Source organism: Miniopterus schreibersii (assembly GCF_964146895.1).
Source record: "Miniopterus schreibersii genome assembly, chromosome: 16".
Taxonomy (NCBI): Eukaryota; Metazoa; Chordata; class Mammalia; order Chiroptera; family Miniopteridae; genus Miniopterus; species Miniopterus schreibersii.
In genome coordinates, this window is record NC_138116.1 from 45053960 (window position 1) to 45198138 (window position 144179).

At 42.9% G+C, this 144179-nt stretch overlaps 2 protein-coding genes and 1 pseudogene across 9 annotated transcripts; all 3 read left to right on the forward strand.

Moving 5' to 3' along the window:
- The first annotated feature begins 13868 nt into the window (after positions 1-13868).
- On the forward strand, positions 13869-42280 carry COPS3 (COP9 signalosome subunit 3). Its single transcript, XM_081161037.1, has 12 exons — positions 13869-14043; positions 17455-17584; positions 19802-19914; positions 20001-20050; positions 21480-21572; positions 23697-23876; positions 26510-26650; positions 28192-28365; positions 31709-31795; positions 39132-39245; positions 40522-40602; positions 40961-42280. Exons 1-12 carry the CDS (start codon positions 13989-13991, stop codon positions 41012-41014), a joined length of 1272 nt encoding a protein of 423 aa, XP_081017163.1. The 5' UTR covers positions 13869-13988; the 3' UTR covers positions 41015-42280.
- Positions 42281-53827: 11547 nt separating this feature from the next.
- On the forward strand, positions 53828-59002 carry LOC308546662 (uncharacterized protein C15orf39 pseudogene; annotated as a pseudogene). Its single transcript has 3 exons — positions 53828-53870; positions 55700-57682; positions 58808-59002. The product of its transcript is annotated as an uncharacterized protein C15orf39 pseudogene (transcript).
- A 5738-nt stretch (positions 59003-64740) lies between these two features.
- On the forward strand, positions 64741-85653 carry FLCN (folliculin). Of its 7 annotated transcripts, none has more exons than XM_081162944.1 (12): positions 64741-64806; positions 72878-73142; positions 74328-74474; positions 75491-75712; positions 76548-76708; positions 78392-78483; positions 80292-80479; positions 81337-81450; positions 82247-82370; positions 83618-83749; positions 83873-83978; positions 84675-85653. In XM_081162944.1, exons 2-12 carry the CDS (start codon positions 72900-72902, stop codon positions 84874-84876), a joined length of 1731 nt encoding a protein of 576 aa, XP_081019070.1. In that variant the 5' UTR covers positions 64741-64806; positions 72878-72899; the 3' UTR covers positions 84877-85653. The 7 variants fall into 7 exon arrangements, with proteins under 7 accessions (XP_081019070.1, XP_081019068.1, XP_081019073.1 ...); XM_081162942.1 differs by lacking the exon at positions 64741-64806 and adding an exon at positions 65264-65411; XM_081162947.1 differs by lacking the exon at positions 64741-64806 and adding an exon at positions 65264-65411 and having other exon boundaries at positions 84706-85653.
- The last annotated feature ends 58526 nt before the right edge of the window (positions 85654-144179 follow it).

A 144179-nucleotide genomic window follows, 5' to 3' on the forward strand; every position in this document is an offset into this window, starting at 1 on the left:
ACAGGGCTTACTAAGGCAAAGATAAATCTTTTTTTAATTAAAAAATATATGTATTTATTGAGTTTTAGAGAGAGAGGAAGGGAGAGGGAAAAGGGAGAGATAGAAACATCTATGAGAGAGAAACATCAATCGGCTACCTCCTGCACACCCCCAGCTGGGGATTGAGCCCAAAACTCAGGCATGTGCCCTGACTGGAAATCGAATCAGTGACTTCTTGGTGCCTGGGTTGATGCTCAACCACTGAACCACAACAGCTGGGCCAAAGAAATCTTTTACTAAAATGTCATATCATGACTACTCACCATGACCTGCCCAGTTAGGAATTCGTGATCAGATCACCCTGTGAAGTTACTTTCCATAGAACCCCTTTTTTGTCCACGATCACAATATCGCAGTGTCAAATAGAGGTTTCTTCCCCCAAAAGATATACACATTGTTATACCCAGTTTTCACAAGATTAATTCACAGAGACCAAACTGAGCTTTTGGAATTTATTAAGCTGGCGGCTATGAGGGGCTTATGCCCTAAACAGACTCGCAGCTCTGAACAGTCTTCACAGGGAGACTATAAAGGCAAAACTACATCCTGTTTGGCATGGAGATGGATGGAAACCTAGCAAAGCAATATACAGAAGCTGAAATAAGCATTGTTCAACCGTTATGGTTGGCTATTTCCTGGCACTAGCTTGTAACTGTGTGTTCCTAGCTTGCAACTGTTCAGGGCTATAGAACAGGGTTGACAGATTACAAATGAAGGTTACATGCTTCATGATTGAAAAAAGATGAGTTACATGCTTCAACATGATCAATAAGCTCATGAAAAGATGGTCAATATTAGTAATCATTAGGGAAATGCAAATCAAAACCACAATGAGATATCACTTTGATAGTGGGGAAAGGCATGTAATAAGAATAGAGCCACAGATGTTTAATAATTGTTCACCTTACTAACTATTGACAAGAGGTTTTCTTACAGACCCTGGGAAACTGGAGGCTGAAGCAAGGCTATAAAAAGATAAGGTGCCTCGGTGAGTCCATTACTCAGAAAAGAAATACATTTTGAGAACAGACCAAGGACAGGACATGCGTTGACTGTGTTGCTGTGCCAAAACCCTGACCCTCTCCGGGAGTTTGCCTCAGGAACGCTGACCGTTCTCCCGTCCCAGGAACGGCTGAGCTGTTTGTAACATCATAGATTAGCCACCTGGTTATCGACTGGGAGCTCCGGGAGGCCGGCCTGCAGACCCCCGCTCCCCTTTCCCTGTCACAGTGTAGCTGGCCGCTGCACGAGTTATCTTCTCCGTCACTGGTATAGATTCAGCCACATGGGGAGGGGAATCAGAGCAGAATTTCCAGGGCGACAGACTGCTATCCCACTATTCCTCAGTGACAATGGAACAAACGCTCACGTATGATTCACCCGTCTCTGCTTAATTTGGCTCAAGTAGTGACAGGCAGCCTCAGACCCCCTGTGTCTGGTTTCAACTTCACATTCATTAGTGTTGACATTACTTCTGACATTAGTGTTGACAAAAGAGCATCCAGCCTAAGAAAAAGTCTTATAAGAGTTTATTTGGGCAAAACTGAACAATTACTGGGAAGCAAAATCTCAATGAATTGAGAAAGTGCTTTGAAGAATGGCGGTTTTACAGCTTACTATATACATTTAAGTCAAAGGAGAAGACATAATGGGGGAGGGTTACATACAATTCATTGGTGATAGGTTAGAGAGACAGGAGAAAGCAAAGTGGGAAATTTCTAAGACTGGACAAAAACTAAAACACATTGGTGGTCGGTTGCAGGCTGGATCCCTGGCCCCAGTCCAGGCTCATGCAGGAGGCAACCAATCAATGTGTCTCTCTCACATCTCCCTCCCCCCCCATCCTGAAAAGCAATAGAAAAAATATCCTCGGGGGAGAATTAAACACAAACAAACAAAAAACACTTTGGTGGGTACAGGCTAGTTAACATGTACAGCACATAGCAACAGTATGTGAGGGAACAAGGTAAGAATGAGGGGCTCTGTGGTCTGTGCTCTGGTGAGAGGTTGTGCCCTGAGAGGCCTGGAAAAAGAGATTAGGCTGACATTTCAAAGGTATGTTATCGTAGATGCACAGAGACAACAGACAGGCTCATTGACAATGAAGACTGACTTTGTCAAGGAAGCTACAAGCCTAGGATGACTACCTGCCAGAACCCGCTTTTAGTTCGACATTTTTTTGTTCAGACCATCCTACATGGTAAAGTGTGTTCTCTTAGTTAGTAAGGCCACATGCAGGCCTCCCCTGAGTTTGTCAGGTTTAGCAAGTGGCCCCTTATTTTGTCCACAACGGCTATTAGAAACAGAAAATAGCACATTATGAGGATATAAAGAAATCAAAACCCTTTTGCATTGCTGGTGGGAATGTAAAATGGTGCAACTGTCATGGAAAATGGTATGGCTGTACCTCAAGAAGTTAAAAACAGAATTACTGTATGATCCAGCAATTCCACTTCCAGGCTTACTCTAAAGAACCGAAAGCAAAGACCTGAACAGGTATTTGTACACCCATGTTCATAGCAGCATTACTCACAATAGCCAAAAGGTGGAGGCAACACAAGTGTCCATCCATTGATGAATGGGTAAATAAAATGTGATATATACGTACATTGGAATATTACTCAGCCCTGAAAAGGAGGGAACTTCTGACACATGCTGAACATTGATGAACCTTGAATAATACATTACGCTAAGTGAAATAACCCAGTCACAAAAGGCCTCGTAATGTAGGATTCCACTTACACAAAGTGCCCGGATTATAAGTAAATCTATAGAGACAGAAAGTAGATTACTGTTGTGCAGTGAGTGAAATTCAAACTAATTGCTAGTAGGTATGGGGTTCTTTTTGAAGTGATAGAAATGATCTGGAATTTGATAGTGGTGATGGTTACACAACATAGTGAATATACTAAGACCCATTGAATCGTACATTTTAAAATGGTAAATTTTGCTATGTGAATTAGATATAAAATGACTATAAAGATAGAGTAAGAGGAAAGAACTTCTTAAATATATAAAGCTGAGAGGAGAAGTAGGCATATTCACAATTATTGTCAGAGACTTTAACATCTCTGTCTTAAAAACTGATAGAACAAATAGAAAACCAGTAAGGATATGGAAGAATTGAACAACACTGTCAACCATTCTTGTCCAGTGTGCACGAACCATTTAACAAGATATGCCATATTCTGGGCCATAAAACAAACCTCAATGCATTTAAAAGGATTCAAGTGTACAAAGTGTATTCTCTGACCGCATAGAATTTAGAAATTAATCCTGAAAGATCTCTAAAAAAATCCCCAAATGTTTGAAACCTAAAAACATACTCCTAAATAACCTATGAATAAAAGAATAAACCAATATAAAATATATTTTATCTGAATAAAAATGGAAATTCAAAATATCAAAACTTGCAAGGTGCCCTTAAACATTAAAGCAGTGGCAGTTATTCAAACCCACTTCACCAAAGAAGATCTACAGATGGCCAATAAGCACGTGAAAAGATGCTCAACATCATCAGTCATCAGGAAATGCAAATTAAAGCCACAATTAGATACCACTTCACACCCACTAGGATGGCTAAAGTTAAAAAGACTGACCATAGCAAATGTCGACAAAGATGTGGAAGAACTGGAATTCGCATAAAATGTTGGTGGGGATGGAAAAAACTGTACAAACACTTTAGAAAATACTATGGCAGCTTCTTAAAAGTTAAACCAACATACACCTACCATATTAGTCTGTTATTCCACTCCTGGCTATACATCCAAGAGGAAAGAAAGTATATAATCATAGGACTTGTATAGGAATGTTCATAGCAGCTTTATTTGTAAGCCAAAAAGTGAAAACAACCCAAAAGGCCCATCAACACATGACTAGATAAAAAATTTGTTGTACATCCACATAATAGATTACTATTTAGCAGTACAAAAGGAACAAACTGACAAGTGCCAAACATAGATGCCTTTTCCCTCCCTCCCTCCCTCCCTCCCTCCCTCCCTCCCTCTCTTTCTCTTTCTTTTTCTTTCTTTCTTCTTTCTTTCTCCTTCTCTCTCTCTCTCTCTCTTTTGTTAATTCTCACCAGAAGATATTTTTTTCCATTGACTTTTTTTAGAGATAGTAGAAGGGAGGGAGGGAAGGAGGGAGAGAGAATCATCGATGTGAGAGAGACACATCAATTGGTTGCCTCCTACACCTGCCCTAACTGGGCCGGGGATAAAACCTGCAACCCAGGCACATGCCCTTGACTGGGAATCAAACCTGTGACCCATTGGTGCCTGGGCTTACACTCTAACCACTGAGCCACACCAGCCAGGGCAAGGATGAATCTTGAAGTAATTATGGTGAATGAAATAAACCAGATTTATGTGTGTGTGTATAGTATGATTCCATTAATATAAAATTATAGGAAATTCAAACTAATCTGTAGTGACTAAAGCCTGTCAGTAGTTGCCAGGGAATTGGGAGACACAGGGAGCAGATAGATTACAAAAGGAGGCAAGGGGACATTTGCTGGTGATAGATATATGCATTATTATATCTATATAATAGAGGAGATGGTTTCACAGGTGTATATATATAAGTCAAAATGTCTCAAATTTTTAAAAAATTCATCAAAGTTTTATCATACTTTAAATGTGTGAAATTTTTTGTATGACAATAATACCTCAAAGTTTAAAAATTTAAAATCAAAACTTTTATCCAAGAAACTGAAAGAAATAAAACAAATGAAATGGAGACAATATTCAGACTGCTACATTGTGAAATCCAACTTTTTCTGAATCAACAATCAGTCCATTCCGTGAACTTTCCAGTAACATAAGCCAATAAATTCCCTTTTTAAATTAAACCAATTTAAATTGTGTTTTCTGTCACTTTCAACTCTGAGTCATGAGCAGTACATTTCTGACCTCTCGATGATTGTGATGAAGCCTAGAATGGAAGTAGGGTGTGGGTGCAAAGAATTAAAGCCATTAAATACTTTTTTGGAATTTTAAGAGTAAAAGTGGAAGAAAAGGAGAGTAAATCCTCCAGAAAATCGGCGGGAAGGTTCTTGACTGGCCTTCCACCTCTGTATAATTCATGGCTTGTTTTGATGAGCTTGAGCTGTTAACATATAAAGGACACTGATATCAGCTGTATAGGATCTCTGTGAAGTTGCCATGTGCTGTCACGAAAGGTAGCTTAGACTGAGATTCTGGCAGTGTAAGTCATCATCCAATCTCTGTCACTAGTGTGCTGTGTGACTTTGGGCAAGGTACAGCTCCTCTCTGGCCTTCATTGACTCCTCAGTAATATAAAAGGGTTGACAAAATGGTCTCAGACAAATTGTCCTTCATTGTGTCCCTGTTCCCAACAAACAGATTCTGCATGTGGCTATGGGTAGAAGCTGGGAGCTGCCAGGAGAAAAATCACGAATTTGAGAATATGAAGTACTTTGAGCCAGTCATTTAGATCACTGTATTGTAGAAAATAAAGAAGTGTTGGGAATCAGATTACAAGACTGCAGGGCATGTTTTTGTCTGGGTTTTTTTTCTCACCCTCTCACCCCTCACGATCTGTAGTTCCCAGTTGCTACTGTACCACTGACTGAAATGGAATGTTTTCCCATCTGCACATTTCCCATATGCCCAATGTTCTGCCAGTAACTAGTGGTGTGCCTTTGGCCAAACCCCTAAAATCTCTCTGAGCACCAGTTTCCTCTTATGAACAATGGGAAAATTGTATCAAATAAGGATAGGCTAGGTTATGCTGCAGTAACCACCAGCCCCCCAAATCTTAGTAGCTTAACAAAGTTTGTTTCTCACTTACTGTGGGAGTCATCCTCTAAAATGACTCCATGTGAGCTTTGCCTCCTGGGAGTCATGCTTTTTAAAAATGCCTAGTCTTGAGTCTAGGTTACAAAAAGACTCCGAATTTAGTATGCTTCTCTCCTCTTCCCTCTTATTCCTCTCTCTCTACCCCCTCCCCCATCTCTCTTTCTCCACAGCATGGCAGGAATCCACCTGCCATGCTGTGGAGAGGCCCAGGTGGCAAGGCACTGAGGTAGATCCCAGCCAACAGCCACCAGCAACTGAGGTTCAACAGCTGGAATCCTTCCAACAACTATCTGAATGAGTTTAGAAGCTGACAGTCAAGCCTTCAGATGAGATCACATTTCTTTGGACATTGTTTCTGTAAATGCTGACTCTGACTAATATGTAGCTTCTAGATAAACAACATGTTTGTATCAGAATCCTAGGAACTAACTTCAGAAGATACAGACTCTGCCCTTCAGTGATCCCAGTTCCAGGAGATTTGCTGACCTTCAAATATAGAACCAGGATGACAAAGACCAGGATGATGCACATCAGACCATCACTTGACCAGTTTTGAAGTCCATAGTGGAATGGACTGTGCTGGCTGCATGGAGAGAATTTCTCAACCCCCTGCCCTTGATTTCTTTGTTCTGCTGTCCCTCTCCCTCCTTATAAAAACTTCTGAGATGTTGAGATGGGCTTTGTGACAAGAGTCCCCCATCTCAGGTGACCGGTACTTGAATAAACCTCTTTCCTTTCACCAGCATCTGTATCATGAGTTTGGTTTTTGTGGTGGCAGGCAGTCAAACTTGGGTTCCCGTTACACATTCTTGAACTAAAACCAGCCCTATCCATCATTGAGACACTGAATCCAGTCTTACCAGAAGCAATCCTGCCTCCAGACCTTTTACCCACAAAATATGAGCTAACACATTCCCTTTACTCTTTAAGTGTTTATTGAATTAACATGGTGTTTTCTCTTTCTTGTAGTTGCAAGTATCTTGATATAGCACTTTAATGGCACTGTTCCCACAACAATCCCTCAACAATCTCTCACACCTTGAGGCTTGTGAGAGATCTTAAGGCAAAGGCATCCAGCTAAGTCATGACAAAATTCCTGATCCATAGAAACTGTGAGATAGTAAATGTTTCCGAAATACTAAAGGCTAAGCCTTTAAGTTTTGGGATCATTTGTTATATAACTATGTGTCTAATGTGAATTGAGACGAGGGGCTTGATCCCTCCTACTCAGGGACCTAGGCTGATGGAGGCTCCATCTCAACACCTGTCTCCATGATGACCCTGACAGGGGAGGCATTGCGTACTGGCACTTAACACTCCCACTCAAAAGTGACACATGCCACCACTACCTGTTTTTGAGCAGCCAAATGAAGTCACATAGTTATATTCACTTTTAAAGGGTATGGAAGGAATAGAGCTGAAATAATTATCGACAGTTACTGTGAGTATAACTTCCACAATAAAATCTGCCTTGAGGGATTGTTGTGGGGACAATGCCATTAAAGTGCTATATCAAGATACTTGCAACTACAAGAAAGAGAAAACACCATGTTAATTCAATAAACACTTAAAGAGTAAAGGGAATGTGTTAGCTCATATTTTGGGGGTAAAAGGTCGGGAGGCAGGATTGCTTCTGGTAAGACTGGATTCAGTGTCTCAATGATGGATAGGGCTGGCTTATTTCTGCCTCTCTTTTCTGTATTATGAGATACTAGCTTTATCCTAAGCCTTGCTCCCTTCAGGGCCCCAAGGTGGCTGCCAGAAACCCTTAGGGATGAAGCTTCCTTGTTCACCCAGCAGGGAAGAAAGTTCCTAGAAGTCCTGAGCTTGATAGCAGGGGGGCATGCAACAGGATAGAATCACAGTTGTTTAATAGCTGCTCATTATAAAGAAGAGGTTTTCTTACAGACCCTGGGAAACTGGACAATGTGTTGCAAGAAGAGTAGGCCCTGGAGGTAAAGCAGCCCTAGAGCCCAGATGAGCCTGTCACTCAAAAGAAAATACATTTTAAGCACAGATCAAGGATAGTACCTAACCTGAAGGAGACAGCACTCTGGGCTAATCTTTTCTAGAGCTAACCTTTGCAAGGACAAGGATACAAGGCAGAACCTGGGAGCTCATTAACTTTAGATTTTCCCACCCACTACCCTATATAAGAGCTTATTGGAAATGAAATGTCAGAGTATCTTTTCAGGTGTTACACCTGCCCCTTTCTCAGATTTCTGGCTATCTGGTTAATAAACGCACAACAAAGATTCAACTGCATCTCTACTTATTTGACTCCAGTAATGGCAGGCAGCTGGACCCTTTGGTCCAGTTTCAAGCGTACCTTTGATTGGATCAACCTAAGTCATATACTTAAGGTCGCCTGAGTGGGTGGTGATGGAATGTGGATGAGGGTGGTTTCCCTCAGTCCACTTGCTCAGGTCTCCAAGTCATGTTCCCTGGCACCACATGGATCCCCAAAAGGAAGATGGAGTGTGTGGGAAGCGTTTACACCAGTTTCTGACACTGTTTTTTCTCTTCAAAATCATCTAATATTCTTTTCTTTCAAGTCTCTGCACTTGGTGAAGATATTTCAGTGATGAATCTAAGAAAACTAATTGATCTGAAAATGCTTTGCGAATGGAAAAAGCTGGACAAATGTAGGAAACCATTACTGTTGTTACAGACAAACGGTACTCAACTGAGACACACCAGAATCCTCCTTACTTCCTATATTCTAGCCAAACTGGCATTTTTCTCTTTTCCAGAAACACACCAAACTTGTTTGGGTCTTAGATCTTTGCATATCATCCATGTTCCTCCTTCTCTGAAAGTCTCTGCCCCCAGGCCTATCTGGCTCCTGCTTCCTAACCTTCCTAAACCTCCTCACAATGTTTTATCTTCTTTACAGCAGGTATTACTGTCTGAAATTATTTTGTTGATTTGCTTGCTTATTGTCTTACTCAGCAAACCAGAACTTCATGCCAGAAAGGACTTTGTCTTGTTCACAAATACATCCCCAGCACCTGGCACAGGGCTTGAAACGTATTAGACACAAGGTAAATGGGTGTTTAAGGGCCGGGGGTGGGGGTGGGGGAGGTGGGAGTAGAGGGGTCAATGGGGGGGGAAAAGAGGACATCTGTAATACTTTCAACAATAAAATTAAATTTTAAAAAAGTAAAGAATGTAAGAACAGATGATTAAATGTAGCATCTCCACCTACTGCTGTGCTTTGTCCTAAGTAACTGCCAGATTTTAAATGACTAGCTTTAAAAAAAATACAAGTTAGAATATATTCAAGGTTATCCTTGTAACCATACATCTTTCGGTTATTTCATTCTTGAGAGGAAGAGCAGGGTGGAATGAAGCTTAGCTGTTTTGAAATGAGTGTAATTTTTTTTTTGAGAATTGACTAGACTGTAATGTGTATGTGATTGTGTGTGTGTGTTAGTGTGTGTGTACACATTCCTGACAAAAGGAGCTTCATGTGAAAAGGTACAGAGATAAAACCATAAAGTTTTTCTTATTCATGGCTACATATTCATCCCCTAGAATAACACTTAGCCTTCACATATTTATTAAACGAATATATCAATGACTTAATTACACCCGTGGTGACCAATAGCTTCCACTACTTTTCTTTCTTTTTTAAAAAAACATCTTTACTGTTGAAAGTATTATAGATGTCCCCTTTTTTCCCCCCATTGACCCCCTCCACCCCACATCCACCCCACCCCCAGGCCTTCTACATACCATTGCCTGTGTCCATAAGTTATGTTTATATGCATATAAGTTCTTAGGTTAATCTCTTCCCACCCACCCCCACCTTCCCTCTGAGATCCTTCAGTCTGTTCCATGCTAGTATGTCTCTGGATCTATTTTGTTCATCAGTTTATTTTGTTCATTAGATTCCACATATGAGTGAGATCATGTGACATCTGTCTTTCTCTGACTGGCTTAGTTCACTTAGCATAATACTCTCCAGGTCCATCCATGCTGTCCCAAAGGGTAAGCGATCTTTCATTTTTACAGCTGCATAGTATGTACAGCTCATAGTATTCCATATGAATGTAATTTGTGTCCTGGCTCCTCTATACCACAATCCAGGCTTTCTCAAACTTTAGTGTGCATCAGGAGTGCAGGGCTTGTTAGATTCAGATTGCAGGGCACCACCCTCAGAGTTTCTGATGCAGTAAGTCTAGAGTGGAGTCCAAGAACTTGCATTTTAAGTAGCTCCCAAATGATGCTGATGCTGGTTGGGGAAACCACACTTTGAGAACAGCTGCCATAATCTAAATAGGCAACAAATTTTAAAGTATCAGTAGTAGCTGTGGCTATTTTAAATTATTGTAGGTTTTACTTCTCTGCAACATATTTGGCTTTCATTAAAATCCAGGCAAGTACATGGAAATGTGCCCTATAAGTCAAGATATCTGTCTTGTATGTTACAAGAACTCAAAAACTGAGAACTGAATGTTCACATAGAGCATTCAGGGGCAGTTTCATCTTAGAGTACAAGTGTTAAAGTCATTCATCTAAACATGTTCAGCCCTGACCAGTGTGGCTCAGTTGGTTTAACATTGTCCCATACACCAAAAGGTCACTGGTTCAATGATCAGTTAGGACACATGCCCGAAGTGAGGGCTCTATCCCCAGTTGGGGACTTGCAGAAGGCAGCAGATCGATGCTTTTGTCTCACACCGATGTTTCTCTCTCTCCCTTTCCCATCCTCTCTCTCTAAAAAATCAATAAAAACATTAAAAAAATTAAACATGTTCAAAATTCACCAATTTATTTCCATTTCTACTTTCAAGGTACAAGTATTACTATTATATTTCATGTTGACTACTGCAGTAGTTTCCTAAACGGTTCTCTAAAGTAATCTATGGGTAGCCAGACAACCTTTCCGAAGTGCAAATCCAATCACCCCACTTGCTCACAGAAAGCTCTCAATGGTTCCTGATCTTCTCAGGGTAAGTCCAGTACCTTTGGCACAGATTACTTGATCCCGACCCTGCTTGATGTGGACCTTGCAGCTCCACCTCTTACCACTCCCCTCTGACCACCTTCTTTCATTTCAGTTCCTCAATCTCAGACGGCAGGCTCCCTCCCAACACAGGGTCTTAGCACATGCTGTCTTCTCACGTAGTATAACTTCTCCCTCCCTTATCTTATTAACTCCTACTCTTCCTTTAGAGCTGAATTTTGTGGACAAAAAGGGGCCACATGCTCACTTGACTAACTCAGGGGAGGCCTTGCAAACTCAGAGACCCAAAGTAACCACAAAGGATGGTATGAATTGAGGACTTCTTAACTAAAAGCAGTTTATGGTGGGTAGTCATGTCCTAGGCTAGAATCTTCCCTGACAAAAGTCAATCTTTACTTTCACTGGGTCCATCTCTTGTCTTTTGCATCTATGATAACATATCTTTGGAGTGTCAAGATAATTTTTCTTTTTCTGGACCCCCTCAAAGCACATGCACTGCTCTGCGGAGACCACAAGTCCCTTCATTGTTGTTAATTTTTTACTGTTAACTATCCTGCACCCACCTACATAAAAGAGGTATGCGTCTATCATTTTACTTTTTATGCAATACCAGAGGTTTCCCTGCTTTGCTTTCTCCTGTCTCCCTAATCTAGCACCAAAAGGATTTCATATAACCCACATTTGTCTCCTCTTTTGATTGTAATGTATAAAATAAGGCGCAAAACTGACATTCTCTGGAGTCTTACCTCAATCTGTTGAAATTTTGCTTCCCAGAAATTCTCCACAGTGTGGTTCAAAAAATTCTTCGCAGATTTGAACGTTTCTTATGTTGATAGTTTGTGTCATTTCTTTAAGAACGCCTTCCCTCTTGTTCCCAGGTTAGGTTGGTTTCCTCTACTGCATGACCTTATAGAACCTGTTTCACTCCTTCAGAGCACTATACCCTTTTTTCTAGGGTCTCTCTTTGTTCATTATCTGTAGGGGAAAAGGACCATGACTATTTTCACTCAGCAGTGTATCACTAGTACCTAGCACAGCATATCGTAGATGCTCAATAAATCTCAGTATCTGTTGGATAACATTTTTAAATTTGTGTTTATCTACTCAGTCCCCACACCAAATCTTGTGTGTGGATTCTGAGAAAGAAGATACATACTAAGAAGGGCTCCAGTGGCTAACTGCCCTAAAATTTAAAAACAGCCCAGCAGCCATTTCTATACAAGGGCCACTCTCACAAACCACACTTCAGGGAGAAGCCTTCCCCAAGCTGCCTGCATACACTGTTCCTGCCCGCGGAGCCTGCCCTTATAAAGGAGTTCCTGAAATCCTATTTCAACCAATAGGACTGAAACTTTCTTACCCAATCAGAGCTGCATGGCTATATTTCCCCCCCCCCCATCAATTTCTTCACCAACCAATCAGGGCTGCTCCATTCTGACCAATCAGGACAGTGCCTTTTAGACCAATCAAACTGTGACGATTTGGAGTCCTCATTTGCATGAGGATGAGCCAATCAGGGATAAGGGGTGTGGACCTCTTTCTCTACAAGTAAACTCCACAGTGACTCAGAGTGTCCTTTCCCTTTCCACCAGGGCTGGGTCCTGTATTTGTGTTTTCCTTTTTTCCTGAAGGCTGAGGGCTGTGTTTCTTTGGCTGGAGCAGGACAGAACCGAACAGTCAACTGCAGGGCAGAGCAGAGCTGTCTGTATGGAGAGGTGCCTGGCTCCAGGCTGTTTTCACAGCCATGCTGTTACAATTTGTTGGGGGCAGAAATAATTATCATGCTCTGATAACCATGATTTTTAGCTATAATTATAAGAAATATTAATCACACTGTGTTAACCATGATTGTTGTGTTCTAATTAAAGAAAGCACTTTCTAACCTGGCTAGTTGTACACCCCAGGACATGGGAGTTGACCTTGGGAGTCGGGTCCAGGTCTATTCTCCTTTTATCATGGAAAGATAGCAACCTAGTTCTTGAAACAGTGGCGTTCTGGAGGGGTCCACCCTTTGGAAACCCCCAACCCACAGCCCCTCCACCAGAGGTGGAGGTGCCCCAATCTTTTGCAACCCTCAGCCCGCATTTCCTGTCACCTGTAATCATTATGCCCATTCTTATATCTTTTTACCCATTTCCCCAGGTAATCTTTGTGCTTCTGCCCAATATAAGTAGCTGGTTGATGGGGGGGTGAGGGGGGCAAGGTAGAGCAGGTTTTATGTGGATGGATCCTGCTGCGCTCCCATACTGCCGGCATTTTGGAATAAATGAATCATATATGATTCAACCTTGTCTCTGCTTAACTGGCTGAGGTAGCGACAGGCAGCCCAGACCCATTGTGTCTGGTTTCAAATTGAGCTGTTTGCACTGAATAAAGTTTCTTTCTTAACTGCACCCCAAGTTGGGGATTCCTTTGGCCTTGAATTGATACCATCAATCTTCAGTTGATGTGTGTTGGGCCCTAAAATGGTCCAGAGGTAAGACAGATGCTTGATCTCAAGGAACTCCATGCAGGTTAAAAGCAATGGATATGGTATGGATTATGAAGACAAATTTCTGCAACATGTAAGTGGCCGTATGGGGAGCAAAGTGCTTTAGGAGTTAAGTGGAGGAAAGACATCAATTCCACATGGGGGAATCAACTCATTCAACCTGTATCTTGAATGAAGTCATGGTTCTGAAAGTGTTTTAGGTGGTTGAGGTCATTGTAAGACTTTTACAGGTGGGGGAAACTAGACAGATGGTCAAATAACTTGCACAAAGTCACATAGCTACTAATCGGTAGGAAAGGGCTGTGAACACAGGCTGCTGGCGCGGCTCCCCTGCCACGGTCCCGCCTCACAGGAAGCGGCGTTAGGCCGGCCTTGAATGACGCGGCCAGGAATCACGATTAGTTTCTTCCTTTGCCCATCCGCCCCATTAAACGGAGGGATCTCACCTGTAAACAAAAGAAGAGAGGAGGAAAAACAAGCTAACTTCCGGCTATGGCGAGCAGCGGGGCCGTTTCCAAGGAAACGGTCACTGGTTCCGGGTAGGTGAGATCTCGCGGCGCTAGATTGACCTGCGGAAGTGACGTGTCTCTCGAGGACTTCCGGCGCACCGCGGCCGCCGTTTCCCGCGCGAGCTGGCTCTGGCGCTCGGGTCGCCCGGGGGGGAAACATGGCCTCTGCCCTGGAGCAGTTCGTGAACAGTGTCCGACAGCTCTCGGCTCAAGGTGAGGCGCTGGGCCGGCCTGCGGGCCGCGGGGACGGACCTGCATCCCCAGCCGCCGGTGGTCCCCGGGGCGGGCTCGCGGGTGCGGCGCTTCGGCCAGGCCGGGCTCCGGAAGACAGTGTGAGCAGCCCCCTCGCGCGCTCGGGCTCCGTGGCTCCCTCCCGCCGCGCCGTGCGCTCGGCCGCCGGCCCCTCCGGCCCTGGGGCCCCCAGGACCCGCCTGCTCCCCTCCCGTACCCCCCGAGCCGGCCCCCTCCACCCGGGCGCCTAGCTTGACATTTTGGGGGCGGTGACTTCCGTTGGACGCCTCCGCGAGCGCCCGTTGGTGCCTCCGGCTCCGTCGCCAGCGGTGATTGGCGCGCTGGCCCGCCTGTCCTGAGGCCGCTGGGCCGCGGGCGCCGGCGAGCGGCTCCGGGAGCCGGGGCTCCGAGGCTCACCTTGGCCGGGCCTCGTGCCGCCGCCGCCCGCCCGCGCGCCCTCGGGACGCCTCGGCGCCTATTTTAGTCCTGCGGAATGTCGAAGGAGCTGTCGCTCGTCGGACTCCATTTCTGGGGGTAGAATTGTGACCCTTCTTACTTTGCCCTTCATTTTCATACTGTTTGGTTCATTCATCTGAGCACTTGATAGAGCCCTGGACTCTGAATTAAAGTAATTAACTGCTGGCTGCGGAGGCCCCTTTACCCATCCTGTTTCTTCATCTGTAAAATAAAAATAAGTCCGTACTTCATGTAGTCGTTAGGATTGAATGGGAGAGCCATGTAAAAGCCCTCGGAACAGTGCCTGTCATATGGGGTGCAGTAAGTACGGTCACTAATGGTTAACGCCATTAATTGTAAAGTTCCTAGGAGCTGCGTGACCTTGGGCAGGTCACCTTTAGTCTCCAGTCTCTTATCTCCATTTATCTCTCTACCTCGCTGTTGTAAGGCTTCACTGAACCTCGTATGGGGACATGCAAAGTGAAGTACTTCTGTCTTCTCTTATTTTTGATAGAAATTAGGTTCACAGGTCAGGCATAGACTTTCAGTGTGTAGGAATGAAGAAACCACCACTTATTTATTCATTTATGACACAGACACTTGGTTTCTATTTTCTGCGATGTAGTGTGCTTAGAAGATTTAAGTTGGAATCCTGTCTCAGTCATTTCATGTGCAAGCCACTTAATTTCCCTGGGCCAATTTTATCATTTACAAAATGTAAGGGCTGTTGAGCATCCAGAGGGATTGCAAAGCTCTGCATGCATGGTCTGTGCAGGACACCACTTTAGGAACAGCCTCCGGGGCAGAGGTAAATGTGATACTTTTATTGCCCTTGGCTTCTGTACCTCACATTCACAGCATAGTAAATGTTTACAAGTGTCTGTTTTTTCTGCTCTTGTTCAGATTTCTTAACATGGAGCTTAAGTAAAGGGATAGAGGGAATTTCACCAGCCACATCTCTAGTTGGGCTCATTTCATATGTGCCCCTGACACTTAAACTTACTTTTGACTCTCCCCTTGGCCCTGCAATAGTTGACTCTTTTTTTTTTTTTTTTTTTTAATATATCTTTATTGATTTTAGAGAGAAGAAAGGAGAGGGGGAGAGAGAGATAGAAACATCAATGATGAGAGAGTCATTGATCTAGCCCGCAACCCCGGGCATGTGCCCTGACCTGGAATCGAACCCCGATTGCCTGGATCCCAGGTTGACACTCAACCACTGAGCCACGCCCGGCAGGGCTGCAATAGTTGACTCTTATGATTTCATAATGACCCAGCTGTTAAGTCTCAGCTCAACATTGATTATTTAATTGGGAGGAAAAATAATGGCCTGAAATGCTTATTTCTGCGTGTTTCAAATCATTATAAATGTATTTAAAGTAGTGGGTTTAAAGGGGGGGCTGATTATTTAACTGGAAGATGCTATTTCGTACCTACCAGTGAGATCTTTAATAAAATGATAGTGAGGCGATATTTCCCAGTTCAGCTTGTATTATTGTCTTGAAAAATGATACCTGATAGATCCTGGATGTTTTAAATTCGTGTTTTGTAGTGCATGAGATAGTAATGGGGTGTTTCCTTTATTTTTGGTAAAAGATCAAATTTAAAAGTTTTATAGTGTAGAAGCCCCAGAAGTAAAATTATCAAAGTTCCTAGTTACAGTCGCTTGGATTTTAAGCATTATATTACTTAAATGTTTTTTTTTAATAGGGAAAAAAAAATCAGCCAGCCACCAAATAAAAATAGCTGGTATGGGTAGCTTGAAATTCAAAATGTAAGAGGACTATTGAAGGAGGAAGTTTAAGAGGTTGATTTCCCCCTACCCCGACCAGAAAGACAGCTAGTGGGATTTGAGAGTACAGAGTGTGACCGTAGTGTGTCTGTTATTAGAATAACCTATTAAAATTGGCAAGTCTACTTCAAAGTACCAGTTCAGGCCTAATTAGATTCTGTACTTTCATTGTTATAACATCGTGGTATAAGGGGAAGAAAAATGGATCTTGGAGAGTCGACAAGCTGCTTGTTTATTGAATCACTGCGTAAGCACTGCATTGTGAAGATGGAGAAAGGGACTCTCCCCTGAGTTTATGTTGAATTACCTAATCACCACACCCCAGGTGATGGAAAGAGGACGCAGAGAGGGCAGCAGCTACCCAGCCAAGTTAGCCATGGGGAGGGAGGGAGGTGAGGATCCAGTGAAGAGCAGGGATGAGTCAGGTAGGGAAGGATGTGGGAGAGAAGAGGGAAGGGGAGCAGCCAGCGTGGAGAGCAACAGGCGTGGGCGCAGCAAGGTGAGAGAGTACAGAATGCTGACTGAATCTGAGTTTGGCATGACCAAAGACAAGGTACGTGAGGGGAAGTCGCAGGACGTGAGGCTGGGGAGGCACAGGGGCCATTACTGGGCTGAGGCATTTGGACTTCTTAAAGCCAGTGGAGTAATTTGATTGAATTTTTCATTTTAGAAAGATCACACAGGTACCAGTGTGGAATATGGGTTGGAGGAAAGAGTGGACATTGAGAAGATTTATGATGTAGTTTAGATAAGAAGTCATAAGGATATGAATTAAGGCAGGGGAGAGTGAAAGGAATGGAGCTAAGAGACAGGAAGTAAAATGAAATAATCTTTGGTGATATTTTGGATACAGAGGAGCTGAGAGGGGTGGTGATAGTATGTGTACATTTCTGGCTTGGGGGACCAGAAAAGGGAATGGAAGAAAAAGAGAAATTTTCAGGGGCCAGAGGGATGTGGGAGGTCTAGTTCTGAGACCAGGGACAGGGTCATTTCATTTCTCTGGCCCTTCTTGGTCCTCATCTGAAATGGAGATACAAGAAATCATCTTTAGGTATTTCTTGCTCTGAGGTATGAAATCTGGTTATACTCCCTTTAGTGTGGTTAATACTATAACCGAATGACATAGTGTTATTCCTGTTTTCCAGGGCAGATGACTCAGCTTTGTGAACTGATCAACAAGAGTGGGGAACTCCTTGCAAAGAACTTATCCCATCTGGACACTGTGCTTGGGGCTCTGGATGTACAAGAGCACTCCTTGGGCGTCCTTGCTGTTTTGTAAGGGACAGCTTTCACAGTTTTGTGCTTTCTAGAACTGAAGACTATGCACTTTCTGACTTTATTGTTTTAGTGTAAGCCATGTAAACAACATTGAGCTCTTCTGCACAACTAGTCATGTCGTAGTAGTTACGTTTTACTCATCACAGCTAATCATTGCTTATTATATCTTGTTCAGTTCATCATTTTTTTAACTCTTACTATTTATATTTATACAAATTTTGAAATTTATTTTAAAAAACGGATGGCCATCTCAGTTGTGGGCACTAGAGTTTGTATTTATCTCAATACTTTTACTTAGGTAGCCCATCAGATTGTCCACATTCTCTAATTTGGAAATAAAATGGGGAAGAGTGATGAGGGACATGGCAGGGTATAGTGAGTGCAGTTATCAGTGCTCAGGAGCAGCGTTGCTTTGGATTCTTTTCAAACAAGGTTAAGCTGTTTGAGACCAATTTAAATAGTCCTTATTTCAGTTGGGTGCCTTGTAACTCTGGGTACCTGACAGCAGAATTATTTTTCTCTTGATGTTTTAGTATTAAAGTTGGGATGTTATGGTTTTCATAAAAGTTGAACTATAAATAGACTGAGAAGACCTAAAAGCAAGAGTCTGGCTTTACTTGTTCTGGGATTCCTGAGACAAAGGTAGGGGTCAAGAATAGAATTTAGAGAAGAAACTGCGTCAGAATGGAAGGGTCTAGAGCTTTGCTAAGTTAAAGATTCAGTTCCTCAGTTGCACTAGCCACATTTCAAGTACTCAGTAGCTACATGCAGCTACTGTGGTAACTACTGTGTTGGACAGGGCAGATATAGGACATTTCTACCACTGCAGAAAGTTCTGTTGGATAGTGCAGGCTGGTAAAAGTTTCTACTGTCTGTGTTTGCTGATTAAAAGAACAGATAGAATGTATGTTTTGTTTTGTTTTTTCATTCCCCCCCCCCGTCCTTTTTAGCATGCATGTTTTAGGCACACATAAATTTACATGTGGGCAAAAGTACACAAAACACAGTTTATTCTTGTATTTTTATTTATTGATTAGTTATCGTATTATTATTAACCTACTTTTGCCCACCCCTGTATGTATCAGGTGAGATACAATATTCATAAAAGCATTTTCAAGCTCTAAGGTGTTTTACCATTATATAGAAGTAAAAGAAAACCTAGAAACAACCCCGACCTTTTATCTTAGTACCCTGGATTTGAATTATGTTCTTCCATTATGAGGTATGGGACCCTAAGCTTTATGTTTTTATTTATAAGATGGAAATTACAATGCCTTACTGACTTACTGTGAGGCCCCGATGAAATTGATTCAGACACACTTGGTAATTGGGAAGTGCAGTGACAGGTGACATTAAGTCAAATAATACCGTACACATGGATGGAAGCACAAATTGAAAGATTTTGGAGAAATTGTGAGTAGGCAAAAATATCCATTTCATTTTTCTTGAAGTTAATTTCAACAGTTCTTTTTTTTTTTTAATTAAAAAGAAGACCTTGAATTTTACTTGTAAGCAGTGCCTGAGTGGTGGTAGCTTATATGATTTCTTCCCCAAACCTATCTTTGACCCCCCTCTCAGAGTGTTTATCGTGGGCAATTGAAAGGCACCATCTACCAAGTGACTCAGGATGAATCATCTGAGTCCTCCCTCTTCCCAGCACCTCCAATGCTTCCTGTCCTGTTCATCAGTTTTTTTTCCCAGACGGACCATAGCATTGCCCGATCCTGGCCAGCAGCATTTTTAACTTGAATCACTGCCTCAGCCCTCTACAGTCCATAGCTCTAGGTCCTTGTCCCGCTCAGCCTCACCTTCAGGGCAGGAAAAGCAACAGCTGGCTTTTAAATCAAGTAAATAGTCCTGACCACATTGGAGCTCAAAAGAAAAATATTTTTTAAAACTTTTGGTTAGAAGTTTACATTGAGTTCCTTCACAAGTATTAGGATCACCTGATATTTGGCCTCATTTAATGGAATTTTCCTTTTGGAAAGCTGTTCTTTTTAAAACATATTTTTCTTCTTTTTGTTATCTATGTTGTGTCTTGATTATGCAAAAACATCAGGCCAGGAGAATCTCATAGACTTGGTTTCTTAATTTTTAAAAATATGGTGACTCATTCACAGAGCAGTGGAGGTAGGGTGGACTTCTGACCTTAGTTGCTTCTACATTTTCAACCTGTGAAATATCAAAATAAATTGATTTTTTTCTCTATTCCAGATTTGTGAAGTTTTCTATGCCCAGTGTTCCTGACTTCGAAACATTGTTCTCACAGGTTCAGCTTTTTATCAGTACTTGTAATGGAGAGCACATTCGATATGCAACAGACACGTGTAAGCTAAACATCCTGCTATTTTCCATTGAATGTATTTTGCCTGTCTAGTCATTTATACTTTTAATATTTTGTTATTTTATCTAGTTGCTGGGCTTTGCCATCAGCTAACAAATGCCCTTATGGAAAGAAAACAGGTAAGCAATGTTATGCAAGTGCTTGTAGTTTTGTTGTAGTATATATCTAACTTAGACAGTGAACTAGTTTGTTAAGGTTCCAAGTTAGTACTGCGAGTCCCAGTTCTTAGATATACGTGGTCGCTTCAGAGTACTCAGAGCATTGGCTGTGAGCCAACCAGTCCCTCCCTCAGGTGCTGATTCTGAGTGCAGGGGGAGGAGGGCCTCGGAGCTGCGGCTGGTGGCGGTGGTTTTGGAACTACCATGCTAGTGTCCTTTACGTTGTAGTATGCTGGGTGTTGTATGTTAAACTTTAAAACTTTTAATTACAACATAATCTTAGCCTTATGAAGAGCTGCAAGAATAATATAAACAATTCCCATACACCAGATTCTCCTCCAGAGAGTAAGGTTGTACTTACCCTTCTCTCTCCCTGAGCCATTGGAAAGTAAGTTGCAGATACGATGGCCCTTGATTGTCTCCTAAAAAATAAGACATTCTCTTACAGAGCCACAACCTTAGGAGATGAATATTGATATAATTTTTTTACAAATCTACTGACCTTATTCGGATTTTGCCAGTTGTTTTACTTATTTCTTTATAACAAAAGAAAATCTCAGTTCATGGGTTGTCTACATTGCCACACAACTTTTGTTTCCTTTAATCTCGAACAGTTCTTTGGTCTTTCTTTAGTTTTTGTGATATTGACACAAGTTATAATTTGAGTGTTTCTTTTTTATTTGAAATTTAACTTTTAAGACTAGTGGTTTGAAGGAGACTGAAAACAGAAAGAACTGGCTGGTATTTTGTAGGAGTACTGAATAAGTTGTAGTTTGAAAGAGATGGTTTAAAAAAACACACATCAACAAACCTTTACTGAAAAAACCATGTAAAGTTGTTAAGCATTTTAGTCACGTCTCCTGTCCAGAAACTGACTGTACCTCACTTGAAACTCAGTCTTATTATTTATAATCAGGGCAGAAAAATGTGGTGGTGGTTTCAGTAGTAATTTATTATCAGGTAAGAGATGATGTTTTTGGAGAGCGTTTACAGGTGATGCCAGAGCTGCCTGATGGGGAAATGCCAGCATCCTTAACACAGTTAAATTTACTAAGCATAGTAATGATTTGGAAATTTTCTGTTTGTTTAGATGTAAATATAATGAGTCCATTGAGTGTTACGAAAGTAATGTTGCTTTTGATTATTTATTTCATGGTAAAAAAGGCTTTATGATTTTAAAAATGGTGCTGAATTACTCTAAATGTCACAAGAAACAGCGTAAGACATTTTCTGACTGCATTGGAACAGTCCTGAAAGAATATGGAAACCTCATGTTGTCATTTAAAGGAATCTATCAAGTGGTATTATTTTTTATTTGTAAGTGACAACATAAGATCCAATGTGCTGCCATCTCTGAGAGCTTATCTGAAAGAGATGTCATTTCTGACAGCCCCTGCGAGGAATAGGCGTCCTCAAGCAAGCCATAGACAAGATGCAGATGAATACAAACCAGCTGACCTCAATACACGCTGATCTCTGCCAGGTAAGCACCCAGGGAGTGTCAGTCAGACCAAGTCAGGGATGGGAGATCGCTTGTAAGTTTGCTCAGCATCAGATTAGATAAATGAAGGCAGTTTGGTGGAGACAGATATGTTCTAGCAGTTGAAATATAGAAGTACATCTATTCTATAGTAAGGGAATTTTCAGCAGCTACTAGATGCAAATTGCAGAACAGAGCTCAGCTAGTAGGCTTGTGATGTTAGTCTGTTTAATGTCACAGTGTTAATTACTCTTAACACTGTGACATTAAAAAAATGCCAAGGTATTTTCTTTTTAAGGAATCTTGGACCCTGAGGATAAACACAGGTAACTTTATACCTTAAATGTTATTCATTTATTTTATTGTACATGGTTCAAAATCCAGCAGGCAAAAGGGAGGGTGTATAAAGAAGTCTTCCCACCACTCTGCCTCACGAGTCACGTCTCTCCAAAGGAAACCAGTGTTAGCAGTGTCTTGTTTATCCTTCCAAAGACATTTTATGTCTGTACAAGCAAATACGTCTATTTTTTTCTCTTTCTTTTTTTTGGAATTTTCACCCAAGGATATGTTTTTATTGATTTTTAGAGAGAGGAAGGAAGAGAGAGAGAGAGAAACATTGATGTGTGAGAGAAACACCCATCGGTTGCCTCCGGTTGTTCCCGACCAGGATCAAACCTGTAACCTAGGTATGTGCCTGGGTCAGGAATTGAACTCGCAACCTTTTGGTGTACAGAACAATGCTCCAACCAACTGAGTAACCTGGCCAGAGCTCGCTCGCTCGCTTTCTCTCTCTCTCTCTCTCTCTCTCTCTTTATTTATTTATTTATTTATTTATTTATTTATTTATTTATTTATAATATATCTTTATTGATCTCAGAGAGAGGTAGAAACATCAATGATGAGAGAGTCATTGATCGAGCCCACAACCCTGGCATGTGCCCTGACTGGGAATCGAACCCCGATCGCCTGGATCCCAGGTCGATGCTCAACCGCTGAGCCACGCCTGGCCGGGCTCTCTTTTTTTTTTTAATATAAATACGAATTTGTATATATATATTTTTTTAATACAAATTTGTATAAACTCTTATATTCCTTGCTTTTTTTTACCCCTTGCTTTTGCTTGTTTTCTACTTAATGTATCTTTTTAAAAAAATATGTTTTTGTTATTGATTTTAGAGAGAGGAAGGGAGAGGGAGATAGAGATAAAAACATTGATGTGAGAGGGTAACATCAATAGGCTGCCTCCTACACACCCCCTACTGGGGATTGAGCCTGCAACTGGCATATATGCCCTGACCGGGAATTGAACCAGAGACCTCTCAGTGCATGGGACGACTCTCAGCCAACTGAGCCACATTGCCGGGGCTCTACTTAATGTATCTTAGAGATGGTTCCATATCAGTGCTTTACAGCTGTGGAGTATCCCACAATATGGGTTTAACCCATAGATTGTTTCCTTAATGAATAACATGGTATGTGGGTTATTTCAAACACATGTTCTAGTTTCAATGAAGGTGTGCTCTTTCCCTTTTTTTTTAATTTTTTTTTTCTTTTAAGAAACTTGTGATTGAGGTATAAAAATACATACAGTAAATAGTAAGTGTACAGCTAGCTCAGGGAGTTTGTACCTGTATCTTCACCTATACTACCATCATCCACATACACAACCTTGCCATGTGCTTGCTTTTTTCAATTGCACAATTCCCTACACTTACGTAAAGGATTTAGGCATTGAAAAAGTATAATTAAAGAGAAAACTTCCATTTTTACTCATGCCATGCTGATCTATTTCTGTTTGACTAGTTCAGCAAAGAGTAAAAGGACTCTTATTTGCGCATCTACAAACAGAGTGGATGCTAGATGAACTGAGTGTTGGCTGCACTTTAATTCATCTGTGGAGTACTCTCATGGTTGGTTAGTCTTTTATAAAGAAATGCTATTTTATTCTGAGTGCTTAAGAAAATGGAGTAATGTATTGATATGTAGATCCTTTTAATCAATAAATTAAATGTAAAAATGTGAAACAAAATATTTTCTTGAACTTTCTAGAATCTGAATTTGCTCCTTTTGCTAAAGCTTGCCAGAGTACAATTAAAATGACAGTCTAATACAAATTTTTTTTCACAGCTTTGTTTGTTGGCAAAATGCTTTAAGCCTGCTCTTCCATATCTTGATGTGGACATGATGGATATTTGTAAAGAGAATGGAGCCTATGATGCAAAGCACTTTTTATGTTACTATTATTATGGAGGGATGATCTATACTGGGCTGAAGAACTTTGAAAGAGCGCTCTACTTCTATGAGCAGGTAATCATAAGTTGTGTTGAGCTTGTATGGTCAAAGAAGTACACAACTGATGGAGCGGGTTGATTTCTGCCTCTGAGTTTCAGGTGGGGGTCCTCTAAAGGCTGTTTCTCTGTGATCACGTAAATGGTGGTGATGTTCCTCAAATTGAAGGGCATTAGCTGTGGAGGGAAGAGCACTGATGCGTGGGGCCTAATCTGGGCTTTGCCACTTAACACTGTCTAATTTGTGTTAAGTTCTGTACATCTCTTGACCTTTATAACTTCCTTTGCATATAGGAAAGAGTTTGAACTGAATGATCTTTGAAGTGTCGTATTCTAAAACCGTGTGTGGTGGTTAAATTATTTATTTTAATAAGTAAAATATTCTCATGGTTCAAAGTCAAGGGATATTAAGTATGCACAGTGAAACATCGCTCTCACCTTTGTCTATGTCTGTAAGAGCCCCCGGCGTGTGTCATGTGACGTACTACTCAGTTTGATAGAGTATTCTGGGAGTTACTTAGAGCCCGAAAGTGAGATTCACAGTGCAGTGTGGGAAGAAGACGTGTACAGTGTGAGTTCATGGGCAGTCTGTTCTTGTATAATATTACTACTTATTAACTATTGTATTGATTTCCACACGAACAACTGTACACCTGCTTTTGCCCCACCCTGTATTGGCTAATACTGGTGTTTTAACATAAATTTGTCAGATGTTAAGTGGTTCTTATTTTATTCATTGCACATATTAAAGTAATAAAGTATATTTTAAGCCTTCAAGGTTGAAATGCTAACAATATTAATACACATGCCACACATCTGTGACTGAGCCAGAAGGTGCTGGTGTCATTAAATGACGCGTCTAGTCAGATAAAATCTTCAAGGGTACACAGTCAAAATTTCAGTTCTTCAGAAAATTATAAACACACACTTCATAGCCACTGAATGCATTGTCATTGGACAGCCCAGCACAACAACTGATTAACATACTGATCTAGAAACAGAAATAGCAAGATGATATGCAATGTACTTAGAAAAATATTTCCATCACAAATAGTTAAAATATTAAAAACAAACACTTTTATATTTATAGATGGAAGCCTCTTACCTGAAATATACTTATTTCCTGATTTACCCTAAGGACAAGCATTGTCTAGTATTAGTCTACTTCATGCCATTGTGTGTTAATAATGTGCATGCTGCTATAGCTGGTATTAGTACCTTAATTTTAGAAGGTTACACAGATTTTTTTACTGCTTCAAAAAATTTCCAAAAGAAGAACATACTTATTGAAAAAAATTCAGCACAGCATTGTATAAAACAAAAAGTGAAGGCATCTTTATCTTCTCATATCACACCCAGACTGGCCTAGTTAGTTCACTAGTCCTTGATGGATAGAACTGTAAGTTGATTCTGTTCTTTCACTCTGAGAGCAGTGTTGCAGTGGGGGTCGTTGTGCTTGTATCCTTGTGTGCTTATGTGACTGTTTCTGTAGAATAATCTCAAAGAAGTGCCTTACAGGCGCAGCGGTTTGAGTTTTGATGTGAAATATTGGGCTGATTGGGTGTGATAGTTTTTAGTTCCTCTTAACCTTTACAATTCAGGTGAGAAAGTTAAAAAGGCATCCGCAGAATGGGAGAAATACTTGCTGATCATGTTTCTGATAAGGGACTTGCATCCAGAATATATAGAGACCTCTTAACAACTCAGCAGTGAAAACAAAAATTTCAAAATGGGCAATGGACTTGCATAGACATTTCTCCAAAGAAAGTATACAAATGGCCAATAAGCACATGAAAAGATGCTTGTCATCATTAGTCATCAAGGAAATGCAAATCAAACCACTATGGGATACCAATTCGCACTGCGATGACTACAGTTAAAAAGACACAGCCGGTAATAATTAAACGCATTAGGATGTGGAGAATTTGGAACCCTCACAGTTGCCAGTGGGATTATAAAATGGTGCAGTGACTTTGGAAAAGAATTGGAAATTCCTCAAAATGTTAAACATATAGTTACCATGGGACCCAGCAGATCCACTCCTAGGAATGTATACCCAAGAGAAATGAAGACAGATGTTCACACAAAAATGCGTACACAGGTGTCCATAGCATCATTATTCATAGTAGCCAAACGCAGAGACAACCCAAATGCCCATCAGCTGAGGAGTGAGTAAACAAAATGTGCATTCACACCACGGAGTATTACCCAGTCACAAAATGGAATAAGGTACTGGTGCTACAACATGGTGAACCTTCAAGACACAAGACCACATATTTATGATGCCATTTCTATGAACTGTCCAGAGTAGGCAAATCCATAGAGACATAAACAGTAGTGATTGCCTGGGGTTGAGGGGAGGGAGAATGGGGAATGAATGCTAATGGGTATGGGGTTTCTTTTGTGACGGGATGAAAAATGTTTGGAAATTAGGTGGTGGTAGCTATACAGTGCGGTGAAATACCAAGACCACTGCATCGTGTACTCTAAAAGGGAAAGTCTCATAGCATGGGAATTGTATCTACATAAAGATGTTATATAAAATAGGACATTGAGTGTAAGCGTTGTTTTATAATTAAGCGATACCTGTGGCTGATTGTTCTTTCCTGCTTGGTATGCCAGCTTCACATTCAGCATTCTTCTCTTGCTCAGGCTATAACTACCCCTGCCATGGCGGTCAGTCACATCATGTTGGAATCATATAAAAAGTATATTCTAGTCTCTTTGATATTACTTGGAAAAGTGCAGCAGCTACCGAAATATACATCTCAAATCGTGGGTAGATTCATTAAGGTGAGTTTTTAAAATAAAACTGATTTCTTAAGTCCATAAGGAAATGTGATGATATGTAGTTCTGTAATTTTATTTTGTAGTGATTTTGCTCTCCCAGCAGCTTCCTATTAGCAGACATTTGTTAAATGGGAGCAGCAGTTCTGGTAGAGTCTCTAACCTCACTTCAGTCCATGCACCTTTTGATCCCCTGATTGGGGCAGAGTGTTTCTCAGGAATCTGTTTTCAGACTTTTGCTCTGGGTGGTTGTAGCTGTAGGTGTTTTAAGCTCCAGTAAGGGTTGATTTTTCTAGTTCTTCATTACAATTTAGTGAAAATACTGAAAGAGCAGCACTGGTTTATTGAACTCCCAGTTAGCCTGAGTGCTGCAAGATCTTCCTGGAGCTCCTGTGTGAAGACCACAGGTTCTGTCCACGGAACTTGTGTTTTCGCCGAGAACCCAGCTTTGGGACCACATGAAAAATAAATTAACTCTTTTAAAAAATACTTTGAAATACATGCTCACGGTTTTTAAAAACTTGAACAATTGAAAAGATCATGAGGCCACATTGTTTTAATAACAGTTTTATCCTGTTCACCTTTGTACAAAACTCAGATTTCAGAGTATCAGTTTGAAAGTCTTCCCGCTGAGAAAATTATTTGTTGTTTTGTTGAAGATAGCTGAGTGCTCTTCACCTAAGAACCTGACTGTGGTTCTCGGGCCTCTAGGCTGCCTCGTCACAGGCTGGGCAGTGGTAGGGAAGGCTGCTGAGAAATCCCATGGAAGGGCGACAGGCGGGGTAGGATTAGGGTTGCCATTCTCAGACCATTCTGGAGAACTCCCCTGGTTCCTTTAGGTCGCCCTGTTTTAGAAGGAATGCTTTTATAAAGTGGCATAATTCACAAGCATTAGTTTATTTATGATGACATCATACATGATGAAAAGAACACAAACTTCAAAAAAGTAGAAATATAGGTGTGAATCCAGTTTATACCTGTGTTCATGACCACTCCACATTCTTTTAGACTTCTGCCCCAATTTCTTAATATTTTAAATAAATGATAATGTGTATAAAATAAAATGCCTAAAGTAACTCGGGCTCTTACTAGGCCCTCAGCCACCATTAGTCCTCTTGTTCCTGTCTTCCTTCTTATCAAAAGTAGCCAGTGTCCCGTTGCACCTGGGGGGGATGGGGGATGTATGTGCGTGAGAGGGCACGAGAGAGTTGAGAATGATGGAGATTCCACCTTTCTTCCAGTAGGAAAAAGGAGCCGCTGATAGGGAAAAAGACGTGCATGTCTTTACCAAGTGCAGTGCATGTTCACCTGATATGCACTTGTTTGCTCTGTACCACAAAGTTTTTCTGACAATGAGTTACTCCATAGTGAATTTTTATCCTTGGTTTTAACTAAGCATTTGTTGGATAAGTTATATAATTTGTTAGGTAACAATAAGGGATATTGAATGTCGTTGCTCAAAATACAGTACCAAGTTTTGTTTTGCTTCCTGTACAAATTTTAGTCCTCTAACATTTTAATCTGATTTTCCCTCTTCAAACCTTTAGCCGCTTAGCAATGCTTACCACGAGCTAGCACAGGTTTATTCAACCAATAACCCCTCGGAACTCCGCAACCTGGTGAATAAGCACAGCGAAACTTTTACTCGTGACAACAACATGGGACTGGTGAAGCAGTGCTTGTCCTCTCTCTACAAGAAGAATATTCAAAGGCTAACCAAGGTGAGACAGGTGCTGCCCTCGATCCCATCTCCTGACTCCTGGGCCTCCACCCTCTTTTCCTTCGCAGTGCTAAGGAAACAGGTACAGGGATACAGTGCAGTGGGGTTTCCACACTAAGAACTGTCACAACCAAGTTCTTAGACAAGAGTTTGATTTATACTTTTTGGTCTTTTCAGGGCTAGAGCAGGGTATTTAAGAAGAGGAACAGGTGAAGAGGAAGACAGGTAGGAGATACAACTACTTTGGGAGGCAGAGAAAGGTAGCCTGAGAGAGGTAAACAGTTCCATGGGCAGAGGGGTGATACACTTAGCAATGCAGATGTAAGTTCCTTGTGAGCAGCCTCAGAACCTCTCAGACTGTGCTGATCTCTGTTTGAACACAGTACAATGATATTAATTACCACGCAGGCCAGAGTTGAATGAGCTATGTGCGGTTGAACTATAGACAATTGGTCAATTATATAATTTTTGTTTTCAAAGTGAAAATAACCTGATGTTTTTTGGTTATAGAAAATCATAAAAGAAAATTGAAGTCTCATGTGAACTAGGAAGGCATATACTGCAAGGAACAAGAAGCTAAGCAGCTTAAACAGAGTATTGTTTTTTTCTCTTGAGAAGTAGTATAGTCGAACAGCAGTTCAGAGCTGATGAGAGGAGGTGCAGCTGCCTCTATATGTCCTCTGCCTTGTGTCAGCAGCGGGGTGATGGCAGAGTTACAAGAATAGGGTGTGTCTGTTGCTCGCCTCTGGATGAAGGATGGGAAAGGAGGTGGGTTTGACAGTGTGTGAGGGCCTAGAGAAGCTAGAGTAGAAATGTGGGTGGTGCGTAGGGCGAGTCGTGAAGGCAGTAGACCATGCAAGGAAAAGAAGGAGGTGAGGAGATGGTCGCAGAACAAGGAAAGGAGGCGCCTAAACACGAGAGAGTAACCATAACTTCCTGGCCAGCATAAGGAACTCAGCAGAGAATTTGTGAGAGGAAAATAAGGACTGAAAGCAACTCAAGAAAGATAAAAAATGAGTCTTAACCTGTCAGCCAGAGGAGAGCCAACTTGACCCACAGGCAAGAAAGGCCAGGACCTAAGAGACTCACGGTAACAGGCAGCCTAGTTTCCCCCACAACATTTCCTGTTTGGTCCAGGTGCCAACAGAACCAAGAAGATTCCTGCCTCACCATCAAGAGGGCCTTTGAAGAAGAGCGCCCCATTTGTGACTAGTACTTGAGGCTTAAGTAGAAGAATCAAAATATTTCCAAAGTTAAAAGGGTATTTCACAAAATGTTAAATTGCAGAAAGGTAAATAACAGTGGTACCTCGGTTTTCGAAAGTCTCTGTTGTCAAACGTTTCCGTTTACAAATGCCATAGACCTGGAAGTAAATGCTTCGGTTTTCGAACACACCTTGGAAGTTGAACATGCCACATGGCTTCCGCTGAGGGCAAGACCCTGAGGCCCAGCTGTCAGCTGTTGGTCCCTCGGTTTTCAAGTGTTTCAGAACTCGAACGGTCTTCCGGGACAGATTACACTCGAAAACCGAGGTACCACCGTAAAAGTAAAATGAAGAATTAGAACCTAAGAAATCTAGTAAATGGGCATCTCCACAAAAATCATCAGTTAGCTCTCTGTGAAGCAGTCAGCCACAGTCCATCACTTAGGAGTAAGCTGATAGTTTTACTCTGGTGTGGATCAGATGAATCCAGAACATGAGTTTGACCAAATGAACAGGAAAGGCCTTGAGGTGGTCAGTCAAGGGCTGGGGCAGTGGCTCGGTCTTGCATGTGCTGACTCATGGTGATTGGGGCCAGCTGGGCTGATAAGCACTGCACAGGGGACATAGAGGAGGGGCAGTGTCATTGAAGGATGTGTCTAGTCAGAAGGTTAAATCTTTGGTGGTGGCTGTTATGCCAGAATAATAGAAGGGGGGAGACATCAAAGGATTTTCTAGCCACGGATGTCTGTTATTCAAAAGTCAGAAAATAAAAGCCTGTTAAGAAGCTTCAGCAGGCAAACTTTCAGTATCGGTGACAGGAACCATGTCCCATAGCATTGCTGTCTGGAAGGCATCTAGGGATGGGTAATCACATGGACGTTAAATCCACTCTGTGCTCACATTTTGGTGGGCATCTTTCTGGATTCCTCTCCTCTGCCTTCCATCTCGGCATATTTAGGAGCTCCCAGTAAAATGCAGTTGGGGTCCTGTTTTTCATGCTGTTCTGTACTCTGCTTTTTTCAATATGTCTTAACCCTCTTTCCTGGCAACATAAGCCTGTGTCATAGCTGCCTTGTCACTGCATAGTACTCTGTTGTATGGATAGATCATAATTATTCAACCAGTCCCCTACTGATGGACATTCAGGTGGCAGTTTCTATTTCTTTTGATATAAGAACAATGATAGTTCTATGTATTTAGAAATGTTCACTTTCGAATTCTCCCTTGTGATAAACTTTTTATGTACTTCTTAAAATTAACAATTTTATTTTCTTGGGTGCTATTTTCCAAACTAAAGTATATGTAAATTTTTTTGGTCATTGGTTTATCAAGAATTTTCAAGATCAGAGTTACTATAAATGTTGCCAGCTTTCCTTCAAAAAAAAAAAGGAGCTCTTTTAATTTGTTCTCAAAAAAGGCATTTTAATCACATCCCAAGCAGAGCAGTAATAAGCACTGGTTTCCTTCTAACTCTCCATTTGCTTACACATTTTGGCTTTGAATTTTGAAGGATTCATACTTATTTAATCAGTAATAGGTTTACAATACCAAATTCAAAAGATACAAAAATTTCCATCCAGTTCATATACTCCAGTCACCCTTTTTCTTTACCCAGAGGCAACCTAGTGTTACCAGTTCCTGGGGTATCCTAGAGCTCATATCTGCCCCCCATAGATGCTTTTTCCCTTTCTTTTACACGATATGAGCATGCACTGTTCTGATCGTCTTTTATATTTAACATCGTACATATCTTGGATTCTTTTTTAGTTCGTAAAAAGTTCTCACTTCTTAATTTTTGTTATAACTGCATAGTAGTCCATTTATATAATTGTACTATGCTGTTCTTAACTAGTCCTCTGTTGATGGTTCCAGTCTTTTGCTGTCACAAACAGTGCTACAATGATAACCTTGCTTGTGTGTCATTTCAGACATGTAGGGGTACATTTCTAGAAGTCATTCCTTAGAAAATTGATGACTAAAGCCAGCGAGTTCATCAATGTCAAGTCATCTTCACAACAAAAAATCATTTTGTGCAGTAATGGAAAGCAGATTTTCAGTGATTTAGTAGAACTCTGTACACATTGAGTAAAATTTATTTTCTTAGTTTCTACTTGTGATTAATTCTGCTTCTGAATTTCAGACCTTTTTAACACTGTCGTTACAAGATATGGCAAGTCGTGTGCAATTATCTGGACCACAGGAGGCAGAGAAATATGTCCTACACATGGTAAGTGTGCTTTTGTTTTTGAAAAACTCCTTCGTGGATTTTGTGTTTGTAAAAGTAACAAGTGTTCATTATGGAAAATATGAAAAAGGGAGAAGGGGGTGAGGAGCCTCCAAAGGCAACGTCTGTGGGCATTTTGGGTTATTTCCTTACGCCTGTGGGGTTCTCCAGTCATAGTGATCACAGTGATTTACAGCGGGTGTCCTCTTTGTGCTCATGTCCGTTTTTGTAAACATCATTTAAAACACTCATGAAATATTTCTGATATAAAAGAGGCATAAAACAGTGCTACTCAACATGCTGGTCCCTGATAAGGTCACGGACTTGTGCCCATATATGGGTCAGGCCATTGTTTCCATCACCGACAGAGTCCTGCTCAGCTAGGCAGTGTGCTTATTAGCATCACTGACTGCGATCTGACTCAAGCCCCTTCTATACTTAGAGTAGTGTTGATGTAAAGAGTGCTAGAGCAGGCACCCATGTGCTCAGCTCCCAGCTTCAGAAATCAGGTATTACCAGTATACCTGGCACCCCTGTTTATCACTTCCAGTTGTATGTCCCCACTCCCCAAATTTGGATAAACATCATTTAGTTGACTACATGGTAACCAGCTGAGTTGATATATTGTCATCTACCTGCCTTCTTAGTTACATAGAGACTTGGCGCTGATCTGATCACCAAGATGAGCCTGTCCTCAGCTCAGGTCAGGCAGACTCTGTGTGTAGAAAGTCAGCATCTGCATTTTCTGCTGGTGGTCTCCTTGGATTTCAGAAGCACTGTCGCTTTGGGATTAGGAGTCATAGGACTACTTCTCATTGTGATAATGGAGTGTTTTCTTTCCCTGGTTCAATTTACAAATGTTTTGAAGTTTTTTTTCCTTCATCCGAACCCTCAAAACCCATACATCCCAAGCAAACAAAACTTGTCCAACTTAACTAACCTGGGAGTGTCTGCTAAGGGCACCTTGCTAACGCTGTAGGGGTTAGAGGGAATGAAGAAGCTACAGAGTCTTCCGGGGGTAAGAAATACATGAGTGGTTATAATACCAGCCAGGACACGAGTTAGCAAAATGCTTTGAGGGATCAAAGGAGGGGGATGGGTTTTGAACACTGCATGACCAACCCAGACAGAGCCTGAAAGTCCTGGATCAGCAGGGGTGTTTGGTCTGCCAGGGGACATTTGGCAGTGTCTGAAGACATTTTTTTCTTCTTTTTTTTTAATTTTTATTTTTGTTTAAAATATTACACATGTCCCTTTTTCTCCCCAATGACCCATTCCACCCCCTTTCTTCCCCCTCCCCAGTCCCTCTCCCCACCATTGTCCGTGTCCTTGGGTTGTGCATATATGCATATAAATTCTTTGGTTACTCTCTCCCCCTTCACCCACCCCCCCCTCCATCCGTCTGACATTCGTCAGTCTCATCCATGCTTCCATGTCATTGAATCTATTCTGTTCATCAGTTTATTAAGTTCTTTAGATTCCACATATAAGCGAGATCATGTGATATTTGTCTTTCGCTGCCTGGCTTATTTCACTTAGCGTAATATTCCCCAGGTCCATCCATACTGTCCCAAAGGGTACGAGATTCTTCCTGTTAACACCTGCATAGTATTCCATGGTGTAAATGTCCCACAGCTTTTTATCCACTCATCTACTGATGGGCACTTGGGCTGTTTCCAGGTCTTAGCTATTGTAAACTGTGCTGCTATGAACATCGGGGTACATATATTCTTTCTGATGAATGTTTCAAGATTCTTAGGGTACATTCCTAGATGTGGAATCACTGGGTCAAACGGCAGCTCCATTTCTAATTTTTTGAGGAACCTCCATACTGTTTTCCACAGTGGCTGCACCAGTCTGCATTCCCACCAGCAGTGCACTAGGGTTCCCCTTTCTCCACACCCTCACCAGCCCATGTTTGTTGATTTGTTGATGGAGCCATTCTGACAGATGTGAAGTGACACCTCATTGTAGTTTTAATTTGCATCTCTCTGATGATTAGCGACGTCGAGCATTTTCTCATGTGTCTCTTGGCCATCCGTATGTCCTCTTTGGAGAATTTTCTATTCAAGTCCTTTGCCCATTTCTTAATTGGGTTGTTTGTCTTCCTCTTGCTGAATGCTATGAGTTCTTTGTACACTTTGGAAATTAGCCCCTTATCAGATACATCCTTGGCAAATATGTTTTCCCAGACCGTGGGGTTCCTTTGTGTTTTGAGGCTGTTTTCTTTTGCTGTGCAGAAGCTCTTTAGTTTGATGTAGTCCCATATGTTTATTTTTTCTTTTGTTTCTCTTGCCCTAGGAGATGTATCAGTGAAAAGTCCACTATGTGGGATGTCTGTAACTTTACTGCTTATGTTTTCTTCCAGGATTTTTATGGTTTCGTGACTTACATTTAAGTCTTTTATCCATTTTGAGTTTATTTTTGTGTATGGTGAAAGTTGGTGGTCTAGTTTCATTCTTTTGCATGTATCTGTCCAGTTTTCCCACCACCACTTATTGAAGAGACTGTCCTTACTCCATTGGATACTCTTGCCTCCTTTGTCAATATTAACTGACCATAGTGGCGTGGTTCTATTTCTGGGGTCTCTGTTCTGTTCCATTGATCTATATGCCTGTTGTTGTACCAATACCAGGCTGTTTTGATTACAATGGCTTTGTAATACAGTTTGAAGTCTGGTAATGTGATCCCTCCCACTCTGTTCTTTTTTCTCAAGATGGCTGCAGCTATTCAGGGTCTTTTTTGGTTCCATATAAATTTTCAAAATGTTTGTTCTAGGTCTGTGAAATATGCTGTTGGTATTTTAGTAGGAATTGCATTGAAATTATAAATTGCTTTGGGTAGTATGGACATTGTAATGATATTAATTCTTCCAATCCATGAGCCTGGTATTTTCTTCCACTTGTTTAAATCTTCCTCTGTTTCTTTTTTCAGTGTCACGTAGTTTTCCGAGTACAGGTCTTTTACATCCTTGGTTAAGTTTATTCCTAGGTATCTTATTTTTTTAGTTGCAGTGGTAAATGGTATTGCTTTTTCAGTTTCTCTCTCTGAAAGTTCATTGTTGGTGTATAAGAATGCCACTGATTTCCAGATGTTGATTTTGTATCCATCTACCTTGCCAAATTTGTTTATCAAATCTAGTAGTACTTTGATGGAGTTTTAGGGTTTTTTATGTACAGTATCTGAAGACGTTTTTGTTTGTCACAGCTAGGGGGTCACTACTTGCATTTAGTAAGTAGAGACCAGGGATGCTCTTAAACATCTTAAATGCATAGGACGGCCCACACAGCAAAGAATTATCTGGCCCAAAATGTCAATACTGCCAAGTTTAAAAAGTCCTGCCCTAGAGTATAAGATCCATGAGGGTGTGATTTCTTTTCTTTAAGACTATTTTTTTTTAAAGCAGTTTGAGGTTCAAAGGAAAATTGAGGAGAAGGTACAGAGATTTCCCATTTACCTGCCTCCGTCCCCACACATGCACAGCCTCCCCCATTACCATCATCCCTCACCAAAGTGGTACTTTTGTTATAGTTGATGAACCCATATGGACATCACCAGCACTCTAAGTCCAGAGTTTACATTAGGGTTCACTTTTGTACATTCTGTGGGTTTGGACAAATATATAATAACCTGTAAACATTGTTATGGTCTGACACAGAGTTTATTGCCCTAAAAATCTTCTGTGCTCTGCCTATTCATCTCCCCTTCTCCACCCCTCGCAACCACTGATCTTTTTACTGTCTCCATAGTTTCACCTTTTCCAGAATGGCATATAGTTGGAATCATACAGGATCCAGCCATTTCAGATTGGCTTCTTTCACTGAGTAATCTACATTGAAGGTTCCTCCATGTCTTTTAATGGCTTGAAAGCTCATTTCTTTCTAGCACCGAATAATATTCCATTGCCTGGATATAGCACAGTTTGTTCATTCATCTTGGTTGCTTTCAAACATTAATAAAGCAGCTATAAACATCCTTGTGCAGGTTTTTGTGTGGACATAAGTTTTTGACTCACTTTAGTAAATACCAGGAAGTGTGATTGCTGAATGATATGGTAAGAGTATCTAAAAAGTCACCACCATACCCAGGTCATCTAGGTTTTTCTCCTAGGTTATCTTCTAGGAGTTTCATGGTTTTGCATTTTACATTTAGGTCTGCATCCGTTTGAGTTTTATGGTTTGCATTTTTCATTTAGGCCCGTGACTTGTAATTTTTGTAAAGGGTGTAAGGTCTGTGTCTAGTTCTTTTTCTGAATGTGGATGTACAGTTGTTTGAGCACCCTTTGTTGAAAATTGTATTGCCTCTGCTCCTTTGTCAAAGACCCAGTGACTATATTTGTGTGGGTCTATTTCTAGGCTCTCGATTCTGTTCCACCGCTCTATTTGTCTTTTTTTTTTTTTTTTTTTGCCAGTATCACACCGTCTTGATTACTGTAGCTATTTAATAAGTCTTAAAGTCATGTATTGTCAGTCTTCCAACTTTGATCTTCTTTGATACTGTGTTGGCTTTTCTGTGTTCTTTTATCTATCCACATAAACTTTAGAATCAGCTTGTGAATATCTATAAAATCACTTGCTGGGATTTTGACTAAGATTGCATTGAATCTATAGATCAAACTGGGAAGAACTGATATCTTGATAATACTGAGTCTTTCTATCCATGAACATGAAATAGCTCTCAATTTATTTAGTTCTTTGATTTCCTTCATCAGACTTTTGTGGTTTTCCTCAGATAGATCTTAGAGATATTTTGTTGGATTTATTCCTAAGTATTTAATTTTGGGGGATAGTGATGCTAATGTAAATGCTATTGTTTTAAATTTCAAATTACACTTATTCATTGCTGGTATTTACAAAAGCGACTGACTTTTGTATATTAACCTTATATCCTGCAGCCTTGCTATAATTGCAGGAGTTTTTGTTGGTGGTGGTGGTGATGGTGATGGTGATACTTTCAGATTTTCTGTGTAGGCGATCATGTCATCTGTGAAGAAGACAGTTTTATTTCTCCTTTCACATTCTATATACCTTGTTCATCTTATCGTATTAGCTAGAACTTCCAGTACAAAACTGTATAAAGGAGTGGTGTGATGCTCGTTACTGGTGTTTGTGGGAAGTTTCAAGTTTCTCACCATACAATACTAGCTCTAGGTTTTCTATAGATAGTCTTCATCAAGTTGAGGAAGTTCTCCTCTCCCTAGTTTACTGTGAGTTTTTATCATAAGTGGGTATTGGATTTTATGAAATGCTTTTTCTGCGCATGTTGATTTGACCATGATCTTTCTCAGCCTGCTGACATGATGAGTTACACTGATTAATTCTCAAATGTTTAACTGTCCTTGTACACCTGGGATAAATCCCACTTGGTTTTGGCCTATAATTCTTTTTATATATTGTTGGATTTGCTTATATTTTGTTGAGTGTTTTTGTATCTATGTTCATGAGAAAGAGTGGTATAGTTTTCTTGTAATACTTTAGTCTAGCTTTGATATTAGGTTAGTGCTGGCTTCATAGAATAAGTTGGGAAGTGCTCCGTCTGCTTCTGCCTCTGAAGAGATGGTAGAGACTAGCATGACCTCTTCCTTACTTGTTGGGTGGAACTCACCAGTGAACCTTTCTAGGACTGGTGCTTTAACGTAAACATTTTATTGAAGTGTAACAAAAGCGCAACCAATACCTAGATCATGGATCCGAATACAACCAGAAACCCAAAACCACCCCTGCTTCCAGCCCTGCTCCTGGCTAGAAATGTTATTATCTTGACTTCTCACACCCTATTTTAGTTGTGTTTGTTTTTGAGCTTTATATAAAATATCAAATGAAACGTACAGTATAAACTTTTTGGGATCTGGCTTTTGTGCTTAACACTATGAGATCCATTCACGATGTTCTATGGAGTTTTAGTTCATTCATTTTCAGTGCTCCGCTGTATGAATGTATTTCCATTCCAGTTAGATGGACATGGAGTTGTTTCTGGTTCTAGTTATTACACAAAGTTCTGCTGTGGTGAACCTAGGTTTGCATTTCATTTGGATATATTCCATCCACTTTTTAAAGAGGCAGCTCTCTGTGACGACTTAGAGAATTATGCATTCTATTTAATGTGTGTTGGGCTGGTTGCTGTATCATTAAACAATATCTATCCCTTCCAAGGCTAGAAAGGAATAGGCCAGTTTAGGGAGCTCAGTAACAGATGGATTCATTGTTGTCGCTCTGTGGGACAGTTTGTTAGGAATAACAATACCTTTTTGGGACTTTTATTGGCTTCTCACTTTTTAACTTCATGGACAGGATTTGGCTGTGAGGATCAATCAGATAAATCCCTAGTCATTGATACATATAAAGAACATAGCTCTTGAAACTACCTTGGAATCCACATTGGTAGAAAAGTTTTCTTGAAGGACCAGAAAATAATTTCTACTGGGGTTAAACAAAAATGTGTTAGTATTTTGGTTTTCAAAATGCAGGGGCAATTTAAATTATACATAATGAAGTTAATGTTTAAAGATGAGAGGGCAGTTTGGCTGGCGTGGAGCATCTTCCCCAGTCAAGGGCACATCCCTTGGGTTGCAGGTTGCATCCCAGGCCAGGTTGGGGCATGTGCAGGAGGCAACCAATCAATGTTTCTCTCACATCGATGTTTCTTTCTCTCTCCCTCTTCCTCTCCCCCTCCCTCCCTCCCTCTTCTCCTCCTCCTCCCTTCCTCCCCTTCTCCCCCTCTCCCCTCCCTCCCTCCCTTCCACTTTCCCTAAAACTCAGTGGCAAAAATAAATAAAGATGCAAGGGCAGTTTGAAAGCATACTAAAGGAAACAAGACACAAAAGACACATTATTGTATGATTCCATTATAGAAAGGTCCAGAATAGGCAAATCTGTAGAGCAGAAAGTAGGTCGGTGGTTGCTAAGGACTGAAAGGATGGGAGAATAGGGAGTAACTGCTTGACAGGAGTGGGGGTTCCTCTGGGGTGATGACAATGTTTTGGAACTGTGGTTGCACAACATTGTGAATGTACTAAACGCCACTAAATTGTACACCTTAAGATGGTTAATTTACATTGTGACTTTTACCTCACATGTAAAATAAAATACAAATAAAACAACGTAAGGGCATGAACTGTTATGATTTTGTCAGTTTTGCACCCCCTGGCATCTATAATGGTGCCTAGAACATTCTTGGAATTCAATAAATAGTTGTTGAATAAACAGTTGGTGCTTAAAAATACACATATAAATTTGTGTATGTATCATTGCTCTCTGTGCTCTGCCCTGATTATATTGAATCACTATAGATTCACATAGTGTTCAGGTCTAAACTTCTTCCCTGATTTTTTTTTTTATAGATAGAAGATGGTGAAATTTTTGCAAGTATTAATCAGAAGGATGGTATGGTCAGTTTCCATGATAACCCTGAGAAATATAATAACCCGGCCATGCTTCATAACATTGATCAGGAGGTAAACATGGGTGCCAGGTTTTGATTTTTTTGATTGGTGTTTGAGATGTTGTATTTGAAATACTGTCCCTATGCTCCAGGATAATTTAATTTTAAATACAGGTAGTTTCCAACTAGTTTCTAGGAACATTTTGGTTCCTAGAAAGTTAATTACAAAATGGGCTGTGTAAACTCTTTTGGATTGTTGGTTATAAGTAAATGGTGGGTTAGAGTTCCCATCTAGATTACCAAAGCCTACTTTAACTCGTAAATCACCTGAAGGGCCTTACAATTAGTGTAATTTTATCCACACTCAACTGTCACCTATCATATAGAGTCTCATTTCTATGGCCAAATGTGTTCAGAGTTCCAGTCGGGAAGTCAGAGAACATCTGTGTTAAGAGTGGGTGAAGGGAGGAAAGTGGGAGGAGGAAAGCCATCCTGCATGCCCTGATGAGGCTGCAGCTGTGGGACACAGAGCAGCCACCTACCTCTGCACCTTCTGAGGTTGTGCTGCTCTTAGTGCCACTCTGGGCTCTGCACACGAGTCAGGATTGTGTGGGTGGTCTGTGTTTCTTACCTCTGATTAAGAAAAAGAACAAAACCTTAAATCTCAAAAATATTTAAAAAAAAAAAAAAAAAAGCAATTCATAGTATACTTCCACAGTCCCTTATTTGCAATTTAAAATTGGAAAAATCCTGAAAACTAAAAGTTTTTTTGGTAACTCATTAGATGGCAGATGCCACCTGAAATGATTTATAGTCTTTACTTAGTGTGAATGGTTTTAGGTTTCACTGCAAATGATAATGTGTTTGATTATGGGGTGCTACCCTAGATCCTACTGCTGGGATGTCAGGTAATATACAATACTTATACTGTATTAACTTTCTGAATTCAAAAATTCTGATTCCTTGCCCTGGCTGGTGTGGCTCACTTGGTTGGGCATTGTCCCATGCACCAAGAGGTTGCTGGTTCAGTTCCTGGTCAGGGCACATGCCCAGGTCATGGGCTTGATCCCCAGTATGGGGCAAGCAGGAGGCAGGAGATCAGTGTTTTTGCTCTCACATTGATGTCTCTCTCTCTCTACCTCCCTCCCTCTCTCCCTCTCTCCCTTCTCCCTTCCTCTCTCTAAAAATCAATAAAAAAATCTTTTAAAAAAATTTTTTCTGACTCTAAAATCTGTCTAGCTCCAGTGGTCAGGTCAAGGGATTGTGAACCTGTAGCACCGTATTAATAGTCTAGGTTCAAATTGACCTAAACCCGCTTACTAACCACCTTAAACATGTCCATCACACAGATGCTGAAGTGCATAGAGCTGGATGAGCGGCTGAAGGCTATGGACCAGGAGATCACAGTGAACCCCCAGTTTGTGCAGAAGGTGATTGATTAGGGTTCCTCTCATTAACTAGAAGTGGGCCGGGTGGAGAAGGGAGGGGTATTTCCCATATGAGGAACGTGGACTCAATTTCAAGCTAAATGTTTAGTTGCCAGGAGTTTTGAAAACCTTTATTCAAGTTCACAGAGAGACTATTGAGATCATTTTCAAACAACAGACTTCTCAGGGAATGCATAGGGTGGCACCTGGACTTGCTTCCTTTCCGCTGTACACGAAGATAATATTGTACCCAAAGAGACACAGTGACCCCTCAGGGAGGCCCGCAGGTGCTTGTTTGGGGCTGGTGGGAAACTCTTGACAAATACAAACATAAGTACACTGCCTCCTCCTCCCCTTACAGAGCATGGGGTCCCAAGAAGATGATTCTGGAAACAAACCATCCAGTTATTCTTGAAACAAATGGCCATCCTGCTTCAAACAAGAGAAACGATCACCTTGGCCAGTAGCAAGTGTGAGGAGGGCAGCGGGGAGGACCACGCCTGTTTCTCCTGGACGTTAAGGAACCATGTTTTGTTTTCACCTCTTCAGCCCTGTGCTTTTGGAAAACCATCCTCCCTGCAAGGAAAAAAATCAAACTTCACAGTTGGTTGTGGATTTATTTATCCTCAGATTAATGTTGTTGTTGCATTAAATCTACCGTTTTGTTTTAAATTACTTGAACATTGATGTGTCTTTTGTATCCTTTTTTTCCATCTGAAAAGTTTTTTGAAAACATTCATTTTGAACAGAAAGTTAGATTTTAGAAACCTGGAAGATTTTGATCTAAAGTTGCTATCAATTGCCTAAAAAAAAAAAGCCGCAAGAGGTCATAAGGCAGAAGCTAATTTTTTATAATTAGAATTAACATGCATTTTAGTAACAGTATGAATTGTGAATTAAAGAGATGCTGTTGCAGTCTTTCTAACCTTTGGTGTGTGCTGCACACAGTTATAGTCTTGAGAATGGGTTTTTTATGCGACAGATGACAGACTTTCCCGCTTTCTCCCAGAAGCATTTTCAGTTAAACTGCACAGCTGCTTTTCGATTATGTTCAGGGCCCCTCTACAGCACTCTGATGCCTCTGACTTAGGGTTTACTGATTTAGCCCAGAATGGGGTGGAGCCTTTGAAAAGTGTGGTCAGATTAAACTAGAATTTGGTCTTTAAAAAAATTTCTCACTAGCCACATTCACTTTTTTAAATATGTTAGCTTGTGTAGTTAATCATTTTTGCATTATTTACAAAAAGAAACTCTGAAACCTCATGAGTTACGTAAAAAGTTGCCCCAAATAGAGAGGCTTTGGGGGGGTCTTGCGATCTATTGTGATAACCATTCTTCTTTGGTGCCGGAAAGCATCCACAGATAATCGATATGTCATTGCGCGAGTGTAGCTGTGCTCCAATAAAACTTACATGAAAATGGGGGGAGGGCTGGTTTGACCCCTTATCTAAACTCTCAATTTCTCCAGCTCAAATTAGTCCTGCTGTACTTTACATCTCAGTGACTTTTTATACCTGACAATTTGCACATCTTAATCTCTTCCCCTTTTCACCCATTCTCCCAACCTCCCATCTGACAACCATCAAAATGTTCTCTGTATCTGTGACTGTTTCTGTTTTGTTTGTTCGTTTATTTTGTTTTTTGGACTGCACATATAAGTAAAATCATTGGTATTTGTCTTTCTCTGACTACTTTTTCATTTTTATTGGATTGGGGTTACAATGGTTAATAAAATTATATAGGTTTCAGGTGTACAATTTTATATACATCATCTGTATATTATATTGTGTGTTCACCCTAAGTCTCCTCCCATCACCATTTATCCCCACTATGCCCTCTTCTACCTCCCCCACCCTCTTTCCCTCTGGTAATGCCCATACAGTTGTCTGTGCCTATGAATTTGTTGGGGTTTTTTTTGCTTAATCTCTTAATCTTTTTCACCCAGACCCGCAAACTCACCTCCCCTTTGACAGGTGTCAGTCTGTTCTCTCTATTAGTCTGCTTCTATTTTGTTTGTTAGTTTATTTTGTTGATTAGATTTCACATGAATGAAATTATATGGTTCTTGTCTCTCTCTGACTGGCTTATTTCACATGGCATAATGTTTTTCAGGTCCATTCATACTGTCGCAAAGGGTAAGATTTCCTTCTTTGTTAGGGCTGAGTAGCATTCCATTTTATAAATGTGCCACAGCTTTTTTATCCACTCATCTGCTGATGGGCACCTGGACTGTTTCCAGATCTCAGCTGTTGTAAATTGTGCTGCTATGAACATAGGGGTGCATATATTCTTTCTAATTGGTGTGTCCGGTTTCTTAGGATATATTCCTAGAAGTGGGATCACTGCATCAAATGGCAGTTCCATATTTAATTTTTTATGCAACTCCATACTGCTTTCCACAGTGGCTGCACCAGTCTGCATTCCCACCAACACGAGGATTCCCTTTTCTCCACACCCTCGCCAACCCTTGTTTGTTGATGTATTGATGGTAGCCATTCTGACAGGTATGAGGTGATACCTCATTATGGTTTTAATTTGCATCTCTCTGATGAAGAATGACATTGAGTGTCTTTTCATATGTCTGTTGTCCATCTGTATGTCTCTAGAGAAATGTCTATTCAGATCCTTTACTCATTTTTTAATTGGATTTTTTTTGGTTTTGAGTTTTATAAGTTCTTTATAAATTTTCAACATTAACCCCTTGTCAGATGTATCATTGGTGAATATATTCTCCCATTCAGTGAGCTGTCTTTTCATTTTGTTGATGGTTTCCTTTGCAGTGCAGAAGCTTTTTAGTTTGATGTAGTCTCATTTGTTTACTTTAGTTTCACTTGCCCAGGAGATACATCAGAAAAAAATATTGCTATGACAAATGTCCAAGATTTTACTGCCTATGTTTTCTTCTAGGATTTTATGGTTTCGAGTCTAACATTTCAGTTTTTTATCCATTTGAGTTTATTCTTTTGTATGGTGTAAGAAGGTGGTCTAGTTTTTTGTTTTTTGTTTTTTTTGCATGTGTTTGTCCAGTTTTCCAAAGACCATTTATTGAATAGACTATCTTTACCCCATTGTATGTTTTTGACTCCTTTGTTAAATATTAATTGACCATAAAGGTGTGGGTTTATTTCTGGACTCTGTATTATGTTCCACTGATCTATATGCCTGTTCTTATGCCAGTAACAGGCTGTTTTGTTTACTATGACCTTGTAGTATAGTTTGATACCAGGTAGTGTGATTCCTCCAACTTTGTTCTTCTTTCTCAAGATTGCTGTGGTTATTCAGTCTTTTATGGTTCTCTATAAATGTTTGGAATATTTGTTCTAGTTCTGTGAAATATAGGAATTGTATTGAATCTATAGATTGCTTTGGGCACTAAAAACATTTTAATGATGTTTCTTCTTCCGATCCATGAACATGGTATATATTTCCATTTATTTGCATCTTCTTCAGTTTTTTTCTTCAGTGTCTTATAAGTTTTCAAGTACAGGTCTTTTACATCCTTGCTTAAATTTATCTAGGTATGTTTTTTGATGGGATTGTAAGTGGGATTTTGATGGGATTGTGTTTTTAGTTTCCCTTTCTGATAGTTCATTATTGGTGTATAAAATGGTGACTGATGTCTGAGTATTTATTTTGTATCCTGCTACTTTACTGAATTCATTTATCAGTTCTAGTAGTTTTTTGGTGGAATCTTTAGCATTCTCTCTATGTAGTATCATGTCATCTGCCAATAGTGACAGTTTTACTTCTTTCCAATTTGGATGCTTTTCTATTTTTTCTTATCTGATTGCTGTGGCTAGGACATCCTGTACTATGTTGAGTAAGAGTGGTGAATGTGGACATCCCTGTCTTGTTCCCGATGTTAAGGGAAATGCTTGCAGTTTTTGCTCATAATTTTGGCTGTGGGTTTGTCATATATTACCTTTATTATGTTGAGGTATGTTCCTTCTATTCCCACTTTACTAAGAGTTTTTATCATAAATGGGTGCTGGATTTTATAAAATTCTTTTTCTGCATCTATTGATATGATCATGTGATTTTTATCCTTCACTTTGTTTATTTGATGTATCACATTTATTGATTTGCAGGTATACCAACCTTGCATCCCTGGAATAAATCCCACTTGGTCATGGTGTATGATCTTTTTAAACTATTGCTGGATCTGGTTTGCTAATATTTTGTTGATTTTAGCATCTATGTTCATCAGAGATATTGGCCTATAATTTTCTTTCTTTGTAGTGTCTTTATCTGGCTTGGGAATTAGGATAATGCTGGCCTGGTATAATGAGCTTGGGATTCTTAACTCCTTGAATATTTTGGAATAGTTTAAGAAGGATAGATATTAGCTTTCTTTGAATGTTTGGTAAAATTCACCTGTGAAGCCATCAGGTCTGGGTCTTTTGTTTGCTGGGAGTTTTTTTATTACTGCTTCAATTTCACTAGTTGTAATCTGTTTGTCCAGATTCTCTAATTCTTCCTGATTCAGTTTTGGAAGTTTATGTTTCTAGGAATTTATCCATTTCACCCAGGTTGTCCAATTTGTTGGCATATAGTTGTTCATAAAATTTTCTTACAATCCTTTGTATTTCTTTGGTGTCAGTTGTTACTTCTCTTTCATTTCTGATTTTATTTATTTGGGTTAAAGGTTTGTCAATCCTGTTTATCTTTTCAAAGAAACAGCTTGGTTTCATTGATCTGTTGTATTTTAAAATTTTTGTTTATTTCTGCTCTGATCTTTATTATTGCTTTTTTCTACTCACTTTGGGCTTTGTTTGTTGTTCTTTTTCTAGTTCCTTTAAGTGTAAAGGTAGACTGTTTATTTGAGATTTTTCTTGTTTCTTGAGGTAGGCCTGTAATGCTATCAGTTTCCCCCTTAGGACTGCTCTCATTGTGTCTCGTAGATTTTGAGGTGTTGTGTTCTCACTTCATTTGTTTCAAGATACCTTTTGATTTTTTCCTTGATCTTCTTGTCAATCCATTCGTTGTTTAGTTACATGTTATTTGGCTTCTGTGTCTTTGTGTGTTTTTCAGGTTTTTTTCTTGTGATTGAGTTCTAGTTTAATACCATTATGATCAGAGAACATGCTTGATATTATTTTGGTCTTCTTAAATTTATTGAGACTTGTTTTGTGCCCTAACATGTGGTCTATCCTAGAAAATGTTCCATGTGCACTTGAAAAGAAGGTATGTTCTGCTGCTTTGGGATGAAATGCTCTGAAAATATCAATTAAATCCATTTGATCTAGTATATCAGTTAAGGCTTCTGTTTCCTTATTGATTTCCTGTCTGGGAGATCTATTCATTGATGTCAGTGGGGTGTTAAAATCCCCATATTATGACTGTTATTACTGTCAGTCTCTCCCTTACGTCCATCAAGATTTGCTTTACATATATAGGCTCTTCTGTGCTGGGTGCATAAATGTTTACAAGAGTTGTATCCTCTTGTTCCATTGCTTCCTTTATCATTATGTAGTGTCCTTCTTTGTCTCTTACTGTAGCCTTTGTTTTAAAGTTTATTTTGTCAGATATAAGTATTGCTACTACAACTTTTTTTTTTCCATTTGCATGGAGTATCTTTTTCCATCCCTTTCAGCCTGTGTGTATCTTTCATTCTGAGTTGGGTCTCTTGTAAACAGCATATATATATGGGTCTTGTTTTCTTATCCAGCTACCCTATGTCTTTTGATTGGAGCATTTAAGCCATTTACATTTAAAATGATTATCAATGGATACGTATTTATTGCTATTTTATTCTTTTAACTCTGTTCCTCTGCTGTTTTGCCGCCTCCTCCTCCTTCAAGAAGGCCCTTTAACATTTCTTGTAATACTGGTTTGGTGGTAACAAACTCCTCTAGCTTTTTTGTTGTTTATCCTCACTGAAGGATATTTTTTCCATTGATTTTAGAGAGAGTAGAAGAGGGGGGAGAGATAGAGAGACAGAAAGATCAATGTGAGAGAGGCACATCAATTGGTTGCCTCCCACACTCATCCTGACCAGGGCCAGGGATCTAACCTGCAACCTAGGTATGTGTCCTTGACCTGGAATTGAACCCACGCCCTTTGGTGTGCGGGCCAAAATTCTAACCACTGAGCAACACCAGCCAGGGCTCTTTTAGCTTTTTCATGTCTGTAAAGTTCTTTATTTCTCCTTCAATTTCAAATGTTAGCCTTGCAAGGTAAAGTAGTCTTGGTTGTAGGTCTTTGCATTTCATCAGTTTGAATATTTTATGCCAGTCTTTTCTGGCCTGAAATGTTTTCTGTTGAGAAATCAGCTGACTGTCTTATGGGAGCTCCCTTGTAGGAAACAAACTGTCTTTCTCGTGTTGCTTTTAAGATTCTTTGTCTTTAATTTTTTCCATTTTAATTATGATGTGCCTGTGTGCGGCCTTTTTGGGTTCTTGTTTAGGACCCTCTTGGCTTCCTGGACTTGTGTGCCTTTTTCCTTCACCAGGTTAGGGAAGTTTTCAGTCATTATTTCTTCAAATAGGTTCTCCATCTCTTTCTGGTACCCTTATGATGCAGATGTTGTTACACTTCATGTTGTCCAAAGATCTTTTAAACTATCCTCATATTTTAAAATTATTTTTTCTTTTTTTAAAAAATATATCTATTGATCAGAGAGAGAAAAGGAGAGGGAGAGAGAGAGATAGAAACATCAATGATGAGAGAGTCATGGATTGGCTGCCTCCTGCACGCCCCTGACTGGGGATCGAGCCCGCAGCCTGGGTATGTGCCCTGACCGGGAATTGAACCTCGATCACCTGGATCCTAGGTCAACACTCAACCGCCGAGCCACGCCCGGCTGGGCTAAAATTATTTTTTCATTTTGCTGCTCTGATTGGGTGTTTTCTGCTACCTTGTCTTCTAAATCACTGATTTGATACTCTGCTTCATCCAACCTACTGTTTATTCCTTCTAGTGTATTCTTTATTTCAGATATTCTGTTCATTTCTGACTCGTCCTTTTTTTATGGTTTCTAGGTCCTTTTTCATGCTGTTGAGAATCCTTATAACTATTGCTTTGCACCCTATATCTGATAAATTGCTTGCCTCCATTTCATTTAGTTCTTTTTCTGGAGATTTCACCAGTTTTCTTTTGGGGCATGTTTTTTTGTCTCCCCATTTTGACTGCTTCTTTGTGTTTCTCTCTGTATTAGAGCTGCTATAACTCTCAGTCTTGGTGAAGTGCCTTATGTAGTAGGTGTCCTGTGGGCTTCAGTAGTGCAGTCTCCTTGATTACCTGAGCTGGGTGCTCCAGGGATATTCCTTGGGTGTGTTATGTGGGCCCTCCTGTTGTAATTAAGTCTTGATTGCTATTGGCCCATTTTTGCTTAGAATCAACCCTAAGGCCGGCTGACTGTGAGGTTCTACCCTGACCACGGCTTGTGAGCTGCTGTGCAAGTGCTGACCACACAGTGGAATTCGCCTCAGCAGGGTCTGGTGCCTGCAGAGATCTCCCTGTGGATATGCCACTTGTGTAGCTTATTGGATCCTGCTCTGATGTTGTCTGAAGCTGGCAACTGGTTGTGTTGGTTCTGGGCCTCTTGGGAGCAGGCCACAGTCAGATACTGCCTATAACTGGCCCTGGGCACCCTCTTTGGAACTACAAGTGATCCACAGTTTGTTGTTGCCTTGGCTGAACCTGTGTGCACATGGGAAGGATCAAGCTGCACTCTAAGGCTGGCTTTTACCAGAATCGAGCCAGGGGGCAGGACAGCAAAAGGCCCAAGGCACCTGGAGATTTGCCTCTGCCTGCCTCCACCTGCCGGCTGCCTGAGAAGCTCAGTCACTAAAAGAACCTCTGGCTATACTTGAGTTGCATCAGGTAGGTTCTCAGTGAGTCACCAGGTCTGGGTAAGTTGTGTACACCAGATTGATACAGGCTCATACTAGGGGCCGGGGTCTGGGGATACTCAGTGCTGGGTCTGAGGATACTCAGCAAATGTCCCTGAGTTTACCAAGTCTAGCTGCCAGCCACTGGATGCTCACTCATTCATGTGTTGGGGTGGGATCTCAGAGAGTTGCCAGGGTGAGGCAAGCAGAATTTATCAGACCCAAATAGACCAAGATTTGGCTATGTGAAAGAAGGGCTCTGCTCTGGTTGTGTGTGCAAGGGAAAAATGGCCCATGGCCTAGAGCCACAAAACTCAGTTTGTCCTAGATTCTGCTGAGAGGAGATTGAGCTCAGCAGGGTGGGGCTACTGTGAGTTGGGAGGATGGGTCTAGTGGCTCTCCAATGATGGGGAGGTGCCCATTAGGCTGCAGAAGGTGGGCAGTGTGGCTCCTGCCCCAAAGCCACACAAATCTGGATTTTGCCAGCCATGGGTAGGGTGGAGCCACCAGAAGTCCAGCGGGTGGCTCCTCTGGAGCCCAGAGGGTGAGTCCACTAGAAGCCTGAAGGGTGGTTCTAGCGTCTCTCCCGAGGTGAAAGTGCCAGTCACATTCACAGGAAAGTGGGGAGAATGGCCTTAAAGCCACACAACTCAGTCACTGACCCTCCCTGAGTCTGCCCAGACCTCTACACCCTGGCCAAGGTGGCTGACTCCTCAGCATGGTGTGAACTCTGCAGGGTGGGGTGAGAGGGAGTCCAGAGGGCGAGGCTATTGCTTCCCCCCAGGCTGATGCTGCACAGAGGGGAGTGCTCACCCAAGAAAGAAGGCATCTGCAGTGTGGGAGAATGATTCAGCACTCCGTGGGATCCTGGCTGCTATACCTTCAGCTGCCACCCTAGAGCCACAAGCCCCAGACGAGCCTCACATGACTCTAGTCTGATCGGCTCTCCCTCTGCCAGAGCCCAGGATGAGTGGCTGAGAATGAAAGTTTGCATTGACCCTTTAAGAAGTCACCTGTGTCTGTAGCCGACTTCCGTCTCTCTCCCTGGTAGACAGAAACCTTGCTGCTTTTCACAGCCATTGTTATGTGGGCACCTCTTCTCAGCTCTGGTGCTCTGGGCTGGGGAGCCCCGCTTGGGGTTTAGGCCCCATGCTCCTTAGGGGGAACCCCCCGCAGCTGAGAACTCCCTCTAGAACCTCAGCCACCACCCATGGGAGCTGGGCTGGCCCTTTTTCCATACCTTCCCTTCCTACCCGTCTTGATGTGGCTTCTGTAAATCCTTGGTCATAAAGGCTTCTCTTCAGCTAGTCTTCATTTGGTTATTCAGGATGATTGTTCTATAATTTAGTTGTAGTTCCAGTTTGGTCCTGGGAGGAGGTGAGTGTAGCTTCTGCCTGCTCCGCCACCATCTTGGGTTCTCTCTTACTTATTTATACCTTCTAGGTTTATCCAAGTTGTTGCAGATGGCAAGGTTTCTTTTTTTTATGGCTGATTACTATTCCATTTATCCATTTATCTATCAGTCAACACAGGTTGCTTCCATATCTTGGCTATTTTAAATAATGCTTCAATAAACAGGGATGCTTATGTCTTTTCCAATTAGTGTATCGGATTCCTTTGGATAAATACTCAAAAGTGGAATTGCTGGGTCCTTCTTTATCTCTTGTTATAGCTTTTGTCTTAAAGTCTATTTTGTCTGATATAAGTATTGCAATGTCAGTTATTTTGTTTGTTTTCATTTGCATGAAATATCTCTTTCCATCCCTTTACTTTCAGTCTGTGTGTGTCTTTTGATCTGAAGTGGGTCTCTAGTAGGCCACATACGTATGGGTCATGTTTTCTTGTCATTCATCCACCCTTCATCTTCTGATTGGAGCATTTAAGCCATTTACATTTAAAGTAATTGTTGATAGGTATGTACTGATTGCCATTTTATTATGTATATTTATGTTCTTTTTGCTCTTCTTAAAGAAATCCCGTTAACATTTTTTATAATCCTGGTTTGCTGGTAATGAACTTTAGCTTTTTCTTGTCTAGGAAGCTCTTTACCTGTCCTTTGATTCTAAATGATGGCTTTGCTGGGTAGAGTAATCTTGGGTGTACATTGTTGCTTTTATCCCTGTGAATAATTCATGCCAGTCCCTTCCAGCTGGCAAAGTTTCTGTTTGAGAAATCAGCTGACAGTCTTATGGGTAACTAACTGTTTTTCTGTTTCTACTTTTAAGACTCTCTCATTGTCTATAACCTTTGGCATTATAATTACATTGTCTTAGTGTGGGCCTCTTTGGGTTCCTCTTATTTGGGTCTCTGTGCACCTGCTGGGTTTGTTTGTGTGTCTGTTCCTTTCATCAGATTAGGAAAGTTTTCAGTCATTATTCCTTCAAACAGATTCTCAATCCCTTGCTTTCTCCTTCTGGTATCCTGTGATGTGAGTGTTGGTACACTTGATGTTGTTTCAGAGGCCCCTTAAACTATCCTCATTTTTAAAATTCTTTTTTACTTTTGCTGTGTTTTCTTTTTGTGTGTGTGTTTTTTTTTTAACCTATATTCTAATTTGCTGACTCAGTCCCTCTGCTTCATCTAATCTGTTGATTCCCTCTAAGTTATTATTCATTTCACTTATTATATTTATGTCTGACAAGTTTTTTGTTTTCCATCTTTTTAAAAAAATATTTTTTCTATCCCTGTTAAAGTTCTCATTGAGTTCATTGAATGTTTTGAACTCTGCATGTGGTAGATTGCTTGCCTCCATTTTTTGGTTATTTTTTCTGGAGTTTTGTTCTGTTTTCATTTGAAACATGTTTTTTTTAATCCTCCACTGAGGGTATTTTTCCCCCATTGCTTTTCAGAGAGAGTGGGAGGGAGAGAAAGAGAGAGAGATTGGTTACCTCTCGCACGTGCCCCAGCCGGGGCTGGGGATCAAGCCTGCAACCGAGTTACCTGCCCTTGGTCAGAATCGAAGCTGGGACCCTTCAGTCCTCTGGCCAATGCTCTAAGCACTGAGCCAAACTGGCCAGGGCCAGCCTATATGTTTTTTGTTTGTTTTGTCTCCTCATTTTGGCTGTCTCCCTTTGTTTGTTTCTATGTATTAGGTAGAATGGCTTCATCTCCCAATCTTGGTGGAGTGACCTTATGTAGTAGGTACCCTGTGGGACCCAGAGGCCGTGAACTGAGGCTGGCTGCCACTAGTGTCAGGCTTGGGGCAACTTAGCAAGAGGTACTGGGCATGCCAAGGCCAGTGCTGTTTGTTTAGGGTTTGTGAACCTTTGACAGAGGTTAGGGAAGTCTGTAGCACGAGCTAAGGCATGCCATTTGTATGGAAAAGCCACTGCAGCAACTTGGGTGGAGTGAGGTCTCAGGAATCGGCAGGGCTGGGGGAACAGGTAGCCTGGTTGATGGAGACTCAGATATGGCACCTGCTTGTGCCTGCATGGGGAGGGCTCAGCAAAAAACAATGGCTTCTGCCAGCACTTCTGTCTGGGAGAAAGCTGCCCCTTCCGTTTTTGCCATGAAGCCAGGAAATTCAATTCCCTGTATGTTTTTCGAGGTTTTCAAGCTTCTGCTCCAGCATGAGAGCTCAGAGCAACTGAGGTGTTCGTGCACAGGTTCCACTGCTTCTCAGAGGGAGGGGGTGGGGGGAGAGAGGCCCTTTAAGAGGAACACCTGGGACGCCAGCAGCTCCGTCTCACTCAGCCACAACCTCCACTGGTTCTCACAGCCAGAAGTTATGGGGACTTACCTTCCCCACACTGGAACCCTGGGCTCGGGAGCCGGTGTGGAGCTAGGAACTCCCCTTCTGTCTACTGAAAATTAATATTTATCAGCTAAAAGGACTGATTCAGGAAAGGGCTGCCACCCCGTGCATGCAGACATGGGAAGCCACACGCACACTCTGGCCTCTGTGCCGATAGGAGGGGTATTTATAGAAGGGAAAAGGAAGACCATTGAACTTTATCATAAACAAAGTTCTTTCTGGAGAGTCCCAGTGTAGAGGGTCCTCGTAATTGTGTAGAGTATGAGAACTTCCATAAGCCCTCGCTCCTCCTGACTGATGGTTTTCTTAAAGTTTCAGTTAGTTTTTGTCATTCTGCCCTTCTGATCGAGATCTTTCTCTGAAAGCATCCCTGACCAACAGGTCTTCCAGCTGCCGCAGCCTTTTTATCCCTCGATGTCAGGAAGGTCCTCTTTTGGGTGTCATTTCTCACGTCGGAGGGGAAGTGCATGCACCGGGCGAAGCGCGTGTCCGGGGCTAACAGGCAGCAGGTGTGGCGCTCACAGGCTCGCTTGCCTCACGTCCTCCATCGGTTACTTGCTTTCCTTCTTCTTGTTTTAAATATGCTTTTACTCGTTTCAGAGAGGACGGGAGAGGGAGAGACACTGACCGCTGCCTCCTGCACACCCCACCGGGGATGCTCGCAACCCAGGCATGTGCCCTGCCTGGGAATCGAACTGGTGCCTCATGGTACATGGGACAGTTCTCAACCGCTGAACCACACTGGCCAGGCTACTTGCTTTACTTCTTTAATAAATTGGCGTTACTACAACACAATCATCCACAGTCACTCATTTGAAATCCCTCCTACGAGACCGACAAGAACCGAGAAGGGGACAACCCTCTCCCTTCACCTCAGGGCTGCCTGATAACACATTTTCTGGTGTTTGGGTGCTCATAACACATGGGCACAGACGACAGTGTGGTGAAGCCTGGGGTGCAGCAGGTCTGGGTAGAGAGGGACGGGGGGGGACATCTGTAATACTGTCAACAATAAAAAATAAATTAAAAAATAGAAATAGTTTTCTTAACAATTTGAAGAGAAGTTTCTCCAAGATAATTAAGAGGAAAGACTGGAAAAGCCTCTGCAGTTGGAGTACAGCGCTCCCATCTTTACCCTTTCAGTCGCTACTCTGAAGATGACCAAGGGCAACAACATTTGGTAGGAACAGTGACCTCTCCCCTCCCCTGGCTCTGTGAGAGATTTCCGCCCACGAAATTCCAGGGAACAGCCGCCCAAAGAAGGTTGATTAGCGCTTACCTTAGCTTCTGTCTGCCGCTTCGCTAGTCCCCCACCTGCCCCCTCCCCAACCAGGATGTGCTTTTGCCTTTATAGTCTTTATATTGCTTTTATATTCTCGCTGCGAGTCTGTTTAGGGCAGGAGCCGCTCGCAGTCGCCGGCTAATAAATCTCCAAATGGTCAATTTGGTCTCTGTGTGAATTAGCCTCGTGTAAGTCGGGTATAACATTTGGAGGCCCCAGCAAGATCTAATTCTAAAATTTCTCCAGGCTGCCAGGCCTCTGCAACTGGCCCTCTAAGGAACTTCCTGTCGCAGCCCCCTGAAGAAATCCCAGGGCCCTGCGATGAGGACTTCTCCCCTGTGGGTGAGAAGCTTACGCCCTATGGCCATCTATTTATTTGGAGTCCCTCAGGACGCCTGCGGAGGTAAGAAATAATTTTAAATTATTTCCTGGTTAGACTAGTCTCTGGATTCTTGCCAATTAGGCCCAGACATGGCCATTCTAATTGTGCGGGGTCCCTCCTTGGGTCAGGAGGCTGATGGAGGGATTTACCTGGTTCTGCAAATCTGTTCAAGGGGAAGATTGATCACCTCCCCCAACCTACAGAGGTCCCAGTCAGGTTTTGTCGGGTGGAAATGTAATAACCTCTGAATGAGTGTCATGTGAATGTGTCTGTAGTCCCACGGTTTTTGCTACGGGACGTGAGTGGGCCCCAATCTGCTGACTAGGCCCGGGGTTTATGCGGGTGCACCTTAGTCAAGGCCAAACGAAGTCGCCACAAGGCAGTGGACAGACGGGCATCTGATAGGGTCCCTTCCGGGGCCTCCCCTCTCCTTTGTCTGTCTCGGACACCGTGCACAGAAAGATCTGGGTTCAAGGAATACATAGAATTTATAAATTGGTTCAGTTTCTCTTATTTCACTTAGCCTACATATATTAGTTCAATTTATTGTACTATTAGTTACAATTTTGTTTCTCTTGTCTCAGGTATCTTAGAGGATCTTTCTACATTGAGTCCTATCCCGTTCTCTTTTGAAATCTGCTCTCTCCAAAGATCGTGGACCTAGTCTCCCAAGGCAGCCTCTGACTATATTCTTCACCCGAGACTGTTTTTTCCATGCCTTCTCCCCTCCGTCTCCCGTCGCCTGTCTCCTAATCTGTTTTCCCATCATCACGGGACTCGGGGACTCGGCCTTTGCCTCCTTCTGGAAGACATCGGGAATCTTTCTCCTTTTTCCCTTGGCCGCACTGATTGTTTTCATTAGCTTCACTATGGGCGGGGGTAGCTCGAAAATCAGAACTCCGCTCCAGGGTGTGCTCGACCACTGGGAAGAGGCTGGTTTTGGCACAGGGGGTACCGGGAGCCCCTCTCAGGAGGCGCCGCCTTCCTCTAGCGCTGTTCTCCCCGAGGGAGGCGCCGCCGGCAGACAGGGGCTCAAGGGGAAGATCCCCTTTTCTTGTTCACATTCCCTTCTCGTCTAGCGACCGATACAACTGGAAAGCCCAGAATCCCCTTTCTCAGAAAAACCGCAGACCCTTATCAGGCTACTAGAGTCTGTGTTTCACCCCCATTGCCCCACATGGGACAATTGTCAGCAACTCATGGTTACCCTGTTCACTTCTGAGGAATGTGAAAGAATTGGAAAGGCAGCCAGCAAAGCAGTTTTGGGCCCGGGGGGGGGGGGGGGGGGCGTTCCTTAGAAGAGAATAGAGATAGAATTGAACAATCTTTTCCCACAAATCGGCCAGAGTAGGACCCCAACACCTCCACAGGAAGGGATGCATTGAACAATTTTCACCAGTATCTCCTAGCAGGCCTGAAAAGGGGCCACCCGAAAACCAATCAATCTGTCCAAAGTCACTGCAGTTTCCCAAGGCCCTCAGGAATCACCTACAGCTTTCCTGGAAAGGCTGCAGGAGGCCTATCGAGTCTGAACTCCCATAGACCCAGCTGCCCTGGAAAACAGCAGGGCGATCAACCCAGCCTTTGTCACTCAATCGGCCCCTGACATTAGAAGGAAGCTACAGAAATTAGAAGGGTTCCAAGGGATGAACTTACCCCAACTAGTAAAAGTAGCTCAAAAAATTTTTGACAACTAAGATAGTCCCTCTGAAAAACAAGAAAAAGGCTGGCAAGAGTAGTAGTAGCAGCCCTAAAGGAGTCTAGTAGTCAACAACCAAGAGGGACCAGGGGTAAGGGAGGACAAGGGCCCTCACAAGCCAGAGAAAAAACAAACAAAAAACCACCTGCAGGGGAGACCACCCCTAGGAAAGAACCAACGCGCATACTGCAAGCTTCGAGCCACCCCAGTCCACAGTGCCCACTAGACTTTGCCCCCAGACGCTGGGCTTTCCTTATGCATGGGATGACCTATCTCTGTGGAGCATCCCCGGGGCTCAGGGGGACACTACCTTCCCAGAATAGTGTTCAGGCTGTGCCACAGCCCAGTGCCTTCCAGCGAGCATGCCAGCCTTTGCTGCCAGTCAGCCATGTGCAGAGCCTGTAAGGCCTACAGAGAAGCTGGTGCAGGATGCTGAGAAGACTACATGGCTGCCCAGCTGCAGGAAAGAGCAGCTCCAGCCCCAGTTCAATGAGCACCCCAGGCCACCCATTGTTATTGGAGATTGCCCAGTTCCGTGCACCCCACCTACATACCCTGTGCTCAAGAGCACCAGTCTATTCTACAGAACTAGGGCACACACTGCCCCCTGCCTCTCCACCCATGCCCATTATTGACAATGTCTTTGGCCTGGCCCCCTATTGTGACTATCTGGATGTGCAGACACCCAAGGCCACATCTGAGCCTGATCCAGCCCCAGTCCCCAAGGACAGCTATGACAAAGACTCCAGGGGAACCTTGTCTACCCAGGAGGCCCCTTTGAGGGTGCATTGCTCACTTAGGGAGGAAGTGGCACTGCACTTGAGTGTAAAGAAACCCATGGCAGAGTCTCCTCCTATCAAGGTCCCTAGTCCTGTGGTGCACTCCAAGCTCCCTGTAGCTGTGGGGGTGCCTGATGCAGGTAGCCCAGTCTCAGAGCTGCCTGGGGTGCCAGTGACCACAGAGACCACCCCAAAGACCAACTTCCACAGCTCTGTGGCCTTCATGTTCCGAAAATTCAAGATCCTCTGGCCGGCACCCTTGTCTGCAGCTATGGTCCCATCTGTGCCCACCTCAGTCCCTTCCTCTGACCAGCCTGCACCCACCCCTACATCTGTGCCCACTGAACTACAGGTTCTCAAATAGCCCTTGCCCATGGCCTGCTTTGATCTGGCACTGCCCACTTTCCCAGGTGTATTCGTGGCCACCCCAGCACCTATTCTGGCTCCATCACCTGCTCTAGCCTAGGCTCTGACTCCAGCTTCTACCCCTGTCACAGTGGATTCCCCAGAGCAACACTTTGCAGGACTGCACGAATCCCTGTGTAATGCCACCTCGGGCTCAGTGGCCCACTCCCCACCTGAGAAGCTGTGCGAATGGCTTGAGATGGCTGGGCCTTGGGGCCGGGCAGCACGGCAGGATGGCCAGGCAGTGCAGGGGCTGTTGGGCAAGCTGCTGTCCCAGTTGCAGCGCTTTGTGTGCACCTGGCAGTGCCCCTTCCCCCATGTGGTGAGGGTTGGCACCATCCTCGTGCCCATCCACCGGGTGAAGGAGCAGCTCTTCCCAAGGCGGCCACCCGCTTCTGTGGACCACGTGCTGCAGGAGCACCGCGTGGAGCTCCGGCCCGCCGCATTGTCAGAGGAGAAGGCACTGCGGGAGCGAGCCCTGCGTAGCTGCACCTCACGCATGCTGAAGTGGCTGGCACTGCGCCAGCTGCCTGACATACCCTGACCTGCTGGGCCCGCAGTGGCGTGACTGTGGACGCCGCCAGCTGAAACCCACCATGGCCAGAGATGAGCCAGGGAGCCTATCTCTGGCTCAGAAGACTCCCATCTCCAAGGCCAGGAAGCCAGGGAGGAAGCTACCAACTCCTGGTCAGAGAAAGCAGAGGCAAGTGCCGGGGGAGGGTCCTGCTGTGCCTCACCCGCCCCGATGCCAGTGCCAGCCCACCCGGCCACACACTGAGGGCCCGCTGCCGAAGCCTGCTGGAAACCGCCGGCTTAGTGGCCTGGCACCGCCCACGGAGGGCCACAAGGCCTCAGGAGCAGCCGGGCCCTCACCCTGCCCACAGCTGTTAGGTGGCCAGAGCCATCTCCTGGAGCATTGGTGGCTGGAGCTGTTTGATAGCTACTGCCCGGTAATCTCTCTCTGCCCCTCCATTCTGCCAGCCCAGCTTGGCGAGGAGACATGCCCTTGGAGTCTCTCGGGTTCTCCCCCTGCCCCCACCCCCAGCTGGGCTGAGAGTCCCTGAGCATGTAACTTGAGGTCCCTTATTAGAAAGGACTGATTTCTGTTTCATCCTGAGAGAGGACGTGTGGGCTTTGGAGCCCCACTGGCTTGGGGTCAGACACTGGCTCCTATGTTCCTTGCTGTGTAATTAGGCAGGTCACTTCCTCTCGAGCCCTGGTTTACCCCTTTGTAAAACAGGACAACACCACTTTATACTTTAATTCGTCTTTCCCCTCCTCTAGTCAGTACTTCTTAGCCCCAAATAATACATGGTTTGCATGACAGGGCCTTACTCGCTGTCTCAGTTCCGAGGAATTACAAGACCCCCGAAATTCTGTTTTCTGTCTCTTTGTCTATGTCCTACCACAGGTCTTTATTCACATGTGGGTCAGAGGGGGACACTCTTATTTTCCCCCCTGAAGGTTTAGAAACGAGGAATCCCCCTCCTCCTCCCTTTTTTAGCCGGACTTGGCATAGCCGGATCTGCAGTTATAAGCTCAGCTGCCCTAGTCACCTCTGATCCCCACCCCCGCGAACTCACTGAGCAGGTTAATACCAATCTTAACCACTTAGAGGCCTCAATAGCTGCCCTTAATGAACAGGTAGATTCCCTGGCAGTGGTCCTCCAAAACCGCAGGGGGCTAGACCTCCACTTCCTACAGCAAGGAGGCCTCTGTGCCGCCCAAGGGGAAGCCTGTTGCTTCTATGCTCATAACACTGGTATCATCTAAGAATCTCTATCCCTCGTATGGAAAAATATTGAAGCAGGTAGAAGGCAGCTCGAGAGCTCTCAGTCCTGGTACCATCGTATTCCTAATTGGTCCTCTTGGCTCACACCCCTCCTGTCCGCGACAGCTGGGCCCCTGCTCTTCCTCACACTCGCCCTATCATAGGTCCCTGTCCCTTAACTGCCTACCCTCTTCATTAGAGAAGAATTCACTCTGTAAGCTCATGGTCCTCAGAACCGAGGATCCTCCTCTGCCCTTCGAAGGAGAATCAAGGGCTTCACTCTCATCACCTTTACAAACGGCAGTGGGATGAAGGCGAACACGGAGAGCGCCCCCATCTCAGCGCTCCCGCCTCCTACCCCTACGGCCGCTACTCTGAAGATGAGCAAGAGCAACAGGATCTATTATGTAGGAACAATGACCTCTCCCCTCCCGTGGCTCTGCGAAAGATTTCCATCCACGAAATTCCAGGGAACAGCCGCACAAAGAAGGTTGATTAGCGCTTACCTTAGCCTCTGTCTGCCGCTTCCCTAGTCCCCCACCTGCCCCCTCCCCAACCAGGATGTGCTTTTGCCTTTATATTCTCCCTGCAAAGACTGTTCGGGGCTGCGAGTCTGTTTAGGGCAGGAGCCGCTCGCAGTCGCCGGCTAATAAATCTCCAAATGGTCAAATTGGTCTCTGTGTGAATTAGTCTTGCGTAAGCCAGGTATAACACCATTAAAAGGTAAAATAAAAAAACTACAACAGCCAACATGAACAATAGCCATCCGGTATGAATGAATCAAAATTATACCTATTTTTTTTTGGTCAGATCAGCAAAAAATATATACTTTGGTGTCCACAGAATTTTAGTAATTAGTTTATGTGCCATGTGATGAAAAAAGTTGAAAATCGCTGCTCTAGACCAGTCTGATCACAGAGGACCAGGCCAAAAGCTAAAAGCCAGTTCTAGGAAAAGAACTGACCCTTGGAGAATCCAGTTACAGGCTGAGCTGAGCACTCACGGGCACTCCTCTCAATGGGATGGCACAGTCTAATAGTGGACAGAACTGACTAGTCTCAGTAGAAATAACCTGTTTCCATAAGGGATCTTTAGGCAAAAGCCAGTTTTGTCTCAAAGGACAATCTCTTTCTGAAGAAATCAAGCCAATGTGCCAAATCAATGCAGTAGGCTGTCAGACGTGAGCAGAGCAAGGACAATGGCCAGGTGCAGAAAGCTACCAGGATGGAAAGACCCAGGTACGGAGCAACAGACAACTATAGGGTGGGACCTCACCCCAGGTGGCCTTTCCTCCCCTAGCATATGGCTGGTCATGTGTTTTGGCCCCCTGACTTTTCCTCCCCAGAGATAACACCTAGGCCTCAGTTGTATTTCAGCTCCGGGCCCAGAAAAGTAGCAAAACCAGACAAGCAACTGACCTCAGAACCAGCTGCACTGAACATGACAACCTGCCCTGGTACCAACCAATCAATCAGTGGAGACCCTGCAAGGACACACCTGGGAAGCTGATGCATATTCTATTGAGATCTTCCCCAGGGACTTCCCCCAAATCTCCACCCTTAAAACCCTTAGGACAGAGGAACCAGTGAGTCTTCTTCCTCCCAAGAGCGTGCCCACACCTTTCCCTTCCCCCTTCCCCCCCACCCCCACCCCCCACCCCCACCCCCCAGTCAGTCACCTTGACCTCCCTCACTTCTAAGCTCCGAGGGCCCTTCCTTTGCCTCTATAACTTGTTTCCTCAGCCCATTTCTTCCAGGAATTACTTCTCCTACCTCTGTGATTTTATAAATAAATGTTCTCTTATAGTTTGAGTCTTGGCTCTGAATTGTTTCCTAGTCAGAACTCAAATGCGGGGGTTGCTGAACCCAGGTCTGGTCTGACCCACTGGTCTAACACCTGGTCCCATTCCCACCACCGCAAACATGGTGCCGTGACTCGGATTGTCTTGCTGTGACGTGGACTGCTTCTTCACTGGTAAGACAGTTGTCTAGCTGCCAACAATTGAGTACTTATGGACAAGACAGACAAATGAGCAATGTCTTTTAACAACATCAATAACAATGAAAATAAAATATAATAAAACCTCTAAACAATTCCTGAACAAAGCCCAGAGAGCTCCAAACACAAAAAGGGATTCCAGAAGACTTACGCTAAGCTTCTGAATCTGCAAGCAGGCAGCGAGCAAAAGCAGCCCTATCTGGGGCAACTGGCTGCTCACCTGCCCCAAAGCTGTCAGAGTTGTTCTCTGGAATCCCAGATGAACCTCCCAAATGTTGGCTGAAAATAACACCTACTAGGTGTTTTGTCACCAAAAAGGATTTACTAGGGAAAAAGGAAGGGTTGCAATCCAGTGCGTGCAGACATGGCAAGCCACGTGCACACTCTGGCCTGAGCGCCAAGGATGGAGGGGTATTTATAGAAGGGGAAAGGAAGTTAAGGGAAGGGGAAGTTAAGGCCACAGAGATTATTATAAACACAGAGCTCTTCCTGTAGAGTTCTTGTGTATGGGGTTCTTGCGCTTACACAAAGCAGGAGAGCTTCATAAGCCCTGGCTCCTCCCATATAAGGCAGTTCGGGGTAGCACCACACTCCATCTTTGTTGTTGTTAATCCTCACTTGAGGATATTTTTTCCATTGATTTGCAGAGAGAGTGGAAGGGAAGTAGGGAGGGGGAGGGAGAGACAGAGAGGCGAGGGGAACATTGATGGGAGAGAGACACATTGATTGGTTGCCTCCCACGCACACCCAGGCGGGCTGAAGATCAAACCTGCAACCCAGGTCCGTGCCCTTGACTGGGAACTGAACCCTTTGGTGCTCGGTGCTTGGTGCTCCGGCCGACGCTTTAACCACTGAGTCACACTGGCCAGGGCTAGGCTCCCTCTTTATCAAAAGAGCTCCGTCTTAGGGGCCTGGCCATGCCTCTTTGCTTTCAATGAAATTTCATAGTTGTTTTGTCAGTCAAATGGTAACTAGAACATTTGCACAAGCATTATTTTACAGGCCCTTTGAGTGATCTTGTGACCACCCAGTGATCAACCACACCAATATGACAATCATGGTACAACTGACCTCATCCTCACTCCCAAGCCCTACACCCACCCTAAGGCCCCTATATAAGCCAGCCACAGGAACCCCCTCCGGGAGCTCACTTCTCTTTTCTGGTCAACTCCCTGTGCACAAGCTCTTTTCATCTGCTCGACCTTGTGCTGAGTGTAGTGCTCATTTCTATAACATTGAGACTCCAAAACCTGGCGTTCAAGGTCTATTAACACATAGACCCTTCCTACTGGTTATGTGTATTTGTTTTTAAATTGATTTTAGAGAGAGAAGAATGGAGGGAGACAGAGAGAGAAACATCTAAGTGAGAGAGAAACATCAATCAGCTGCCTCCCATATGTGCCTCGACTGGGGATCAAACCAGCAACCTGGGTATGTGCCCTGACTGGGGATCAAACCAGCCACCTTCTGGTATATGGGACGATGCTCCAACCAACTGAGCCAGGGCTGATTATGTTCTCTTAAAGTTCCATTTCCTGTTTGTCACTCCTCAAGGGCTACAGCTAAGATACATCTCCGCCCCTCCTATCAGTCTCCACGTGGCTTGTTCTTTATGTCCTTAGTCATGGGAGTTCTGTTCAGCTAGACTTCAGGTAGTTCTCAATGACGGTTATTCTGTAGCTTAGTTGTAATTTTAATGTGGTTATGGGAGATGGTGAGCATAGCATTTATCTGCTCTGCTATCTTGACTGGAAGTTGACAGACCCTCTCTTTTATTATGATTGAGCCCTGCAGAATGCTTTGGTAACATTTCATAAAATTCCTATTGTACATAGAAATGTTGAGTTTACCACAGTGTTTCATTGGCTGAGCCTCGTTGGGTGTGACTGCCAGCTTTACTTTCTCACTGGTAATGTGGGGTATATTTTCTGATCTCTAAGATGTCTCTCTTGTTGAATGTCCTTGAGAGTTTATGCTCTGTGAGAGCCCACTTTCATTAGCACTTGGTATAACTCACTGAGGCAAGGAATTGGCATGCAGTTGTTATTGTTAAACAGATTTATATATTTTTTGAGAAAACACCTCCAAAAGAGGTAGGCGGCTAAAGCCAGCGGTGCTGGGAAAGATATTAATGGCATAAATGTAGTCCAGCTGTAGTCCAATGCACACTGAATGTTATTGAAAATGGCAGTGGTTGAATAAACCTTCTCCTATTTTGGACTTGCATTAGTTTATCCATGGAAATAAGGGTAATCTGAGTAAGGTGGTTCCTCCGCTAACAAACTCAGGGAGTTGACTCCTCCAGTTAAAGCTACAAGACAGAAATTTTTTTTTCCCTTGGGTTTAAAACCTGGCTAACCAATGTTAGTTTCAAGAACACCTAACACTGGCCCTGGCTGGATGGCTCGTTGGTTGGAGCGTTGTCCCAGTGCACCAAGGTTGTGGATTCAATCTCTCTCTGGTGGGGCACATGCAGGAGCCAACCAATAAATGCATGGTTGGGTGGAGCAACAAACTGCTGTTTCTCTCTCAAAAAAATAAAAAAATAAAAAAATAAAATAAATAAAATAAATAAAACACAGTTAACACTAAGACATAATGGGAAAAAAAAACAAGATTACAAAAAAAAAGCACCTTCCTGATGGATGCAATAAAATATACAATTGGATTTTTAGAAAAAAAATTAATCTCGTTAAATAAAATCATGAAAATGATTTAAAATTTTGCAGTTTAAAATACATTCTTTTTTAAATCCTCAACCAAGAATATTTTTCCCATTGCTTTTCAGAGAGTAGAAGGGGGAGAGAGAAACATCGACGTGAGAGACACATGCATGGGTTGCCTGCCACTTGCGTCCCTGCCAGGGCTGGGCATCTAGTCTGCAACGAGGTCCTGCCCTTGGTCGGATGGCACGAGGGCCCTGCAGTCGCCCGCCCAGTCTCTAACGGAGCCAAACTGGCTAGGGCAGTTTTTGCAATTTTATAACTTCTTTGCTTACTACTGTGGAACTCAATCATTTGCAGTCAGAATTGCTGCTCTGGCCATTTTCATCTTCTTGTTAATCCTCATGGGAGGACTTTTTCCCGTTGATTTTTAGAAAGTGGGAGGGGGTGGGGGAGAGGGAAACATCCATGCGAGAGAGACACATCCGTTGGGTGCCTCCTGCACACCCCTGGACCTGGGCGCCTCCTGCACACCCCTGGACCTGGGCGCCTCCTGCACACCCCTGGACTGGGCAGATGGACCCTAACCAGGCACGTGCTCTTGACCAGGACTCGAACCCGTGACCCTTTGGTGCGCAGGCTGCGGCTCTGACCGCGGAGCCTCACCAGCCAGGGCTGCTGTAGCCGTTTTCAGGGTGCATCCTGTTCAGTTTCACAAATGTTAGAAATGTTTTGTTCTAGAAATTGGAAAGGCACAGCCGCACAGGAGGCGGCCCAGTCCTCGCACGGCCCACGGAGGCTTTCAGAGCAGTGTGCAAACGCGGTCAACTGCGGGCACCTGACCCGGGGGAGGGGGTAGAGTTCCAGGCGGGCGGAGCCTCCCGGTCGCTGCCCTTCCTTCAGCGGTTATCTGTGGTTTACTAGGAACATGCAGGGGTGCCCAAACGTAGGCTTGCAGTCGTGAGTGCAGGAAAGTTTGCTCCTGTATTACCACTTATCACTATTAACCTACTTTTGCACACCCATGGGTGAAGTTGGTGCTGCCCAGCATCGGAGGAATTGGACTGGTAAAAACAATTCAACCTGCAAAGCGACGCCTCGCCGCGCTGCCCCCCCCCCCCCCAGGCCCACCGCCAGCCTCGCCCGCAGCCCGCGCCCCAGCGCCGCGGGGACCCGCAGAGGGGGGCGGGGGGGAAGCCACCCCCCACTTTTGCGCAGCGGCTGGCGGCGCTCCCCAGCGCTCCAGGGGCCCGCGCCCGGCGCCAAGGAGCCGGCTGCGGCCGCGGGGACCGGGGGCGCCCCGCGGGGAGGCCGGGGCCCGCGGGCCGGAGGGTGTCACCGCCGCAGTGCTTCACCCCGAGGCCCTACATCCCACCCCGCACCCACGCCTCTAAAGGCAATTTTTAAGTAGGTTAACAAGCGCCCAGGTTTTTAAAAAATATTATTACTTAATAGTTGACTTTTCTATTTTAAGAACTTCGAGGTTCACCGGGGAGGGTGGGTGTGAATGCCACACATGCGCACTCCCGCCCGCCCGCCGGGGCGAGACGAGCCTCCCGCCGCTGGGGGCGCTGCAGGGCGCGCGGGCGCCGCCTCCCGCCGCCTTCCCGCACGGCCCGCCGAAGACGGGGCTCATCGGCAAGTTAGTAAAAACCATCGGTTTAAAACCGACTTGTAAGATAAATTACAGTGCTTTTTATAAGGTTGCGACGTTCTGTCTCCTTTTTAAAATTTAAATATTTCCCCCCTCTTGAAGTGGTTTCCTCCAATAGCTCCCTTCGGCAGGGGTTGAACCATTTCGTACTTTTTGGTGGGGGGCTGGGAATAGGGGGCGGGAGAGGGAGGTGCGGGGCAGCGGCTTCGGTTCCCGGCCAGATTCGGAGTGACCCAACTCGCGCGGGCTTCTCGGATGTGTGGGGCTGGCGAGGCTCTGCTCGCCTCGAGGGGCAGGGGCGCCCTCGGCCGGCGCGTGCACCCCTTTGCGGCCCGGGCGGATGGTACGGCGCGTGCGCCCCTCCGCGGCCCGGCGGATGGTACGGCCCGTGCGCCCCTCCGCGGCCCGGGCGGATGGTACGGCGCGTGCGCCCCTCCGCGGCCCGGGCGGGTGGTACGGCGCGTGCGCCCCTCCGCGGCCCGGGCGGATGGTACGGCGTGTGCGCCCCTCCGCGGCCCGGGCGGGTGGTACGGCCGCGGCGGAGTCCGGCGCCGGAGAAGGCGCTGCGGCTGCTGTCGGCTGCTGTTGGCCGGGTGAGTTAGGAACCCGGGTTCGCGCGGAGCCGGCGGCGTCCTGCGGGGCCGGGCGTCTGGCCCACGAGCTCGAGGAAGGGCACAGGGCGGGTCGCGGGAGGAAGACGCTGCCAGGTGCGCAGCGGTCCGACCGCCAGCCCCGGGAGGCCACTGGGTCCCTGCGGACTGAGGCCCAGGGCGGCGGCTTGGCGCGTCCCGTGAGTGCGCGGCGGCCGGGCGCTCGAGGAGGCGGGGAGCGCGCCCGGGTGCGGGGGCTGAGGGGGCTGCTCGGGGCGGCGCTGCGGGCGGGGACGGGCCGGCAGCCGGGCGGCGCCGTCGGACCTGCGGCCTCCGGGTCAGCTGAGGGGCGCAGCCGAGCTTCGAGTTGGTGAAGCGGCGTGGTTCGTGATCGATAGGGGTGGTTCGTGATCGATCGGCGTGGTTCGTGATCGATCGGGGTGGTTCCTGATCGATCGGGGTGGTTCGTGATTGGGGTGGTTCGTTATCGATCGGGGTGGTTCCTGATCGATCGCGGCGTTTAGTGATTGGGGTGGTTCGTGTTGATCGGGGTGTTTAGTGATTGATCGGGGCGTTTAGTGATTGGGGGTTAGGGGCCGCGGTGGGGGGGCTGAGGACCCGAGATGAGGGAGGGGCACATCTGTAAACTCTAAAGCAGCGATTTTCTACCCGAGCCCCACAGGAACTTTTATTTTAAAACACGCAATATCCGACTTCAGTCAGGGCACCGACCTCTTTTCCTTAGGTTGTCGAAAAAAATGACAGCAGCCAACACAACAACAGATTATACCAACTTTGTTGTTGGTGTCATATTGGCAAGAAGCGTGCCTGTTGGCGCGCCGCAGGGCTTAGCCGCTGGTTTCTGCGCCACGGGATGGGGAGGCTGGCGTCGCCGCTTCTCTGCGGGGGCCGAGGGGCGCCCTCCCCGGTGCGCGCCCTCCCGCGTGCGCGCCTTGCCGGGACGGAACCGAGCCGTGGTCCGGGGGTCGCGCTCGCCGTGGCGCCGGGTCAGCCCGGCCCCTTCCCGGTTTTCCTCACCGCTGGTGTAGGGGGAGGACGTGCGTCTTCATTCCTTTTTTCCCAGGCGGCCCTCTGAGGCATTGAGGCCTAGATCAGGCCTCCAGGGAGGGTGGGTGGCATTTCTCTCCAGTTGGGTGGGTATGGTCAGACACATCCTTGTTTCCTGTATGTTTAGCCCAGGGGTGGGTTCCTGTGCCTTGAGGTCTGAGGTGGTCATCAGCAGCCATCCGAGGCCGAGGGCAAGGAGGAGCTTACTGGAAGGAGGCTCTGGTTCTCCAGCCTTGGACCGAGCCCAGGGTTGCAGGAGGGACCCCAGGTCACAGAAGAGAAAGTACTGGAGGCACAGGGTTATCAATGCCATCAAATGACTGCGTAAGAGTGGCACATGACACTGCGTTTGCCCTTCCAGTGTTACACAGCAGGGAGCTCTGTAAACAGAAACCCACGTGAAGTCTGTGTGGGCCTCTTCAGGAGTCAGTGCTCGGGAACTTTTCACCTGCAGTGCTGGTATCCCAGCAGTTGGCTTAATGAGGCTCCTGAAGGGAGGCGAGTTGAAGAAACTGCGGGGATTCTGATGCTGACCTCTGATGAAGAGCCATTACAATACTGCATTTATTTGCAGTCCTCTGTGGCCCTATGAGAAGACCACAGGAAGTGGTGGTGAAATAGACCCAGGTCAGGGCACATCACAGGGGTGGGAGGATCACTGGGAAGTTACTGCCCTGCTGTGGCTCTGCCACTGTGGGAGGGGGACATGGGCAAGAACCCTACCTCTTGGGCAGGGGAAGATTTCTGCCTCTTCCTTGGATTCTGGAAAGCTTGTTGGAAAGGAAGAACTGTTAGGCGTACTCAAACCAGACTTTTTCCCCAGCAAACATTTGCAGAGATTGGAATGGGAGAGTGAATAGAGCTGACCTCATATGAGCTGCCCAGAGTTCTACTCCAGTTGTAGTGGTTAACTCTGAGAGGTGGGGTATGGCCCCTGTTTCTCAGCTTGCAGGTGGTGCTTAGAGAGGGTGAGGACCATACCTGATGTGGCATGGCCAGTAAAGCTGGAGACAGGCTTTTTCCCCCAACCCAGAAGGCCTGTGTGACTCCGGAGCTGAGTGTTATTTAGGGTCCCTTCCAGTGGCTACTGGCCTTCTAACCGAGAGCAGGAAGGATGAGAACTGTTTTTTAGCATTGAAGAGATCCTTTATGAAATACTGCTGTCGAAACTAATTTGAGGTTGGCTGGAACCTGCTTGGACTTTTTCTCATGCACTAAGTCCATTCCTCTTAGAATTAGCTCTGGTTTTCTTCTTTACCTACAAAGTGTCAGGCCTATGACTGCCATTGTCCTACCTGACCCATTTGAAAATGGCCTTGGATGCTCTGGCCTAGGCTGGACAGTGGATATGTGATGCTGCTGAGTGTAAAGGCTCGTATTGATGCTCTACAGATGGGAGGAACCGTGGCCAAATGCTACGTTTATGTGGATGCCTTGCTAGGAGTAATCTTCATTTCTCTTTCATGCCTCTCAAAGGACGATGTGGCCTCTTCCAGGGTTAACACCTCTGCCTTTAGTTTGGGTCCCTACACGTCTTCCTTGGTTCTTATTCCACTAGTGGTTGCCTTCCCCCCTCTTCCACAGTGTTGTGGGTTTTTTTTGTTTTTTTTTAAATACATCTTTATTTTTGTCAGAGGAAGGGACGGGGGGGAGAGAGAGAAACATCAGTGATGAGAGAGTCATTGATCTGCTGCCTCCTGCATGCCCCCGACTGGGGATCGAGCCCACAACCCAGGCATGTGCCCTGACCAGGGATCCAACCGAAATCTCTTGGCTCCTAGGTCAGTACTCAACTGCTGAGCCATGCCAATGAGCCCCAAGGACATTTTTTCCATTGCTTTTCAGAGTAGAAGGGAGGGAAAGGGAGAGGGAGAAAGAGAAAAACATTGATGTGAGAAAGACTCAACTGGTTGCCTCCCACACACGCCCCAACGGGGCAGGGAGCGAACCTGCAACCCTGGTACATGCTCTTGACAGGGAATCGAACCCACGGCGCTTCATTACACGGGCCTACTTTCTAACCACTGAACCACACTGTCTGGGGTGTGTACCACAGCTTTTTTATTCATTCATCTGATGAGCATTTGGGCTGTTTCCAGATCTTGGCTATTGTAAATAATTCTGCTGTGAACATAGGGGTGCATAACTTCTTTGTGATTGGTGTTTAGGTTTCTTAGGATATATTCCTAGAAGTGGGATTACTGGGTCAAAAGGCAGCTCCATTTTTAATTTTTTGAGGAAACTCCATACTGCTTTCCACAGTGGCTGCACCCATCTGCGTTCCCATCAGCAGTGCACTAGGGCTCCCTTTTCTCCACATTCTCACTGACACTTTTTGTTTATTGATTTGTTGATGGAGCCATTCTGGTAGGTGTGAGGTGACACCTCATTGTAGTTTTAATCTGCATCTCTGATGATTGGTGACCTTGAGCATTTTTTCCTGTCTCTTAGCCATCTGTAGGTCCTCTTTGGAGAAGTGTCTATATAGGTCCTTTGCCCATTTTTAAGTTGGATTGTTTGTCTTCCTGGTGTTGAGTTGTGCAAGTTTTTTATTTATTTTTTGAATTAACCGCTTAGTAGATATATCATTGGTGAATATGTTCTCCCATACAGTGGGTTGTCTTTTCCTTTTGTTGATGGTTTCTTTTGCTGTGCAGAAGCTTTTTAGTTTGATGTAGTCCCATTTGTTTATCTTTTCCTGAGTTTCCTTTGCCCTTGGAGACATACTGGCAAAAATATTGCTTCGAGAGATGTCTGACCTTTGTCTCTTTTATGGCCTTTGTTTTGAAGCCTATTTTGTCAGATACAAGTATTGCTTCCCCAGCTTTTTTTTGTTTGTTTCCATTTGATGAAAAAGTTTTTTCCATCCCTTCACTTTCAGCCTGTGTATACCTTTTGTTCTGAGGTGGGTCTCTTGTAGACAGTGTATATATGGGTCCTGTTTTCTTATCCATTTTGCTACCATGTGTCTTTTGATTGGAGCATTTAATCCATTTACATGTAGGGTTATTATTCATAAGTACGTATTTATTGTCAGTTTTTCTATGCCTGTGTTCCTCTCTCTCTCAATTTCTTCTTTTCTATGCCTGTGTTCCTCTCTCTCTCAATTTCTTCTTAAAACAGCCCCTTTAGCATTTCTTGCAGTGCTGGTTTGGTGGTGATAAACTTCGTTAGTCTTCTTTTGTCTGGGAAACTCTTTATTTCACCTTCTATTTTGAATGATAGCCTTGCTGGATAAAGTAGTCTTGGATTCAGGTCCTTGCTTTTCATTACTTTGAATACTTCATGCCATTCCCTTCTGGCCTGAAGTGTTTCTATTGAAAAATCAGCTGACAGCCTTATGGGAGCTTCTTTGTAGGTAACAGATTCCCTTTTTTTTTGGCTGCCTTTAATATTCTTTCTTTGTCTTGAATATTTGGCATTTTAATTATCATGTGTCTGGACCTGGGTCTCTTTGGATTCTTCTTGCTTGGGACTCTCTGTGAACTTGTGAGACTTTTTCCTTGACCTGATAGGGAAGTTTTCTGCCATTATTTCTTCAAACAGCTTCTCTATCCCTTGCTTGCTTTTTTCTCCTTCTGGTTCCTCCATGATGTGGATGTTGTTAAGTTTCATGTTGTCTCCACAATAGAATTTTAATCCATTACTTTCCTGGACTTCACTGTAGTGAGCCATGTGCACTCTTTATTTAAATTCAGTTTATTTGGTTCCCATGACAAGAGGCTCTTGGACTCTGGTGTTCCCCATGGTTGTGTTCTTAAACCTTTCCTGCTCATGGATATCCTCGATGAGCTCTCCACATTCTGTGGCAACAACCATCATCTTTCTGTGGGCAGCTTCTCAATCATCTTACCCAACACCTATTAATTTGGTGCCTACCATGTGTTGAGAACCTTGTAGACAAGACAAAACCCCTCCACTCAGAATGTTCATTCCAGTAAAATAAAGCAGGGGAAGGGAGAGAGAGTGGTGGGGGTTGCTTCTCCTAGCAGGGGACACACAAAGAGAGGCTGAATGGTGAGGAGTGAGCCAGGAGAAGGTTATGAGGAGTGTTTGGGACCTTTCTCTCCAATCTCTCTGACACTTTAGTCCAGGCTCGTAACTCTCAAGGATTTCCAGTAACGTCCTCCTATCTCTTAAACTCTGTCTCCGCTCCTGCTACCCACTCCCTCCAGGAACATCCAATGCCCTGGCTCTTCATACCTGCCAGCCACCCCTTGTGTCCCTGTGTGTGATCCCCAGGCCTGACTTTCTGTCCGACGAGCTGACTTTCTCTTCAGATGTCTGTTCTGGTTGGCCTCTGCCATTCCTGAGCACTTGAGCTCCAGCTCCTGCCTCAGGTACGAGGACTGATGCTGTGGCACCCCACATCAGCTGAGAGGTTGGTTGCAAAACATCAGGTGGGTGGCATAGTTAGCGGGCAGGCTAGGAAGCAGGCTCTGAGCAGGAGGCTGCTTGGGGGGCACACCTAAGTCAGGTTGTTGAGGATGCTGTCCCCCCAGGGTGCACTCCCCCAGGGGACTCCCCACCCCACCGTGCATGTCCACATTCTGATGCTTTGCCTCCCAGTAGGTTCAGTGCCCCAGGCAGGCGCCTCAGGCCAAGCTGTGGGCATGCCCATGCCTGCAGAGGGTGAGGACAGAGGTGTCCCGCCTGGTGGGGTCCCCAGAAGAGAAGAGGGTTTAAAACCTGGCCTGTGTGCACTACTAGGTCAGACATTCAGGAACTTAAAATGGTTCCCTGTTTGTTTTGAGCAAGGCTATTTAATAGAGCTTTCTGGAATGATGGAAATGTCCCATGATCAGCACTGCCCTTTTAACACAATGGCTGTGAGCCACATGTGGCTAGTGAATACCTGAAATGTGGCCAGTGAGCGACACTGAGGAAGGTAGCTTTTCAGTTTATTTAACTCTAAAGTGCTGGCTCATGGCTACTGTCCTGGACACTGTGGGACTGGAGAGTACATGTTCCCTCTAACCTGGCTCCCAGGCTCTCCTCTGTCACACGTGTCACGTGAGCCAGCCATCACTGTCCCACCTCTGCCTTTCTTCCTGTGTTCTCGTTTCCAGACCCCTTCTGCTTGTCCGCCCAGTGGAATGCTCCCACTTTTACAGTCTTGCCTGATTTTTCCCAGCCAGGACCACTTGTGTCTGCATTCACATCCCCTGCTCTCCCTCCCTTATCATGCACAAACTGCCCAGCCGACTTGCTGCCAAGCCCTTCTCTCGGCTCTGAGCCTGTGTGCTGGACCCCATCCTCTGCTGCCTCCCCCAGGATTCTGCTTCTCTCACAATTCCCATTTTGCTCACTTGGTCTCTGGGTACACTGGAGTTCGCCTCAGTGCCTGCCCTTATCTGTCACCCTGTCTAACTCTTCCTCCCCTTCACATCTAAGCTCTGGGGAGGAGTCCGGGCTCCCTTGAGGTGCTCGTGTCCCCGCCCAGGACTGACTGTCCCGCTCAGCTCTAGCCCTGTACTCCCACTGCCTGCCATTGTCTCCACTGGAGGCTTAGCAGGCCTGGCCTCCTGGCTTCTTCCTCCTTGCCCTCCAGTCTTCCACATTCCTTTCTTACTGGTCCAGATGGCTTGGCTCCCTTCTTCACGCCCCATAGCCCACCCATGAGCAGAGTTGGCTGGCTCTGCCTTGGTTGTATTCCAGGTTTGACTGTACTGTTCACCCTAGCCCAGGCCAGCATCTCTTCTCCCTGCAGCTGGTTTCTCTGCTTCCATAATTCTTTTAAGTTAAGATTCAAATTTATCATGTTTCTCATCGGAACCTATTAAAGACTCTCTAGTTTCTCGTCAGAAAAGTTCAGGGTCTTACTATGGCCTAGAATGATCCCCAAAACCTTCTTCCTCCTGGTTTTCTGCCCCGTTCCCTCAACTCCGCTGACACTCAGGCTCCAGGTCTGGCGCTCTCCCCTCTGCCTTCTGCCTGAGACCACATCGCATCTCTTCCAGCGATCCTCTGTCAGGACCCACTGTGCTTTTTTATTCCTACTGCTGTCACTGCAGAGTAAGCAGTTGCTTGTGTGTCCCTCCCTCCCAGAGGGTGAGCTTGCTGAGGACAGCATCACATCCCCCAGACCTTGCCCCTTGTGCCCTGTCTGCCTCGGAGCCCTCACGCTTCTAACGGAAGGGTTTTCTGTGTGATGGTTGAATTATATTTTTCCTCCTGTTTTGTGTGACTCCTCATGGGCAGGGGACTGTGTTTGCCTTGTTTTCCCTGTGCGAGTGCAGCTCTGGCACAGGATGGGGCTCAGCCAGTGCCGCCTGGCTGGGCACCCCACCTCTGCTGGATGGGAGCCCATTGATGATACCTCCCCAGGCCCTGTGCTCCACAGGTGCTGACAGTCCTGTGGTGATGCCAGCTGATGGCATTTCCCTTCTCTCCCAACACAGGCCTGTGGGTCTCCAAGGCAACATGAATGCCATCGTCGCTCTCTGTCACTTCTGTGAGCTCCATGGCCCTCGCACCCTCTTCTGCACTGAGGTTCTTCATGCTCCTCTTCCAAAAGGGGCTGGGGACAGCCCTGGCCAAGGTGAACAGGCCGAGGAGGAGGAAGGCGGCATTCAGATGAGCAGTGGAATCTGCACTCATAGCCCAGCAGAAGGGGCCAGCTCAGAGTCCAGCAGCCCAGGACCCAAAAAATCGGACATGTGCGAGGCAAGTGTCTCTTGGGGGTGTGGGATCGTTTCTCTCTCTCCAGGGGCTTGTGCTTGTGCTGTGTGTGGGCCCTCGTGGGGCGAACAGGAGGCCCTGTGATGCAATGGAGGGACCTCACAGAGGGTGTGGTCTTCAGCTGATGTGTGCAGACCATTCTCCATGGAATGAGTTTGCTGCTTTTTATGTTCCTTTAGTTCTTTCCCTTCATCCTAGGTTTAGCTTTTTCAGCCCACTCTCTGCCAACATATGTCGTCACCACCATCACATTTGCCTTGCAGCCCACCCCCTACATGTTCTTGCTCACAGTGGCCTCTCCCAGGCCTTGATTCTCTCCGTTGGTGTTCTTGGGGCGTTTTCTCCTCATGGGGTCCTGGACGTTCCTCTGGGCTGCTTCGTGAGCTCTGGGAAAATGAAGTTCAAGTTCCCTTACCAGCCACTTCTTCACATGAGGGACCTGGGTTGGGACCCAAAATCAGAGGTAGTGTTGGATTCTTGTTCACACCAACTCTGATGCCTGTGGCCTCTTCCTGAGATCCCTGCCAAGTGGTTGTGTCAGGACCAAGGACGGAAGCCAGCAGAGAAGCACTATGTGAGGCACTTCGAAGCCGTGAGCCTCAGTTTTGCCTTCTGTATGATGGGGATTCTCACTAATTATCTCATAAAGCTGCCTTTTGGAATAAACGAGATAGTGTGCAGAGCTTTTTGTTTGTTTTGTTAATCCCCTTCTGAGGATATTTTTTCCATTGATTTTTAGGGTGAGCGGAAGGGAGGGAGGGAGAGAAACATCTATTGGTTGCCCAAGCACATGCCTCTACCTGGGCTGGGGATTGATCTGCAGCCCAGGTACGTGCCCTTGACTGGGAATTGAACCTGGGACCCTTTGGTGTGTGTGCAGATGCTCTAACCACTGAGCAACACTGGCCAGGGCTGCGGAGTGTTTTGTAAGACCTGCTACACAAGTGCTCAGTGGGTTAGATCTGTTATAGCTACCCTGTGAAAGCCTTTGTGATCTTTGCATCCTGGTTCTCCTGGTCAGGAACATTGAAGTCCTCAGGTAAGTATAACTCTCCGAGCCAGTTATTAAATGAAAATAGATTGAATTCTCTACTTTGGATTTGCATAAGAGTAAGAAAGTGTGTCGTCTGCTTCCGGACTAACTGGTTTTCTTTTTCCTCCCACGGGCAGGGCTGTCGATCCCTTGCTGCGGGGCACCCCGGGTACATCAGCCATGATAAAGAGACTTCGATTAAGTATGTCAGTCACCAGCACCCCAGCCACCCCCAGCTCTTCAGCATTGTCCGCCAGGCTTGTGTGCGGAGCCTGAGCTGTGAGGTGACCGCCTGTGATGTGGGAAGGGAGGCCGCTGTCCCTTTGGGGATCTCATACACTCCAAGGTTCCCCAAACAGGTTCAGTGTTGGCCGAGGAAAGAAAGACGGAGTCAGTCCTGTCGTGAAGGGGACAGCAGACCAGTGTGTGGGGCACAGAGTAGCCTCTGTTCTCTGAAACTCCAGAATGCATTGTGTTGGGCTCCAGTCCTCTCAGTGATTGCCAGCTTATCAGTTTAAGCACCAGACTTTTGTTACTTGTTCATTCTTAATGGAACATATTTCTAAGATATGAAATATTTCCAGGATATGTAGTTTGTCATATCAGACATCACCTTTTTTATTTTCTCTATCATCCTGTGTTCTCAGACTCTACTGCAGAGTGAATCCATTTGTTTCTAAACTAGATGACTGCTGTTGTTGAGTTACAGAATTTCCCGTCACCATGCCCGTTTGATCGGACACGCTGAGCTCCCTCACTTGTAGCTCTCACTTGCTCTGTGTGCTCACCTTGGCTCCTCCCTCCTCTTGATGTTCTGCTGCTAGTCTGCTGGCTGGCAGATGGTCTTGTCTGACTGAGCTGAGAGTAAAGTGAGCGTGGCTGTGTTATGAGGGAGACCTGAGTTCTCTCCTATAGATGAAGCATGCGGATTTTATTACATGGACTCTGCAGTGGATGTTTTGACCTGCCAGCTCTCCAGTATTTTTCAGAGTGATGTTGGCAAATTTGAGTCTGGGATAGATTTATTTGTGTAGAGTTACTTTGGCTCAGGGTAGAAAAAAGCAATGAACCTACTTCACTGGCCCTTGCATTCCATGATAACAAATGTTATGTTTAGAAAGTTTGATCCCAAGAGCAGGTAAAAGTGAAGTTTTCCTCTCTCATCCCTACTTTTCCCCCTCTCTTTATAATTAGTGGTGGCTAATAAGTGCAGAAAGAAAAATCTGAGCCAGGGGGTTTGATTTTGTATCATTGAAGCAAGGAGAGGACTGTGTCCGGAGTGACTGTTGTTTTGTCCCAGGTCTGCCCTGGCCGTGAAGGCCCGATCTTCTTTGGGGATGAGCAGCATGGGTTCGTGTTCAGCCACACCTTCTTCATCAAGGACAGCCTGGCCAGGGGCTTCCAGCGCTGGTACAGCATCATTGCCATCATGATGGACCGGATCTACCTCATCAACTCCTGGCCCTTCCTGCTTGGAAAGATCCGAGGGATCATTGATGAACTCCAGGGCAAGGCACTCAAGGTGACCCTGGGTGAAGGGGGGCAGGGGGTACAAGCTGTGCACTGACGTAGGTGTGAGCATGTGGTCCTGCGGAGGCTGCTCTGTCTACATTGTCGTCCCCTGGCTTCAGAGGCAGGACTGTGGCATGAGCCTCGCAGTCACTCAGACCAGCTTTCCTGGTCTCTCAAGTCTATTGTGGTCTTGTTCAACTCTGGCTTCTTTGCTGCAGTCAGACTCTGGCTTCACCCCATTGTTTGCATCCTCTGACCTTCATTGCAACCGACCACCTCCAGCTTGGCGTTGCCTCTCTCAGGGTGGGACAGGTGAGGCTCTGGCAGCAAACCGCCCTCAAACCTCAGTCACTTAAAACCACAGCTTTCCCCTTATTCACGTTGCTTGTCTGTTAAGGAACTGGAGGCATCTACTCATTGTCGGGGTCCTGGCAGGTGGAGTGCCAGCCGTATTGAATGTTACTCACTTGCCTGCTGGAGGGAATAAAGGGTACTGGTCATGTTTCCCCCACGAGCTCTGAGTGAACACCTCCATGTGCCTGGAAGGGGAGGACTGGAGGCACTCGGAGAGCACACCTGCCACCCGAACGTCCATTGAGTGCCTACTGGGCCTGCTGCAGGAGAGGGTACAGGAGAAACCTCGCCAGTTCTTCTGCTCAGGTGTCTTCTGATAGAGTGGGGAAGCAGACCCTTCTGTGGGATTATGAGACTGCTCGGTTTCTGTTCCCTGCACGGGGGAGGCAGAATGGGGCAGGCTTCAGGAGTGGCCCTCGTGAGGTGGTCTGTGCATGCCCGGCGCTTGTCCGGTGCTGCTTGTTGAAGGGCTACCCTCCTCTGCATTCCAGGTGTTTGAAGCAGAGCAGTTTGGATGCCCACAGCGTGCCCAGAGGATGAACACAGCTTTCACTCCGTTCTTGCACCAAAGGAACGGGAACGCCGCCCGGTCTCTGACGTCCTTGACGAGCGATGACAACTTGTGGGCGTGCCTTCACACCTCCTTTGCTTGGTAATGAGGCTCCCAAGTCTTCCAGCAACTCTTAGAGTAAGAGCAGTACACGACTTCGGGGAGGACAGTCATTGGTGCCTCTGTGGTGTGTACTTGTTTAGTGAGCACTGAACTGGATGCAGGTTTCCCAGGAGTATGTGCAAGATGTGTTTATATAGAACTCACTCCCAGTCATGATTTTAAAATGATATTCCCAGCGCAGGCGCGCTCCCTCCCAGGAGCACACCCATGCCTTTCCTCCCGGCTTCCCCTTCTTCCCCCACAGGCCTGCACCTCCTAAACTCTGAAGGACCCCATGAGGCTTGCCCCTAGGGGGCAATGGGCAGCAGCAGCTCATCCCAGGCTAACTCCTGAACCTGTCCCCAAGGCCCCCTTTTCTCTGGCTTCTTAGTGAGCCAAAGCCGCCCCGCCTGGGCTCATTTCCCTGGCTAGTCCCTCTCCTGTTGCTTCTTCCATCCTAGGCCCTTTTTCGTTTCGCTGTCCCCAGCTTTAGTAAACGTCCTCTTAAAAAAAAAAAAAAGAAAAGAAAAAGGAAACGATAGCCCCATTCCTGGACGAGTGACCTCCCTTCTTTGTAAACAACAGTAAGCATTTATCGTGCACAGCTTCTGTGGGCCAGGAATTGGAGAGTGGCTAGCCGGCCAGCATGGGCTCAGATCCTGAGTTTTTGGTCAGCTGGGGCTGCGTCTTCTGAAGGTTTGGCTTCCTCATGGGGCTGGCAGGTTGGTGCTGGCTGTGGGCAGGAGGCCTCAGCTCCTCGCTGTGTGGACACACGAGCTGACTTCCCTCGGAGTGAGTGAGCAGAGAGAACGAGGTGGTGTGTGCAAGGTCACGCATGGCTGTTTCCAGCACGTACTCTGTTAGAAATGTGCTGTGTCACAGGCCAGCCTAGTCCAAGGACAGGATCAGTCTTCCTTTGAAGGGAGGGGTGTCAGTGAATTTGTGGACATACTGGAAACGACCCGTTAGTCCTCTGGCCACAGATTGTTTCTGTTCCTCCATTGCAAGATCTGCTCCTTCCAAGACTCCCCCAGATTCTCACTCCTGTGTAGTGTAAGCTTAAAGTCTAGGCTTGTCTGCGTTCCTGGTGGGTGATGTTCCTCAGATGTGGGTCCTCGAGTGCAGCTCCCAAGGACCTTGAACCCCCACCCATCCGACGTAAAAATCACTTACTAGGGAAACTTTTAACAGGTCAGAGAGAATAAACAGTCCAGTGAAGTGCATCCCTGCCTTCCCACTTCAGCAGTTGCCAGCACTGTGCTGCTTTTGCGTCTGTCCCCTCACTTTTCTCTTGAACTTTTTAAAGCGGGTGTCAGTTGTATCCTTTCAACCATGAAACCATGATCATGTCCAACAAAATGGACGAATTTCTTAGTATCATCCAGCCCGATCCAAGTTCACTTTTTCTGTTTTGCCTCAGAATTGATGTTTAAATTGGATCAGAACACAGCTCGTTCTAAATTGCTAGGTCTAGAATAGTGTCTTCTACGCCCCCACCCCTGCTTTTCCCATGCCTTTTGCTGGGAGACCGGGGCCTTGTGTTTCATATTTGGTTGATCATATTGTGCTATTTATTGCTCAACATATTCTTTTACCCTGTTTTCTATAAACTGGTAGTTAGATCCTGAGGCTTCAGGCTTAGTTTTTCCTGTGGCAAGGACACGTGACAGCTTTGTTCTCCAGGCTCCTGAAAGCGTGTGGCAGCCGGCTGACAGAGAAGCTCCTGGAGGGCGCACCCACTGAGGACACCTTGGTCCAGATGGAGAAGCTTGCGGGTGAGCGGGGAGGTGCTTGTGCTTGGAGCCCTTTGCCTGCAGTGGCCACTGGGGACCATCCCAGCCACCTGGCCTTCCTCCATGCTAGCAGAAAGAGCTGGCGAAGGGGACCCTAGGGTGAATAACCCTATGAGGAGCATCTGCACAAAAGCTTGCCCTTTAATCTTGGTGATTTTATTTTGACTTCCTGTCTCATTTTCCCGAACCATCCAGTGAAAGAATTTATGACCCCAGGCAGGCTGGGAAAACCCACTGTTAGGGCTCGGTCTGTGCAGAGGATTGACTGACTGAATGTTTCCTTGTCTGTATTTTATCATTAACTAAGTGCTTGGCCTTTCTAGACAGCCTCTTATTCTGTCTCTTTAGCAATGAAATACTAGGCTTCATTCAGTTGGAGCCAAGGTTTCCATCCAGGGCATTGGTTCCCAAGCCTCACTGGAGTCTGGGCAGCCCTCCCCGGGCTTGTGATCAGATCTTCATGCCTGGGGCTCAGGAGCCTGTGTGGGTTCAGTAACTTCCCAGGGGATTCTGAGGGGAGTACAGCAGCCCAGGAGCCTCTGGTTTCGATCCTGGCTGTGCTCTTCCTTCAGAGATGATTCGTGGCTTGGTGCGTGCTGTGTGTAGTTTGTTTCTAATAATGCTTGATGTGCTTCAATTTGCAAATAACTGACCTTGATACATTGGAGCTGTTTCAAGGTGACTCCTGTAGCCAAGTGACTTGTATGTGCTTGCATTCAGACGCTTTCCTGAGTAGGGAAAAGGGAGCAGAGTTTCAGCGAGAGCAGAATATGCTCAGAAAAGATAACACCTTGCAGTCATGGATCATTTGACCCTAGAATAGTGTATTATTGTGGTGATTATAAACTTTGAGGTTTAGTGAATTTGGTAAAAATAGTATGTTGATGAGATTTACTTACACAGGGAGCCAAGTACATCAGGACAAGCTTTTAGGGCTTCCTGTCATATCTTGGTCTGTATTTTAGTCACAAAGAGGTTCAGAGCACGTACGTTGGAGTCGGACAGACCTGGCTTCAAACCCTGCCTCTGCCGCTGTGTTCTGTGCATCAATCGGTACAGCCCCCTTCTCGTGGTCTCCATGTGTGAGGATTGTCAAGAAGGTTAATCGGAAAAACGAAGATTTCTTTATCTTTAAAATGAGAATAGTATTGACCTTAGGACAGCTGAAAGGATGAGTGATGTGTGGAAGCCCTTTGAGGAGGAGCTCAGTAAATAGAAGCTGTAGTCATCCTACTGTTGGTTTGAATTTTCCCGCTGCCAGTGACCAGCTTGCAGTCTTGCAGGTGCGCACTTTATAACACAGAGAGACTCTGGGCTGCTATGCAGCAGACTGGGCCCTCCCAACCCACCCCAAGGCTCCTAGGGTAAAAAGTAGCACAGCCCTGGCCAGTGTGCTCAGTGGTTAGAGTGTCAGCCTGCGCACTGAAGGGTCGTGGGTTTGATTCCCAGTCAAGGGCATGTACCTGGGTTGCAGGTTCCAGCCCTGGTCAGGGCGTGTGTGGGAGGCAACCAATTGTGTCTCTCTCACATCAGTGAATCTGTCTGTCTTCTGTCTCCCTCCCTTCCATTCTCTCTAAAAATCAATGGAAAAAATATCCTTGAGTGAGGGTTCACCAAAAAAAAAAAAAAAGTGTACAGGACTGGCCAAAACCAGAAATCCATAACCCCTAGTAGGTTAACCATGGGGTGCCCTGGGCTGAAGTGGTCATGTAAGGAGACTATTGCATGTGGAAGTGGAGGAGTCCGGCGGGCAGCATGCTTCATAACTGCCGTTTTTGTCGATCGTGCAGATTTAGAAGAGGAATCAGAAAGCTGGGACAACTCTGAGGCTGAAGAGGAAAAAGCCCCTGTCTTGCCAGAGGGTGCAGAAGGGCGGGAGCTGACCAAATGCCCAACAGACTCTTCCTTGCTCTCAGACTGTGAGAACTGGCAGCCCCGAAAGCTGTCTGTCTTTAAGTCCCTTCGGCACATGAGACAGGTAGGTGGTAGAGGGATAGAGCCCCCATCAGAAACTCAGAAGAGCCCAGTCCTCACCTTCCAGCTCGTCTCCCTCCAGCACCCTTAGTCCTTTGGGCTTATCATGCTCAAGACCCGGCAGGGACTGGGTGGTTAGAAGTAACCAAGAACCTTGGTGGTTGCAGGTTCGATTCCCCAACAGGCACATGCAAGAATCAGCCAATGCATGCGTACATAAGTAGACAGCAGAGCGGTGTTTCTCTCTCCCTCCCTTCCTCTCTCTCTAAAAATCAATAATAAAAAAACACTCATATCCTCTGGTGAGGATGAAGAAGAAAAGAGTGGGGTGGGGGGAGGGCTGGTCTGTATTGAAGCAGACAGGACAGGACAGGACAGGACGGCACAGCAGCCGTGACTCTTCAGTGACTGCCAGGCTGAAAGATACTGGCTGTACAGGGCCCTGGGTATTGGGTTTGCTGCATCCGTGTGGCCTTTTGGGGTGTGGCCTTCTGGGTGTGTCAGAGAAGCCTGTTCTTGATGGGTCCTGAAGTGTAACGATGCCACTTACTTCCAAGTGGTTCCGCAAAATAAAGGGTGTGTAGAGAGAGAAGGTAGATGTTGCAAAAAGCTAATACTTTTTCTGCTTCAAGCCTTTGAAAATAAAATTGGGAAAAAGGTTTATAAAATGTGTGAGAGTTTTGGGATCAGGTTTTTAGGTACAAATCTGGGGACTTCTACCTGCCTCCTATGACCTTGTGCAAGTCACTCAGCCTCATCTCCTGACCTGCCTCCCTTTACCATACAGGGAAAGTTTCTAGACAAACACAAATAACATCAGGAAGCACATTCAGGGTAGAAAGCTCTGAACTCTCTTTTCAGGTCCTGGGTGCCCCGTCTTTCCGCATGTTGGCCTGGCATGTTCTCATGGGAAACCAGGTGATCTGGAAAAGTAGAGATACAGACCTTGTCCTGTCAGCTTTTGAAGTTCTTCGGGTAAGGGTATCTTTTTACTGCACGTTTTATAGCAGGACAGTATTTGTTTAGTGGGTTTGAAAATACCCCGACTTTGGTGTGACTGTTAGGATGCATTGATGGCTCAGTGCAGAAGTTCACTCCTGAACCTAAGTCTGAGTTTCTTCTTCCACTGTTAAAAATTACAGTCATTTATGGTTCTTATTTCCAGTGGAAAGAGTCTGTGCTCTCCTTCTAGACTGATAACTAATCACCCTCTCTCCCCATCCTCAGTCCCTGAATCCCTGAATCCCTCTCGGAAGCCATTGGAATGGCTCACAGCTGCTGTAGAAGCAGGTCTGTGAGCACTGCCGCTGCGCAGAGCAGTCTCGGTGAGGTGGGTGGGAGTCAGGCAGCAGGCTGTCTCCGTGCCAGAGGGTAGTATTGCCAAGGCCTGAGGTTGGCTCTCCTGTGTTTAAGTCATTAGAAAGTGTGCGAGTGCCTCCCGTTTACCTAGGCCTATGAGGGCACAAATGAATAGGACACATTATAAGCTCTCAAAAAGCTTATAATCTCTTTGTTGGATGAGGGAAGAGACAAACAGCTGCGAGATAAAAGAATTATATAAGAATTAACAGTGTAAAGCAAAAGACAGCACAAGTTATGCCTGACCAATAGCCAGGAGACACCCCAGGGGGCTGAGCGGCCAGGGATGCCTCCCGGGAGGAGGGAGGCTTTGGGCCGAGCGACGGAGGGTCCGAGGAGTGTGGAAGATGGAGACAGGCAGGGGCAGGGCGTGTTCCCGCTGGTGTCAGCTCTGAGCCCCTCTCCTTTCTAGACCATGCTGCCAGTGGGCTGTGTCCGCACCATCCCGTACAGCAGCCAGTATGAGGAGGCCTACCGGTGCAACTTCCTGGGGCTCAGCCCGCATGTGCAGATCCCCTCCCACGTGCTCGCTTCAGGTGCGTGCCTTTCCTGTCTGGTCCGAGTTCCTGCATCTCAGGGCTTAGCAGTGGAACGGAATCCTAGCTGTGCCTTGGAGGATACTGCCTGCTGGCCTCGGAAGCAGGAGGGCCCAAGCTGTAGGACCAGCTTTCCCGTTGCCATTGGGCCTCTGCTTTGTCTTTAAAATGGGGGAGGGTTGGACAGGACCAGTTTCACAATAAGGGTGGCTTGCTGGGGCATGGTTCTTAGCCAGGGGCGGGCCACAGTCCTGGGAGTGGGAACTACACAGAGGATGTCAGAGGACTGAAGTGCCATTGGTGAGTGAGTCGGGTGCCATGGAGATTCCAGCCGGAGGTTTGCTAGACCCCGACAGCGTGCTTTCATACTCCATCCGTCCCGCGGTCTTCCTTTGCTCTCACTGTTCTCTCATGCTTGTCCTCTCCAAGTTTTTCTTCATTTTATGTGTCTTTTAAAAAACGAGTTTATTCGAGTCAAAACTGATTACATATGCTGGGGAGCACAATCTCAAATGCTCCCCCTTTTTTATGTACCTTGAATACATCTTCCACATCCATTGGTAGAGTGAGGCTTGCTCTACCTCTGACAAGCTTACTCCTCCAGGTATACTTCCAAGAAGCTAATCTGCATCCCTCACTTTTGGTTTAGGAAGTTCAGGAGTCAGTCTGGGTGCAAATGCCATCCTCCAAGGCAGTCAAGACTTCTCCGACGTCTGTGAGGGGCAGCAGTCACTGTGCTCACAGGTGGTGGGAGGTCCAGTGGCGGAGCATTTGGCTCTCAGCAGCCCTGAGCTGCTTGTCCATTCAGCACCCACACTGGGTCTTGAGTGCCTGAGGGGAGTGCCCCTTTTCTGGGTAGGCACTAGTTTCAGTTATGGGCTTGAAAGTCTTACCACTTCTAGTTGTGTGACTTTGGGCAAGTCACTTGGCTTCTGAGTCTTTCCCTGTCTGCAAAATGGGGGAAATAGTGGGACCTCTCTCTAGTGGTCATAGGGCTGTTTAATATTAAGCGAATTGAGGTATATAATTAGTAGTTGTTGTAAAATAATATATTGTTAGTTTAACTGAGACAAAAGTTAAACTTAACTCTACAAATAAACCACAGAAAGTTTTAAATGCCAAAGCGTTAATCTCAGGAGACGAGTTCTCTCCTAGATGACCAGATAACTTGAGCAGCAGAATGAGATGGGCTTGTGAAAGGAACAAAGAGGAGCGCTAACTGGAGCGATGCGTTTGTGTTGCTGCAGAATTTGCTGTCATAGTGGAGGTGCATTCAGCCACTCACTCCAGTCTCCACCCCATCGGGTGTGAGGAGGACCAGTCTCTCAGCAAGTATGAGTTTGTGGTGACCAGTGGAAGTCCTGTAGCTGCAGACCGAGGTGGGTGCTGCTGAGCAGGGCTACCTCTCACCAGAATGAGGGTGGGAGGAAGGCGCTGAGGCTGCCTCTCACCCGCCCTGTGCTAACACCTCCTGCCTACTTTGCCCTGACTCTTGTTGCCAGTTGGCCCAACCATTTTGAATAAGATAGAAGCTGCTTTGACCAACCAGAATCTGTCTGTGGATGTGGTTGACCAGTGCCTCATCTGCCTCAAGGAAGAGTGGATGAAGTAAGTACACTATCTGGACACCTAGAGCCTGATCTCTGAGTGGGGAGGGCTCGGTTGCTGACAGGAGTGTGTCTGCTAAGGAGAACCAGAAGCTGTTTCAGAAAAAGAGGTGAGGTCGTGACTACCAGGAGAGGCAGTCTAGAGTAGAGGCTAACAGTGTGAGTTCAAATACCGGCTCCACCACTTAATATGTTAGCCGAGTGACACTAAGCAAGTGACCCAGTGCCCCCAAGCCTCAGGCTGTTCCTCTGTGAGATGGGGGTGACACCTGCCTCCAAGGGAAGCAGTTATTTTTGCTGCTTAATTATCTTTAAAAATCTTAAAGTCAGATAATAGATGTTCCTGTTTTACTAAAGTAAGTTACTTTATGTCCTCCTGCCTTAGTAATTTTTTGTCAAATTTAATTAGTCAAACATTGTCCTGATTTAAAATAATACAGTGAAGCTTAGGATCAACCAAGTCCTTTGATGAATTTAAGTGAAACATTTTTTTCTCTCCTTTTACCCCATTTTGATGCACTAGCCATGTTACCTAGGGTTATAACTGATGGGCACACTAGACATCCTCAGGCTGCAGGTGGGCTACAGCCTTGCTATGCTGTTTCTTCTGAGAGTTTGAATTTCAGCTTCACTTGCGGGACTAGAACTCTGGAGATTGTGCTGTGGTATCTGAGTGTTTTGTTCTGGTTTTCTACAGCAAAGTGAAGGTCCTTTTTAAATTCACCAAGGTGGACAGTCGACCCAAAGAGGACACCCAGAAGCTCCTAAGTATCCTTGGAGCATCCGAGGAGGACAACGTCAAGCTGCTCAAGTTCTGGATGACGGGCCTGAGCAAAACCTACAAGTCACACCTTATGTCCACAGTCCGTAGTCCCACAGCCACAGAGCCTCGCAATTGAGCCCACCATGAAAGTCTGATGCCTCTGGGAAGTGGTGACAACCATCCTTGCCTTTGGGCTCAGAGAGGAGGTTTCTGGTGGCAGTCCCAGGCTGTTCTCTCACCCTGAACTGCTGGCACAGAGCTGTTTCCTAGCATGGAATGTCCACTGCTGGGGCTGAACTCTGCCTGTGTGTGGGATTTGGGCTCAGTGTAGTCCTTGGGATCATCCCACAAGCTGTTTCAATCGCTCCAGCCTGAAGAGGACAGCGGGAGACATAGGACAAGGGACAGGTCCCCTGCATTTGTGCACCCCTATGAGAGAAGGCTGAGGGAAATGTGTCTCATGCCTCTCATGGACTCAGATCTCAAAATTTAGCCCTGTCCAGTGTGGCTCAGTGTAGAGCGTTGGCCTGCACAGTGAAAGGTCTCAGGATCGATTCCCGGTCAAGGACATGGACCTGGGCTCCAGGTTTGATCCTCGGTCCCAGTCAGGGTGCATGTGGGAGGCAACCAATCGATGTCTCTCCCACATCAATGTTCCTCCCTCCCTCCCTGCCTCCCTCTTTAAAAATCAATGGAGCTTGGCCAGGTGTGGCTCAGCGGGTGAGCGTCGGCCTAGGATCCAGGCGATTGGGGTTCGAATCCCGGTCAGGGCACACGCCCAGGTTGCAGGCTCGATCCCCAGTCGGGGGCGTGCAGGAGGCAGCCGATTGAAGTTACTCTCTCATCATTGATGTTTCTCCCTCCCTCTCCCTTCCTCTCTCTGAAATCAATAAAGATTTATTTTAAAAAAACACACCTGTGGGTGAGGATTATATAGGGAAGACAAATCAGGCCAGCCCTGACTTGGGTATTCCAGCTACGATATCATACCTTCTCTCGAGGTTAACATTCAAAGCTTTCTATTTTGAAATTCAGCAAGAGTTTTCCAGGTTTTATATGCATGCATGTACATATTTCTGCTACTGTGAATTTTCAAGATCCTTAGTCATTTTTAGGAACCTGGTGTGAGTGAGGACTCTGGGAAGGGCCTTTGGGTCAAGAGGGTATATTTCCTCCTCATAGGACCCCCAGGAGTTCATGCTCTGGAGTCATGTGAGTACCAGGCCTCTGGCCATACTCTCCTGAGATTGCTTTGAAATTACCCTGTAGTTTGAGGACAAACCCCTCATCTTTGTTATACAAAGATTATACTTTGCTGAAACATCCAATGGAGCCGTTTGACTTGCCTGGCTCACTGTATTATTCCACACTTTGTTCTTTATTGCTTCTTGAAACATATACACTTGGCTGCAGTTAATTTTCAGAGTATGGTGATTTAAGATAACATTTCATCATCTCAGTGTGTATTGGGTTCATGGTTTGGAGGGATTTTCCAGCAGTTTTACTGATTTGTTACTTTTCATTTGGTTAATTTGTATTAACACGAAGACTAAGTTTATATGACTACGTATATGTGCCATTCAAGAACATTGAAACAATAAAGATGTATTTTTATAAAATGTTGACTACATGGTTTTATTGGTTTGATAACTGAAGTTTTCTTGGGATCAATCACAGAACATACGGTTAGAATAACAACAGTAATGATATAACTGTTTTGGAACTTGAGTCTGTTAAAGGCTTATGACTTCCAAGGAAAGACTGGTAAACTGGTTAATTTTGGTCAGTTTTAGCTCTTGGCACAGTAGCAGCTACCCATCCCCCACCCCCAGCCACATGGCAGGCAGTGTTCGCGGGTTCCTCCAATAGCTTGCACATAGCATATGGGAGCTAGGATGGGTAAAAAGGACCCTCTCCTCCTAACTATTAGGGATCTGTGCTCCAATCACTGATCACTGCTTCTGATCACAAAGGTGCAGACAAAGAAGTAGGCAGCCGTTGTTGCTGTACCTCTCGCCTTGCTGCAAGGTCTTCCTCTAGCTGAAGTGGCTGCCAGGAGACCTAATGGGCTGGTGCCCTCCCCCACCCATTTCATTTTTTGCTTTTCTCCTTTCAGGAGCCAGATATGAAAGACTACAACATTCGAAAAATAACCACACATATTGGGAAAATTAGAAAGTGACTGCATACCCACCGCATACTCAGAAAAGAACTGAGAAAACATAAGTTTACACCTCAGCCTACTGGCAAAGAGACAGCTGACAATAAAAATAAATTAACAAAAAACAAAACGGGGGAGGAGTATCTGCTTTTCAGTTAACACATTATTAGATGTGTTCAACAAAAATAATCACATTTCTTTGTAATGAAATAGGAAAATAGGAAATAGGAAAATATGGCCCTTTCAAATGAAAAAAACATCTGTCCATTAAGAAAAAGACTTAATGGCAAATACATTAGACAGACTTTAAAACAACTGTCTTAAGCTCCAAGAACTAAAGGCAGGTGTGGAGAAAGTCAAGAAAATAACGTGTAACAAAACGCAAATATCAAAGAGACAGAAAGCCTAAAACTAAACCAAGAAGAAATCCCAGATCTGAAAACCAATGAAAAACTGAAATGAAAAATTCACTGGAGGAGGGAGTGAAAGGCAGATTTGCGTAGAAAGAATCTGAACTTGAAGGTAAAACTTGAAATTTTCAAGGCTGAGGAACAGAAAGAAAAATGATTGAAGAAAAGCTAACAGACCCTAAAAGCCCTATGGAACACAATCAACAGGACCAATATACATATGGAAGTCCCAGACAGAGAAGAGAGAAAGGGGAAGGGAATACTTGAAGAAATGGCTGAAAATTTCTTAAATTTGATGAAAGATATAAACATACGTGAAGCTGAACAAACTCCAAGTAAGATTTAAAAAGGCCCACAACAGGAAGCATTATAATCAAACTTTCAAAAGAGAAAGAGCAAGTCTTTTTAAATTATCTTTATTGTTGAAAATATTACAGATGTCCCCTTTTCCCCCATTGATTCCCCTCCAAGCCACCCCCAAGAGCAAGTCTTGAAAGCAGCAAGAGAAAGGTGAATCATTACATACAGGGAATCCTCAGTAAGACTGTCTTCAGATTTCCCATCAGAAACTTTGGAGGCCAGGAGACAGCTAATATATTCAGAGTGCTAAAACAAAATAACAAAAGTCAACCAAGAATTGTATATCCAGCAAAACTGTCCTTAAAAGTTAGGGAGAAGTCAAGACATTCCCAGATAAAAGGTGAGGTAGTTCATGAGCACTGGACCTGCCCTGCAAGAACTGGTCAAGGGAGCTCTGCAAGGTGAAATGAAAGGACACGAGACAGTGCCTCAAACCCATATAGAGACATGAAGATCTAAATGAAGGTAAATGCATAGGCAATTACATAAGCTAGTAGTATTGTAGCAATAGTTTGTAACTACTTTTTGTTTTCTACAATTTAAGAAACGTACATGTAACAAAAATTATTAATGTAAAAGCTAGCATTACTGTAACCGATTTGTAACTGCAAATCTTATTTTCTACATAATTTAGGAGACTAATGCATTTAGAAGAATGAGTTTATGTTAGTGGGCACACTGTAGAAAGATGTAATTTTGTGACATCAACAATCAAAAGCGGATCAGACTCCGTCATGAATGACACAGTAACTATCCTGACCAGGAAGTTCATGACCAACGGACTACTTCAGTGGAAACAAATGGTTATTGACACCCTCCACCCTGGGAAGGCAATGTGTAAGACCACACCAGATGCCATCTTTGGATTCAGAACCCATTTTGGCAGTGTCAAAACAACCGGCTTTGGCATGATTTATGATTCCTTGGATTCCCCAGGGAAAAGTGAACCCAAACATAGACTTGCAAGACATGGTCTGTATGAGAAAACCTCAAGCAAACAGAGAAAGCTCAAGAACAGAATAGAGGAGGCCAGGGGGAAGGGCAGAGGCCAATGTTGGTGCTCCAAAAAGTGAGCTGGAGATGGGACAACAGAAGGAGTGAAGATTCTTCAGGGACTTGATCTGTGGTGATCATTAATCCTTTCATGAAAAATCTGCACAAAGAACTTTTACGTGAAAAAAACAAAAGGGGTGGGGATGGAGCTGCAAAGTTTTTGTTGTTGAAGTTAAGCTGCTATAAATTCAAATTAGATATTATACCTTTAGGATGTTAAATGTAATTATGGTAACCACAAAGAAAATAGTTACAGAATATACACAAAAAGAAATTAAAACATTTTACTACAAAAAATTAACACAGCCCTGGCTGGTTTGGCTCAGTGGTTGGAGCATCAGCCTGCGGACTGGTGGGTTTGCATTCTGGCCCAGGGCACATGCCTCGGTTGCAGGCTCCCTCCCGGCCCTGTAGGGGCGTGTGGGAGGCCACCAGTCGATGTGTCCATCTCACATCGATGTCTCTCTCCCCCTTCCACTCTGTCTGGAAAGCAATGGAAAAACATCCTTGGGTGAGGGTTAAAAACAAACAAACAAAAAACACGTGCCCAGCAGTGTGGCTCAGCGGTTGAGCGTCGACCTAGGATCCAGGAGCTTTCGGTTCGATTCCCGGTCAGGGCACAGGCCCGGGTAGTGGGCTCGATCCCCAGTCGGGGGCGCGCAGGAGGCAGCCGATCTATGCCTCTCATCACTGATGTTTCTCTCTCTCTCCCTCTCCCTGAAATCAATAAAAACATATTTTAAAAATCAAAAGCACGTGACCGAACAAAATACCATCTACAAGAGACTCACTTGATATCCAAAGGCTAGAAGAGGTTGAAAGTGAAAGGATGAAAAGAGATATTCTCATAATATTTTAAACAAAAATAAATAAATATTTTAAAAAAAATATATATTCTCTATCAATAGTCACCACAAGAGAGTGGAGTGGATATACTAATATCAGATAAAATATACTTTAAATAAGAAAAGGTTATAAGAGACAAAGAAGGACCCAATACAGCAAGAAGATAAAACAATTATAAACATGCTCAGACCATCAAAATATATGAAGCAAAAACTGACAGAATTGAAGGAGAAACAGTTCTACAATAATAGCTGAAGACTTCAATACCCCACTCACCACAATGGATGGAATAAGCAGACAAAAGATAAGTTAGGAAACAGGGGGCTTAACACAATAAACGAACTGGATCTAACAGGCACATACAGGACACGCCACCCACGAGCACACGTTCTTCTCAGCTACGTAGGGGACGTTTTCCAGGCTAGACCATGTTAGGGCACAAACTAAATCTCAGTAACTTTGAAAAGATACATAAAGCATTTTCTCTGACCACCTGAAATGAAGTTAGAAGTAACACAAAACTGGAAAATTCACAAAACTGTGGAAATTACACAACATACTTCTATGGATCAAAGGAGAAATCATAAGGGAAATTAGAAAATACTTAGAGATAAATGAAAATGAAAACATAACAAACCAAAACTATGGGACACAGTGAAAGCAGTGCTGAGGGCAAAGTTTATACATATAAATGCTTACACTAAAACAAACAAGAAATCTCAAATCAACAACCTAACTTTACAGCCTAAGCAACTAGAAAACAAAGAACAAACTAAACCCAAAGCTGGCAGAAGAAAAAAATATAATAAAGATCAGAGCACATTGAAAAGACTAATATTTAGGTTGAAAACCCTTATTTGAATAAGTTCTCAATTAAATTATTCTGCATGAAGGTTTTTTCACTTTTCAGATGAAATAGCAATATGTCCAAAATGCAGTTGGTATTCTGGCTTTTAACCTGGCAAGCTTTTGCAAAGGTGGGCTACGCGATAGACATAGTCTTCCCTAAATGTTCTTTTTGAATCTCTGGTAGGGAATGATTTCTGGGACAGCTAAGGGATCGGTGCCGTGGGTGACATCTGAGACAAGGGTTTATTCTACATTCCTGCCCTTTTTACCTGGACCACTCTCTATGTCTTGCTTCTCTCCTTTCTCTTTTTGTGATACTTAATTTCTTCACTCAACAATATTATAAAGTACCTACGGTATACCTGTTATTATTCTAGAAGCTGGAAATACAGTTCTCTGCTCTCTTGAAACTTTCTATCTTGTGAAGAAAATAACAAGTAAATAACTGGGCCCCAGGGGGTGGCTCGGTTGGGGGGAGAGTCATCCCACGCACCGAACCTTTTGGGGAGCGTATGCAAGGTAACCAATTGATGTTTCTCTCTCTCTCTAAAAATCAATAAAAATATATCCTTGTGTGAGGATTAAATAAATAAACAAACAACCTAAATAGAAATATTTACTATGATTAGGCCAAGACAGAGAGTAGTGAGCAAGAGCAGTGCGATGTTGCACAGGAGGGCGAGGGAAGGCACCGCGCTCACGGGCGGCTGAGGCCTGGATGGTAAGGAGCCGGCTCCTCTTCCCTGTGCCTTTCCCCTCACTCTGCCTACAGACTGAAAAGATTAGAAATGAGACAAACAAACTAGAGAAGAGAAAAACAACACAGAAATGCAATGAGACAAAAAGTTGGTTCTTCAAAGAGATCAACAAAATTGACAAGCCTTTAGCTAGATGACTCAAATCACTAAAATCAGAAATGATTCTACAGAAATAAAAAGGACTATGAGAGTGCTGTGAACAGTCATATGCCAACAAATTGGATAGCCTAGATGAAAGGAACAAATTCCTAGAAACATAAAACCCACCAAGACTAAATCATGAAGAAATAGAAAATTTAAATAGACCTATAGCTAGTAAGAAGACTGAATCTGTAATAAAAAATCTTCCAAGAAAGAAAGACCCTGGAGGTGATTGCTTCACTGGTGAATTCTACCAAACATTTCAAGAACTAATACTCACCCTTCTCAAACTTTTCCAAATAACTGAAGTCCGACTCGTTCTATGAAGCCAGCATCACCCTGACTAAAGCCAGAAAAGACATTATGAGCAAAGAAAAGTACAAGCCAATACCCCTTATGAACACTGATGCAACAATTCTCAAAATATAAGCAAACAGCCTGGCCAGTGTGGCTCAGTGTTTGAGCATCGACCTATGAACCAGGAGGTCACAGTTCAATTCCCAGTCAGGGCACACGCCAGGGTTTCAGGCTCGATCCCCAGTAGGGGGTGTGCAGGAGGCAGCCAATCCATGACTTGCATTATTGATGTTTCTCTCTCTCCCTTTCCTTTCCTCTTTCTGAAATCAATAATAATAATAAAATATTTTAAAAATCCAAGCAAAGAGAATTCAGCAGCATATTAAAAGAACTATACACCATGAACAATTGGGATTTATTCCTGGCATGCAAGAAGATTCAACATACAAAATCTGTTTCAACATACAAAACCCCACATGGTCATCTCAATTGATGTAGAAAAAGCATTTGACAAAATTCAGCACCCTTTCATGATAAAAGAAAAAAAAAAAGGAATAGAAGACCTCCACATAAGAGCCATAATACAGCAAACATAATTTAATAATGAAAGACTTAAAACTTTTCCTTTGAGATAAAAAATACTGTTCAACATAGTATTGGACATTCTAGTCAGAGAAATTAGGCAAGAAAAAGAAAAGGCATCCAAATGGGAAAAGACATAGTAAAATTGTTTGCAGATATTACACTCTTATATGCAAGAAATCATAAAGATTCCACAAAAAGCTGTTAGATCTAATAAGTAAATTGAGCAAAGTAGTACGATATAAAGTCAACACGCAAAAACTAACAAATCAGTTACATTTCTAACTAAAACAATTAATATTAAAAGGGAATTACAAAACAAGTCTATTTATAATAGCATTAAAAAGAATAAAATAATTAAGAATTAACTTAATGAGGTGAAGACTTGTAAAATTAAAACTATAAAAGAAATGAAAGAAGACAAATAAATGTAAACACATCCCATGTTCATGCATTCAAAAATGTAATATTGTTAAAATGTCAATATCACCCAATGCTATCTACAGATTCAATGCAATCCCTACCAAAATCCCATTGACATTTTTTGCAGAAATAAACAACCCATCCTAAAATTCACATGAAAGCTCAAGGGACTCCAATAACCAAAACCACCTTAGGAAAAAAAGAGAAAGAACAAATCTGGAGGACTCACACATCCTGATTTCAAAACTTAATACAAAGCTCCAGTAATCAAAACAGTGTGGTATTGGCATAAAACAGACATACAGACCAGTGAAATAAAATACAGCCCCCAGATAACCCCCCATATATGGTCCAATGATTTTTGACAAGCATGCCAAGACCAATTAATGGGGAACTCACAGTCTTTTCAACAAATAGTGCTGAAAATAATGAATATCTACATTCAAAAAAGTTGGAGGCTTTCTAACACCATATGCAAAAAAGTTTTTTTCTTTCCTGTTTTTCTTTTTTCCAATTAAATTTATTGGAGCGACAATGGTGACTATGAACACATAGGTTCCAGGTGTGAGCCTCTATGATACAGATCTGTACATTGCGCTGTGTGCCCACCACCCAAAGCCGTATCTTCTCCCGTCACCGAATATTAGGCCCCTTCACCCCACCCGCTTCCCTCTGGCAGCCCCGACACTGCTGTCTGTGTCCACAAGTTTCAGTTTTATGTCCCACACACGAGTAGTGAAATCATATGGGTCTTAGCTTTTTCTGACTGGCTTATTTCACTCAGCACGATGTTCCCAAGGTCCATCCATGTGGTTGCAGACGGCAGTACTTCACCCTTCCTCGTGGCTGAGTGGTGTGACCTGCGTCCACGTCCCACGGCCTCCTAGCCAGTCCTCTGTCGCAGGCACCTTGGTTGTCTGCGTATCTTGACCACCGTGAATAATGCTGCAGCGAACATAGGGGTGCGTAAATCTTTGCAAAGAAATGCTTTTAGGTAGACATCCAGGGAGGGATTGCTGGGTCACATGGTCGCTCTATTGATTTTCTGAGGAAGCTCCACACGGATCCCACAGGGGCTGTCCCAGTCTGCGTTCCCAGCAGCGGTGAGTGAGGGTTCCCTTGTCTCCACAGCCTCGCCAACACTACTTTCTTGTCTTGCTGATAAGAGCCATTCTTACGGGTGGGAGGTGGTCTCTCATTGTAGTTTCGACTTGCATTTCCCTGAGAGCCAGTGAAGTTGAGCATCTTTTCATGTATCTATTGGCTGTTCCTATGCCTTCTTGGGAGAGGTGTCTGCTCAGGTCCTCTGCCCCTTTTTGATTGGGTTGTTCGTTTGGTGTTGAGTTTTATGAGCTCTTTATGTATTTTGGAAATTAAACCTGTGTCAGACCTACTGTGTGCAAATACCACCTCCCATCTGGTTGGCTGCCTCTTTGTTTCGTTGTCAGTTCCTTTTGCTGTGCAGAAGCTGTTTACTTTGATTCAGTCCCATTCATTTATTTTTGCCTTTACTTCCCTTGCCTTTGGGGTCAAGTTCATAAAATGTTCTCTACGACCAAAGTCCATAAGTTTGGTTTCTATGTTTTCTTCTATGTAATTCATTGTTTCAGGTCTCACATTTAGGTCTTTGATTCATTTTGAGTTAGTTTTTGTACATGGGGACGAACTGTAATCCAGTTTCATTCTTTTGCATGTGGCTTTCCAGTTTTCCCAGCACCGTTTATTGAAGAGACTATCTTTACTCCATTGTGTGTTTCTGGCTCCTTTGTTGAAAATTATCTGCCCGTATACATGCAGTTTTATATCCGGGCTCTCTATTCTGTTCCACTGATCTGTGTGTCTATCTCTGTGCGAATACCATGCTGGTTTGATTAGTGTAGCTCTGTAGTATAATTTGAAGTTAGGTAGTGTGATACCTCCAACTTCATTCTTTTTTCTCAGGATTTCCTTGACTCTTCGGGGTCTTTCGTGGTTCTATACAAATCTGATGATTTTTTGTTCTATTTCTTTATAAAATGACATTGGGGTTTTGATGGGGATGCATTAAATCTGTATATTGCTTTGGGTAGTATGGCCATTTCAACCATGTTGATTCTTCCAATCCATGAACATGGGATATTTTTCCATTTTGTTGTGTCTTTTTCAATCTCTTTCAATAATGCTTTGTGATTTTCAGTATATAGGTCTTTCACGTTCTTTGTTAAGTTCATTCCTAGGTATTTTATTCTTTGGGTTGCAAATGCGAAAGGAATTGTTTTTTCATTTCTTTTTCTGAAGTTTTGTTCTTAGTATACAGGAAGGCAATGGATTTTTGGACATTGATTTTGTATCCTGCAACTTTACTGTATTTGTTTATTGTTTCTAATACTTTTTTGGTGGAGTGGGAGTTTTCTTTCTTCCTTCCCTATTTGGATGCCTTTTATTTCTTTCTCTTGCCTTATTGCTCTGGCTAGGCTTCCAGAACTATGTTGAATAAGTGGTGAGAGTGGACATCCTTGTCTTGTTCTTGATCTTAGAGGAAAAGCTTTCCATTTTTCACCATTGAGTGTGATATTAGCTGGGGGTTTATCATATATGGCCTTTATTATGTTAAGTTACTTCCCTTCTATTCCTATTTTATTGAGTGTTTTAATCATAAATGGATGTTATATCTTATCAAATGCTCTTTCTGCATCTATTGATAAGTTCACATGATTTTTATCATTTTTGTTGTTGTTAATGTGGTGTGTTACACTGATTGATTTACAAATGTTGAACCATTCTTGTGCCCCTGGAATGAACGCCACTTGATTGTGATGTGTTATTTTTTTTATGTATTGCTTTATTCTATTTGCTAGTATTTTGTTTAGAATTTTTTATTTTATTTCTTTATTTTTATTTTTTAATATGTCTTTATTGATTTCAGAGAGAGGAAGTGAGAGGGAGCGAGATACAGAAACATCAATGATGAGAGAGTCTTTGATCAGCTGCCTCCTGCACGCCCCCCACTGGGGCTCGACCCAGGCATGTGCCTTGACTGGGAATCGAACTGCGACCTCCTGGATCCTAGGTCGATGCTCAACTGCTGAGCCAAGCTGGCTGGACTGTTTAGGATTTTTGCACCTGTATTCATCAGAGATTTTGGTCTGTAGTCTTCTTTTTTGTGTGTGTTATCCTTCCCAGGTTTTGGTATCAAAGTTATATTGGCTTCATAAATATGCTAGGAAGTGTCACCTCTTCTTCAATTTTAGGAAGAGTTTGAGAAGGGCAGATTTTAAATCTTCTTTGAATGTTTGGTAGAATTCACTGGTAAAGCCATCTGGTCCTGGAATTTTATTTTTTGGTAGGTTTTTGATGGTTGTTTTAATTTCCTCACTGCTGACTATTTACATTTTCAGTTCTTCATAATTTGTTCTAAGGAGGTTATATATTTCTAGGAACTTACTCATTTCTTCTAGGTTATTGGATTTGGTGGCATCCAGTCCTTCATATTATTCTATTATGATCCTTTGTGTATCTGTGATGTCTGTGGTCACTTCTCCTCCCATTTCTGACTTTGTTTATATGGGTCTTTTCCCTTTTTTCCTTAGTGAGTCTAGCCAGGGGGTTGTCAATTTCATTAATCTTTTCAAAGAACCAGCTCTTTGTTTTATTAATTTTTTGTATAGTCTTTTTGTTCTCTATCTCATTCAATCCTGCTCTAATTCTTATGATTTCCTTTCTTCTGCGGACTTTGGGTTGCTTTTGTTCCTTTTTTCTAATTCTTTAAGATGTGATGTTAGGTTGTTTACTTGGAATTTCTCTTGTTTCTTGAGATGGGACTGTAACAATGCAAACTTCCCTCTTAGTACTGCTTTTGCTGCCTCCCAGAAGTTTTGATATGTCACATTCTCATTCTCATTTGTCTCTATATAAATTTTGATCTCATCTTTTATTTCTTCTTTGGCCCAGTCATTTTTTATGAGTATGTTGTTTAATCTCCATGTATTTGTGGGTTTCTTTACTTCCTTTTTGCAGTTGATTTCTAATTTCAAGGCATTGTGGTCAGAGATTGTACTTGGTATGATGTGAATCTTTTTGAATTTGTTGATGCTGGTTTTGTGACCCAACATATGGTCTATCCTTGAGAATGTCCTATGTACACTGGAGAAGAGTGTATAACCTGATGTTCTGGGATGAAAGGCTCTGTAAATGTCAATTAAGTCCATTTGCTCTAGTGTTTCATTTAAGGCCAATCTTTCTTCATTGATTTCCTGTTTGTTTGATCTGTTTAGAGCTGTCAATGGAGTATTAAGGTACCCAACTATGATTGTGTTTTGATCTGTTTCTGTGAGTAGTTGCTTTATATATTTCAGTGCTCCCTCGTTGGGTGCATATATATTAAGAACTGTAATGTCTTCTTAATGTAGTGTCCCTTTTATCATTATAAAGTGTCCATCTTTGTCTCTTGTTGCCTTTGTTATCTTGAAATCTGTTTTGTCAGATATAAGTATGGCTACAACTGCTTTTCCGTGGATGTTATTTGCTTGGAGAATCATTTCCCACTCTTTTACTTTGTTGTTGGTTTTTTGTTTTTGTTTTTCCTCTTCAGTTTCTTTATCTTTAGTGCTGAGAATATTACAGATATCCCCTTTTTATCCCCATTGATCCCCTCCACCCTGTATCCACCCCACCCCCAGGCTTTTCCTATACCAATGTCTATGTACATGGGTTATGCTTATAAACATATAAGTTCTTTGACTAATCTCTCCCCACCCACTCACCCCTCCACATCTTCCCTCTGAGAACCCTCAGTCAGTACCATGCTTCTATGTCTCTGGATCCACTTTGTTCATCAGATTATTTTGTTTATTGTGTTCCACATATAAGTGAGATCATGTGGTAGTTGTCTTTCTCTGACTGGATTATTTCACTTAGCATAATACTTTCTAGTTCCTTCATGATGTGCCAAAGGATAAAAGATCCTTCTTCTTTACAGCTGCATAGTATTCCATGGTGTAAATGTCCCACAGCTTTTTTATCCACTCATCTACTGATGGGCACTTGGGCTGTTTCCAGATCTTAGCTATTGTAAATTGTGCTGCTACAAACATAGGGGTGCATAAGTTCTTTGTGATTGGTGTTTAGGGTTTCTTAGGATATATATTTCTTGGGATCACTGGGTCAAATGACAGGTCAATTTTTAATCTTTTGAGGAAACTCCGTACTGCTTTCCATAGAGGCTGCACCAGTCTGCATTCCCACCAGCAGTGTACTAGGCTCCCCTTTCCCCACACCCTCGCCAGCACTTGTTCTTTGTTGATTTGTTGATGGAGCCATTCTGACAGGTGTGAGGCGATACCTCATTGTGGTTTTAATTTGCATCTCTCTGATGATTAATGGCGTTGAACATTTTTTCATGTCTCTTGGCCATCTGTGTATCCTCTTTGGAGAAGTGTCTATTCAGGTCCTTTGCTCATTTTTTAATTGGTTTTTTGGTCTTCCTCTTGTTAAGTTGTATGAGTTCCTTATATATTTTGGATATTAACCCTTTATCAGATGTGTCATTGGCAAATATGTTCTCCCATACAGTGGGCTCCCTTTTCATTTTGTTGATGGTTTCTTTTGCTGTGCAGAAGCTTTTTATTTTGATGCTGTTCCATTTGCTTATTTTCTCCTTTGTTTCTCTTGCCCTAGGAGATGTATCAGCAAACATGTTGCTATGAGAGATGTCTGAGATTTTGCTGCCTATGTTTTCCTCTAGGATTTTTATGGTCTCATGTCTTATATTTAAGTCTTTTATCCATTTTGAGTTTACTTTTGTGTATGGTGTAAGTTGGTGGTCTAGTTTCATTTTTTTGCATGTAACTATCCAATTTTCCCAGCACCATTTATTGAAGAGACTGTCCTTACTCCATTGTATGCTCTTGCCTCCTTTGTCAACATTAATTGACCATAATGGCATGGGTCAATTTCTGGGTTGTCTGTTCTGTTCCATGGATCTATATGTCTGTCCTTGTGCCCGTACCAAGCTGTTTTGATTACAGTGGCTTTGTAGTGTAACTTGATAACTGGTATTGTGATCCCTCCAAATTTGTTCTTCTTTTTCAAGATTGCTGTAGCTGTTCGAGGTGTTTTTTCGTTCCATATAAATTTTCGAAGTGTTCTAGATCTGTGAAATATGCTGTTGGTATTTTAATAGGAATTGCATTGAATTTATAAATTTCTCTGGGTAGTATGGACATTTTAATGATGTTAATTATTCCAATCCATGAACATGGTATATTTTCCCACTTGTTTATATCTTCCTCTATTTCTTTTTTCAGTGTCCTGTAGTTTTCTGAGTAAAGGTCTTTTACATCTTTGGTTAAGTTTATTCCTAGGTATATTATTTTTTTAGTTGCAATAGTAAATGGGATTGTTTTTTTAGTTTCTCTTTCTGTGAGTTCATTATTGGTGTATAAAAATGCCTTCGATTTCTGGTTGTTAATTTTGTATTTTGCTACCTTGCTGAATTCATTTATTAAATCTAGTAGTTTTCTGGTGGAGTCTTTAGGATTCTCTATGTACAATATCATGTCATCTGCAAATAATGACAGTTTCGTTTCCTCCTTTCCAATTAGGATGCCTTTTATGTTTTCTTCTTGTCTCATCACTGTGCCTAGGTATTCCAGTACTATGTTGAATAAGAGTGGTGAATGTGAACACCGCTGTCTTGTTCCTGTTCTTAGGGGAAATGGTTTTAGTTTTTGCCCATTGAGTATGATGTTGGCTGTAGGTCTGTCATATATGGTCTTTATTATATTGAGGTATGATCCCTCTATTTCCACTTTGCTGAGAGTTTTTATCAAAAATGGGTGTTGTATTTTGTCAAATGCTTTTTCTGCATCTATTGATATGATCATGTGATTTTTGTCTTTCAATTTGTTTATGTGAGGTATCATGTTTATTGATTCGTGAATATTGTACCAGCCTTGTGTCCCTGGAATAAATCCCACTTGGTCATGGTGTATGATCTTTTAATACATTGCTGGATCCAATTTACTAATATTTTGTTGAGGATTTTAGTATCTGTGTTCATCACTGCTGGGGCTGGGTGCGTTTTGACAGGACCAAGATGCACATCAAAGTCTGCTTTTCTAAGGCCCGGGTCCTGAAGCAGATCAGGCAAAGACTTAAAGCACCCTGAGGTCTGCCTCTGCCTGCAGACTGATTAATCGTATTCTCTTAATGATCCTCAGACTGTAGAAGCTCCACAGGTTGGGGTGGATGGTTGTTACCAATCTCTTAACAAGCCTCTGGCTGTAGAACATCCTCTGGGCAGGGTGAGAGGCTTTCCAGCAGAGTTGGGCAATTGCTTCCCCCCTCAGGCAAAAGCCAAAAATTCTCCTTCCTAGAAAGATGTCACCTGCTGTCTGGGGGAGTTACTTGGCACAGGAATCCAGATGGGCATCCCCTGATCTCACTCTCCAGAGCCCACAACCCCAGACTCTCCCCACACAGCTCTAGTCCACTCCACTCCCCTTCTGCCAGAGTCCAAGGTGAGTGGCTGCACACAAAATGTTGTGTGTTGGCTCTTTAAGAGGGTCCCTGCAGTTCCAGCTGCCTCTCCCTGTCAGACAGAAACCCAGCTGCTTTTCACACCCAGATGTTATGTGGGCACCTTTCTCAGTCCTGGTGCTCTGGGCTGGTAAGCCCAGCCTGGGGTTTAGGCCCCAGAGTCTTCAGTGGGAACCCCCACAGCTGAGATCTTCCTCCAGACCTACAGCTGCTGCCTGTGGGAGCCCAGCCAGCCCTCTCGCATCTGTACTTCCTGCCAGTCTCTGTGCGGTCTCCACTTTTTCTTCTTGGTTATGAGGGTGCTCTCCAGCTGGTCTTCAGGATGTTTTTTCTATGTTTTAGTTGTAAATCCAGATTGACCCCAGGAGAGTGTCAGTGTCGCTTCCTCTCAGTCCGCCACCATCCTGGATCTCTCCACCTTTTTACTTTGAATCTACCTTTCTCGTTGCAGCTTAGATGTGTCTCTTGTAGGCAGCATATGGTTGGATTGTTGTTTTTTTCATCCGCTCTGCTACTCTGTGCCTCTTTATTGGTGAATTAAGACCATTTACGCCTGGCTGGGCATGGCTCAATGATTGAGCGTTGACCTAGAACCCAGGTGATTGGGATTCGATTCTGGGTCAGGGGACATTCCCAGGTTGTGGGCTCGATCCCCTGTTGGGTGCGTACAGAAGGCAGCTGATCAAGGAATCTCTTATCACTGATGTTTCTATCTCTCTCTCTCCCTCTCCTTTCCTCTCTCTGAAATCAATAAAGATATATTAAAAACAAAAAAAGACCATTTACATTTAGGGTAATTATTGATGTATGAGAATCTCCTATGGCCATTTTATCTATTGGTTCTTTTCCTTGGTACTTCTGTCTGCTGTTTTTGTTTGGTGGTATTTCATAATTCTTTCCTCTGTGTCCTCTTTTTTTAAGATATGTGTCCTGGTTAGGGGATTTTTGTATGTGGTTACCATTAGGTTTATAAAAAATAAAGTTGCATAAATACAATAGTTTTTTTTCTTTCGAGTGCATCTGATGTTCATCCTCCTTCGCCAGTTCAGACCTCTACCCCTCCCCTTTTATGTTTTGTTGTCACATATTATCCCTGTTTATGCTGTAAGTTTTTTGCAATCTTACTGGTAGTGTTGTGACCTTATGTCCTTTTTTTCATGTAGAATAACTCCCTTGAGTATTCCCTGCAATGAAAGTTGTCTGGTGATAAAATCACTAAGCTTCTGCATGTCTGGGAACGTCTTTATTTCTGCTTCATGTTTAAAGGATAATTTTGCTGGATATATTATTCATGACTGGTAATTTCTCTCTTTCAGACATTTGAACATCTGGCTCCACTCTCTTCTGGCTTGTAGAGTTTCTGCTGAGAAGTCAGATGAAATTCTGATGGGTTTTCCTTTGTAGACACTTCTTTCTTTTTCCTGGCTGCTTTGAGAATTTTTCTTTGTCATTAATTTTTGACAGTGTTAATATAACAATGTGCCTTGGAGAGGGCCTCTTTGGATTGAGGTAACTAGGTGTTCTGTTTGCTTTTTGGGTTTAAGGATCTAGTTCTTTCCTTAGGTTTGGGAAGTTCTCACCCACTATTTGTTTGAATAGAATCTCTGTTGCCTTCTCCCTCTCTTCTTATTCTGGAATGCCTATTATTCTAATATTGCTTTTTCTGATGGAGTCAGTTCTCATAGAGCTTTATTCATTTTTCTTTATGCTCAGTTCTCTCTCTTTTTCCCTCTGTGTCATTTCTAGATTCATATCTTTGATATCACTAATTCTTTCCTCCATCTGGTTGGCTCTGTTTTCTATGCTCAGTAGCTCATTCCTAATCTCCTTAATTGCATGCTTCATTTCCAGGATTTCTGACTGGTGCTTTTTAAAGTTTCAGTCTCTTTGGTAAGGTACTCATTTTGTTCATTGATTTGTTTTCGGAGTGATTTGTTTTCTGAGTGCTCTGAATTCCCTGTATTTTCCAGCATCTTGTTGAGTATTTTCAGAACTGCAATCTTGAAATCTCTGTCACTTATATCACATATTTCCATGTGTTCCAGTTTGCTTTCTGGGGATTTTTCATTTTCTTTCTGATCATCCTCATTATTACCATGGCTCTTCATGGTATTTGCTCCTCTCCTTTGTCTAGGCATAAATGTCTCTTCTATAGCAGCGTTCTCTGAAGAGGTCTTTCTACTATTTTTCGGTAGATGGTGCAGAATTGCAAGATTTTTTACCTCTGTGACCTCCCAGACTTGACCTTCACAGCTTCTGTAAGGCAATACAACTGTGCTGCTTGGGGGTGGGGTTTGTTTTGCCCTCTCAGTAATGGCAACCTCGACCTCCATGGGGTCCTGCCCTAAGCACCAAACCTGGGGATCAGTCAGAGGGAAACAGTGGTTCTACTGCACTAGCTCTTGATTTACAGATAAAATGTTCCCTGACCTAACACCAAGGGAAACAGGAGGCAAGTTTTGGGAGACCAAGGGGTGGCAGGGCTCTGTGGTTTCATTTCTTTGTCAGAAACTCCACCACTGACAGTGGATATATGAGGGGCAGAACCCCATGCTCTGTCAGGCATCTGCTGGCTCAGTCACTGTTCTCTCTGCTTGCTCTGCTAGACTGCCCCCCATAGTTCTCTGTTCCTCCTAGCCCACTGAAGGAAGTGCCTGCTACCCCTGGCTTCCTCCCGTCTCCTGGAAGCACCATACTGTGAGCTCCCAGCTGCAGGGCTACATCTGAGGGCCATCTGACCTCTCCTCCCTTCTTTTCTCCCCTCTTATTCCTGATTGCCCACCTTTAGGTGTTTCAATTCACAGGTCGCTCAGGCGTGTCTCTGTGTTGAGTAGGGAATTCTTTGTTGAATTATAGCTGGTTAATTTGTTGAAATTTCAAGGGGAGAAGCCAAGGGTATCTCTCATGTTGCCATTGCTTGAAGTCACTCTTTTCCAAAAATTTAATTAAAATGGATCAAGAACATAAATGTAAGACCTAAATAAGAAAAACTCTTAGAATAAAACATGGTGCCAAACTTTAAGAAATATTTTTAATTAAATTTTTTATTTTTTCCAATTACAGTTTTTATTCAATATTATTTGTATTAGTTTCAAATGTACAGTACAGGGGTTAGATAATAATATACTTTACAAAGTGTTCTCCGCAATATTTCCAGTACCCACCTGGTGCCATACCTAATTATTACAGTATTATTGACTATATTTCTTATGCTGTACTTTATATCCCCATGACTATTTTGTAACTACCTATTTGTACATCTTAATCCCTTCATTTTTTTCACTCTGGCCCCCAAGCCGCCTTTCCTCTGGCAACTATTAGTCTGTTTTCTGTATCTAAGAGTCTGTTTCTGTTTTGTTTGTTTGTTTATATTGTTCTTTAGATTCCACATATAAGTGAAATCATATGGTATTTGACATTCTAGATCCATCCATGCTGTTGCAAACGATAAGATCTCATTCATTTTATGGCTGAGTAATATCCCATTGTGTATATGTACCACAGCTTCTTTATCCAATTGAATATTGATGGACCCTGGATTGCTTCCATATGTTGGCTATTGTAATAATGCTGCAATGAATATAAGGGTGCATTATTTTTTAAAATTAGTGTTTTGGGTTTCTTTGAATATATACCCAGAATTGGAATTGCTTGGTCATAGGGAATTCCATTTTTAACTTTCTAAGGAACCTCCATACTGTTTTCTATAGTGGCTGCACAAATCTGCATTCCCACCAATAGTACATGAATGTTTTCTTTTCTCTACATCCTTGCCAACTCTTATTGTTTGTTGATTTATTGATGATAGCCATTCTGGCAGGCACAAGGTGATGTCTCATTGTGGTTTTAGTTTGTATTTCTCAGATTATTAGTGATGTTAAGCATTTTTTCATATGTTTGTTGGCCATCTGTATGCCCTCTTTGGAGAAGTGTATATTCAGGTATTCTGCCCATTTTTAAATTGGATTGTTTGTTTTTTGGTGTTGAGTAGTATGAGTTTTTAATAAATTTTGATGAGTATCATTGGTGAGTATATTCTCCCACTTAATAGGCTGTCTTTTCATTTTGTTGGTAGTTTCCTTTGCTGTGCCAAAACTTTCAGTTTGATATAGTTCCACTTATTCATTTTTCTTTTAATTCTCTTGCCCAAGAAAATATACTACCAAGAGAAATGTCCTAGATTTTACCACCTATATGTTTTCTTTTAGGAGCTTATGGTTTTGAGTCTTACATTTAAGTCTTTAATCCATTTTTATTTTATTCTTGTATATGGTGTAAAAAGGTAGTCTAGTTTTATTTTATTTTTTTGCATCCAACACCATTTATTGAATAGACTTTCTTTACCTTATTGTATGTTCTTGCCTCCCTTGTCAAGTATTAATTGACCATATAGCTGTGTGTTTATTTTTGGCCTCTCTATTCTGTTCCATGTTCTGTTTTTCTGTCAATACCATGCTGGTTTGATTACTATGGCCTTATAATATAGTTTGATATCAGGTAGCATGATTCCTCCAGTTTTGTTTTTTCTCAAGATTGGGGTCTTTGTGGTTCCATACAAGTTTTTGGATTATTTGTTCTAGTTCTGTGAAATACACCATTGGTATTTTGATAGGAACGGCATTGAATCTATAGATTTCTTTGGGTAGTCTGGACATTTTAACAATGTTAATTCTTCCCATCTGTAAGCACAGTATATACTTCCATTTATTTGTATCTTCTTCAACTTCTTTCTTCAATGTCTTATAATTTTTCAAGTACAGGTTGTTTGCCTCCTTGGTGAAATATATTCCTAGGTATTTTTTTACACAATTGTAAATGGGATTGCTCTCTTAGTTTCTGCTTCTGATAGTTTGTTATTGATGTATAAAAATGCAACTCATTTCTGGATATTTATTTTGTATCTTGCTACTTTACTAAATTCATGTATAGTTCTTGTAGGTTTTTTGTTTTGTTTTGTTTTGTTTTTTAGTGGACTCTTTATGGTTCTCTAAATATAGTAGCCTATCATCTGCAAACAATGACATTTTTTATTCCTTCCTTTCCAATTTGGATGCCTTTTATTTCTCCTCCTTGCCTGATTGCTGTAGCTAGGACTCCCAGTACTATGTTGAATAAGAGTGGTGAAATGGACATTTTTGTCTTCTTCCTGATCTTAAGGAAAATGCTTTTAGTTTTTGCCCACTGAGTATGATGCTGACTGTGGGTTTGTCATATATGACCTTGGTTATGTTGAGTTATGTTCCCTCTATTCCCACTTTGTTGAGAGTTTTTAGCATAAATAGTGCTGGATTTTGTCAAATGCTTTTTCTGTACCTATTGACATGATCATGTGATATTTATATTTCTTTTTTTTTTTAATGTGATGTATCATATTAATTGATTTATGGATATTGTACCAACCTTGGATCCCAGGAATAAGTCCTACTTGATCATGGTATATGATCTTTTTAATGTACTGCTGGATGCAGTTTGCTAATAATACTTTGTTAAGAATTTTTGCATTAGTGTTCATCAGGGATCTCAGCCTATACTTTTCTTTCTTTGTAGTGTCTTGATCTAGTTTTAAAATTAGGATAATGCTGCCTCATAAAATGAGGTTGGGAGTCTTCCCTACTCTTGAATTTTTTGAAATGATAGCTGTTAAGTCTTATTTGAATGTTTGATAAAATTTACCTGTGATGCCATCCAGTCCAGGATTTTGTTTGTTGGAAGTTTTAAAATTATTGCTTCAATTTTATTAGTTGTATTCATTCTGTTCAAATTCTCTGTTCCCTCTTAATTCAGTCTTGGAAGATTATATGTTTCTAGGAGTTTATCCATTTCATCCAGATTGTCCAATTTTTTGGCATATAATTGTTTGAAATATTTTCTTATAATCCTTTATATTTCTGTGGTGACAGTTGTTACTTCTCTTATTTCTGATTGTATTTATTTGGGTCCTCTCTCTCTTTTTCTTTATGAGTCTTGTTAAAGGTTTGTTTATTTTTTCAAAAAACCAACTCTTGGATTCATTGATCTTTTATATATTTTTAGACACTATTTCATTTATTTCTGCTCTGATCTTTATTATTTCCTTTCCTCTTCTCACTTTGGGCTTTGTTTGTTGTTCTTTTGCTATTCCTTTATGTGTAAGGTTAGATTGTTTATTTGAGATTTTTCTTCTTTCTTGAGGTTGGCGTCTAATGCTATAATACTTTCACTGTACCACATACATTTTGGGTTGTTGTGTTTTTATTTTCATTTGTTTCAAGGTAACTTTTAATTTTTTTCTTGATTTCACTGTTAACCCATCATTGTTCATCTTGTTTGGGACTCTCTGTGCTTCCTGCACTTATACGTCTTTTTCTTTCACCAGGTTGGAAAAATTTTGTCATTATTTTTTAAAAATAGGTTCTTAATCCCTTGCTCTTTCTTCTACTTATGGTACACCTATGATGCAGATGTTGTTACAGTTCCTATTGTCCTGAAAGTTCTTTAAACTATTATTTTTCTTAATTCTTTTTTCTTTTTGTTGCTTTGAATGGGTGTTTTCTGCTACCTTGTCTTCCATATCACTGATTCTATCTTCTGCTTCATCTAACCTACTAATGATTCCTTCTAGTATATTCTTCATTTCAGACTGGTTTTTTTTTATGGTTTCTATGTCTTTTTTCATGCTGTTGAAGTTCTCACTAAGTTTCTTGAGCACTCTAATAACCATTGTTTTGAACTCTATATCTGTTATATTGCTTGTCTTCATTTCATTTAGTTCTTTTTCTGGAGCTTTCTCCTGTTCTTTCAGTTGGGGCATTTTTAATCTCCCCATTTTAGCTGCCTCTCTGAGTTTGTTTCTATGTATTAGGTAGATCTTCTATGACTCCAAGTCTTGGTAAGGTGACCTTATATAGTAGGTGTCTTGTGAGACCAATATTCTTAATTACCTGAGCTGGGTGCTTCAGAAATGTCCTTTGTGTGTGATATGTGAGCCCTCTTGCTGTAGTTGAGTCTTGACTGTTGTTGGATCATCCCCGCATGGGTTGACTGTCAGGCCAGCTGGCTGGGAGGATTGACCTCAGCTGTGTGCAGGTGCTGACCACATAATGTGGAATTCGCCTCAGCAGGGTCTGGTGCCTGTCTAGATCTTCCTTTAAATGTGCCACTTTTGGAGCTAATTGGATCCACTTTGATGTTGTCTGAACCTTGCCACTGGGTGTGTTGGTTCTTGGGCCTCTTGGGAGGGATCCTGGTGCAGCTTAATGTTAGACACTTCCTGTGACTATCTTTGGGCAACCTGTTGGGAGCTACAAGCGATAGATAGTTTGTGGCTGCCTCTGCTGGGCCTTGGTGTGAGTGAGAAGGACCAATCTATGCACCAAGTCTGGCTTCTACCAGCACTAAGCTTGGAAACAGGTCAGCAAAAAAACCCAAGGCATCATGGGATCTTCCTACATTTGTCTCTGCCTATTGACTGCCTGTTGGCTTAGTCACTGAAAGAGCTTCTGGCAATATGCAAGTTGCATGAGGTAGGTTCCCAGTGAGTCACTAGGTAGGGGTAAGTGGTGTTAACCAGTTAGTTCCAGATTCAAACTTGGTGCCAGACTGGATCTGAGGCCACTCACAAAAGTTCCAGGGTTCACCAAGGCTAGCTGCTACATGTTGAGTGCCTGCAGACATTTGTTGTGGGGCAAAATCTCAGGGAGACATCACAGGGAGGTGAGAAGAGTTTATCACACCCAAACAAAAAAAAATTTTGTCATGTGAAGGGAGGGCTCTGCACTGGTCAAGTGTGCTAGGGGGAAATGGCCCCTGTCCTAGAGCCACACAACTCAGTTTGTCCTAGATTCTGCCAGACCTCATGGAGAGCCTGAACTCAGCAGGACGGGGCTTCCAGGAATCAGGAAGGTAAGGCTAGTGGATCTCCCATGAGAGGTGGCACCAGTCAGGCTCATGGGCAGGTGGGAAGAATGGCCCCTGTCTCAGAGACACACAACTCAGTCTCTGACACCCTCTGAGTCTGCCTGGACCTCTAAACCTTGGTCCTAGGCATCTGACTCCTCAGCAGGGAGGGGCAACATGGAGACTGAAGTGTGATACTATTGCTGATGCCCTGTGGGGAGGAGTGCTCAACCCAAGAAAGACAGCATCTGTGGTGTGGGAGAGGGACTCAGCACAGGGACCCTGGTGGCTGTCCCTTCAGCTCTCTCCCTGGAGCCACACAACCTAGTCACTCTTCACATGACTCCATTCCACTTCAAGCCTTTCTTCCTTTGCTGGAGCTCAGAGTGAGTGGCTGTGACTGAGATTTTGTGTGCTAGTTTTTTAAGAGGGAACCTGGGCTCCTAGCAAGCTCCTGTTCTCTTCCTGGAAGACAGAATCCCAGGTGATTTTCACAGCCAGATGTTATGTGGGCTCCTCTGAGCTGAGGAACCTAGTGTGGGGCAGAGACACACTTCTCAGGGAGAACCTTTGCTGCTGAGATATCCCTCCAGATCCTCAGCTGCTGCAAGTGGGGTGGGGCCAGCCATTTACACATCTCTGCTCTTTTTATAAACCTCAGTGTGGCTTCTTCTATAAATCCTTGGTTATAAGGCTTCTGTTATGCCAGTGTTCAATTGGATATTCAGGTTGATTGTTTAAGAAGAAAAACTTCAAACATATGAGTAATAAAATGGCAACAATCACATACCTATCAATAATTACTTTAAATGTAAATGGATTAGATGCTCCAATCAAAAGACATAGGGTGGCTGAATGGATAAAAAAACAAAACATGTACATATGATGCCCACAAGAGACAACCTTCTGATTGAAAGACACACATACTGAAAATACAGGAATGGGTAATGATATTTTATGCAAATGGAAACAACAGAAAGCTAGGTTAGCAATGCTCATATGAGACAAAATAAACTTTAAAATGAAGGCTATAACAAGAGACAAAGAAGAACATTTCATAATGATAAAAGGATCAATCCAACAAGAGAATTTTATCCTTGAAAACATTTATGTACCCAATGTAGGAGCATCTCAATATATAAAGGAAATATTGACAAATATAGAGAGAAGGATCAACAAAAATACAGTAATAGTAGGGAACTCTAACCCCCAACTGACATCATCAATGGATAGATCATCCAAACAGAAAATCAAAAAAGAAACAGTGGACATCCAGTCAAGATGACAGCATAGGTAAACATGGTACTTTCATCCTCCCACAACTGTATCACAATTACAACTAAACTACAGAACAACCGTCATTTAAAACTGCCTGAATTCTAGCTGAATGAAAGTCCTAAAACTAGGGATTGAAAGAAGAAACCACATTGAGGCTGGTAGGAGGCTCTAAGACACAGAATGGGCTGGTCCCACAACCACATGTGGTACAGAAAAATCTGGAGGGATACCTAGGCTGCGGAGGTCCCCCTTGAGAAGCGAGAGGTTCCAGTCCTACACCAGGCCCCCAAACCCAGGGTTCCTATGCTGGAAAGAGGAGTCCTCACAACTTCTGGTGGGAATTGAGGCTGAATGAGACAGAGGGCTGCTGGAGTCCTAGGCAGTTTCTCTTAAAGGGTCCACACACAGGCTTGGAACTCACCTGCTCTGAGCTCAAGCACTGGGATAGTAGCTCAAAAAGCACCAGAGACATATGGGAAGGAACTGAAGTGTTCATCATCAGGGTGAGAGCTGTGGGGAGCAACTTTCTCTCAGACAAAAGTGCTGGCAGAGGCCATTGTATCTTTGATGAGCCCTCCCCTGACAGAGACAGCAGGTGGGGCACCATATCTGAGTCTCCACCAACCTAGTTCTCACTGTTTGCCCTGCCCTGGTGATTCCCTGAAACCCCACCCCACCAAACTTGTGAGTCCACCCAAGCTTTTAAATACAAATGGCCTGTCTTGTCTGATGCTTCAGACTTTCATAAATCTTTCAAACAAGTAGCATTTGGCCTTAGTGAGCCCCATGCCTCTCACTAAGTGGCCCAGGCCTAGCACTAGCAGCAGTCAGCCATAGTTTGCAGCTTGGCCTTGCCTGGGCACCTCCAAGCCCAGCACGAGTAGTAGCTGTCTTCAGATCACTTTATATCTCAAGCCAGGTGGCCCAGGCCAGAACACAGCTGACCTTGTCCTGCACCTTCATGGAGGCCCCAGAGCCAGAACACCAAATGCGCAGCTTCAGACCACATCAAAGAACCACCCAAACATCTCCACAGTTACACGCTCAAGGTGTGGACTCAGTGGGCACCAGAGACATGCTTAAGTAATTCCTGCTCTGTAGGGCAGGCCCCTGCACAGCTGATCCTCCATGGTGCTTGGTGGTTGAAGCCGGTCTTTGCACCTGATTAGTTGGGGGGCACATCATTGATGTGCCAACAGCAATCAAAACTCAACTACAATAGGATGGTGTACACAGCACACACAGGGGAAGGGTAAAACTAGAGTGCAGCTTGGGCAATGGAGGAGGCTGTGCCACTGGACCCTACACAACACCTACTTCATTAGGCCACTCTACCAAGCCCAGGAGATGTAGCAGCTCATCTAACATAGAAGAAAACACAGGGAGGCTGCAAAATGAGGAGACAAAAAACATGTCCCAAATGAAAGTACAGAACAAAACTCCAGAAAAAGAACTAAACAAAGTGAAGACAAGCAATCTATTAGGTGCAGAATTCAAAACACTGGTTATAAGGATGCTCAATGAATTTAGGGGGAAAGTAGTTGAACATAGAACTTCAACAGCATAAAAAAGGACATGGAAATCATAAAAAAGAACCAGTCAGAAATGAAGGATACACTAACCAAAATTAAGAATAATTCACAGGGAATCAACAGTAGAGTAGATGAAGCCAAAAATCAAATCAGCGATTTGAAAGTTAAGGAAGCAAAAATCACCTAATCAGGACAGCAGATAGAAAAAAAGAATCTAAAGAAATAAAGATAGTGTAAGGAGCCTCTGGCATACAACATTCACATGATGGGGGTGCCAGAGGGAGATGAGAGAGAGCAAGAAATTGATAACTTATTTGAAAAAAGAATGACAAAAAACTTTCCTAACCTGGTGAAGAAAATAGACATTCAAGTCCAGGGAGCACAGAGTCCCAAACAAGAGGAACCCAAAGAGGCCCACACCAAGACACATCATAAATAAAATGCAAAAGGTTAAAGACAAAGAGAATCTTAAAAGCAGCAAGAGAGAAAAGCAGTTAGTTACCTACAAGGGAGGTCCCATAAGACTGTCAGTTGATTTTTCAACAGAAACTTTGCAGGCCAGAAGGAATTGGCATGAAATATTCAAGGTGATGAAAAGCAAGGACTTACAACCAAGACTACTCTACCCAGCAAAGCTATCATTTAGAATAAAAAAACATATAAAGAGCTTCCCAGACAAGAAAAAGCTAAAGGAGTCCATCACCACCAAATCAGTATTACATGAAATATTGACAGGTCTTCTCTAAGAAGAAGAAAAAAAGATTAAAAATATGAACAATAAAATGGCAATAAATACATATCTATCAACAAATGAATCTAAAAAATCACAAAATAGCCTGGCCAGGTGTGGCTCAGAGGTTGAGCATTGACCTAGGATCCAGGCGATCGGGGTTCGATTCCCGGTGAGGGCACATGCCCGTGGTGTGGGCTCGATTCCCAGTCAGGGGGATGCAGGAGGCAGCCGATCAATGACTCTCTCATCATTGGTGTTTTTATCTCTCTCCCTCTCCCTTCCTCTCTCTGAAATCAATAAAGATATATTTAAAAAAATAAAAATAGAAAACACAAAATAAATGAACAAGCAGAACAGAAACAGACTCAGAGGTACAGAGAACATTGCGACAGTTGCCCGATTGGAAGGGGGTTGGAGGACAGGTGAAAAAGGTGAAGGGATTTAGAAGTACAAATTGGCAGTTACAGAATAGTCATGGGGATGTAACATACAGCACAGGGAATATAGTCAATAATATTCTAATATCTATGTATGGTGTCAGATGGGTACGAAATTAATTGGGAAGATCCCTTAGTTAGCTATATAAATGTCTAATCACTGGGGTGTATATCTGAAACTAATATAATATTGAATGTCAACTGTAATTAAAAAATAAAAAATGATTTAAAGTTACAAAAGGAAACAGTGGTCTTAAATAACACACTAGACCAGAGAGATTTTAATTTTTATTTATTTATTTATTTATTTATTTATTTATTTATTTACTTACTTACTTACTTACTTACTTATTGTTAATTCTCACCTGGGGATACTTTTTTCCATTGCTTTTCGGAGAGAGTGGAAAGGAGGGAAGGGAAGTGGGGGGAGAGAGAAAGAGAAACATTGATGTGCGAGAGAAACATCAACTGTTTGCCTCCTGAACGTTCCCCGACCTGAGGCAGGGAGTGAACCGCAACCCAGGTAAGTGCCCTTGACCAAGAATCAATGATCTAACCACTGAACAACACTGGCCAGGGCTCAATTAAGATTTTAGCACTAGAATATACATCCTTTTCAAGCACACATAAACATCTTCCTGGATAGAACACATGTTAAGCCACAAAACAAGTCTCAATAAATTTTAGAGGATTAAAAACAAGTCAAGTCCAGCTGAAGTGGCTCAGTTGGTTGAGTGTTATCCTGTGCACCAAGGGGTTGCCAGTTTGATTCCAGGACAGGGCACATACCTGGGTTGTGGTTTCAATCCCTGGACAGGGCAGGTATGGAAGGCAACTGATCTCTCTCTCTCTCTCTCTCTCTCTCTCTCTCTCTCTCTCTCTCTCTCTCTCTCTCTCTCTCTCTCTCCTCTCTTTTCCTTCCCCTCTAAGCATGTCCTCAGATGATGGTTAAAAAATAAAAATAAAAATAATCATCAAGAAACTTTTCTCATTACAATGACATGAAACTAGAAATTAGTTACAAGAAGAAAACTGAAAATACACAAACAATGGAGGTTAAATAACATGCTGCTGAACAATAGACGTGTTAACAATGAAATCAAGGAAAAAATCAAAAGATACCTTGAGACCAATGAAAATGAGAACACAACAACCCAAAATCTATGGGACACAGTGAAAGCAGTTCCAAGAGGGAAATTCATAGCATTATGGGCCTAACTCAAGAATAAAGAAAAAATTTAAATCTAACCTCACACATAAAGGAATTAGAGAATAAATAAAAACAAAAACAAAAACAAAGAAAACTCAAAGTGTGTAGAAGGAAGGAAATAATAAAGATCAGAGCAGAAATAAATGAAACAGTGTCTTAAAACACAATATAAAAGATCAATGAAACCAATAGTTGGTTCTTTGAAGAGATAAACATGATTGATAAAACTTTAATCAAGATAAAAAGAGAAAGATCCAACTGAATAAAATCAGAAATGAATGAGGAGAATGACAACTGACACCACAGAAATACAAAGGATTATATGCCAAAAAATTGGACAACCTGAAAGAAAGAAATTCCTAAAAACATGCAATCTTCCAGGAAGAAACAAAAAATCTGAACAGATTGATAATAACTAACTAAACCAAATTGGCAATTTAAAAACTTCCCAACAAACAAAAGCCTTGGATCAGAATGCTTCATAGGTAAATTTTACCAAACATTGAAAGAAGAATTAACATCTATCCTTCTCAAGCTATTCCAAAATATTTAAGAGCTGAGAAGGCTCCCAAGCTTATTTTATGAGGCCAGCATTTCCATGATTCCAAAACCAGACAAAGACATTACCAAGAAAGAAAATTATAGGCCAATATTTCTGATGAATGTAGAGGCAAAAATCCTCAACAAAATATTTGCAAACCATATTCAGCAATACATTAAAAGGTTATACACAGTGATCAAGTGGGACTTAATCATGGGATTCAAGATTGGTACAGTATCAGCAAATCAATTAACATGATATACCATATAAAAAAAGGAAGGATAAACATCATATGATAATATCAATAGATGCAGTAAAAGTATTTGACAAAATTCAACACACATTTAAGATAAAAACTCTCAGTAGCATGGGGATAAAAGGGAACATACCTCAACATATTAAAAGCCATATGTGACAAACCCACAGCTAACATCATACTCAATGGTGAAAAGCTAAAACTGTGTGTGATTTTTTTTTTAAGATCAGGAAGAAGACAAAGTTGTCCACTTTTACCATTTTTTTGAAAAGAAGTTTTTATTGGTTTTAGAGAGAGTAGAAGGGAGAGAGAGAGGAAGAGAGAGAGAAACACTGATGTGAGAGAGAAACATCGATCAGTTGCCCCCTGCACACAGCCCTATTGGGATCGAACCTGAAACCTGGGTATGTGCCCTGACCGAGAATTGAACCGATGACTTCTTGGTGCATGGACAGTCAATCAACTGAGCCACACTGGCCAGACTTCCATTTACATCACTTTTATTCAACATATTGGAAGTCCTAGCTACAGCAATCAGACAAAGACATTTAAAGTAAAAAGATGTAAAACTGTCATTATTGGCAAATAAAATAATACTATATAGAGAGAGCTCTAAAGAGTCCACCAAAGACTATTTGAACTGATAAATGAATTCAGCCGAGTAGCAGGATATAAAATTAATATTCAGAAATCAGTTGCATTTTTATACAGTAACAAAGTATCAGAAAGAAAAAAATTTTTTAAAATCCCATTTACAATTGCATCAAAACAACAACAACAACAAACAAACCTCTAAAATACCCAGGAATAAATTTAACTGAGGATGTTCTTGGAAGAATGGAAGACACTGAAGAAAGACATTGAAGAAGATATAAATAAATAAGAACATATGTGGTGCTAATGGACAGGAACAAGTGACATGGTCAAAATACCCACCAGCCAAAGCAATCTACAGGTTCAGTGCAGCCCTAACCACAATACCAATGGAACTTTTCACAGAACTAGAACAAATAACTCTAAAATTTATACAGAACCACAAAGGACCTTGAATAGCCACAGAAATCTTGAGAAAGAAGAACAAAGTTGGAGGGATCAAGCTTCCTGATACCAAGCTATACTACAAAGTAATAGTAATCAAAACAACATCATCCTGGCATAAAAACAGACACGTAGATCAATGGAACTGCATAGGCCGCCCGGAATAACCCAGGCTTCTATGGTCAGTTACTCTATGACAGAGGACGCAGCAAGAGGCACTGGGGTAGAGACAGTTTCTTGTTTCTCCAATAAACTGGACAGATACATGTAAAAAAATGAAGCTAGACCACTTTCTTACACTATATACAAGAATAAACTGAAAATGAATTACATACTTGAATAGAAGACCCAAAGCCATAAAACTCTTACAAGAAAACATAATAAAATTTCTTATTGGGGGGGGGGGTGGCAGGGGGCGGGACATGTTTTCTCAGGAAAGGGAAACAAGAGTAAAAATAAACATGGCATTACATCAAACTAAAAAATTTTTGCACAGCAAAAGAAACTATGAGTAAAATGAAAGACAAGATACTGAATGGGAGAAGATACTCATCAATAATACATTTGATAAATGATTAACTTCCAAAATATATAAAGAACTTATACAACACCCCCCCAAAACAATTCAATTTAAAAATAAGCAGAAGACCTGAATAGACACTTCTCCAAAAAAGACATACATGTGGCCAGTAGACATAGAAAAGAAACTCAATGTCACTAATCATCAGAGAAATGAAAACTGATACCACAATGAGATACCACCTCACACCTGTCAGAATGGCACCGCCAATAAATCAACAAGTGCTGGCGAGGGTGTGGGGAAAGGGAACCCTCATGCACTGTTGGGGGGAATGCAGACGGGTGCAGCCGCTGAGGGGAACAGCATGGACTTACCTCAAAAAATCAAAAATAGAACTGCCTTATGACCCAGTGATCCCACTTCTGGGAATATATCCTAGGCAACCCAAAACAACAATTTAAAAAGATATGTGCACCCCTATGTTCACTGCAGCATTATTTACAACAGCCAAGATATGGAAGCAACCTGTGTCCACTGACACGTGATTAGATAAAGAAACTGTTGTACACATATGCAATGGAATATTGCTCAACCTTAAAAGAAATGAAACTGTGCCATTTGTGACATAGATGGACCTAGTGAAATAAGTCAGACAGAGAGAAAGACAAATACCATAGGATTTCATATATATGTGGAATCTAAAAACATAAAATAAATGAATAAACAAAATAGAAACAGACTCATAGATACAGAGAACAAACTGATGGTTGCCAGATAGGAGAGGTTTTGGGGAGCTGGGTGAAAAAGGTGAAGGGATTAAGTACAGATTGTCAGTTACAAAATTGTCTCATGGATGTAAAGTACAAAGTAGGGAATATACTGTATAATAACAATATTGTAATGACTATGTATGTGTCAGGTGGGTATTAGACTTTTTACTCTATGTTGGACACTTAACACTAACATAATGTTGAATGTCAACTGTAATTGAAAATTTAAAAAAATTAAAAAGCAATAATAAAAGTCATGATATATAGAAGTGAATTTCCTAGCAGAAATCAGCTGGGTTCAAGAATGACCTTCCCCAAAAAAGAGGAGCAGGAGGGGCTGGAAGAAAATCCAAATTGGGCTAGAATAGATACCATTCTCTTATTGATAATTACTTAAGGATTGTCACCAGTTTCTCTGTGAGGAAATTAATGACAGAGTCATACAGTTCATGAATCAATCCACTGCCTGCTGATCACAGCCACTTAGATCCTCAGATCACCAAACATCAGGAAAGATTTTTTAAAATGACTTATTTTTGAAATCTATCTTCTATCTATCATCTATCTATCATCTATCTATCATCTATCTCTATCATCTATCATCTATCTATCATCTATCTATATCTATCTATCTATCTATCTATCTATCTATCTATCTATCTATCTATCTATCTATCTATCTATCTATATCTATCTATCTATCATCTATCTATCTATCTATCTATCTATCTATCTATCTATCTATCTATATCTATCTATCTATCATCTATCTATCTATCTATCTATCTATCTATCTATCTATCTATCTATATCTATCTATCTATCTATCATCTATCTATCTATCATCTATCTATCATCTATCTCTATCATCTATCTATCACCTATCATCTATCTATCATCTATCTGATATTATGGTAAATATACATGATATACAATTTACCACCTTCAACACCACCCCAAAACAGAAAACAAGTGTTGCAAGGGTGTGAATAAATGGGAACACTTGTACTGTTGGTGGGAAGGAAAATCATGCAGATTTGTGGCAAACAGCATGGAGGTTCCTTAAAAAATTAAAAAACAGAATTACCATATGATCCAGCAATCCAACTTCTGGGTATACCCAAAAGATTTGAAAACAGGGTCTCAAAAATATTTGCACACTCATGTTTGTAGCAGCATTACTGACAACAGCTAAAATGTGGAAGCAGCCCAAGTGCCCATCAACTGATGAATGCAAGAGCAAAACATGGTATATACATGAAATAGAATATTATTCTGCCTTAAAAAGAAGGAAGATTCTGTAATATTCTATAACATGGATGAACCTTGAGGACATTATGCTAAGTGACATAGGTCCGTCAAAGAAAAACAACTACTGTATGATTTCACCTATATACAGTATGTAGGGTCGTCATAACCATAGAGACAGAAGGTAGAATGATGGCTCCTGGGGCCTGGAGGGAGGCGAGAATGGGCACTTATTGTTTAATAAGCATAGAATTTCAGTTTCACAAAATGAAAGAGCCATGGGGATGGACGGTGGGGATGGTGTATTTAATACCACCGAATGGTTAAGATGGTAAATATGTTATGAGTATTTTAACACAATTAAAAAAATAATGACACGGCTAAGTGGCCAGTTCTCTGCGGTGTACAGGTTTAAGCTGATTTAGTGACCTTAAACGGGCTTCTCAAAGTCAGGGTTTGGAGTCTGTGGTGGGAAGATGACACTCCTTCCAAACACAGCTGCCGAGTGTCTACAACTGTGTGGTTATCATTCTGTTCAACTTTTGGAAATAGCTCATCTCTTAAAGATATTGAAAGGTACATACATCTGAGAGGAAGATTCCTGGAAAACTCCTGTATGGCAGGGGAACCCTTAAACTGGCAGCTTGTGTTTGGGTCACCTGCTGGGAGGGGAAGGTGAGCCACCGCCCTGGCTTGTACAAGTCACGGGTAGATGAAGGGAAGAGAAGACCGCCCCCATGCCCCTCATCTTTGGGTATAAATGCTTCTGTTTTTTTTAGGGTATGAAATTTCCTGGAAAAACTCTTATGTTTAAATGAGGATTTTGCCAGGTATCTGTCAGTCCAGTGACTGACTCCACTTGGTAGGAGGCCAACATCAGTATTCACTCAGCATTCATTTCACAGGAATGTGTGATCTAAATGTCTAACGAAATTGTTTTGACAACAATGGGCAGGCAGGGCCATACACTGCTTAGTTTTTCTGGACAGCGGTGGGCTCCCCCCCGGAGCAGTGCAGTTCTTAAAGGCTGATTCCCATCAGATGTGAGGGTGCAGTCAGGAGACCCTCAGACTTGGTGGATTGCTGCCTTGGTGACTGAGTCTAGTTTAGTGCTTTTGGAGCTTTTCACATTTGAGTGGGAGAGAGGACGCATTCTGGGTCTTGAGCCCTCCCTTGTTGTTTGAGGGCAGTCAAGGGTTTCCTGTTATTTATTAAAGATACACTCTTCCAAGAGCAGACAATCAGGAGCATTTGTTCAGATTATTGGGCAATTGCCTAAGCATCTTTCTTAAATTCCTCTTAATTTTTAAGAATGACCATTAAATATTAGTGGCACTTAACATTTCTTTTTAACTCCTGCCAAATTTAATTCCTTAATATTTTATTTTGAATATTATTTTTTGTTCTACAGTCTATTATCTGATATAAGCACAGCAAGCCCAGCTCTCTTTAAGGCTGCTGTTTGCATGGTGCATGTTCTCCTACCCTCTTGTTTTCAACCTCTCTGTGCCGTTGGAGCTAGTGTCTCTTGTGGACGGCATGTATTTGCTCCTGCCTTTTTATCTGGCCTGACAATCTCTGCTGTCTGATTTGGATTTCTTAGTCTGTCTGCTTTTAATGTAATTATTGATGTGGCTAGATTTGTACCTGCCATTTTCTATGTCTCACATCATAAGTCACCTCAGTACCGCTGTTCCCAGGCAAATAAAATCTGATTCCAAAGCCCACACGTAGTTTTAGTTCTGGTTGTACAGTCATTTTGAAGCACAGCCCAGTTAGACTGACAGGGTACAGCCGAGGACCCCAGCGGTCCCATCAGCCTCCACAAGGGGCGTTTGTCAGCCTACCAGTCACAGCCGTCCCGCTGTACCATTCATTTATAATGGGACCACTCTGCATCACCCCATTATGCGAAAACATCGATCCTTTGGAAAAAAACAAGGCATTTTCTAGCCGAGAGACTGGCCAGGAGAGTGAGTAAAACGTGACCGTCAGTAATGAAAAGTGGTTTCATTTATTTGAACTTTTCCTTTTCCAGACTCCTTATTTTTTTTTCTGATTTTGTCTTTTTCTTTCTATTTTTATTTTTTATTGATTTCAGAGAGAGGAAGGGAGAGGGAGAGACAGAAACATCGCCAGGAGAGAAACACCAACTGGCTGCCTCCTGCACCCCCTGCTGGGGATCAAGCCGAAACCCAGGCTTGTGCCCTGACTGGGAATCACACCAATGACCTCTTGGTGCCTGGGTTGACACCCAACCACTGAGCCACACCAGCTGGGCTTCATTTAACTCTTGGTTGAGCTCAGAATCCAGTGCTGGGCCTGTGCTGAAGTGAAGACGGGGTAAGCGGACCTCCTTATTGTAAGCTCTGGCAAAGGCTGCGTTCACCTGGGACCCAGCTTGGAGAAGGGACTAGGTTTGCCTTCCCAGCTGCTTATTTCCATGATAGCCTCAGTCTTCTTTCATCAAATAATATACATTCGTAAGAGCAACAGCATCCTATACTCCTTCTACCCCTTGTGAGGTCAAGGGGTGTACAAGTGCATCCCTTACATATGAGAGATAATTCATATTTATAGTCTTTTTGCTAGAGTAAGTTCTGAGACTCAGATGCAATGCAATCCTGAACGATACAGTCGTGTTTGCTTGTAGACAAGTGCTTACCCAACCAGTTATGAGTCATGTACTCCCTCATAACTCCAAGAAGAACACTGACAAATGGCCTGTGTGGGCAGAAGGCTCCAGTTTTGCTTACTTAGGATCTGAGAGTCCAGTAGGTCACCATTACATATATTTTCTATTGCTCTGCTTAAAAGCATGAAGTGCTTTTTCATGTCACCCACTGCTGCTACAGGCTTCACGTAGCTCTTTTGCAAGGAGGTGTGCTATTGAATAATCATGAAAAAGATCTAATTTGTCCACAGGTGACATATGAGCAGCCTCCTCTTCAGCCATAAACACTTTCCCTGGGCCCAGTTTAATCTCCCTTTTGGCTCTGTGAGAGTCAGCCTTGGCCTGGGTATAGGTTAGTGCCTTACTTCGTACACAGGACATAATCAGATTGTGTAAAACCTGCCTGATATTTTGGATGGCTCCCCAAATTATTTCATTCATAGTTTATTACTCTTGAACTGTCCACTATCATGACCCCTAACAGGGTAGTTTGTTTTCTTGCTGAATTTCCTGTTACTTTTCCTCCATGACATTCAATTCGAGACTTGGCTTCATCTCCCTCAATGGACTCCAGCACTCCTCTGACTACAAATATAAGGCCTTCCAAGCAATTTTCAGTTCCCTTTGGAGCCCAGAACTTCAGGACCTTCTCAAGTTAAGTAACTCTGATACTTGATAATTAATGCATCTCTTCAGAATCCTCAGGACTTACAGATTCTTTTTTAGCTGGAGAACTTTTGGTTTTCTTAGGAGTTTTGTTTCTCAATTCAATGGCATTTTCTTTTTGAGGCCATTGGATCTGTTTCTTTAGAAGACCTTTCTTTTGTTTTCTTATTTTCTTCAAAAGCACCAGTTTGAAACTAACTTTGGGAGAAGGGGTTTCTCCTGTATTGTGAGCTGATGACTTGAATGTTGCTGAGATCCTTTTGAACTTTCACATTTTGTTTGCTTCCTAATACTTTCTTTCATCCAGAAATTGTTCTGTTTTTATTTTATGAGGATTTATATTTTTCTGATTTCCTTAAATTGGCTTGGACAGATGAAAATGTTTCTCTCTCTTCTGGATTCTTTCAAGCCTTTTTGTTCTTAGGTTCTTCATCCAACATGACTGACATCTGGCATCTTCATCAAGTTGCAGTTGCTTGGTGATGACTTTGTCATTTAATCTGGAATTGTCTGCCTTTTCTGAAGGCTCTTTTCTTTTGTTTGCCTCTATCTTTTCACCTGATGTTCGGACACTTCCAGTTCCACTTATATGTGGATTTTTTTTCAGTAAATATACAGTTGACCCTCCATATCCTTAGGTTTCACTTCCACAGACTCAACCAACCATGGATCATCGCTTTTCAGAGAGAATGGGGGGGGAGGCGGAGAGAGAGAGAGAGAAACATCGATGTGAGAGGGACACATTGACTGGTTGCCTCCCTCACATGCCCCAATAGGGGCTGGGGATCGAGCTTGCAACCGAGGTACATGTGCTTGGCCAGAATAGAACCTGGGTCCCTTCAGTCTAAGGGCTGACACTCTAACCACTGAGCCAAACTGGCTAGGGCAAGTTTGAATAATAGTTACTAAAAAACAAAAAAATCCTCCAATGTATATTTTAAAAAATTTGTTTTTCAATTACAGTTGACATTCAATGTTATATTAGTTTCAGGTGTACGACATAGTGATTAGACACTTATATAATGTATGAAGTGGTCTCCCCAATAATTCTAGTACCCACCAGGCTCATACATAATTAAAATATTATTGACTATATTCCCTATGCTGTACTTTACATTCCCTTGACCACTTTGTAACTGCCAAATTGTATTTTTTTTAATTAAATATATCTTTATTGATTTCAGAGAGAGGAAGGGAGAGGGAAAGAGAGAGATAGAAACATCAATGATGAGAGAGTCATTGATCTGCTGCTTCCTGCACATTCCTTCCTGGGGGTCGAACCTGCAAACTGGGCATGTGCCCTGACTGGGAATCAAACCTCAATCTCCTGGACCATAGGTTGATGCTTAACTGGTGAGCCCCACTGGCTGGGCCAATTTGTACTTCTTAATCCCTTCACATTTTTTAAAAAATTACCTTTATTGTTGAAAATATTACTAATGTCCCTCCCCCCCCATTGATCCCCTCCACCCCTGCCCCCCAGGCCTACTCCACACTATTGTCTGTGTCCATGGGTTATGCACATATGCATATAAGTTCTTCGATTAATCTCCCCCCCAGTACCCCACTCCCGCCTTGCCTCTGAGATTCCTCAGTATGTTCCATGCTTCTATGTCTCTAGATCTATTTTGTTCATCAGTTTATTTTATTATATTCCACACGAGAGTGAGATCATGTGATACTTGTCTTTCTCTGACTGGCTTATTTCACTTAGCATAATAATCTCCAGGTCCATCCATGCTGTCCCAAAGGATAAGAGATTCTTCTTCTTTACAGCTGCATAGTATTCCATGGTGCAAATGTCCCACAGCTTTTTATCCACTCATCTACTGATGGGCACTTGGGCTGTTTCCAGATCTTAGTTATTGTAAACTGTGCTGCTATGAACATAGGGGTGGATATATTCTTTCTGATTAGTGTTTCAGGTTTCTTAGGATATATTCCTAGAAGTGAGATGATGGAGTTAAATGGCAGATCCATTTTTAATTTTTTGAGGAACCTCCATACTATTTTCCATAGAAACTTCACCAGTCTGCATTCTGACCAGCCGTGAACCAGGTTCCCCTTTCCCCACACCCTCACCAGTACTTGTCATTCATTGATTTGTTGATGGAGCCGTTCTGACAGGTGTGAGGTGATACCTCATTGTGGTTTTAATTTGCATCTCTGATGATTAGCAGTGTTGAGCATTTTCTTATATGTCTCTTGGCCATCCGTATGTCCTCTTTGGAGAAGTGTCTATTCAGGTCCTTTGCCCATTTTTTAATTGGATTGTTTGTCTTCTTTTTGTTAAGTTGTATGAGTTCTTTATATATTTAACCCTTTATCAAATGTGTCCTTAGCAAATACGTTCTCCATACAGTGGGCTCCCTTTTCATTTTGTTGATGGTTTCTTTTGCTGTGCAGAAGCTTTTTATTTTGATGCTGTTCCATTTGCTTATTTTCTCCTTTGTTTCTCTTGCCCTAGGAGATGTATCAGCAAACATGTTGCTACAAGAGATGCCTGAGATTTTGCTGCCTATGTTTTCCTCTAGGATTTTTTATGGTTTCACGTCTTACATTTAAGTCTTTTATCCATTTTGAGTTTACTTTTGTGTATGGTGTAAGTTAGTGGTCTAGTTTCTTTTTTTTTTTTTTTGCATGTACCTGACTGATTTTTCCAGCACCATTTATTGAAGAGACTGTCTTTACTCCATTGTGTGCTCTTGCCTCCTTTGTCAAATATTAATTGAGCATAATGGCTTGGTTCAGTTTCTGTTCCACTGACCTATATGCCTGTTCTTGTGCCAGTACCAGGCTGTTTTGATTACAGTGGTTTTGTAATATAACTTGATATTTGGTACTGTGATCCCACCAACTTTGTTCTTTTTTCTCAAGATGGCTGTGGCTATTCGGGGTGTTTTTTGGTTCCATATAAGTGTTTGTTCTAGATCTGTGAAATATGCTGTTGGTATTTTAATAGGGATTGCATTGAATTTATAGATTGCTTTGGGTAATATGGACATTTTAATAATGTTGAATCTTCCAATTTATGAACACAGAATATTCTTCTGCTTGTTTATATCTTCCTCTATCTCTTTTTTTGCAACTTCTTGTAGTTTTCTGAATACAGGCTTTTACCTCCTTGGTTAAGTTTATTCCTAAGTATCTTAATTTTTTTTGTTGCAATGGTAAATGGGACTTTTTTAAGTTTCTCTTTCTGAGAGTACATTATTGGTGTATAAAAATGCCATTGAGGAGGGAAGATGGTGGCACTCTAACAAGAAACAGAGCACCTGTATTTCCAGCCATGGACTGGATTTACAGCTAAAATACTGCATAGCCAGCTTGAAAAAATAAGAGAAATATACCTGAGTGGACATATTTTGAGTAAGGAGCACTGAAGAAACACTACAGAGTCTGGTAAGAGAGGGGGTGTGTAGAAAGGGGAAGTTCCACCTGACACCAAAGCTTGACTGAAAGACCCAAGTGTTAGAGGCTGCTAAGCTCCCTCCCCTTGGGAGTGTAGACTGGCATCCAAAAGCTGGGATCTCAAACCTAAAGTGGAGGAGAAGGGAAGGAGAGCCATGGGGGGACAGGGGGCAGAGGGAGCAGGGGAACAGTGTGCCTTTGAGGAGGGGACCGTGACTTCCCAGTGAAAGAATGCTTCAAATGGTGGCAGTCACGACAGGAGACTTTCATCCCCAGCACTGACCGCAGGAAAGGCTATCCTGCAGGGTGTGTCTTCCCAATAGAAAGGGGCCAGAGAGGGGCAGTCAGCAGTGACTTACAGAGAACCTATGTTTTCTTGTAAGGCACTGTGTAAAACACCAGAAAGCATTTGAACTGTGTGGCATGGGGAAGGGAAAGAGAGCCCTCCTGTTGGCAGTGAGGGACTGGAGCCACCAGCTGGTGGATCAGGTCTCCAGCCACTGGAGCTGCTGGTGGGATGAATTGGAGATTTTTGACCTGCTCCGAAGAGAGCTGGGATAGCATGCACAGAGCTTCCCCAGCTTTTTTGAGATCAGCTGTGTAGGAGACCTGCATGGGGCTGACTTTGTGACCCCTCCGGCTTTGTTTTGAGGCATGAGTGTGCCAGGGCCTCACAAGGAGGGCCCTCTGCCTGTTTGTTGCTTTGTGCATTTTTGATTGCTGAATGGATGTCCACCTTCCTGAATTGTGCTGGGGAGACAGACCAGCAAAACCTGGGACTTGTGTCTGCACTGTGAATTCGATCTGAGCTCCCTATGAAATCAGCCTACCAGAACTGGGAAAGGAAGGGCGAAGCATGCCTACCTCTCCCTCAGGCTAGGAGCACCATCCCCGACAGGAAAGGGGCTGGTTCAGCTCACTGAAGCCCTAGATATCCCCCACAGGGCACAGTTCTGAGGGGGAAAGAAGAAGAACTCACAGGACAACAACATAAGAATAAGACTCTCAGGGACGATTGTTTGGGAACTGGAGGAAAAGCCGAAAACCCCTTCTGAGGGCTGGGCAGGCAACGTGCTCACTGGGGTCTCTTTTGATCAAACCCACTGGGCCCAGGCCACTGAAACTGCCGATACAGAACAGGCAACAGACTGAAGTCAACCTGAACCTGCAGCAGGCCATTGTATGGGGAACTGGAATTGGAGGAGAGGGTGGAAACTGAGCAGCCGGCTTTGAATGAGAGCCTGACTTCCCCACAGTGAGCGCCTGACAGCGAAATCTCTAACCAAGGGGAGTGATACCTTGAGCTACAGTAACCTTCCTGCACCCTAGGCTCTCTTCACAAGACTCTGGAGAAAGACCAGGCAACCACAAGGGGGAGGCAAAAGAGCTGACGGGGGAGGTGGTCCACAGAGCCTCAGGTCATCCAACTACCTAAGGACAGCAGAGCAAAACCTGGAGAGCTCCTCACGTTGACCGACACACAAGTGCCACCCAGTATATCCAAAACCAGCACACAAACAGTGAGCCTCAGACAACGCAGGCTGGCCAGACGAAACTCACCCTGGTGACTTTCTAAATTTTTTATTTTATTTTATTTTTTTAGAAAAAAGAGGAAAATATTTTTTAATTGATTTCAATTAATTATTTTTTAAGGATTTGTTTTGTCTTGCTTTCCTTTGTTTTGTTCTGTTATCAAGATTTTCTTGATGTTGCCTGCTTTATTACTAGGATATTTTCATTATAATCAATAAGTTTATTGCTTTTCTCTATTGTTCCTCCATATCTCTTATTGGTCTCCTTCCCTGCCCTTGCTTTACCTCTCCCCATCTTCCTGTTCCCCTCTCATAACTTTTTTTCTTTTTCTCCCCCTTTTAGCCTCTGCCTTCCTGTCTTTTTCTTTGTTTGTTTGTGTTTGTATTTTTCTTTTTTTTCTTTTTCAACCATTTTCTTTTTCTTTTTCAACCATTTTCTTATTTCTAATCTCTTCTTTTTTTGTTTGCCCTCCTTTCCTTTCAGAATCTTTTCTCTGCCTCTTTTATCTCCCAGTAGCTTCTCTTTTTAAAATTATTTTATTTTTACTAGTAGGAATAATATCCTTTTCTCTCTTTCTTTTTTTCTTTAGTATTTGTGTTCTTGCTTCACTCTTCCGATTGTAATTTCTCTTGGGTGGTTTTCATTGTGATTGTCAGGCTGTTTTGTAAGTTCCTGTTTGTTCCCTGGCAGTTTGGCTGTGTTTTGTTCTGCCCTGTCAGCACCTGTACAACAGCTCACATGACGTGGTTGTGGCTGAGCCTCACAGTTAGCCAACCTGAGAGGAGGCTCCTCCCATGAACAGGTCAACAACAATCTAGACCCAGTCGGTGATTTTGTGGAAGATGGCGGCCCTGTGAGAAGCGGCAGGCGCCCCCACTCCCAGCCACGGACTCGATTTCCTCCTAAAATCCTACGTAACCAGCTTGAAACAACCAGAGAAACATACCTGAGTGGATGGAGTGCGAGTGGAGAGCAATGAAGACACATCATGGAGTCCGGTAAGAGAGGGGGGTGTAGGAAGGGGAAGCCCCCCCCGAAGCCTGTGCAGGGCTCTGAGCCCTGAGGCTTGGAAGCTGCAAAGCTCCCTCCCCTCGGGAGTGCGGACGGCATCCAAAAGCGGGGATCCCACACCCGGAGCAGAGAGGGGAAGGAGCGCCCTGCACACAGGGCAGAGGGACCCAGGGGGGTGGTGAGTCCCGGAGGAGATGACGCCTTCCTAGGAAACAAAGCCTCTAGTGCCAGCTGCGACCAGTGTCTGGCGCTCAGGGTGCGGACCATAGGGAAGGCTGTCCCAAGGCCTGTGGCACCCAAGTGCTAAGGGACCAGAGGACTGCGCTGAGCAGCCGCACACAGGGACCCTCTGCCTCCCTGTGGGGCCTTGTGTTGAGCCCCAAAAGGCCTGAATCTGTGTGGTGTGGGGGAGGGGAGGAGCCCTCCCTGCCCTGAGCTCCCGGTACCGAGAGGCTGGGATCTGTGACCAGCCCTGAGGGGCGCCATGGTGGCTCCTGAAGCTGCTCCAGCTTTACTGAGACCAGTGGTGTGGGGAGCACTGTGGAGCTGACTTTGGGTCCCCTCCTGCTGGATGCCTTGGAACGAGGGCGGCGGGACCTTGCAGGGCGGACTATCTGCCTGTGTGTTGCTTTGTGTATTTGTGAGTCTGATTGTGGAACTGGCTCCCACCTTCCCGGCTGGCAGGGCACGGACAGACTATCAGAGGCTGGGGTTGGGGGCTGCACAGTGGACCGTCTGAGGGGAGGGCCTGGTGCGACCAGCCAACCAGAGCTGAGTGAGGGGGGGGAGTGGAGCCCTCCGGCCTCCCCTGCAGCCGGGAGCACTGCCCCCAACAGGAAAGGGGTGGGTCCCGCTCACTGAGCCCCAGACACTCCGCAGGGCACAGTCCTGAGGGGGAAGGGAGAGCAGCTCACAGGACAACTGAACAAGAATAAGACTCTCAGGGATTGTTGTTTGGGAGCTGGAAGAAAAGCTGAAAACCCCTGCTGGGGGCTGGGCAGGTAAAGGGCTCACCAGAATGTGTTCTTAATCGAACCCACTGAGCCCAGGCTGCTGAAACGGCCCAGACAGAAAAGGCAACAGGCTGAAATCAATCTGAAGCTGCAGCAGGTCAGAGCCTGGGGAACTAGAATCAGAGGACAGGGTAGGGACTGAGGAGCTGGCAGTGGAGCAGAGACAAACTCCCTCAGAGTGAGTGCCTGACAGCGACACCTCTAAGGGGAGTGACACCCTGGGCTACACTAGCCACCCTGCACCCTAAAGACTCTACAGAAGACTCTGGAGCAAGACCAGGCAAATACAAGGTTGCAAAATAGCTGACAAGAGGAGGTGGCCCACGGAGAGCCTCAGATCAACCATCTACCTAAGGACACCAGAGCCAAACCTAGATGCTCCTCACATTGGCTGATACACAAGTACCTCCCAGGAGAATGGAAATCAGCACACAAAACAGTGGCCCTCAGGCAACACAAGCTGCCGAGAAAAAACTCACCTGATCGACTACTTTTTTTTCTGCTGCTTTTTTCTTTGGTTTGGTTTTGTGGTTTTTTTTTTTTTTTTTTTGGTTTTTTTTGTTTTGTTTGTGGGCTTGTTTATTTTTTCTCTTTTTTCCTTAGGAAGAAGAGAAAATTTGTTTTTTCTTCTTTTTAAAATTTTATAATAATTTTTTTTTACATTTTTTTAACTAAATTTTTTTCTTCTCCTTTTTATAAAAGAATTTTGTTATGCCTTGCTTGTTTTTTAGTTTTGTTTTGGATATTTGCTTTGTTTTGTTGTATCCTTGCTTCTAATATCAAGACTTTCTTGATATCCCTGTTCAACTACTGGGACTTTATCATTATAACCAAGTTTACTGCTTTCCTCTATAGTTTCCCCCAAATCTCTTACTGGATTCCCTCCCTGCCTGGGCTTTATCTCTCTCTCTCCTCTAAATCCATTGGCATAACTTTTTCTTCTGTTTCTTTTTTCTTTTTCTACCTTTCTTTCATTCTTTCATTATGCTCCCTTCTGTCTTCCTGTCCGATTGTTAGTTTCTCTTATTCTCTTTATTGTATTTTTGTTTTCTCATTTTCAACTACTATTTCTATTCTCTCCCTTAATTTTTTGCTGGCCCTTCTTTCAGAATCTTTTCTCTGCTTCTGTTACCTCCCAGTAGCTTCTCTATTTTTTATATTTTAGTTTATTATTAGTTTCTAAATTTTTACCAGTATTAACAACTATATACATCTCTCTCTCTCTAAGCGTTACTTTTCTTTTTTTCTTTCTTTATTTTTAAGCATCTTTTTTTTTTCTTTTCTGTATGTGTGTGTGTGTGTGTGTGTTCTCCCTTCACTCTCCCAGTTCTATTTTCACGTGGGTTGTTTTCATTGTTACTGTCAAGATATTTTATAAAATACCTCTTGTTTCCTGGAATTTTAGTTGTGCATTGGCCTGCCTTGCCAGCACACATACAACAGCTTACACGTCAAGGTTGGGGCTGAGACACAGTTAACCAACCTGAGAGAAGGGTCCTCCCAAGGACTGATCAACAAAAATCTAGACCCAACCACAACAGGAGAACATAAAGAAACCACAAAAGGGGTACCCACAAGAGGAACACGACTAGAGCAAAGAATTCAGAGGTATATGGAAAACGCACCTCTGGGCTCCACTGGACCCACAAGACAAAATCCCATACCACAAGACTGGGGGTCAGCAAATATATCTAATATATAGATATAAGCACTAAGACCTACCAAAATGGGGAGACAAAGAAATAACCCCCAAATTAAAGAAAAGGAAACATTGCCAGAAAAAGACTTTGATGAGATGGAGTTAAGCAAGTTATCACAAATGGAGTTCAGAGTATGGATGATGAAGATGTTCAAGGAACTTAAGATTATAGATGATAAGATCGAGAACCTTAGTGAAAATATGAAAAAAGAGATACACACCATAAACAAAACTCAGACAGAGATAAAGAATGCTGTATCTGATATCAAGAATGCACTGGAAGGAATTAAAAGCAGGCCAAATGAAGCAGAGGATAGAATAAGTGACTTAGAAGACAAGGTATAACAAATCACACAATCAGAGCAGCAAAAAGAAAAAAACACTTAAAAAGCATGAGGACAGTCTAAGGGAGCTTTGGGACAACAGGATGCGAAACAACATTCACATTATAGGAGTGCCAGAGGGGGAGGAAAGAGAGCAAGGGATAGAGAACTTGGTGGAAGAAATAATTATAGAAAACTTCCCTAGGCTGGCGAAGGAGAAGGCCACACCAGTTGAGGAAGAACAGAGGGTTCCAAACAAGAGGGACCCAAAGGGACCCACTCCGAGACACATCATAATTAAAATGGGAAATGGCAAGGACAAAGAAAATATTAAGGGCTGCAAGAGAGAGACAAGCAGTGACCTACAAGGGAACCCGCATAAGGCTAACAGCTGATTTCTCAACAGAGACTCTTCAGGCCAGAAGGGAGTGGCATGAAGTTCTGCAAGTAATGAAGAGCAAGAACATGCAACCAAGATTGCTTTATCCAGCAAGGCTATCATTTAAATTTGAAGGTGGAATAAAGAGCTTCCCAGACAAAAAAAGACTAAAAGAGTTCAGTACCACCAAACCAGCATTGCAAGAAATGCTAAAAGGACTGCTTTAAGAAAAAGAAGGAATAGTGAGAGAAAGGTACATCAGCATAAAGGGGGGAAATGGCATTAAATAAGTTGATATCAATAGTAACCTTAAGTGTAAACAGAATAAATGGTCCAATTAAAAGACAAAGGGTAGCTGAATGGATAAGAAAACATGACCCATACATATGCTGTCTACAAGAGACCCACTTGAGAGCAAAATATTCACACAGGCTGAAAGTGAAGGGATGGGAAAAAATATTCCATTCAAATGGAAAAAAAGGGGGGGGGAGTGTCAATACTTATTTCTGACAAAATACACTTCAAAATAAAGACCATAACAAGAGATAAAGAAGGTTACTACCTAATACTAAAGGGATCGATCCAACAGGAAGAAATAACCCTTATAAGTATATATGCACCCAATATAGGAGCACCTAAGTATATAAAAAAATTCTTGGTGGACTTTAAGGGGGTATTGACAACAACACAATCAGGACTCTAACACCCCACTGTCAGCATTGGACAGATCATCTAGACAAAAAAACCAACAGGGAAAGAGAGATCTTAAGTGACACACTAGAGCTAATGGATTTGACATTTATAGAACATTTCACCCCAAAGCAGCAGAATACACATTCCTCCTAAGTGCACATGGAACATTCTCAAAATAGACCACATGTTAGGGCACAAAACAACACAAGAAGATTGAAATCATATCAAGCATCTTCTTGGATCACAATGCCATGAAACTAGAAATCAACCACTATTAAAAAAACTCAAAAATATTCAAACACATGGAGGTTAATAGCTTGTTATTAAACAATGACTGTATTATCAATGAGATCAAGAAAAAAATCAAACGCTTCCTGGAAAAAAAATGAAAATGAACAGACAACAACTGAAAATCTCTGGGACACAGCAAAAGCAGTCCTGAGAGGAAAGTTCATAGCATTACAGGTCTATCTCAAGAAACAAGAAAAAGCTCTAATAAACTATCTAACACAGCTAAAAGAATTAGAGAGAGAGGGCAACAAGAAAAGCCCCAAGGAAGTAGACAGAAAGAAACAATAAACATCAAAGCAGAAATTAATGACATAGAGACTAAAAAAAAAAAAAAAAATTCAAAAAATAAATGAAACCAAGAGCTGATTTTTTTCTTTTCAATTTATCTTTATTGTTGAAAGTATTACAGATATCCCTCTGTTTTTCCCCCATTGATTCCCTCCACCCTGCTTCCGCCCCTACCCACCAAGCCTTCACCACACTATTGTCTGTGTCCATGGTTTATGCATATATGTATGTAAGTTCTTTGATTAATCTCTCCTCACCTACTCCCCACCCCTGCCTTCCCACTGATATTCATCAGTCTGTTCCATGCTTCTATGTCTCTGGATCCATTTTGTTCCTAAGTCTATTTTATCAGATTCCACATGAGTGCAATCATGTAAAATTGAGTCAGGAAGAATCAGAAAAGCTGAATAGGCCAATAACAACTGATGAAATTGAAGTTGTAATAAAAAAAAAACTCCCAGCAAACAAAAGCACTGGTCCAGACGGCTTCACAGGGGAGCTTTCTAATTCTTTAAGTTGTATTGTTATTTTACTAATAATTTCTCCTGCTTTTTGAGGGAGGCTTGCAGTGCTATGAATTTCCCTTTTTAAAAAAAATTTTATTATTATTATTATTATTATTATTTTTAATTTTATTATTGTTTAAAATATTACAGATGTCCCTTTTTCTCCCCAATGACCCATTCCACTCCATTCATTCCCCCTCCCCAGTCCCTCTCCCCACCATTGTGCATGTCCTTGGGTTGTGTATATATGCACATAAATTCTTTGTTTACTCTCTCCCCCTCCACCCACCCGCCCTCCTCCATCCCTCTGACATTCATCAGTCTCATCTATGCTTCCATGTCATTGAATCTTTTCTGTTCATCAGTTTATTAAGTTCCTTAGATTACACGTATAAGCGAGATCATGTGATATTTGTCTTTCGCTGCCTGGCTTATTTCACTCACCATAATATTCTCCAGGTCCATCCATACTGTCCCAAAGGGTACAAGATTCTTCTTCTTTACAGCTGCGTAGTATTCCGTGGTGTGAATGTCCCACAGCTTTTTTATCCACTCACCTACTGATGGGCACTTGGGCTGTTTCCAGATCTTAGCTATTGTAAACTGCGCTGCTATGAACATAGGGGTGCATATATTCTTTCTGATGAATGTTTCAGGATTCTTGGGATACATTCCTAGGAGTGGAATCACTGGGTCAAACGGCAGCTCCATTTTTAATTTTTTGAGGAACCTCCATACTGTTTTCCATAGTGGCTGCACCAGTCTGCATTCCCACCAGCAGTGCACTAGGGCTCCCCTTTCTCCACACCCTGGACAGCACATGTCGGTTGTTGATTTGTTGAGGGCAGCCATTCTGACAGGTGTGAGGTGATACCTCATTGTGGCTTTAATTTGCATCTCTCTGATGATTAGCGACGTCAAACATTTTCTCATGTGTCTCTTGGTCATCCGTATGTCCTTTTTGGAGAAGTGTCTATTTAAGGCCTTTGCCCATTTCTTAATTGGGTTGTTTGTCTTTCTCTTGCTGAGTGCTTTGAGTTCTTTGTACACTTTGGAAATGAATTTCCCTCTTAAGACTGCTTTCACTGTGTTCCAAAGATTTGGGTTGTTGTGTGTTCATTTTCATTTGTTTCCAGAAAGCTTTTGATTTCCTTCTTGATCTTATTGGTAACCCATTCATTGTTTAATAACATGCTATTTAGCCTCCATGTGTTTGTATGTTTTTGAATGTTTTTACTGTAGTGGATTTCTAATTTCATGCCATTGTGATCTGAGATGCTTGATATGATTTCAATCTTCTTGAACTTGTAGAGACTGGTTTTGTGTCCTAACATGTAGTCTATCCTTGGGCATGACCCATGTGCACTTGAGAGAGATGTATGATCTGCAGCTTTGGGGTGAAATATTCTGTAAATATCAGTTAAATCCTTGTGATCTAGTGTGCCATTTAGGTCCCTGTTTCCATGATGACTTTTTGTCCTGAAAATCTATCCAGTAAAGTCATTGAGGTGTTAAATTCCATACCTACGACTGTATTGCTGTTGATCTCTGCCTTAAAGTCCTTAAGGTTAATATTGGTAGGTCGTTATTTATTACCATTTTAATTCATTATGCCTATGGTTCTTTCTCTATTTCTTCTAATTATAGCAGCCCCTTTAACATTTACTGCAATGCTTGTTTGGTGGGATAAACTCCTTTAGCCTTTTTTTTTTTTTTTTTTTTTGGTCTGGGAAGCTCTTTATTTCACCATCTATTTCAAATGATAGCCCTGCTGGATAGAGAAGTCTTGGTTTCAGATCCTTGTTTTGCATTACCTTGAATACTTCATCCCATTCCCTTCGGGCCTGTAGAGTTTCTGATGAGACATCAGCTGGAAGCCTTATGGGAGCTCCTTTGTACGTAACAGATTGCTTTTCTCTTCCTGCCTTTAAGATTTTCACTTTGTCTTGAATTTTTGGCATATTAATTATGATGTGTCTGGGCATGGGCCTCTTTGGATTCTTCTTGCTTGGGACTCTCTGCACCTCCTGAACTTGTGTGACTTTTTCCTTCACCAGGTCAGGGAAGTTTTCTGCCATTATTTCTACAAACAAGTTCTCTAACCCTTGCTTACTTTGACCTCTCCTTGCACTTCTATGATGTGAATATTATGTTTCATGCTGCCCCACAGTTCCCTTATCTGTTCCCCTTTTTTAAAAACTGTTTTCTTCTTTTTGGATCTCTGAGAGTGATCTTTTCTACCCTATCTTCTAATGCACTAATCCAATCCTCAGCTTCCTCTAATCTGCTGTTTATTCCTTCCAATGTATCCTTTATTTCTGCTATGTCATTCTTCATTTCCTTCATAGTTTCCATATCTTTTTTTCATGCTGTTGAGCATCCTTACAATCAGTATTCTGAACTCTATATCTGATAGATTGCTTATCTCCATTTCATTTAGCTCTTTTTCTGGAGACTTCTCTTGTTCTTTCCTTTGGGCCTTGTTTTTTGGTCTCCCCATTTTGGTTGCCCATTTGGGTTTGTTTCTATGTATTAGGTGGGACTGCTAGGACTCTCCGTGTTTTTGGATGGTCTCTGGTGCAGGCCAATGTCAGATTCTGTTTGTGACTGGCCTTGAGTGCTCTGTTTGGAGCTATCAACAACCCACAGCTTGAGGTCCCCTCTGTTGGTGCTGGGTGAATTTGGACTGGACCAAGATGCACACCAAAGTCTGCTTTTCCAATGCCCACGTCCAGAAGCAGATCAGGCAAAGGCTCAAAGCACCCTGAGGTATGCCTCTGCCTACAGGCTGATTAATCTGATTCTCTTAATGAGCTTCAGGCTGTAGAAATTCCACAAGTAGGGTGAGAGGTTTTCCAGTAGGGTCGGGCAATTCTTTCCCTCTCAGGCAAAAGCTGCTTGGAGGATAAATGTCTGTCTGTGAAAGATTTCCTTTGCACTGTTGGGGAATGACACAGCACAGGAATCCACAGGGGTGCCCTCTGAGTTCTGTCTCCAACACCCACAACCTTAGAATCTCCTCACACAGCACCAGACCACTCTCCCCTTCCTCTGCTGAAGCCCAAGGTGAGTGGCTGCACATGAAACTTTGTGTGTTGGCTCTTTAAGAGGGTGCCTGCATTTCCAGCCATCTTTACCTGGCAGACAGCAACCCTGCTGCTTTTCAGAGCCAGATGTCATGTGGGCACCTTTCTCAGTTCTGGTGCTCTGGCTGGGGAGGCTATCCTGGGGTTTAAGCCCCAGAGTTCTCAGTGGGAACCCACTAAAGCTGAGATGTCCCTCCAGACTTTCAGCTGCTGCCTGTAGGAGCCCCACCAGCCCTTTTGCACCTCTGCATTTCCTACTAGTCTCTATGTGGTCTGCACTTTTCTTCTATGGTTATGATGATGCTCTTCCTGCTCATCTTCAGTTGCAGTTAATTATTCAGGATGTTTTTTTTCTATTTTATGTGTAATTTGAGTTGGGTCCAGGAGAGTGTCAGTGTAGCTTTCACTCAGTCTGCAGCCATCTTTAAACTCCAAGACCTGGTTCTTTGAAAATATAAAGAAGATTGATGAACCCTTAGCCACTCTCACCAACCAACAAAATAGAGAGGGCCCATATAAATAAAAAGAAGTGAAAGAGGAAATATAAGAACTGACCCAACAGAAATACAAAGGATAGTAAGAAAATATTATGAGATATATCAACAAACTGGACAACCTGGGTGAAATGGAAAAATTCCTAGAAACATACAATCTTCCAAACCTGATTTAGGAAGAATCAGAACACCACAATAGGCTGATAACAACTAATGAAAATGAGGCAGTAATAAAAAAAAGTCCCAGCAAACAAAAGTCCGGGACCAAATGGATTTACAGGTGAGTTTTACCAAACCTTTGAAGAAGAATTAAATCTATACTCCTCAAACTATTCCAAAAATTTCAAGAGGAGGGAAAACTCACAAGCTCTTTTTATGAGGGCAGCATCATCCTAATCCCCAAATCAAAGACACCCCAAAGAAAGAAAATTATAAGCCAATATCCCTGATGAACATAGATGCTAAAATCTTCAACAAAATTCTAGCAAACCAGATCCAACAATACATTAAAATACACCATGACCAAGTGGGATTTATTCCAGGGATGCAAGGCTGGTATAATATTAAAAAATCAATAAATGTGATATATCACATAAACAAAATGAAGGACAAAAATCACATGATCATATCAATAGATGCAGAAAAAGCATTTGACAAAACCCAGCACTGATTTTTGATAAAAACTCTCAGCAAAGTGGGAATAGAGGGATCATACCTCAACTAAATAAAGGCCATAAATGACAAACCTGCAGCCACATTATACTCAATGGGCAAAAACTAAAACCATTTCCCTTAAAAAAGGAACAAGACAGGGGTGTCCACTTTCACCACTCTTATTCAACATAGTACTGGAAGTCCCTGCCACAGACATCAGACAGGAAGAAAACATAAAAGGCATCCAAATTGGAAAGGAGGAAGTAAAACTGTCATTATTTGCAGATGACATGATACTGTACATAGAAAACCCTACAACTCCACCAAAGTATTACTAAATTTGATAAATGAATTTGGCAAAGTAGCTGGATATAAAATTAACATCCAAAAATCAACAGCATTTATATACACCAATAATGAACTCTCAGAAAGAGAAACTAAAAAAACAATCCCATTTTCCCTTGCAACTAAAAAAATAAGATGCCTAGGAATAAACTTAACCAAGGATGTAAAAGACCTGCACTTGGAAAACTACAGGACACTGAAAGAAGAAATAGAGGAAGATATAAACAAGTGAGAGAATATACCATGTTCGTGGATTGGAAGAATTAATATCATTAAAATGCCCATACTACCTAAAGCAATTTATAGATTTAATGCAATCTCTGTTAAAATACCAACAGCATATTTCACAGAACTAGAACAAATATTCCAAAAGTTTATATGGAACTGAAAAGACCCTGAATAACTGCAGCCATCTTGAGAAAGAAGAACAGAGTGGGAGGGATCACTTTACTGGATATCAAACTATAGTACAAAGCCATTGTAATCAAAACAGCCTGGTATTGGTACAACAACAGACATATAGATCATTTGAACAGAAAAGGGAACCCAGAAATAGACCCACATCATTATGGTCAGTTAATATTTGACAAAAGAGGCAAGAGCATACAATGGAGTAAAGACAGTCTCTTCAATAAATGGTGTTGGGAAAATTGGACAGGTACATGCAAAAAGATGAAACTAGTTCACCAAATTACATCATACACAAGAATAAATTAAAAACGGATAAAAGACTTAATGTAAGTTATGAAACCGTAAAAATTTGTTCATTTCATCCAGGTTTTCCAGCTTGATGGCATATAGTTGTTCATAGTATTTTCTTACAATCCTTTGTATTTCTGTTGGGTCAGTTGTTATTTCATCTCTTTCATTTCTGATTTTGTTTATTTGGGTCCTCTCTCCTTGTTTCTTGATGAGTCTGGCTAAAGGTTCATCAATCTTGTTTATCTTTTCAAAGAACCAGCTCTTGGTTTCATCGATCATTTGTATCGTTTTTTTTAGTCTCTATATCATTTATTTCTGCTCTGATCTTTATTATTTCCTTTCTTCTACTTTGGGCTTTTCTTGTTGTTCTGCTTCTAGGTCTTTATGTTATAGGGTTAGATAATTTATATTAGAGGTTTTTTGTTTGTTTTGTTTTTTGAGGTAGGCCTGTAGTGTTATGAACTTCCCTCTCAGGGCTGCTTTCATGGTGTCCCATAGATTTTGCATTGTTGTGTGTTCATTGTCATTTGTTTCCAGGAAGTTTTTGATTTTTTTATCTCTTTGGTAATCCATTCACCGTTTAATAACATGCTATTTACCCTCCATGTGTTTGAATGTTTTTGAGTGTTTTTATTGTAATTGATTTCTAATTTCATGCCATTGTGATCCAAGAAGCTGCTTGATATGATTTCAATCTTCTTGAACTTGTAGACTTGTTTTGTGTCGTAACATGTGGTCTGTCTTTGAGACTGTCCTGTGTGCACTTGAGAAGAAAGTATATTCTGCAGCTTTGGGGTGAAATGTTCTGTAAATATCAGTTAAATCCATCTGATCTAGTGTGTCATTTACGGTCAGTGTGTCCTTGTTGATTTTTGTTTGAAAGACTTTTTCAGTGAAGTCATTGGGGTGTTAAAGTCTCCAACTATGACTGTATTGCTGTCAATCTTTCCCTTAAAGTCCTCCAGAAGATATTTAGGTGCTTTGATATTGGGTGCATATATGTTTATCAAGGTTATATCCTCTTGATGGATCAATCCCTTCAGTATTATATAGTGACTTTTCTTGTCTCTCGTTATGGTCTTCATTTTGAAGCCTATTTTGTCTAATATGTGTATTGCTACCCCAGCTTTTTTTTCATTTCCATTTGCATAAAATTTTTTTTCCCCATCTCTTCACTATCATCCTGTGTGAGTCTTTGTTCTGAGGTGGGTGTCTTGTAGACAGCATATATTTGGGTCATGTTTACTTATCCACTCAGCCACTCTAAGACTTTACTGGAGCTTTAAATCTATTTACATTTAAGGTTATTGATAGATACTTCTCTAATGCTATTTTAATTCTTTATGCTTACGTTTCTCTCTCTCTCTATTTCTACTTCTAATACAGCAGTCCCTTTAACATTTCCTGCAATGCTGGTTTGGTGGTGATAAGTTTTTTTAGCTTTTTTTTTTTCTTTCTGGGAAACTTTTAATTTCATCATCTATTTTGAATGATAGCCTTGCTGGACAGAGTAGTCTTGGTTTCAGATCTTTGTTTTGCATTACCTTGAATACTTCACTCCATTCCCTTCTGGCCTGTAGCATTTCTGATGAGAAGTCAGCTGACAACCTTCTGGAGCTCCTTTGTAGGTAATAGATTGCTTTTCTCTTGCTGCCTTTAATATTCTCTCTTTGTCTTGACTTTTTGGCATTTTAATTATGATGTGTCTGTGTGTGTGCTCTTGCTTGGGACTCTCTGTGACTCCTGAACTTGTGTGACTTTTTCCTTTCCCAGGTTAGGAAAGTTTTCTGTTATTTCCTCAAACAGGTTCACTAACCTGTGCTTACTTTCGACCTCTTCTGGCATTCCTATAATACAAATATTGTTACATTTATGTTGTCCCACAGCTCCCTTAGATGGTCCTCCTGTTTTTAAATTGTTTATGGGTCTCTGATTGAGTGATATTTTCTACCCTCTCTTCTAATTCACAGATCCGATCCTCAGCTTCCTCTAATCTGCGGTTTATTCCTTCCAGTGTATTCTTTATTTCTGACTGGTCGTTTTTCACAGTTTCCATTTCTTTTTTCATGCTGTTGGGCATCCTTAAAATCAGTATTCTGAACTCTATCTGATAGATGGCTTATCTTTATTTCATTTAGCTCTTCTTCTGGAGACTTCTTTTGTTCTTTCATTTGTGTCTTGTTTCTTGGTCTCCCCATTTTGGCTGCCCATTTGGGGTTGTTTCTATGTATTAGGTAGGACTGCTAGGATTCTCAGAGTTTTTCGATGGTCTCTGGTGCATACCAATGTCAGATGCTGTTTGTGACTGGCCTTGAGTACCGTTTTGGAGCTATCAACAACCCACAGCAAGAGTTCATCTCTGTTGGGGCTGGGTGCATTTGGACTGGGCCAAGATGCACACCAAAGTCTGCTTTTCCAATGCCCAGGTCCAGAAGCAGATCAGGCAAGGACTCAAAGCACTCTGAGGTCTGCCTCTGCCTGCAGGCTGATTAATCTGATTCTCTTAATGAGCCTGTGGCTGTAGAAACTCCTCGGTGTAGGGCCAGGTTTTCTAGTATGATGGGGCAGTTGTTTCCCCCTCAGACAAAAATGCTTGGAAGGTAAATCTCTGCCTGTGGAAGATGTCCTCTGCAGTATGGGGGAATAACTCTGCACAGAAATCCACAGAAGCGCCCTCTGAGCTCTATCTCTAGAGCCCACAACCCTAGATATTCTTCATACAGTTCCAGTCCACTCTGCCCTCCCTCTGCTGGAGCCCAAGGTGAGTGGCTGCACATGAAACTTTTTGTGTTGGCTCTTTAAGAGGGTGCCTGCATTTCTAGCCATCTCTCCCTGACAGACAGAAAACTTGCCGATTTTCAGAGCCAGATGTCATGTGGGCACCTTTCTCAGTTCTGGTGCTCTGGGCTGGGGAGCCCATCCTGGGGTTTAGGCCCCAGAGTCCTTAGTGAGAATCCCCCACAGCTGAGATCTCTCTCCAGATCTTCAGCTGCTGCCTGTGGGAGCCCAGCCAGCCTTCTCACGCCTCCCCACTTCATATCAGTCTCTATGCTGTCTCCACTTTTCATCCTTGGTTATGAGGGTGCTCTCCAGCTTGTCTTTAGTTCTTTAGGAAGAGTGTTCAAAGGTCACAAGAGGGTTATCTTAGGCATTCAGCCAAAGTTTTTTTCTTTTATGTTTTAGTGTTTTGGATTTCTTTAGATAAATACCCAGAAGTATAATTGCTGGGCCATAAGGTGGTTCTAGTTTTTATTTTTTGAGGGACCTTCATGCCGTTTTCCATAGGGCAGCACAATCTGTGTTTCTACCATCAGTATACAAGAGTTCCCTTTTCTCCTCACCCACATCAACACTTGTTTGTGGCCCGGCCGGGTGTGGCTCGGCGGTTGAGCATCGACCTAGGATCCAGGCAATCAGGGTTCAATTCCCGGTCAGGGCACATGCCCGGGTTGGGGGCTCTATCAATGACTCTCTCATCATTGATGTTTCTATCTCTCTCTCCCTCTCCTTTTCTCTCTCTGAAATCAATAAAGATATATTTTTAAAAAGCAAAAAACAAACAAACAAAAAACACTTGTTTGTTGATTTATTGATAATAACCATTCTCATAGGTGTGAAGTAATATCTCATTGTGGTTTTAATTTGAATATCTCTGATAATTAGTGGCATTGAACACCTATTCATATGTCTATTGGCCATCTGTATGTCCTCTTCACAGAAATGTTTGTTCAGACCTTCTGCCCATTTTTTAGTTGAACTGTTTGTTTTTTTGTGTGTGTTAATTTCTGTGAGTTTGTTGTGAGTTTTAGATATTAACATCTTATCGGATATATCATTGTCTAATATCTTCTATTTGGTTGGTTGTCTTTTTTGTTGTTGGTAGTTTCCTTTGGTGTGTAAAGCCTTTTTATTTTGATGTAGCCACATTGGATTTTTTTGTTTATTGTTTCCCTTATTTAAAGAGATCTATAAAAAATATATACTAAAATATATATTAAATATATATACTAAATTTATATATATATATATATACACACACATTACTAAGGCAATGTCATAGAGTTTATTGCCTATGTGTTCTTCTAGGAGTTTTGCAGTGCAGTTTCAGGTCTTACATTTAAGCCTTTAGTCCATTTTAAGCTATTCTTATATATAGTATAAGGAAGTGGTCTAGTTTCTTTCTTTCTTTCTTTCTTTCTTTCTTTCTTTCTTTCTTTCTTTCTTTCTTTCTTTCTTTCTTTCTTTCTTTCTTCTTCTTTCATTTTTTTTGCATACAACTATTCAGCTTTTGCAACACCATTCATTAAAGAAACTGTCTTATCCCATTGCATATTCTTGCCTCCTTTTGTCATAGATTAATTGATCATACAGGAATGGGTTTATTCTTGGGCTTCTATTCTGTTCCATTGATCTATATGTTCATTTTAATGCCAGTACTATGCTGTTTTGATCACTAAAGCCTTGTAATATAGTTTAATATCAGGTAGTGTGATACTTCCAACTTTGTTCTTCTTTCTCAAGATTGCTTTGGTTATTTGAAGTGTTTTGAGGTTCTGTGTAAATTCTGAAATTATTTTTTCAGAAAAATGTCATTGGTACTGTGATAGGGATTTCATTGAATCTATAGATTGCTTTGGGCAGTATGGACATTTAAAAAATATTAATTCTTCCTATCCAAGAGCATTTATATGCTTTTATTTATTTGTATCTTCTTCAGCTTCTTTTTAAAATGTCTTACAACCTTCTGATTACAGGTCTTTTGGTCACTAGGTACTTTAGTTTTTTTGATGCAATTGTAAATGGGATTGTTTTCTTAATTTTTCTTTCTTTTTTTTTCTTTTTTCTTTTTTTTAAATCTTTATTGATTTCAGAGAGAGGAAAGGAGAGGGAGAGAGAGATAGAAGCATCAATGATGAGAGAGTCATTGATCAAACCTGCAACCCGGGCATGTGCCCTGACCGGGAATTGAACCCTGATCGCCTGGATCCTAGGTCGATGCTCAACCGCTAAGCCACGCCCGGCCTGGCTAATTTTTCTTTCTGATAGTTTGTTATTGGTGAATGAAAATGCAACCAATTTCTAAATATCAAATTTGTATCCTGCTACTTTACTGAATTCATTTATTAGTTCTAACAGTTTTTTGATGGACTCCTTAAGGTTCCCTATTTTGTATCATGTCACCTGCAAATAATGACAGTTTTACATCTTTTTAAATCCACTTTGGATTCCTTTTATTTATTTTTCTTGTCCAATTGCTTTGTCTAGGACTTCCAATAGTATGTTGAATCAAAGTGCTAAAGTGGACTTTATTAGTCTTGTGTCTCATCTTAAGGAAAATGCTTTTAGCTTTTCACTGTTGAGTATGATGCTAGTTATGGATTTATCATATATGGCCTTTATTATGTTGAGGTATATTCCCTTTGTTTCCACTTCGCTTATAGTTTTTATCATAAATGGGTGATAGATTTTGTCAAGTGCTTTTTCTGCACCTAGTGATATGATTATATGATTTTTGTCCTTCATTTTGTTTATGTGGTGTATCACATTAAGTGATTTGCAGACATTGAATCAAACTTGCATCCCCAAAATAAATCCCACTTGATCATGGTGTATGATCTTTTTATTTTATTTTATTTATTTTATTTTATTTTATTTTAAGTTTTATTATTGTTTAAAATATTACAGATGTCCGTTTTTCTCCCCAATGACCCATTCCACCCCTTTCCTTCCTCTTCCCCAGTCCCTCTCCTCACCATTGTCCATGTCCTTGGGTTGTGTATATATGCACATAAATTCTTTTGTTACTCTCTCCCCCTCCCCCACTGGTCCTCCTCCATCCCTCTGACATTCATCAGTCTCATCTATGCTTCCATGTCATTGAATCTATTCTGTTCATCAGTTTATTAAGTTCTTTAGATTCCACGTATAAGCGAAATCATGTGATATTTGTCTTTCGCTGCCTGGCTTATTTCACTCACCATAATATTCTCCAGGTCCATCCATACTGTCCCAAAGGGTACAAGATTCTTCTTCTTTACAGCTGCGTAGTATTCCATGGTGTGAATGTCCCACAGCTTTTTTATCCACTCATCTACTGATGGGCACTTGGGCTGTTTCCAGATCTTAGCTATTGTAAACTGTGCTGCTATGAACATCGGGGTACATATATCCTTTCTGATGAATGTTTCAGGATTCTTGGGATACATTCCTAGGAGTGGAATCACTGGGTCAAACGGCAGCTCCATTTTTAATTTTTTGAGGAACCTCCATCTGTTTTCCATAGTGGCTGCACCAGTCTGCATTCCCACCAGCAGTGCACTAGGTTCCCCTTTCTTCACACCCTCGACAGCACATGTTGTTTGTTGATTTGTTGATGGCAGCCATGGTGTGAAGTGATACCTCATTGTGGTTTTAATTTGCATCTCTCTGATTAGTGACGTCGAGCATTTTCTCATGTGTCTCTTGGCATCCGTATGTCCTCTTTGGAGAAGTGTCTATTTAAGTCCTTTGCCCATTTCTTAATTGGGTTGTTTGTCTTCCTCCTGCTGAGTGCTATGAGTTCTTTGTACACTTTGGAAATTAGCCCCTTATCAGATACATCCTTGGCAAATATGTTTTCCCAGGCTGTGGGGTTCCTTTGTATTTTGAGACTTTTCTTTTGCCATGCAGAAGCTTTTTAGTTTGATGTAGTCCCATATGTTTATTTTTTCCTTTGTTTCTCTTGCCCTAGGAGATGTATCAGTGAAAAGTCCACTACGTGGGATGTCCGTGATTTTACTGCCTATGTTTTCTTCCAGGATTTTTATGGTTTCGTGACTTACATTTAAATCTTTTA

Coding starts and splice junctions, on each gene's coding strand:
- COPS3 (XM_081161037.1), top strand. CDS start 13,989: ATGGCCTCTGCCCTGGAGCAGTTCGTGAACAGTGTCCGACAGCTCTCG. Junction 17,585..19,801: donor TTGGGCGTCCTTGCTGTTTT/GTAAGGGACAGC, acceptor TCTCTATTCCAG/ATTTGTGAAGTTTTCTATGC. Junction 21,573..23,696: donor TACACGCTGATCTCTGCCAG/GTAAGCACCCAG, acceptor TTTTTTTCACAG/CTTTGTTTGTTGGCAAAATG.
- FLCN (XM_081162941.1), top strand. CDS start 70,829: ATGCTGTGGCACCCCACATCAGCTGAGAG. Junction 74,475..75,490: donor TGCGGAGCCTGAGCTGTGAG/GTGACCGCCTGT, acceptor GTTTTGTCCCAG/GTCTGCCCTGGCCGTGAAGG. Junction 83,750..83,872: donor TCCTGTAGCTGCAGACCGAG/GTGGGTGCTGCT, acceptor TCTTGTTGCCAG/TTGGCCCAACCATTTTGAAT.